The sequence below is a fragment of the Pipistrellus hanaki genome (assembly GCF_964339955.1).
Source record: "Pipistrellus hanaki genome assembly, chromosome: 5".
NCBI lineage: Eukaryota > Metazoa > Chordata > Mammalia > Chiroptera > Vespertilionidae > Pipistrellus > Pipistrellus hanaki.
In genome coordinates, this window is record NC_140507.1 from 85,007,110 (window position 1) to 85,150,438 (window position 143,329).

General features: G+C 47.2%; 3 protein-coding genes and 1 pseudogene across 4 annotated transcripts; 2 read left to right on the forward strand and 2 right to left on the reverse strand.

Moving 5' to 3' along the window:
- Positions 1-46,715: 46,715 nt before the first annotated feature.
- Positions 46,716-64,985, forward strand: RHOBTB2 (Rho related BTB domain containing 2). The gene is made up of 10 exons (XM_084884450.1): positions 46,716-47,287; positions 51,522-51,723; positions 52,345-52,448; positions 53,217-53,402; positions 54,274-55,292; positions 55,534-55,652; positions 57,844-57,994; positions 62,069-62,157; positions 63,010-63,115; positions 63,940-64,985. The coding sequence occupies exons 2-10, from the start codon at positions 51,532-51,534 to the stop codon at positions 64,155-64,157; spliced, it is 2,184 nt and encodes a 727-aa protein (XP_084740576.1). The 5' UTR covers positions 46,716-47,287; positions 51,522-51,531; the 3' UTR covers positions 64,158-64,985.
- Positions 64,986-68,582: 3,597 nt separating this feature from the next.
- LOC311622939 (tumor necrosis factor receptor superfamily member 10A-like) lies at positions 68,583-96,883 on the reverse strand. The gene is made up of 11 exons (XM_084884458.1): positions 96,572-96,883; positions 82,519-82,603; positions 80,757-80,870; positions 79,599-79,710; positions 78,665-78,738; positions 78,482-78,577; positions 77,915-77,946; positions 77,400-77,546; positions 73,272-73,347; positions 69,652-71,594; positions 68,583-69,455 (listed from the first exon to the last, which is right to left on the reverse strand). The coding sequence occupies exons 1-10, from the start codon at positions 96,647-96,649 to the stop codon at positions 71,245-71,247; spliced, it is 1,164 nt and encodes a 387-aa protein (XP_084740584.1). The 5' UTR covers positions 96,650-96,883; the 3' UTR covers positions 68,583-69,455; positions 69,652-71,244.
- Positions 96,884-98,775: 1,892 nt separating this feature from the next.
- Positions 98,776-99,712, forward strand: LOC311622947 (large ribosomal subunit protein eL29-like). The gene has a single exon (XM_084884470.1). It carries the CDS (start codon positions 99,279-99,281, stop codon positions 99,642-99,644), a length of 366 nt encoding a protein of 121 aa, XP_084740596.1. The 5' UTR covers positions 98,776-99,278; the 3' UTR covers positions 99,645-99,712.
- A 98-nt stretch (positions 99,713-99,810) lies between these two features.
- LOC311623393 (RNA transcription, translation and transport factor protein-like) lies at positions 99,811-110,606 on the reverse strand (annotated as a pseudogene). The gene is made up of 2 exons: positions 110,589-110,606; positions 99,811-100,647 (listed from the first exon to the last, which is right to left on the reverse strand). The product of its transcript is annotated as an RNA transcription, translation and transport factor protein-like (transcript).
- Positions 110,607-143,329: the final 32,723 nt, after the last annotated feature.

The following is a 143,329-nucleotide window of genomic DNA, read 5'->3' on the forward strand; positions in this document are numbered from 1 at the left end:
CTAAGGCCACTCAACTGCTTGCTATGACATGCACTGACTACTAGGGGGCAGATGTTCCAACTGGCAAGTTAGCTTGCTTCTGGGGTCCTGCCAATTGGGACTGAGCAAGACAGGCCAGAGACATCCTAGAGCCTTCCTGCAGTCTCTCCCCAGCTGGCCCTGATCATGCACTGGTGGGGTCCTTCAGCCTGGCCTGCACCCTCTCTCAATCCAGGACCCTTCAGGGGATGTTGGAGAGCCAATTTCAGCCCGATCACACAGGCCAGGCTGAGGAACCCCACTGGTGCATGAATTTGTGCACCAGGCCTCTAGTTTAAAGATAACATGTTGTAAAAAGAATATTCTGACCTTTTGTTGTCCTTAATATTTAAAGAATACAGGAAAGAAGCCAACCACAGGCAGCTACCAACTGCATACCACTTTGTAGCTTCTACCAGGTGGCCCTGGGCTGGGTATAGGCAGAAGCTGACCTAGGCCTACAACAGAACCCTTCCAAGAGGCTCCAGAACCAAACTTGCTAACAAACTTCAGATCACATTAGAGAACCTCCCAATTAGTTCCACAAATGACACATTCAAAGAGAGGACCCAACAGACACCAGAGCCCTTCTATAGTGAAGGGAGAAAGGTCTAATGCCATCATGGAGGTGAGAATTGAACTTAGAGCCTACAGAGCTGTGATTTACCCCCTCCTTTCGTGAACAGATCGAATCTCCAGTTCTCCCCACTTATCTAAACATGGCAGGAGACAGGGATTCTCCTTCTCGCGGAAAGGTGAATCAGGACCCCACAAAGGATGGAAACTTCCTCAGCCTGTTAGCGGTAAGGCTGTCTGAACTGAAATCAGCAATGCTGGTCCCGGTCCAGAGCTCTAGCAGCGAGAAACGTGCCACAGTGTCCTTTCTGGGAAACGTACAATAGATGCTCAGAGACAAACTGTAGCCTCAAATCATCAGAGTGAAGAAACCAAAAATATGCCTTAAACCCTAACTCCCCCAAGTTCCCCAGGCCACAGTCCGTCCCTGAGATGTACTCAGTCTCTCGGTCTCTAGGTCTCTCCAGAAGGCCCGGATGGAAAGTCCCTGCCTCCCGCTGATGGGCACTTACCCCAGAGCAGTGTGGGAGCTGCTGCTGGTGACTGCGGGGAGGTCAGAAATCCTGGCAGGTTTCTGGGCTGGAAAAGGTGGGGATCAAAGTTCCCTTGAGGATGCCCACAGCGTGGGCCTTTCAGGCAACCGGGACCTGGCCGTGTTGAGGGGTGAGAGTATTGGGGAGGTTCCTGGAGTGGCAGGAGTGGAGGCTGAAGCAGTTGGTCGTTGGGGAGACAGTTGGAGAAAGTTCTAGGAAGTTCCAGGGAGGAGCTAATACGTAGGGTGGGAGAGAGTAGGAAAAGAAGAATGGGTGGCTTTGGGGCATTCCTCCTTCCACAGAGTCTAAGGAAAAGAGCCAAAGCCACAGAGATGGTTCTCTTACCACCGTTTCTCCCACCTTTCAAGATAGACTGAGACATTGCTGAAGGGGCATGGAGAGGCACACAGAGAACATGCAGAAGGGCAGACAGGGAAGCCACGGAGACCTGAGTCTGGGGAGACGACCAGCATTTAACTGTGTAGAGAAAAAGGAGCCCAGACACCAGCAGGTGAGAGACAAGGCTGGGGCCTGGAGCCTCATAAGATCGAAGAACAACGCTGGTTCAAGCCTAGGGCCTCCAGGCCTGCCGAGGCTCAGCAGGTAACATTCTACCAGAACCGGGCAGTCGATGCTCGTATAACAGGCAACGGAGCCCAGGGCAAGTCCCTGGCATTCAGGACCTGGGTTTCCTGCTCTGTTCTTCATGACCGGTTCTGGGCCCACAACCTTGGTTTCCTTCTGGAGAACTCCTCCGGGGAAATCCAGGGAGTCGGTGGAGATGCATGCACTCCAGATGAATTAAGTCAGCATCTCTGTGGGCCAGGCCTAGACAGCAGTATTTTTTAAATGCTTCCCATGAGATTCTAATGATCAGTCAGGCCTGAGCATCACTGTATTAAACACAGATCGGGGGCAGGCACTTGCCAGATGCCCAGGGAACAAAGATGAACCATCTTCTTGAAGAACTCACAGCTGAGCAAGGAAGGTTAGCATCAGAACAAACAACCACAACAAGATTGCCAACAGTGTGCCGAGTTCAGCCACAGAAGCATCCTTAGGGCAGTGGTCGGCAAACTCATTAGTCCACAGAGTCAAATATCAACAGTACAACGATTGAAATTTCTTTTGAGAGCCGAAAACCAACTTCTGCGGGGTTTCAATTGGGCCACAAAGTTTCAATTGCACTGTACATGCTCGCCCGCACGTGGTATTTTGTGGAAGAGCCACACTCAAGGGGCCAAAGAGCCGCATGTGGCTCGTGAGCTGCAGTTTGCCAACCACTGCCCTAGGGTGAAGAGAATGGTATGTTAATCATGTATTTTATTTTATGCATTTTATCTTGGTCTGATATCATGCTCTTCCGAGGGTTAAGGGATGCCTAGAGATAGTGAACAGGTTGCCTTGGAACACACTTTTCATATAAAAACCAACCAATCTCAGATCTGTACCCTAACCATCACCTTTGTCTAACTCCCACCCATCAGCCAATATCTCCCCACCTTAATCACCCCAGGGCCAGGTACCAGAAAACTAGAGGTCACCCCTATAACCTAGAGCCCGGTGACATTATGCAAAAGACTCCATCCTACGCTTCTTCAGCTGTTTAACCTGCCTTGCCCCTTCCCTACTGTGGAAAACACAGTAACGGCTCTGGGACGCGCATGCTCCTCATTCCTTCTGCCTCCCCGTAGACTCTGGTACTTTCCTGGATGTTGTGGTGTGGTATGTTCCTTTAACTTGGAAACTACACTGAGTGGCCAGATTATTATGACCACCTGACGTTTGTAGGCAAATTAGCCATTCACTGCATCGTATGGGATATGGAAGCCGAAGGCCTGTTCGAACACCTTTGCTGTCCTTAGTTACCAAGATAAAACATCTCCAATTTGCACAGGAACACAAGGATTGGATAGTCAAGCATTGGGAAAGTCATTTGGTCCAATGAATCACGTTTCCAGTTGCATCATGCAGATGTCAGAGTGAGAATTTGGCGGAATCAGCATGAAAGCATGCACCCCACATGTATGAGTACAATCCTTCAAGCTGGTGGGGGCAGTGTTATGGTTTGAAGTATGTTTTCCTGGCATGATTTGGGCCCTTTAATTCATGTAGAACAATGTCTGAATAACACAACATACCTAAGTATCATTGCTGATAAAGTTCATCCTATCATGATGGTGTATCCCAATGGAGATGGCTTCTTCCAACAAGACAATGCGCCATGCCATGGTGCTCATATTGTGCAGGAGTGGTTTCAAGAACATGAGGGAGACTTTACCTTGCTTAGGTGGCCCCCACAATCACCAGATCTCAATCCAATTGAGCATTTGTGAGATGAAGTTTAAAAAGCCATCAGGCAGCTGGTTCCACAACCATCAAATCTCACAGAACTGGACAGTGCTATTCATCAGGCATGGGGTCAGGTTCCTCGCATCACCTATCAACATCTCGTGGGGTCAATGCCAAGAAGAATCGCCACAGTATTGAAGGCAATGAAGTACTGATGGGGTGGTCATAATAATCTGGCCACTCAGTGTATAAGTAATACATTCTTCTCTCAATGGCTTGACCTCTTTGTGTCATCACCTGGCCACCTCTGTATGTTCAAATCGCACTCGTACAATCAAGACAGAGGCTCTGGTTGTCAGGTAGGAGTGACGATCGGCGAAAGCTTTGAGGGAGAACCTGGAGAAGAGTATCTCACGGGCAAAGGCACTGAGATTTAGAAGGGTCCCCAGGGTGCTGGCCCCCTAGAACGGGATGGGATTGCTGGAGCGCTGAGCACAAGTGACCGAGTGGAGTTGGGGTGGGAATAGCATGCGGATCTCATGCCGGATCAGAAAATGTCAGGGACAGCCTCCTTTGGCGTTGTCACGCAGCTTACGGCATCTCTAAGAGCTGGACAGAAGGCAAGAGGATATTCAACAGGGAGGGAACCTGGCTTCGGGGGGAGTTGATCCTGAAATAAAATTTCCTTTAAAAATGAAGAATAAAACTTCCATGTAATCTAGAAACTCCTCTTTTGGTATTATTTACCTGAAAAATATAAAGACACTAATTCATAAAGGTCTATGTACCCCAGTGTCAAGTTTCTTCTCGATGACAGTGACAGCTTCCAGGGACTGAGCATGATGATGTATGTGTCAAGCAGTGTGAGGGCATGTAACAAGCCCTACCTCGTTTAGTTCTCCCTGTGACTCTATACCGTGACCATTATCCTCATTATGCAGCTGAAGCTTGGGGTCACACAGTTAGCCAAACCTCAGATCTCCCAACCAAATCTCCCTGAACCCCAAGCCTGTCTTCTTACTCCCTCACTGGAATGTCCTGGGCCACTACCTTCCCAGCTTCACCCAAAGGCCCGTGGACACAGACATCCCTTTGTTGAACAAGCTCCATCTCTGATTCAGAATTCACCTAAACAGCAATGGCCACAGGACTGTTTGGATCCGCCCTCTTTGACCCTTATGTCCATGCCTCACCCTGGCCCTTGGTTCATTCCATTGACAGACATTCTCTGGGGTCCTCTCCGGCCAGGTGCTGGGTACCTGTGAGGATGCATTGCCCCTTGCCGCTACAGTGTACAATTAGAAAAACAGTAAGTGGTCTACACTGGGTCTGGAGACAACTTTAACTGGTCCCTCTGGGAAAAGTGGCGGGAATAGCTGCCAATTCAATTTAAACATCCACTGGGCCCACCATTTGCAAAGTACCCTAAGCTCTAGGGATTTCCTCCAGGATAAACACAACCCCATGTTTGCCTCCGCAGTTTAATGAGAAAGACGGGTATTTACTTAACCAACAGTGAAATCAGGCAGCCTGTGATGGAACCTATAATAAGAGGGACCTGTGAACAGCAGGGACACTGGAGGGAAATGAGACCAGAAATGAGGAAGGCTTCACTTGGAGGAGGTATTTGCAGTGAGTCTCTGAGGCTGCTTACTCTGAGCTCATCCATTTCCCTTGAGACAGACTAGAACTCATTCGTCAAGTCCTCCAGCCTACCTGAGCCCGAGCTGTGACATCTGGTTGTATCCCTGCAGAGTCTCCTTAGATCAGCGACCCTGCGCACCTCATACCTACCCCTGGCTCATTGCTTCTGGCTGGGCCTACAAAGCACCTCCCCAGCACGTTCTTGCACCAATCAATCCCTCTGAGCAGCGTTTAGTTTGAGGGCTGATTGCTCAGTGCTACCCAGTGGAGGCCTGAAACCACCGACAGACACCAATTGCACAACTAGGAGCTGCCAGACACCTAGCCCCGTGTTTCGGAGCATTTTCAAACATCAGCCAAGGAAGGAAGAGCAGGCCTGGGACAAGGCCAGGTTCTTGCTCTTCACATGAGGTGGCTTTCGAGACCTAAGAGGAAAAATGCGGTTGCCTTCCTGGGCCTCTCACCTTCCTCTTCTTCTGTGCCTTGTCCAGGATGCCTACCTGGGCTGGGGCCTTGTTAGTAAGGAAAGTACCTGCTAAGATCAAGGTGGATCCTCTTGGGAACTCAGACAGACTGTCTTATTCTAGATGCAGGCATATACGGGTGTAATTATTTTTCAAAGCAACCCCAGGTGGATGTGGGTGAAAAGGCTGGTGAGCCTCCACCTCCATGCTTCTAGAGGAGAGATGGATCCAGCGACCAGAGGCAGTTTTCTGCCCAGCATAACGCCAGCTCCCAGGGATGCGATGGCCCATCCCCGCCTGGGCCACCTAGGAAACCACAGAGACCTATCAGTGAATGTTTGCACTCATGGCGCCAGGTTAGGGCGACAGCAGAGGGAATTCCACTCTCGGGTCAAGGGTGGATTTGGAGCAGTGGCTTCCACCTGTATCCTGTGGAGCTAGCTGCTTTAGGGATGATTCTGTTAGTAAATATTTAAACCTCACTGGATCAATCGATGGTAACTTGTTTCTTTTGTCTTTGCCGTCTGCTCTTCTGTGTTCTTTATATGTGCTCTCCCTTTTTATCCTCACAAATACTTCAGGAAGTATAGGAGTTGTGTCCCCATGTTTTAGATGAAGACACTGAGGCACAGAGAGTGTGACAAGCTTACCCAAGGCACACAGCTCGTGAGTGGGGCACTGCACCTGAAGTCAGAGACTCTAGGCCTCTGTTCTTGCCCTTTGTGTGCTCTTGATTCATCTTCCCCAAGTCTAAGTGTAATCGGACAATCAATGGGTCCAGGCTGCCTGTCACTACCTGAGCCGATTAAGCAGAGACAGGGTTGATCATACATGGGCATTTATCCCAGTACTGCCAGCAATATGGGAGAGCAGCAGGTCATCCACAAAAATCTGCTCTGCACCCCACCATCAGCCAGCTGCTTATATTGGATAAAAGGACAAAGATTACATGGGGAAGTAGGCAAAAGGGTATGCCAAATGGGCAATTTACAGTTCATGTGGGCTGGAGATTTGCAAAGGCCTGCGGTTATGCAAAGGCTGGGGTCTTCAAAGGGCTGGCGAATGCAAAGGGCTGGTGGCTCTGGTTTCTGCAACAAGGTTGTTAATCTTTCCATAATAGGCAGCTCCGGGTTGGAGAAGATGGGACTAATTTCCAGGTGAGCTCCCTGTCCCACATGCAACTCCCAGCCAGGTTAGAATGTGCCTTCTTTAATCAGATCAAAACAAGCACAGTTAATAGGGCTTGATGAATATTTCTTACAATTACACCTGGTCCCCAATATTCTATTTCTGCCCCTGTCATAAGGACTGGGACTTGGTTTCTCTGTCTTCATCAGCTGACCCTAGGCAGCGCCTTCCCTTTAACAAACCCTGTGTCCCGCTTTCGGGGTCCCCTCCAGGCCACCAGGGACGTCCCACATTGATCCTGTGGGAGAGGAAAGCAGCTGGTGGGAGGGATGGGCCTTCCTGAAAGGCTGGCCCGGGTCCAGCCCATTGCATGTACAGTCTGGGTATTTCTGATAGGATGTGAGAGGGAGAGGCTTCTGAAATGAGGGGCCATAGGGTGATTTCCTATGCTGGTTGGCCAAGGAAGGACCACTGGTCACATGGGGGTAACTGACTGCCCCATCTCAGGGAGAGTACCACTGTGGGAGCCATCTCCACTCCTAGTCTCACGCTTGAGAATAGCATTTCCCACAATCAGGCACCCTCAGTGCACTGCCTGTGAGCCTTCTGGCATACTCCCCACTCTGTCCCAAGGACTCCCCTCTGCTCTGCCCTGGAATGCCCTCCTGTACCCTGCTTCCAAAGCTGACCTCTCTCCAATGCCCACCACATGCCCATTTCCTTCTTCAAGCTTCCCTTAGTGATCCTCTGAACCTATCTATGATATAACTCATTAGCTGACATGTCATACTTTGACTTCCTACCTTCACAAGTCTTGACTTCTCAAGTAGATGCTTAAATACCTTGAGAGCAGCTACTGTGTTTTTGTAGTGACAGAAAGTCCTTAGGACAGTGGTCGGCAAACTATGGCTTGCGAGCCACATGCAGCTCGAGAGCTGCAATTTGCCGCTCTGTTGACTAATGAGTTTGCCGACCACTGACCTAGACTCTCGATTCCAATAATTACGGGCTGCTGTTGTTCCCTGTGATTAAGCCCCTATCCCAGTGGTTGGCAAACTCATTAGTCAATAGAGCGGCAAACTGTTGCTCACGAGCCACATGGAAAAACATCCTTTAAGGGGCTTGGGTTCCCAGGCCAATGCTACTTGGTAACGAGACTGTCTTCCTTTAGTCATCAAATTGTCTACTAAATTCGTAGATCCCACAGACCTTGAATTATAAATAAGTGACACCATGCTTCCCCCAGGGGCCCCTTGAAGGAGGTTCACCTCTGCAGGACAGCTAGTCACCACACCCCCTGGAGCCCTCACAGACGACCAACTCAAGAGTCTGGGGTGCCCGGGAAGGTGCCAGCCCCTCTCTGCCACACTGACATTCTGCCCCTGCCCGCAGTGGGGAGAACTGGGGCTCTTCACTCTCCTCCAGGCTGGGCTCCTCCCTTGTCCCCACCCTGGCTAAGACTGGAGGCAGCCTTACGACTTGCTTTCTGACCTGTTCATATCTAGCGAGCATATCACATCTCTTACCTTGCCTCATTTCGTTATAGCCTATCCTAGCGCGCCCCTCTGTGCAGGGGCCATGGGGTCAGTTCCCCCTGTGGAAGTAGAACATTAGTTTCAAGTAGACCAAAGACACTCACGTCTTTATTTTCCTGCTGCATGTGAGCATTGAGGGCTGCACTTTGCAGGTAAATACGTGTTGAGGGATGAATGGATGAATGGGAGCTTCTGAAAAGCCCGTGTCTTCTCTGAGTCAGGCGCCTTCCTTCCAGATGCTCAGCGTTGACTACACTCTCATCACAACGTTGGAAAGGTTCCCGATAATACTGATGAAACGCATCAGAATGTGTATTCTGTCTGTTTTCCCCCTGGCCAGCCAAAGTCCTATCATGTGTACGTGTGCTCTGCACTCAGGACTGTGCTCCTAAGAAAAGTCTAAATATTTGTGAATTGGGTCCGATGATGACTGCTCACATGGGAAAAACTCACAGAAGTGAATAATTATCACCTGATAATCATTTCCCTTTAGGTTTGCTTAAAGTTATATGTCCTTGATATGTAGCTATTAAAGCATAATGGTAAATAAGGGTACAATCATCACTTTCATACAGACCTAAAGTGAACACATGTTAAAAAGTCTTATCCAAGTCATTATTAATGAGGGAACCGGTATGCTATTACAACCAAACCAGATCAAAGAGGAACCCAAAGAATGGCCAGGCTGATAGACCAGGGATAGTGAGAGGAACATGCAAATGGCGGCAAAGCTGGTTTCTTCCACAGTGGGAGGGGGAAGCCATTGAACTTCCACCGGCAGAATTTATTCACTTGTCTGCAGACAAGAATGATTCTGCATTGCTTTTAGTTACCTACAAGTACGGAGTTGTATAATACTGAAAGTGAACTGAAGGTGCAGAATCAGAGAACCGGGGAGGGTGCCCTCTATGCAGGTTCCCATTGAGGCCCTCAGAAATCTCATTTGGTTTTTACAAAGTGATGTTTGAGATCAATGGAGAAAGGACAGACTATCTAATCAATAGTGCTGGGGCAACTGAATTAAATTAGATTATGAGACCATACTTTGCATAGAACAAATTTCAAGGGAATTAAAAATAAATAAGTAAAACAGTCCTGGCCGGTGTTGCTCTGTGGTCAGAGCATCAGCCCACACACCGAAGGGTCTCAGGTTTGATTCCTGGTCGAGGACATGTACCTGGGTTGCAGGATCTCTACCCACCATCAGGGTGAGTGTGAGAAGCAACCAATGGATTTGGCTCTCTCTCATAGATCTCTCTCTCTCTCACACACACACAGGCCTCTTTTTCTCTCTCTTTCTCCTTCTCCTCCCTCTCTCTTTATTTCTCCCTCCCTTCCTTCCACTCCCTCTAAAAATCAATGGGGGGGGGGGGAAATAAAATCAATGGGGGAGGGAATTAAAATAGAAATAGAGGAAAATACAGGAAAGTATCTTTTTAACCAAGAACAAGCTAGGGAAGGAAATATGATAGAAAAGACACAAGCTTTATGACAAAAGGTTGAGTTAACTATTTTTAAAAGAAAACAAAATTTTTTTTTTCATCAAGAGACCCCACATATAGATAGTGTATTGCATATAGCCAACAACACCTCCACATACAAAATTCATAAAGAGCTCTTACACATCAGATCAGGAGACTAACAAGACCGCAGAAAGGAAAGGAAAACCACAGGAAAAGGCTAAAGTCCAAGTCTCTCAGGAGTTCACTCCAGATGCCTCTCCAGTGTCTTTTCGATGAGCACCAGCCCCTCAAACCATTCAAAGCAACCCAGAGACATGGTGTAGGTCAGACATTCCCTCACAACCAACTGTGTCCCACTCTGACTCCAGGCCCAGATTCCTCAGGACACCAGACTGACCCATAGATGTGCACAATTCAAGTTTCTTGGAAGAGGGTCTTAGGTAGTTACTTGCAACGGCCACCAAGAACTAGTGGTTCATTGATTATTATGCTAGGTGAAATAAGCCAGTCAGAGAAAAACAAATATCATATGACCTCAATTAAATGTGGAGTCTAATGAACAAAATAAACTGATGAATAAAATAGAAACAGCGGCATGGATACATGGAATAGACTGGCAACTGTCAGAGAGGAAGGGAGAAGGAGGGACAGAATGAAAAAGGGTGAAGGGATTAGCCGAAAGATCATATATGCCTAACCCACAGACACAGACAACAGCGTGGTGATGGCCAAAGGGAAGGAGTGGGTGAGGATTCGGTGGAGGTAGGCAAAGGAGACAGGGGGACATCTGTAATGGTGTCAACCATAAAAGTAAAGTTTAAAAAAACCTTAGTGGCTCATTCCAACTCTGCTTTGACTCGTGGTTACCTTGCACTTGGAGAATGATGTCATGTCCTGGTGCTTGGCCTGTATGTGGTCATGGTCTTTGTTTTTGTTTTTACTCTACCCCGTGGTGTTTTGTGAAACATCATTGAGATGGTTTTTGCAAAGAGCTAAAAGGTGGGATGGGGCGGGGGGCGCGGGGTGAATATGTACCAAGTAAGGAATCCCTAAGTGTCTGCATGTGCCGTGGGAAGCTGTCTTTGACAGTTTCGCCTTATCTGTTTCTTCAGTCTTCCCAACAATTCTGTAAGTTATTTTCCACACTGACATAGTTTCCTTTCTGCTTACCCTAGTTAGAAGGACATTATTTTCTGGAAGTAAACCTTGACAGATGTGGGTCAAAGAGAAAAACGACCAATAATGTAAGGAAAGGGATATCATTGTAGGTAGAAAGGTATTTTTGAAAGTATGAGTACCTTGTATAAGACTATGCTAACCAACTTGAATGTACTGGTAAAATGGATAGCTTTTCAGAATATATAAGGTATTTAAATTTATTTTAAAAATGCAAAGAGATAAATAACAATGAAAAACTTGCAAATGTTATCAAAGAATAATTACCTTCTGGACATGTACTAGACCTAGATGATTTTATGAGAAAATAATTTCTAAAACAGCAGGGTATTTTTATTTAACAATAATTTTTTTGTTTCATTAAAGTAGCTCCTGGGCCCTACCTGGTTTAGCTCAGGCGATAGAGCATTGGCTTGCAGACTTTCAGAGTCCTGGGTTCGATTCTGGTCAAGGGAACATGCCTAGGTTTCGGGTTTGATCCCCAGTGTGGGGTGTGCAGGAGACAGCCAATCAATGATTCTCTCTCATCATTGATGTTTCTAACTCTCTCCCTCACTCTCTCCCTGTCTGAAATCAATATATATATATATTTATATTTATATTTATATTTATATTTATATTTATATTTATATTTATATTTATATTTATATTTATATATATAAAAGTAGCTCCTGGCCCTGGCCTGTTTGGCTCAGTGGATAGAGCATTGGCCTGCAGACTGAAGGGTCCCAGGTTTGATACCAGTCAAGGGCATGTACCTTGGTTGCAGACACATCCCCAGTAGGAGGTGTACAGGAGGCAGCTGATCAATGTTTCTCTCTCATTGATGTTTCTAACTCTCCCTTCCTCTCTGTTAAAAAATCAATTAATATATATATATATATATATATATATATATATATATATATATATATATATTTTTTTTTTTTTTTTTTTTTTTTTTTTTTAAGTAGCTCCTGGTTTCTCCTATTTCACCAGCAGCTCATCACCCATCCTTAACTCAAAGGCGCTCACCACTTTATGACTACAGTAAGGACAGGGGAACAGAAAGTTCTTGCTCAGCTTTGAGTTTCAAAGCACATTTTACCTTATTGAAAAGACAGCGCCTGAATGCCAGAAACACTTGGTCCTTAAGAGCCATATTTTTGAGGGGGGAAATTTTTTTATTTTGTTTTGTATTTAAAAAAACACTTGTCTTTGAAAATCAATGGCCATTAATGAAACAAATGAGAATATAGTTTATGATCACAGAAGGACAGTTTTCTCATCCCAAAATAAATGCGGGTAAGCAGCTGGCAGACAGGAGGTTTGAAGGTGGTATTGGGAGATAGCAAACCAAGAGGCTCTAAGAGAGCTCAGCACCCAGCTCTCTCCTGGTTGAAACCGAGGGCAGAGTGAGAGAAACCCTCGCTAGTGTTAAAGGAGTCCCAGAGCAGCAAGGCCCACGGGCTGGCTTTCCATGAGCCTGCAAGCCTTGGAGGAACTGGGTGGTGAATCAAATGGTTGAGGGGGTTGTCTGGGTGAACAGAAGCCTTACTTGCTCCCTAAATCCTGGGCAGTTGGAAAGCATCCAAGCCATAGGGTAAAGAGAAGTAGTGAGAAGGCAGGTAGACAAACCTGGAATGATGTCATCAGGACAAGGATCCGCAGTGTTCACGGGCACTTTGCCAATCTGACTCTAGAACTGGGCTGGGCACACGGCAACGGCAACAGGACTCAGAGACAGGAGCTGGCACAAACGCCAAACAACTCTCCTCAGGCTAGAAAGACAAGTAAACCTCTGAAATTCAGATCACCATAGGGAAGAGAGAGGAAAGAGGGGCAAATACTGGATTTACTTGTTTATTCTCTGGATTGACATATTTTTGGTACAAAAGTGGCAAGATGTATGTTTTCTTTCATTAGCAGAAATGGGCTGTCCTGAACTAAGGTTCTGTTATCCTATATAATAAAAGGTTAATATGCAAATAGACTGAAGGGCGGAATGACCTGTCATTATGATGTGCACTGATCACCAGGGGCAGATGCTCAATGCAGGAGCTGCCCCCTGGTGGTCAGTGTGCTCCCATGGGGAGTGCCACTCAGCCAGAAGCTGGGCTCATGTCTGGTGAGCACAGTGGTGGTGACAGGAGCCTCTCCAACCTTCATGGCAGTTGGACATCCCCTGAGGGCTCCCAGACTGCGAGAGGGCTCAGGCCAGGCTGAGGACCTCCCCCCACTTCCCCAGCCCAAGTGCATGAATTTTGTGCACCTGGCCTCTAGTGGAGAAATAAAGACAGTTACATATCTGTATCTCTGAACCTGTGTGAAGTTCATACCTGTTATTAAATCATAATGGGTACAAATATTCCCCTTGCCATAAAAAAGATTACCATTAAAAAAATATACAAAAAGTTTCCTAATACATTTTCAAAGCTAGCACAAATGTGATAGCAAAACTTCCCAAAGTAAAAAAGGGAGTAGTTACCAACCTTTTGATGAATAGAAAAGAAAAAAAGAAAAATCCTAAATATCCTAGCAAGTCAAATCCAGCAACATGACAAAAGAATAGTAGGCCATGACCAAGTTGGCTTTATCCAAGGAATATAGGGGTAGTTGAATATTAATATATCTATTAACGTAATAATCCCTTTAAAATGATCTCAATGCCAAAAGGCTGTTTGATAATTTCTAGTATACATTCTTAACATAAAAGCACATTATAATGGAATGGCCTTATTAGATTGGAAGACAATGTCGTTATCCAAAGTAATCTACAGATTCAATCCAATCCCTTTCAAAACTCCAATAATGGTTTTAGAGAAAATAGAAAAATCTATTAAAATTAATATGAAATCTCAAGGGACCCTAAAGAGCTAAAACAATCTTGAAAAAGAAGAACAAAGTTAGAGGAATCACATTCCTTATTTTAAAAGTTATTATAAAGCTGTGGTAATCAGAACAGTGTGGTACTGGTATAAAGACAGACATATAGACCAGAGGAATAGAATAGAGAGCTGAGAAAACAACCTTGCAAATATGATAAAATAATTTTCAACAAGGTGCTAAGACCACTGAATGGAGAAAGAACAGCCTTTTCAACAAATGGTACTGGGAAAACTGGATATTTATACAAATGAACAAAAGAATTATGCTGGACTCTTAGCTAATATCATGAACAAAAATTAACTAAAAATGGATCAAAGATCTTAATGTAAGAGCTAAAATTATAAAATTCTAGAAGAAAATATGGGGCAATTCTTCAGGACATTGGATTTGTTAATGAATTCTTAGATATGACACCAAAGACACAAGCAACTAAAAAAATAGAGAAATTGGACTTCCTGGAAATGAAAAACACTTTTGTGCATTAGGGGACATTTTTATTGTCAACAAAATAAAAAAGAGAACTCACAGAACATGACAAAATATTTATAAATTGCATATATGATAAGGGCTTACTATCTAGAAAATATAAAGAACTACTAAAACTTAACAGCAATAACAACAAAAAATGAAAAACATGATTCAAAAGTGAGCCCAAGACTAGAGTAGACATTTTTTCAAAGAAGATATACATGTGGCCAATAAATACATGAAAAGATGCTCAACATCTTTGGTTCACTAGAGAAATGCAAGTCAAAACTACAATATGATACCACCTCACATCCATTAGGATGGCTACTATCAAACAGAAAATAACAAGTATTGGCAAGGATGTGGAGAAATTGGAACTTCAGTGCAATGGAAATGTCAAATGGTGTGGACCTTATGAAAAACAGTATAGAGATTAAAAATGGTGGCGGAAAACCAATAAAAACATTTTATTTTTTTAAATGTTACCAGGAGTCAGACCACAAAAGGAACAGAAACTGACCTGAAGGCACCTGATCACACACCTGCATTTCGTCCACATTCTAAGCTCACCAGCTCAGCTCCCAGATCCACTGAGGACAAGTTTCTCACCAGTGACTGCCTATAAGGATGAAACTGCAGCTCCTGGAGGCTGCCACCATCAACCCGATGTCCCCTTGACTGGGTGCTGTGCAGCCCTTCCCTTTGGATATCCCATCTCCCATTCCCTTTCCTTAAATACATTCAATTTTCTTTTAAAACAAAACCAAAACAGTATAAAGGTTCCTCAAAAAATTAAAAATGAAATCTGTAATAATAAAAGCATAATTTACTAATTAGACCCGATGCCCTTCGGGACGAAGCCGGGGCTTCGAGGGAAGCCCGGGTCCTGGGTGCCAGAGGGAAGGCAGTGCCAGCAGCTGGGGGAAGGAAGGCATACTCCTGCACGAATTTCGTGCATTGGGCCTCTAGTCATTATATGATCTAACAATTCCACTTCTGTATATATAATAAAAATTATTGTAAGCAAAAACTTGAAGAGACATATCATGAAGTACTTAGACTAAGTAGTCAAATTCACTGAGGATGCTGGTTGCCAGGAGAGGGGAGAATGGGGAGTTATTGGTTAATTGGGAGTTTCAGTTTTGCAAGATGAGAAGTGTTCTGGGGATGGGTGGTGGTGATAGTTGCACAACAATGTGAATGTACTTAATGCTGCTGAATTATACACTTAAAATGGTTTTAAATGATCATTTTTATGGTTCCAGATTTACCATAATCTAAACAAGTAAAATTTTTCAATTAAAAAGACAACATAAAAACACATCTAAGTCAACTTAAAACAGGAAAAACTCTTTCTAAACTAATTAAATGAGAGCTACATTAAATCATAAATATATATGGAAAAAATGATAAAATTTTAATATTAAAGAAGTCTTGATATTTTTTATTTATTTGTTTGTTTTTGTTAATCCTCACCCCAGGATATTTTTCCATTGATTTTTAGGGAGAGTGGAAGAGAGAGGGAAAGACAGAGAGAAACATTGATGTGAGAGAAACACATCGATTGGTTCCTGCATGAGCTCTGACCAGGGCCAGGGCCAGGGAGGAACTTGCAACCAAGGTTCATGCCCTTGACTGGAATTGAACCCGGGACCCTTTGGTCTGCAAGCCAACACTCTATCCACTGGGCCAAACTGGCTAGGGCAGAAGTCTTGATGTTTAAAGAAAAAAAGTTGAATCAATGATCAATGAAGGAGTACCAATATACCTAGTTAAAATAGTCTAATGTAAAAATGTCATTTCTCTTTATCAAGTAATTCCAATAAAAATGTTTGAGTTTTCAGTGAAAGTTTTCAAAATAAGTCTAAACATCATTTGGAAGAATCGTTGTAGCTGAATAGTCCAGACATTTTTTTTTAAAGGAAGTTAATGGGGTGTGAAGGGGAGAAGAGCATGTCCTAATTTTCAAAGCTACAATAATGAAAACATAGTCCTGTCACAAGAATGAACAGCTCAGTGAAACAGAATTGGCAGCCCATCAAACAGAATTGGCAGTCCAGGAACAAATACAATTATGAGTAAATATTTACTCTATGATAAAATTGGGGTTTAAAGGCTAGGACAACTGACTATTCAAAAAAATTCCAACAGCTCAAGTAGTAAAACATAAAATACAAAACTATAAAAAAAAGAGAAGAATAATATAAAATATTTATATGATATTGAGGAGGGAAAGGCCTTGCTAAATTAAAAGCAAAGAAAGAAACCAAAAAGAAAACAATGAATGTTTCTTATCAAATACCAATAAGCAAGAGTCAAGCAACAAACTAGGAAATAATATTCACAACAGATGACAAAAGATTAATATATAGAGATCCATTGCATATTAATATGAAAAATATCATTTTACATGAACAAACAATTCACAAAAGAAGAAATAAAAATATGACTACACCAATATTCCAGCTTACTAGCAATCAAAGAATGCAAATTGAAACTAGGTACATTTTGACACATAATGCATAGCCAAAGCTTTAAAAATGTGTATACAATTTGCCAAAACCAGTTTGGCTCAGTGGATAGAGCATCAGCCTACAGACTGAAGGGTCTCAGGTTCAATTCCGGTCAAGGGCATGTACCGTGGTTGTGGGCACATCCCCAGTAGGGGGTGTGCAGGAGGCAGCTGACTGATGTTTCTCTCTCATCCATGTTTCTAACTCTCTATCTCTCTCCCTTCCTCTCTGTAAAAATCAATAAATATATTTTTTTAAATGTGTATACAATTTAACCCAGAACTTAAGAAAATGCCCACATATTTGTGGTATCTATAATAATAATAGCATACTATGCTAATTAGACCAAACAGTAGAACAACCGTCCAGATGACCTTCCGAACAACCTTCCAGATGAAGCCAGGGCTGTGAGGGCTGAACTTCTTGCATAAATTTCATTCATCAGGCCTCTATGCTATATATATAAAAGCATAACATGCAATTCGACCTGATGGTGGAATGGTCAGTTGGCTATGACGTGCACTGACCACCAGGGGGCAGACACTCAATGCAGGAGCAGCCCTCAGCTTGCAGTCCCTGAACACCTGATGGGAAAAGGAAAACCAGGTGTGGGTGCTGGCAGATGTGGGCAGTGCTAGCGCCCTAATCACCCCACTGGTTGCCTCACACAGAGGGTGACTGGCAGTGGTGGAGGACAGGGCCAGCTGCCAGCAGCCAGGGAAGATCTGCCCTGATCACAGGCCAGGCTTAGGGACCTTACCTGGGTCCGAATTTTGTGTGCCAGGCCTCAAGTAATTTATAATAGTAAACATCAGGAAACCAAATAAGTCTAATGAGAAGAAATAAGACTTTTTAAGCAATAGTATTTTATACAGGAGAAACCACTGCTAAAAATGTAGAAAATGCACCATTAAAAATAATATAAAACCGCCGAAACCAGTTTGGCTCAGTGGATAGAGTGTCAGCCTGCGGACTGAAAGGTCCCAGGTTCGATTCCAGTCAAGGGCATGTACCTTGGTTGCGGGCACATCCCCAGTGGGGGATGTGCAGGAGGCAGCTGATCGATGAATCTCTCTCATCGATGTTTCTAACTCTCTATCCCTCTCCTTTCCTCTCTGTAAAAAATCAATAAAATACTTTTTTAAAAAAAATAATAATAATATAAAACCCAGCCATCATAGCTCAGTATTTGAGCATCAACCTATGAACCAGGAGGTCACAGTTCAACTCCCAGTCAGGACACATGCTCAGGTTGTGGGCTCAGTCCCCAGTGGGGGCCATGCAGGAGGCAACTGATCAATGATTCTCTCTCATCATTGATACTTCTTTCTTTCCCTCTCCCTTCCTCTCTAAAATTAATTTTAAAAATATATTTTAAAAATAATCTATAGCAATAAAAGGTTAATATGTTAATTAGACCAGACATCTTCCAGATGTCATTCCAGACATCTTTCCTGACCAAGCCAGGGCTGGAGGGAAGTCAGCCCAGGTCCCAGGTGCCTGCGGGTGGCCAGAGGAGGGAAGACCTGGTCCCAGGAGCCAGAGGGAAGCTGGTGCCGGCAGCCAGGAGAAGGAAGATCTACTCTTGCACGAATTTTCATGCATTGGGCCTCTAGTAATGAGCCCCCGCTGATTTTGTTCAGTGGTTAGGCCCTAGGACTGAAGGGACGCAGGTTCGATTCCAGTCAAGGGCACGTACCAGGGCTGCAGGTTCAATCCCGGGGCCTGGCTGGGGTGTGTGAAGGAGGGAACCAACTGATGTGTCTCTCTCACATTGATTTTCTCTCTGTCTCTCCCCCTTTCTTCCACTGTCTCTAAAAATTGATGGAAAAAAATATCCTCAGGTGAGGATTAACAAATAATAATACTATAAAAATACTTAATGCTATAGGAAGATACACACAATCCGAGTAGTCAGGGCCCCAAGAGGAACTTCATGGCACACTCAAATGGGAAGAAATCTAGAAGGGATTAATAAAAGGGCTACTTACAAAGCTAAGGGCAGAGTGCAGAGGGAAACATGAGGGACAGCAATAACCTAGTGCTAGTAGCAGCATTATCACAGTCCTCAGAGGTTGCAGGGAGAGGAGGGCAGGGACTAGGGTGAGTGAGGGAGACAGCTGTGATGCAAAATTCCAGGAAGCATTCACCCTCAGGGTTGTGCAAGTGAGAGAGCATGCCCTCTTGCATTTTTGCAGCTCATGTACCTCCCTCAATACATTGCAATCCGAGCCTTGGGGGAGAAAGCTATTAAAAGAAACTGCGGGGAGTGTGTGTGGAGGGGGGATGTTGGGGGTGGAGAGGGGAAGGTTGAAGAAACTGGAAGATAATCCTGCAGAGAAGCCTGCTCAGAGAGGAGCAGGGACCTTTAATAGGGGACCACAGGTAGCCCAAGGTGACCCCACAGGGAGGCTGCCTGAGATAAATACCCTCACCGTCCTCCATCCTCTGATCTCCTGCAGGGTTTCTCCTCACCACACCCATCTATTGTAGAAGCCAGAGGCCAACACTGCTCCACAGACATCCTCCAGGGCAGACAGCAAAGCAGGAAAAGGTAGAGTGGACCCAAGGGGTTCAGAGATGTCCAGTAGAACATCACAGAACGAAACACAAGGAGCAGGTTCCAAACCAGCAGCTACAATCTCTCGACTGCATCCTTTTCTCCTGTGCTTGGTTTACTTTCCGGTTGTTTTGTACAGTCACGCCCTCTACAGGCTTGTAGCTTAGAAGCAACAGGCTTGCAAACAAAAATAGAAACAGCCACTTTATTTTCCTTTTTATTGAATTAATTGGGCTGACACTGATTAACAAAGTTATACAGGTTTTAGGTGCACAACACATCATCTGTGTTGTGTGTTGTGTGTGTTGTGTGTTCACCACCCCAAACCAAGTCTCCTGTCAACACCATTTATGTCCTGTTTGTGCACATCCACCTCCCCCCAGCCCTCCTCCACCCACTGTTGTCCATGTCCATGAGGTTTTTTTCTTTCTTTTTTTTTCCCCCTCTCTCTCTCTCTTCTTATCAGTCCCTCCACTCCCACAACACAGTCCCCCAACCCACCCCCTGACAGCTGCCAGGCTGCTCTCTATCTACGAGTCTGTCTCTATTCTGGTTGTTAGTTCATTTTGTTCTTAAATCCCACATCTGAGTGGAATCCTATGGTATTTGCCTTCCTCTGACTGGTTTAGTTCACTTGGCGTAATGTTCTCCTGGTCCATCCATGCGGTCGATAAAGGTAAGCTTTCCTTTTTTTCTTTCTTTCTTTTTTTTTCTTTTTTACAGCCGAATAGTGCGCCACCGTGTCAATGTACCACAGCTTTCTTATCCACTCACCTACTCACTTGGGCTCTTCCACTGGCTAGTGTACTAGTAAATAAGGCGACAATGGACATAAGGGTGAATATGTTCTTTTGAATCACTGTTTTGGATTTCTTCTGATAAATTCCTAGAGATGGCATCACTGTGTCATAAGGCAGTTCCATTTTTCATTTCTTGAGGTAATGCCATACTGCTTTCCACAGCGGGTGCACCAATCTGCATACCCACCAACAGTGCCCAAGGGTCCCCTTTTCTCCACATCCTCACCAACACTTGTTTGTTGGTTTATTGATGATAGCCATTCTGACAGGTGTGTGATGGTACCTCACTGTGGTTTTAATTTGCCTTTCCCTGGTGATTAGTGATGTTTCCATCTATCTATTGGACATCTTCTAGTATATGTCCTCTTTAAAGAAGTGTCTATTCAGGTCCTTTACCCATTTTTTTTTATTGGATTTTTTTTGGTGTGGAGGTGTATAAGTTCTTTATAAGTTTTGGATGTGAACCCCTTATTAGATGTGTCACTGGTGAATATGTTCTCCCATTCAATGGGTTGTCTTCTCGGTTTGTTGATGCTTTCCTTTGCTGTGCAAAACCTTTTTAGGTTGACTTAGTTCCATTGGTTTATTTTTTGTTTTGTTTCCCTTGTCCAAGGAGATATCTCTGCAAAAATATTGCTATTAGAAATGCCCAAGATTTCACTGCTTATGTTTTCTTCTATGATTTTCATGGTTTTCATTCTTACATTTAAGTCTTCAATCCATTTTGAGTTTATTATTGTGTATGGTGACATAAATTTTGTTTCTTGCAAAATTTTCAACACCATTTATTAAACAGATTTTACTCCATTGTATATTTTTGCCTCCTTTGATACATATTAATGGACTATAAAAGTGTAGGTTTACTTCTGGGCCCTCTATTCTGTTATATTGATCTATATGTCTGTTTTTATGCCAGTGCCATGATGTTTTGATTACTATGGTATTGTAGGATAGTTTGATATCCAATAGAGTGATTCCTCCAACTTTGTTCTTCTTCAAGATTGCTGTGGCTATTTCAGGACTTTTGTGGTTCCATATACATTTTTTGGAATATATTGTTTTAGTTCTGTAAAGTACACCATTCATATCTTAATAGGAATTGAGTTGAATCTATAGATTTCTTTTGTTAATGTGGACATTATAATGACTTTAATTCTTCCTATACATGACCACAGTATATGCTTCCACTTATTTGCATCTTCTTCAGTTCCTTTCTTTAGAGTTTTATGATTTTTCTGAGTATAGGTGTTTTACATCCTTATCTAAAGTTATTCCTAGGTATTTTATTCTTTTTGAAGCAATTGTGAATGTGATTTTTTTTTTAGTTGCCCTTTCTGTTAATTCATTATTAGTGTATAAAAAATGCAATTGATTTCTGGACATTTATTTGTATCCTGCTACTTTACTGAATTCACTTATCAGTTCTAGTAGTTTTTTGGTGGAATCTTTAGGGTTCTCTATGTACAATATCATGACATCTGCAAATAAGGACAGTTTTACTTTTCTAATTTGAATGCTTTTTATTTTTCTTCATATCTGATTGCTGTCACTATGACTTCCAGTACTATTCTATATAATAAAAGCCTAATATGCTAAGTGTCCAGTCATTGGTAGTCTATTCAACCAAAGTTATATGCTAATGATATGCTAAGGCCACTCAAGTGCTCACTATGCCATGCACTGACCACCAGAAGGCAAATGCTCCAACTGGTAAGTTAGCTTGCTGCTGGGATCTGGCCAATTGGGACTGAGCAAGATGGGCCAGACACATCCTGGAGCTCTCCCGAGGTCCCTCCCTGGCTGGCTCACCTCCCACATCCCTCCACAGCCCCAATCATGCATCAGTAGGGCCCCTTGGCCTGGCCTGCACCTTCTCACAATCCCGGCTGAGAGTCTCCCTGCTCCCTACCAGTGCACAAATTTTATGCACTGGGCCTCTACTGTTGAATAAAAATGGTGAAATCAGATATCCCTGTCTTGTTTCCAATCTTAAGAGAAATGATTATAATTTTTGCCCTTTGAGAATGATATTGGCTGTGGGTTTGTCAAATATAGCCTTTATTATTTGAGGTATGTTCACACTATTCCCATTTTGCTGAGAATTTTTATCACAAATGGGTGCTGAATTTTATCAAATGCTTTTCCTGCATCTATTGATATCATCGTGTAGTTTTTATCCTTCATTTTGTTTATGTGATGTATCACACTTATTGATTTGTGGATATTGTATCAACCTTGCATCCCTGGAATAAATCCCACTTGATCATGGTGTATGATCTTTTTAATGATTCAGTTTGTTAATATTCTGTTGAGGATTTTAGCATATATGTTCATCAATGATATTGGCCGATAATTTTCTTTCTTTGTAGTGTCGTCATCTGGCTTTGGAATTAGGATAATATTGGCCTCAGAAAATAAGCTTGGGAGTCTTCCCTTGGAGCATTTATGACATTTACATTTAAAGTGATGATAGATAAATATTTATTGCCATTTTATTATTTTAACTATGTTCCTCTGGGGTTTTTTGTTTTGTTTTTTCCATTCTCTTCTTCCTCCTCCTCCTCCTCTTCTTCCTCCTCCTCCTCTTTAAAGCAGGCCCTTGACATTTCTTGTACTGATTTGGTGATAACAAACTTCTTTAGCTTTTTCTTATCTGAGAAACTCTTTCTTTCTCTTCCAATTTCAAAAAATATATTTTATTGAATTTTTACAGAGAGAAAGGGAGAGAGATAGAGAGCTAGAAACGTCGATGAGGGAGAAACATTGACCAGCTGCCTCTTGCACACCCCCCACCGGGGATGTGCCCGCAACCAATGTACATGCCCTTGACCGGAATCGAACCTGGGACCTTTCAGTCCTCAGACCGACGCTCTACCACTGAGCCAAACTGGTTTCAGCTCTTTCTCTTCCAATTTTAAATGATAGCCTTGCTGGCTAAAGTAATCTTGGTTGTAGGTCTTTGCTTTTCTTTACTTTGTATATTTTATGCCAATCTTTTCTGTCATGAAATATTTCTCTTGAGAAATCAGTTGACAGTCTTATGGGAGCTTGCTTGTCAGTAACTAACAGGCTTTCTCTTGCTGCTTTTAAGATTCTCTCTTTATAGTTAACATTTGCCATTTTAACTATGATGTGTCTTTGTGTGGCCTCTTGTTTGGGACTCTGCATTTCCTGGACTTTTATGTCTTTTTCTTTCACCAGGTTAGGAAAGTTTTCAGTCATTATTTTTTCAAACAAGTTCTCAATATCTTTCTCTCTCTCTTCTCTTCCTGGTACCCCTATAATGCAAATGCTGTTATACTTCATGTTGTTCCAAAGATCCCTTAAAAGGTCCTAATTTTTTTAAAAAAAATGTTTTGCTGCTCTTATTGAGTGCTTTTTTTCTATTTTATCTTCCAGATTGCTGATTCAATCCTCTACTTCGGTGTTTCCCAAAGTGTGGTATGCGTACCCCAAGGGGAACTGGAAGAGTTTGGTGGGGGTATGCACTGCACTGTGCTTAGCTGTGCCTAATTCTACATTCTCATGAGTACGAGGGGTACTCAGTGTTATGAAAATTATAGAAGTGGTACACATATGTCAAAAGTTTGGGAAACACTGCTCTACTTCATCCAACCTACTGTTTATTCCTTCCAGTGTATTCTTCATTTCAGATATTTCATTATTCATTTGTGACCTTTTATGGTTTCTATGTCTCTTTTAATGTTATTGAGCATCCTTATAACTATTACTTTGGACTCTGTATCTGATAAATTGCTTGCCTCTATTTCATATAGCTCTTTTTCTGGAGATTTCTCCTGTTCTCTTACTTAGGGCTTTTTTTTTTTTTTTTTTTTTTTTTTTTGTCTCCACAGTTTAGCTGACTCTTTGTGTTTGTTTCTATGTATCAGATAGATCTGCTATGACTCCAAGTCTTTATAGGGTGGCCTTATATAGTCAGTGTTCTGTGGGATCCAGTGGTGAAATCTCCTTAAACACCTGATCTGGGCATTCCAGTACTGTTCCTTGCGTGGATTATATGGGCCCTTGTGTTGTAATTGAATCTTGATTACTATTGGCCCATTCATTCATGAAATCAATACTGAGGCTGGCTGACTGTGAAGCTCAACCATGACCACAGCATGTGAACTATTGTGCTGGTGCTGACCACATGAAATGGAATTCACCTCAACAGGGTTTGGTACCTGCCAAGATCTCCCTTTGGTATGCCACTTGTACCCGCTTTGCTATTGTCTGAAGCTGGCCACTGTGTGTTGGTTCTGGTCCTCTTGGGAGTAATTCTGAAGCCAGCCAATGTAAGATGTTGCTTGTGATTGGCCCTTGCCACCCTGTTCAGAGCAGTCTCAATGTAAATATTTGGTTAAAAGACTTGTCTTCAGCTAGTGTTCAGTTGGTTGTTCAGGTTGATTAGTCTACTATTTAGTTCTAATTCCAGTTTGGCTCTGGGAGGAGATGAATGTAGCTTCTACCTGCTCTGACACCATCTTGGATCTCCCTAAATAGAGCTACTTAAATTAATTAACTAATTTATTAATTTATTCACTTTTATCTTCACCCAAGGATATTCTCCCATTGATTTTAGAGAGATGAAGAAGAGGGAAAGACAGAGAGAAATATCAATGTGAGAGTAACACATCTTTTGGTTGTCTCCTGCATGCACCCTGGCCAGGGTCCAGGGAGGAGCCTGCAACTGAGGTATGTGCCCCTGACCAGAATCAAACTCGGGACCCTTTGGTCCACAGGTCAACGCTCTATCCACTGAGCCAAACTGGCTAGGGCAATAGAGCTACTTTTAAATGGAGCCAGAGCTGCCATGCCAGAGGGACTGCCCTGCGTGTCTTGTACCTCAAACCTTGGAATGTAGAAAAAAGGCAAAATAACCTTTGAATAGGCCCAAGGCAGCCTTGTTTCCCCCAAAAAATATTTGCAAAGATAACAAGAAATTAGATAGTATGACTCCTAGGTCACATAGCCTAGGTGGGCCATGGGCTATACCATCTAGGTTTGGGCAAGTGCACTCTGTGATGTTTGCACAATGATGAAATCACCTAAGGACAAATCTTTCAGAATGTATCCCTGTTGTTAAGCAACACACAACTATACTTCAGTCCTCTCTCTCAGCCCATCAGTTGCTTCTATCCTTTCCCATGTCCTTAATCTCTCCCTTCCAACTTTCTACCAGCACTTAAGTATGGTTAAGTCTCTTCCACCTTAACATCCCTCTGTAGTGGATGCTGCGATTCATAACCCCAGACCCCTTCTGGACTGAGGCATTCATTCTCCAAGCTGCTAGGAATGTCAGCTGCCCACAGCTCTCAGCTCAGTCCCGCTCTGGAATTGCCCATGAGAGCTGCCTTGCTCAAGGTGACACCCTTTGTAAGGGTGCTCAAGATTTGTTTTAAATGGGTATAGTAAGACATGCAGACCTGGAGATGACTGTCATGAAGGAAGAAGTTTATACTCACAGATCCCTAGAAACAGAATGCACAGCACATCACGCAGGGCCACACAGGGAAGCACCTGATTTGGTCACAGGCAGAGGGAATGAGGGGGAAATGTGGACAGGAACTTCTATTATGGTTTCCAAGGGGAAAGCAAGGCAAGGCAGAGTAAGCAGGTTAGTGTAAGCTAGTCTGGTGCCTGACCCTGGGGTGATTGGAACAGGTGGACAGTGGCTCCTGAGTGTGAGGGGTGTGGACTCTGGACTGATGGATTTGTAAATAAAAGTTCTGCTCACAGGAGAGTTCCTTTCTATATCTTGGAAACTGCTAGGCCTGGGAGGGGCAGTCTCTCTAGGATCAGCAAGGCCCGGAGATCAAAACATCAGGCAATAAAATGGTATGATTAATACATGTTGTAAAGGCCCAGCCCCCTTTGCCTGGATTCTGGGGTAACTCTGAAGAGCCATCATCTCTCCCAGAGCATTGCTGAGGCCTGTGTATCCCTGTGTCACAGTCCAACTTCTTTCTCCACTCTGGCATGCTGCCCAGACTCTTGGCAGCATCCCCCAACACTTCCTGCCTGCAGACCTCCACCTGGCATCTGTTTCCTAGGGAACTGACTTAATGTCTTAGTCTGTTACCGCCATGCCTCACTGACCATCACCAACCTCTCCCCTTCACAGCTAAACTCCTTAGAAGTTCAACCTCTACTCACAGTCTCACTTCTACTATTGACGCCACTCTTTGCTCAGCTGTTCTCAAGCTTGAGCACGGACAGGAAGCATGTGGAGGGTGCTTGTGAAAATACAGGCTGCAGGACTCACCTCCGAGTCTCTGGTTCAGCACATGCAAAGTGAGGCCCAGCGATCTGCTGTTCCAGCGTGCTCCTACGTTTGAGAAGCCCCTGCGTTATCAGCCCCCCGGTTCCATCAGGATGAGGTCCACACTTCCTCCCCCACGAGGCCCTTACCCACGTGGCTTCATTTCCCCCTCCCCCCGCCCCCCGCCTGCCTCATCTCTCTCTGCCTGTCTGTCAGCAGTCCCTCTGCAGTGGCTGTAGCTTCTCATGGCGGTGAGCTCTCCCTGTCGCCTCTGGGCCTTTGTGCATATGTTGTGCGCTCTGCCTGGGCTTCCTCTGTCTGTATTTCTTCCCCCTGCCTAGCTAGCCCCTTTCAACTTCCTGCTCCTTCTCAAGTCCCTTCTCCAGGGAAATCGTGATCCTCTACCTGCCTCCCTTCTCCGGCAGGCCTTACTATATTGTCACAGAGTGAGTGTAAAAATAAATACTGGGGGAAGCAGCTCTCTTTGGTTATAGAAATCCCCCTCCTCCTAGCTGAGGCGAAAAATGGAAAAAAGAAGAAGAAGCCACTATGGGGAGTGCTGGGCCCACTGCTGGCTCCTGTGAGGACAGTGGGGAAGAGGCTGCAGGAAGAGGGGCCCGTGGCAGGTTTACCCTGCTCCCTTCGGTGTCATTATCCCCCTCAGTCACAAAGCCACCACTTCTCTCCACCCCTCCCACCCACCACCACTGCGGTCAGATGAAACCCACCCCGTGCACCAGGCCTCCCAGGGGAGCCACCTCATGACTGGCAGTTCCAGCCAGCTCTGGGGGGAGTCATGTGATCACTCCCGTGTACCACGAGCTCCCCGGAGTGATGCTTTGAGGGGTGACCTTGCTGCTCAGGGCAGAACCGACTCTTTGTGGGTTTGTGATGTGCGTGGTTGGGGCAGCTTCCCGGGCCAGGGGTGCAGATGGGAGGCAGGGGCAGGGGGGGCTCACGTTCTCTCTGCAGATATTTGGCCCGAGTTCTCCAGCCCAGGTTATGTAACACCTGAGGAGAACTCCACTCCGTCACCCACACCTCTTCCCTTTCTGCGGAGTGGCTCACAAGCCAGCTGCTTCTCAGAGAACGTCTATTTTGGGAGCTGTTTTCATTTGACCTATATTAAGCACAGTCACAAGGCAGAGGCAAGTTGCAGGGTGCCGAGTGGCCTGCTCGCTCTTGGTGCTTTTTCAGTGTCACGGGTGAGAAAACCAGACAAGCAGGTGCTCAGAGCTCGGGAGCTGAGGCTCAAGTAGCCCAGGGGCCTCACCAGGGCATCAAGTGACAGAAAACAAGAGGCTTGGACAGTCTACCTGGAACTAGCCCAGGACCAGGCCCCTTCCTGTTCCACAATTCTGATTTTTGCCTCCCCCAGGGGTCTCTGCAGCACTGGTCTGCGAGAAATGTAGGTTCCCTGTAGGCCTAGAATCCACCAGGACAGGTCAGGAAGAGTCCGGGCCTGTGAAATGTTAGCAGAGTTTTAATCCCCCTCCATCCGGAATGCTCTTTCCTGAGTTAATAATTAAATCATATGACCAGCAGGGGGAGAGAAAGGGCTGCTGGGAGCCATCTGTGCACAAACAGGTACTACTCCTCCAGAGTTCCCACCACTTTGAGGGCCGTGGATAAAAGGACAACAGAAATTACCCACTAAGCACCCCACTCGTCCCTCGTCAATGGGGATGTCTCCTGGAGCACAGCTTTCTCTCCTGAGCCTCTTCTAATCATCTCCCAGGAAACAGAGGTCTGATTTCAGAGTCTAAACCTTTGCGCAGTGCTGCTGACCCCAAAACCTACATCTCTGATGCCTCCTCTCTCCTGAGAGTCCAAGTCCCTGTCTCCAAACAGCTGTCCCAGTGAGACGGCACTTTCAAACATTTCAGAGCAGATCGGCACACCTGCCCCACACCCAAACCAGCCTCTCCCGTGGATGCAGCTGCTGGCCTGGCACGTCCACAAGCCCCACGCTATTGGTACCTTAAGGTACAACGGACCACGGTGGAGACTCCTCCAGCCAGCTGGGAAAATGCTGACGTTGCATCTCCTTAGCACTGCTGGAAAGGAGTCATGGCCTGGTGCTGTGCCACAGACAGCCGGGTTCCTGCTGCCAAAACCCTTGTCATCAAGTTGGTGGAGGACCCCCCTCAAGATGCGGAGCCTCCCCTGCACACGGAAGCCATCACGTGACTCCCGCCAGAGCTGGCTGGGAGCACCTGAAGAAGCAGGGAGGGGATGCCCAGGGAGAGCTGGTGGCTGGTGTTGGTAGCTGTCATTGGTGAGGAGGGAGAGGGACAGAGAGCCGAGGGCTACGGAGGCTGAGGAGAGCCGGACAAGGGGGTGTGAGCCAAGCGAGAGGAAATTTAAAAACTTGAGATTGGCTTTGAGGGCTGGCAAAATGAGGATGGAGGAAAGAATGGCTAGCACATTCCAGGCAGGGACACAGCTCTGAGGAGGAGGAGCGCACGTGGTAAGGCACAGGGTGTGTGGGGTGATCTGGGGATACAGCAAAGGGTGGTTTAGGACAAGAAGGTGAAACAGCATGATGAGGCTTGAATTCCAACGTGTCATTCCAGCTGGGTGAGCCTTTCCTTCCTCTTGTCTCTTGTTTCTTCCCATTCTCTGTGGCATGCCAAATCTTGGATGTCCCATCTCCCCCAGTAGAAGTTGTAAAACTCCATGGACTAAAACTGAGACTGCCACAGACAGAGGGCTGTCAATACCCAGCTCGGCTCCCAGTCTTCGAGCACACTGTCTTCCAGGACACCCCAGAAAATACTTGAGTAGAGCCTCCTCTCTCCAGGGGCAGGAATGCCCAGAAGTAAAGAAGCCAGCACCAAAGGACCAAAGAAAAGGACCATGGAAGCGAAGTCAAACAGAGGCAATTGAAGGATTTGGGAGGAAAAATCCATTTTGCTTCATCAAGGAATAAAGAAAATGCAATATAATTTTCTACCCAACAAGATGCCAAAAAGAAAAATAATGGAGCCCAGTTGGTGCGGCTCAATGATTGAACATTGACCTTTGAACCAGGAGGTCAAGGTTTAATTCCTGGTCAGGGCACATGCCTGGGTTGCAGGCTCGATCCTGTGTGGTATACAGGAGGCAGCCAATCAATGATTCTCTCTCATCACTGATGTTTCTATCTCTCTCCCTTCCTCTGTCTGAAATCAATAAAACCATATATATTAAATAAACAAACAAATAAATAAATAAATAGAATGGGAAAAAATCTCAATAAAAGAGATATTGTCATAGGAAAATGACTTTCACCCCATAATCTCAGTACTCAGCACTAGTAGGTGCTCAATAAACACTAGTTGAAAGAACAAATTTGCAAAGAAAGAAGCAAATTGCAGGTTGGTGCTAGGAGAATTGGTTAATTCCATGAAATATTCCGTTAGTAATGTAAGACAATTGTTAAGCAATTATGAATAAGCAAATAGCTATAAAAGATATATGGGGACAACTCAGGAAATATGAAAAACAACTGGGTAGTAAATGACATTAGGGAATTTTTGTTAATTTACTTAAGTGTGATAATGTTTTTGTGGTATGTAGAAAAATGTCTTTTTTTTTTTTTTTTTAGGAAATGCATATTAAAGCATCTAGTTGTAAAGTGTCAGGATATCTACAAGTTATTTTGAAAAGTTCTGGTCTTAAAAAACATATACTATTAAGAAAAATGCTAACAATTGTTAATTGAGGTAATGGGAATGTGAGTATTTATTGAAGTTTTTTGTTCAATTTTTTGGTATGTTTGCAAATATTTACAATAAAAAGATTAAACTTATATATATATCATACACCATGAAGCTAAAAGAAACAAAATATGTCTTTTAATATCTGTATATATAAGCCTAAGCGACCATTATGACTGGTTGACCAAACGACCAGTTGACTTGTCCCTATGACATGCACTGGTCACCAGGGGGCAGACACTTCATGCAGGAGCTTCCCCCAGGTGGTCAGTGCGCTCCCACAGCCAACCTCCCGCAGCCACCCAACTTCTCGAGGTCCCTCCCTCGGCTAGCCAGCCCCAATCAGCCCCGATTGCCAGCCAAGGCAAGGGACCCCACCAGTGCACAAATTCATGCGGTGGGCCTCTAGTTGATAAATAAATAAATAAAAAATTAAATGTATTAAAAGCATATAACATGGAAACAGAAGAACTGAAAATAATTGCCACATCAACAACGCAAAAGACAACCTACCAGCTGAGACCGGTTTGGCTCAATGGATAGAGCGTCGGCTTGGGGACTGAGAGGTCCCGGGTTCAATTCCGGTCAAGGGCATGTACCTTGGTTGCGGGCATATCCCCGGTGGGGGGTGTGCAGGAGGCAGCTGATCGATGACTCTCTCTCATCGATGTTTCTAGCTCTCTATCTCTCTCCCTTCCTCTCTATACAAAATCAATAAAAATATATTTAAAAAAAAAAAAAAAGACAACCTACCAAATGGGAGATGTTCACCAGTGACACAGCCAATAAGGGGGTAATAGCCAAAATATATAAAAAACTCATACCACAACATAAAAAAAAAAAAAAATTCAATTAAAAAATGGGCAGAAGACCTGAATAAACATTTTTCCAAAGAAGACATAAGATGGCCAACAGACATGAAAAAATGCTCAACATCGCTAATCGTCAAGGAAATCAATACAAGTTAAAACCACAATCAGATATCACCTAACACCTGATATAATGGCTGACATCAATCTATAATAAAAGGGTAATATGCTAATTAGACTGGACAACTTCTGGATGTCATTCCAGACGTCCTTCCTGACAAAGCCGAGGTCGGAGGGAAGCCATCCAAGTCCCAGGTGCCTGCGGGCAGCCCCTGGGAAGCCGGCCGGTGGCCAGAGGAGGAAACCCTGGTCCCAGGGGCCGGAGGGAAGCCAGTGCCTGCAGCTGGGGGAAGGGAGGCCTACTCTTGCACGAATTTTCATGTAACAGGCCTCTGGTATATCAATAAACAACAAGTGTTGGCAACAATGTAGAGAAAAGGGAACCCTCGTACACTGTTGGTGGGATTGTAAATTTCTGCAGCCACTATGGAAAACAGTGTGGATTTTCCTCAAAAAGTTAAAAATAGAACAAAAGCAATTCCACTCTGGGGGTTTATTTGAAGAAATCTAAAACATGAATACAAAAAGTGAATTGTATGTGCCCCTCTGTTCATTGCAGCATTATTTGCACTAGCCAAGATAGTACATCAATAGATGTATATCAATAGATGACTGGATAAAGAAGATGTGGTACATATATACAATGGAATATTACTCAGGCATTTAAAAAAGTGAAATATTGTAATTTGTGACATCAGGATGGACCTAGAGCATAGTATGCTAAGTGAAATAAGTCAGACAGGGAAATATATGTGAAAGTTTAAAAAATAAACAAATACACAGAAACAAATCATGAACAAAGGGAACAAATTAATGGTCACCAGATGGGCGGGGAGTTGAAAGAATGGGTGAAAACATAAAAAGGATTAAGAAGTACAAATAGTCAGTTATGAAAACAATGTAGGGGATATAAAGTACAGAATCAGAAATATAGTCAATAATATTGTAATAACTATATATGTGGTATCAGATGGGTACTAGATTTATTGGGGTGAACACCTAGTAAGGTATATAAATGTCTAATTGCTATATTGTACACCTGAAACTAATATAATATTGTATGTCAACTGTAATTGCAAAAGAAATTTTAAAATGTTTGCTTCCATATTTATTTTGTTTTCTAAAGTAAATATTTGCATGTTCTTTGCCTATTTTTATTTGCTTAAAAAAATTACTTGTAAATTAAAGTCCTCCAGATTTTAAATACTCAATTGTTACATTAGAATATTTTTTAGGACAGTGAAAAATTGTGTATCTTACCAGTGAGAAGATAAATAAGAACTCATTTGATCAGGACAATTTTGATTGTTATCCTATCTATCTTCAAAGTAAAAGTTGGAACTAATGTCCAACACCAAGTTTTCTTAAAAAACAAACTCTGTGGATATTGAAAATTGGACCTCTAAATTCCAAGGAATCTAATCTTCTGACACGTTTGTGTGAAGTCTCAAACTGTAGAAATGCCAAATTACAGCTTTGTAATTCAACTTAATTACATTGAGTGCATCTCACTCCATAGCTATGACCCCAAAACAACATTTTAAAAAATTGTTCAGATCTCCTATATTTAACCTTCTCCTTTCACCAGAGCCAATAGAAGGAAACCACTCAATGGCTTTAAGCTTCTCCTTCTTTCAAGGGGGACACATCATCCGTTTGTAGAGATTAAAGCAAAGGAAGTTATTCACCACTTTTCCGATTTTAAACGACTTACCGATTTATAAGCATTTTCCTGAATTCTACTGCAGGATATATACAAGATCTGCTTGTCAGAATCTATTTTTTTTCCTTACAATCTCACTTCCTATGGTAAAATAAACAGTGCAGGCTGTAACTAGTTCCATGAGTGTCTGTTGACTGGAGTTGCTGCACCTGCTGGTATAAGTGAAATGTCTCTAATTCTGGTTTTGTGACCGTTGTTTTTCAACCTGTGCTGCTGTTTATGGATGAGATAACTGAAGCAGAGCCTGGGGCAAGTCTGGAAGAGCTACCCTGAGCTCAGGAGCCTCTAAGACTGCAGTGACCTCCAAAGAGGACGTAAAATGGCCAATAGACATCCATTCTCTACCCCCCTCTTCTCACTCTTCTTCAGTTAGATGGAGCCCTGAGATGCTCTCCTCCCTAGGACAGACCCCTGGAGATGGGTTCTAGTAGGCTGGTGCTGAGAGCTGAGTCTTCCCCTAACCCACATGTGTCAAACACAAGGCCCGCGGGCCAAATCCAGCCCGCCAGGCCTTGCAATGTGGCCCGCACCGCGCTGTCATCACTGCACTCCGCTGTCAGTTTATGACATTGTCAGTTTATGACTGTTCAGTAAACCATTCGGCCCGCGATTTAGGCTGGATTTTAGATTTTGGCCCCTTCTCTGATTGAGTTCGACACCCCTACCCTAACCAGATTCATTTGAATCAGTCACCACTGCAGCCTCTGCCAGGAATTCACAGCTGAGGCTGACGCAGGCTCCTCCTTCCAGGATTTGGGTTGGGGAGGGGAGGGAGGGTAAAAGGCATAAGAGACAGCAGGTACGTCCCATCCACAGCTCCTGCCTCCTCCTACCTGCCCCTCAAGCAACTCCATCTGCTTTACAGAGGCTGCAGAATGAGCAGTGCCCGCCCCGGCTGGGCTGGCACACCCTCACAGGAAAGTGCCAGTTTTTCCAGAGGAGGCCAGGCCTAAGCTTGGCCCTGGGCCCAGTCAGCTGAGCTCCAGCCGCAGCGGCACCAAGCTGCTCAGCCCAGGCGGCCATAACCCCACCGTTTCCACTCAGGTGCATGGCGCCTCCTGTGACCCAGGCCTCCCCACTGGCTCTCAAAGGCCCTGGCTCAGTGGATAGAGCGTCAGCCTGCAGACTGAAGAGTCCCAGGTTCGATTCCGGTCAAGGGCACGTACCTTGGTTGGGGGCACATCCCCAGTAGGGAAGTGTGCAAGAGGCAGCTGATTGATGATTCTCTATCATCGATGTTTCTAACTCTCTGTCCCTCTCTCTTCCATTGATGTTTCTAACTCTCTGTCCTTCTCTCTTCCTCTCTGTAAAAAATCAATAAAATATATTCTTTTTAAAAAAGGTCCTGGCCTATAAATGGGGGTGTCTGTCCCTGGAGAGGCTAAGTGCTGGGGCCTGGCCAGGCTGGAGGAGAGAAGCCTCCTCGTGCTCCTGTGACCTCGGGTCCTGTCCTCTCACCATCCCACCTACACAGGTGCAGGAAGTGCAAAGGCCACCGGCTTGGCCATCACCGCTGTGCCAGCATGCAGGCCAAGGAAGGCTTGGCCAAGATGGCAATGTCTGTTTTAGAATTTCTCCCCCAGCTGGCACAGCCCTCCCTGTCACTCCCTGATTCCCAAGTCCTTCTTTTTTAAAAATATATTTTATTTATTTTTTACAGAGAGGAAGGGAGAGGGATAGAGAATTAGAAACATCAATCATCTGCCTACTGCACCCTCACCACAGGGGATGTGCCCGCAACCAAGGTACATGCCCTTGACCAGAATCGAACCTGGGACCTTTCAGTCCGCAGGCTGATGCGCTATCCACTGAGCCAAACCAGTTAGGGCCCCCAAGTCCTTCTTATATTCCAGGTGAAATTACCTAACAAACTAGACTTTCTCCACAGCCTCGCCTGGGGCCAGCCCTCGCTAATATTCAAAGCGGGGACATAACAGGGCTCAGGCTGATAGGAGTGATACAGAAACTTCATCAACCCAGTGCTGAGGCTGCCATTCTTAACATTCAAAATCAGGGGCCCGCCAGCCTTTAAAACTCACAAAAGGGTACACTGAAGTCCAGAGATCCGTCCTAAAAGCACAAGAGCCTGTCTTGGATTTGAACTCGGCTGCTCAGTGGTCATGGTTCTCCTGCAAGCCGCGGCTTTCCCACCCTCCGTTTGCTGCCTGCTGCCGTGAGCAGACGCAGGAAGAGCGCCGCCTGTCCCGCAGCTGCCCCCGCACACCAGCCTTGTGGGCTCAGCCTGCTTCCCCTCTCCACACTCTAGGGAGCCCTAGCCCAGGGGCCAGCCCTAGTCACCGTGGGCTGGAAGCAACGGCGCTGTTCCCTGGCTCCAGGCCAGGCTTTCAAGATGTGCATCAGAAGAGCCCTGCTTGAAATTCCAAAGCTGTGTGTGAGTCGCCAGGGCCGGAGAGGCCAGGGCAGAAGTCAGATAGAGAGCCTGATGCCAGACCCAAGTGTGTAGGGGTGAGGGGGCGGGCGGGGAGAATAAGTGGTGGGGCCATTCCAAGAATGAGCACCTGTCCAAAGATGATAATATGGCCTCCAGGTGGCTGTGCACAGCCTTGGATGGAGAGGGAACTGACCAGGAGGCCAGCCTGTGGGTCCCACTCCTGGGTACAGTAACCATGCCCCCACCTGGCCCCCCATAGGCTGGCTTTGGATCCCAGCCCCTAAAATCCGCGTATTGTTTCCTCAGGCATTCACTCCCTCGGACCCGGCCCAGGACACTGTTTCTGGACGGGGGGTCATGACAGGCCAGCTGGTCCCAAAGGAGAGGTAGCAAAGGTGAAGGACTAGACCTGAGATCACCCCCAGCCTTTTCTCTGTGCTGGGTCAAGAGACGGTTCTCTGAGCCCCCTCAGCTGCCCCAGCTGCCCGGCCTGGTCACCCCCAGCACTCAGTAAGTACAGTGGGCAATTGCCAGAATGCAAGCTCCTAGGAAGGAGGGAGATGTGAAGGCAAAACAAGGGGTGACTAGGTTAGGGGAGGAGCAGCAGCCCCAAGACTGCGGCCCGTCCCAGGACAGGAAGAGGGGACTCCACCTGACGTGGGAGAATGCGGGGGAGGGGGTGTCTACAGGTGCCCTGCACCAGCAGCAGTCCTGGTTTCTATTTTCCTTCGGAATCTGGCCAGAAGAGAGGGGCAAGCAGTGGGAGGAAGCACCCCAAGCACCCCATTCCTCAACCCATTTCATCCTTTCAATCCCCGTGGCCACTGGCCAGGGTGGAGGGCCATAATAGCCTGTAATTCTGGCCACCTTGGCCCTCATGCCCACTCTGTCTTCAGCCCCTCCCCAACCTGAAGGGCAGCTGCCAATACCAGGGACCTCCACTCTCCTGTTATCCTCATCTGGCCTTTGCTTCCCTTAATAGCTCCTCTCTACTCTGGAGCGCCCCTATCCTTCAGGCAGTGGGATCCATTTCTCCAAAAAGAAACTGAGCCCTGATACGTGCCCTCTCTTGCCCCAGCCCATCCAGTTTGTCCCTCTTTCTAGTCACACCTGACAGTCACACCTGTCAGGCTTGGTCTGTGCCGCAGAGATCCCCGGCCAGCCTGCTGTCACTCCTTGCAAAGGAGTAGGTAAGTGAGGAAGCTCCCTTTGTTTTAGGAAGGGACCAGGCTGAGACCAAGGCTTACTGGGCCCTGAGGGTGTCTCTGCTAGGCTGGGGTAAGTCAGACCAGAGGCTGAGGCTGAGAGGTGGGCAGCCTGGGCCTTGGCAAAGGGATAGAAGGGTGTAGCTCTCCCAGAAGTGTCAGCCTGGCTGAAAGGGACTGTGTGAGGTGGCCATTTGAGGATTCAGTTGACTACATTTACAGTTAACCTTTGCCTGGACTCTAAGTTCCAGTAATTTTATGTCTTCTCCCTGTGCCCCTGCCTCTAAGGCATATGTTCTCATCTCCATCTTTAAGACCTGTCAGTTAGGGATAGATAGATAGATAGATAGATAGATAGATAGATAGATAGATAGATATTCATATTATATATAACATGTACATGTGTACATATTTTACTAGTATATGTACTAGAGGCCCAGTGCACAAAATTCATGCAAGAGTAGGCCTTCCTTCCCCTGCTGACGGCACCAGCTTCCCTCTGAAACCTGGGACCCAGGCTTCCCTCACAGCCCCAGCTTTGTCCAGAAGGTTGTCCCGAAGGTTGTCCCGAAGGATGTCCGGTCTACTTAGCACATTACACTTTTATTATTATAGATTAGATATTCTATCAGCTGAGTTAGAAGCCCATGCCTTGAGGCACGAAAACATTTCCACATTCTGATTCCCTATCGGGCAAGGATTGTGGTGGGTGCGGGCTGGGACAGGGCTTTGAGACAAGTCTGCTGGTCCATTCCTGTTTCTCTGCTCTCTGTGTCCATGCAGCCATGAGTCTCCTGTTGACTCTCCCTGAAGGCAGACCGTGACATCAGACAACAGCATCACACAGTTGGAATTTCAAAACTGGGGGGGGGGGGGGGGGGGGGGTGTGTTGTCCCACAGAACCCGCTAGTTTCATGCATGAGAAAACTGAAACCCAGAGAGAAAGTCTGGCACGGGGGCCTAGGCAGCGGGCCTGACGGAGCCCACACTTCCTGTGTGGCTTTGCCTGGCTGTTTTCTGCTCTGGGCCTCAGGTTTCTCATCTGTAAGGAAGGAGGGCTGTTTTTCTATGAATTATGAACAACACATTAATGCTTCAAAATCAGGCGCATCAGTTTCCTCTGAGCGGCTCTGAGCCAGCTGCCAGATTAGAATCTGGCTCTGTGGCTGCCCACTTTGCAAACCTGGTGACTCACATCGCTTCTTGAAGCTTCAATGTCCTCATCCACCAAGTGGGGATCGCACCTCGGCATAGGATTGTCAGGAAGTTTAAATGCAGTGGTTCGAATCGTCCAACACTGGGCATCCAACACTCTCCATAAATAATAATGATTATTCTAATAATCATCATCATTATCATTATTATTCAACTTAAGCTCCTTGATGACCGGTCTCTAGCACAGTATCTGGCATGAGGTGGAACTTAACACACTGCGGACCAGTAGTTTTATTGCTAGCTCTACCCAGTGGCCAAATAAGTTTCTATTGAACGAGTACAAAAAACATTTTACCTGAATGTTAAAGGCATGCTTTAAAATTAAATACCCATTGCATTTTGAAGTTATTTTATTACAATAGAGGCCCAGTGCACAAATTCGTGCACCTTGAAAGAAACTGTGGGCCACGAGGGTTTTGTGGGCACAGGGATGGATCTCGGCCTATCCTCCATACCCCTGCCTGGTCCCTCCTGCCACAGCCTCTGGTCTCCTGTCTGCCAGCAGCCCTGCTCCTGCCTCCACTGCTCCCATGTGCTGATGGCACAGACGGGGACCCATTGGGCCAGCACCAGCAGCAGGTGTGAGCGGGGTCGGTGCTGGCAACAGGTGCAAGCACCATGTGGGACTACGGCATGTGGGAGCAAAGAATTTTCAGTAACCACCAGAGGCAAGCCCCAATGACAGCGACTGGCACCCTGCCTTGGCCTGGCGCCCCCACTCACCTGCTCCACCATCCTACCACCGAGGACAATGCCCACCATATTCCATGCTCTGCGGCCTGCTGCCAGAGCTCACCACATTCCGAGTGCGCCCCTGGTGGTCAGCGCACGTCATAGCTACTGGTTGTTTGGTCTTTTTGCATATTAGGGTTTTATATACATATAGATAGATGTTCTTATAAGCTAATATCTTTTTAAAGTATGATACTTTGTAAAACAGTGTAATATGAACCGAGAATTCTTGTGATCTGTCTGCATTATGTTAACAGGCATGTGATAAAGGGAAGAAAAGAAAAATGAATGAATGAGCAAACGAGTCCATTTTTTCCCCGAGGCACTAACGGCAGGCCCAGGAGCAGAGTACGGCCAGGACTGACTAGGTCAGGAACAAAACTGGACTGAAACCTCCACGTACCTTGGCCCAGGTCCTTGGCGATGCACGTGTGAATGGCAGCTGGAGCCCTGTAAGCTCAGGGGCGTGGAGCCACTCGGCCACCCCATGGCTTCCCCGTGGCGCGTGGAGCTGGCAGCACAAGAGTCTCCTCGTGGGGCCTCTGCAGCCCTGGCCTCCACCCACAGCTCAGGCTCCCAGGGCGCTCTCGGGCGCCCCCTAGGAGGAAGGAAAGGGCAGGTAGGGAGAAAGGCAGGAGACCAGGAACTTTCAGAGCCCCTTAGCCCAGACTCCCAGACTAAGTGGAGGCCTTGGTGGAAACCTGGACCGCGTTTGCAAGAAGCTGGGTAGCAGCAACCCGCCACCCCTGCCTCTCCGCCCAGGGACCTGCGCCCCGGGTGGTGGAAGGGGCTGACCTGTTCCTCGGAAGCTTCCACCTCTGCGCACCGGCTCCCTGGCCCTCCGTGTCCCCGTGGCGGCTCCCTGGGGTCTGGTCTGCCTGGCTTCTCCCCAGCTCGCTTTATGCCATGCCCCAGGGCCCGGGAAACTGCGGATGGCCAGGCCCCGCAGAGCGAGCTTCAGCTGGGACCAGGGACATGGGCCCCTCTGCACAGCCCTTCCCTCCTCTCAGCCATGTTTTCCAAGGGGCTGCCGTTTTCCAAGGGGTCGCCTGCTGGAGCCTGAGAGAGCTTTCAGTCAGAGAAGCCAGAGACAATGCAGTGGCCCTATAGGCCCCTCTCCTCTGCCACCACCTCAGGAAATGTCTGATCAGCATTCTCCTCCCGCCTGCCCATCTAGGGTTGCCTGATGCGCATCAGCGCCCCCAGCGTTCTGGCTGTCTGCCTGCTTGCCACCCTCCTCTCTATGACCAGAGCCACATGCGTGTGCTTTTACAGAAATCTCTGCCCAGGAGGGAAGGGAAGGAGAGGAGAGACTTGGAGAGACAAAGAAGGGAGAAGGAGAGGTGAGGAGGAGAGGAGACAAGAAAGGGGGCCTATAAAGGCAGGTGGAGTGGGTCCCTGACGGATCCCAGACTTTGTGGGGAGCACAGTGTGGGGAGCTGGGGGGCATTCCTCTCCTCTGGTTATAAAAGTCAGGGCTAGAGGCTGGAGGCTCCCCAGATAACCTCCTGACTGTCCTCAGGACCCCGAGGGGCCAGGAACCCAGTTCCAGACTCCACTCCAGCATCTTTTACATTCTCTTCCTTGTGATGTTGGGGTCCCAGTTCCAGGAAGGCTCCGGGCCTGGGGCCGAGGGTACAGGAATGCGTCTGGCCTGGAGCCCCGCAAGGGGAAGTCAGGGTGCAGGTGAGGACCAGGTCCCTCCCTGGAATCACCCACAAAAGCCTTTCATCTGGATCAAAAGCAGCTGCAACCCCCCCAACTCAGCTCTGGTTACTGACGCACAGCAATGCCCAGGGGGAGGCTCAAGTTCAGGGTAAGCTGACCTTGGCCAGAGCACTGCGCCCTCTAAGTATTTACTAAACAAGCCGTGTCCACGCAGTGGGGCGGCCTTATTTAAAGCGGCCTCATTGCCACCAGGCGTGTTTTTAAGACGGCCCCTCCTGTGCCACGCATTCCTCATCCTGGAGCAGTAAACAGCAATCCACACGCAGCCAGCCACCTCTGAGGGGCAACATAGACCTTCCCACTCTTAACATTGGTCGTTAGCCCTGGGAGCTGCAGGGGGACCAGCTTCCGAGGGGCAGGATGGGTTAGAAGAGAGGAGACTGGCAACTCCTGGACACACACCTCCTCTGCCCCCTCCCCCACCCTCCTCTCAGCCCCCTCTAGAGCACCACGGCCACGTGGAAACTCACGGGGAACAGTTGGGGCTTTTTATAATCTTTATTTGTTGACGGTTCGGGCTATTTTTTTTCCATGCCGCAAGATGCCAATGCCTCATGAAAAAGTTGTGAAAAAAAACCAAGTCTATTTTGGGGTGATCAGCCTCCTCGGAGCTCCTCCTCCCCGCTCTGTAAGGCTCGGCCTGCCCGCTCGGTCTGCAGCTTGCATAAAGTGAAGGTTTAGTCCTGGACACACTGTGGCTGGGGGTGCATTTTTGCCCCTCCCTCGTGTGACTTTTCTGCTTATAAAAGAAGGCAGAAGCAGGAACACCATCTGGCTTCTTTCTGCTGAAGGCCTACCTGGTGGTGATTTCCAGTGTCCAGTCCTAAGAAAGCCACATCCCAAGAGACTCGGTGGGCCACGTGTTCCCCCAGGGCATTCGTGATGGTGGCATTTCAGCTCTTTAAAGACATAAACCAAGCGCTCACGTTTTCCTGCTTCAAAGGAGCAGTCTATGGAGTATGCGGAGGCCTCAGCCAGCGGTGGCTCCCGGGAGCCAAGGCCAGGGTAGAGGATTGTGGGTGAGTGGGCAGAGGGGCCCTATGTCTACCAGTGGAGGCTCCGGCCAGACCAGATGGGAAGTGGGTTCTTTACTTCCTGGCTGGAGCAGCCTTGCCGGCCCACAGTGGCCCCAGGTCTGCAAGGGGCCAGCTGGGCTTTGAGGATCCCAAGCAGGAGTCTCACTGTGTTCCTTTTACTGCCTCACCCTGTTTGTTTACTTCCCAGGAGATCTCCTGGGCTCCAGCACCAGCGTCGGCATAGATTTTCCAACCCCGCTCAGTTCGACACTCAGAAATTCCCACCCCAGTTTTGCCCGTGTCTTCTGTGCCATCTGCTCCCCATAGGCAGCCCAGGTGGCACAGACACAAATAGGGTTGGGGCCCGCTTTACACAGGGGTGCTAAGCATGGGTCTGTGCGGGGAGAAGCAGGCAGGAGTGAAAGGGGAGTTAGAAGGATCACGCTCTGATCTCAGCTCTGGAAGGTGCCGCGAGAAGGCCATTTAGCCACCCCTTAGCGTTGGACAAGTCACATTGTTATCCCCAATGGAAGATCAGAGAGGCAAGGTCATTGCCCAACACGGCACAGCCAGTTCCTTATGGCATAGAGACTAGCAGGGCTGCTATTGCCACATTTCTGCCCACATTTGGGGGGTCTTTGTTCCCTCGGCTTTCTTCTGGCTTGTCACCATCCTGCCCCTTTGGGGGTTGTGACAGAGACGCCCTTCCATCACCCTCTACCAACCCAGTGCCAACTGCCCCAGAGGAGTCAGGCTAGCCTCTCCACGCCTATCCTTGATCATTCCCCATCTCTCCTGAAATTCTAGAATTTCCTTTGGCTTGCACTAGTCCCCATATTGTGAGTGGCCATTTAAGGAAACTGAAAGTAGGGATGGTTGCAGAATCAGGTTCTCTTTCAGCCCATCCCTTCTCCCCCCAATACGCCCTTCTTCCGTTCTCAGCCTCGGTAGCCATCAGCTGATATTTTGCTGAGTCCCGATTTGGGTCAGGAGCTGCCCTAATGAAAAGGATGGCTGATAAAATACAGGGCCCCCATGCTAGGAAGCTATTTTGGGTGTCGGTGCTGGAATGAATCTTGGAGGTCACCTGTTCTTGTACAAGAGGAAGGTGAGGCCCAGAGAGGAGAGGGAATTGTCTGACATCACAAAGCTGCCTGAGGACAGAATCCAGGCCTCCTGTGGGCATTGGACCACTCTTTCCAAATTACCAAGCCACTTCAGGATATGTAAATGCCCCACAGCATGGCACGGACCATGACCCCAGTTCTTGTCCCTGGAGTAGCCCTTGACCCCCGGGGTGACCTTTGTCTTGGCCCCAGGTGAGTGTCTCAGCCCACTGGGCCCGGCTAGCAGGAGCCATGCTCTTGCTCTGAGGAAGACCCTCCATTTGGGCTGACCAACCTGGTTGTGCCTCGTTGGGTAACTCACAGGGAGCTCATTCCTCCTCCACTGTCCTCCCCTGCCCGGTCCCATCCCCTTCAGCCCAGCCCAATCAGGAGCCTGGAGGAAGCACAGATCAATGACAACCCAAAAACAAGATCAGTATAGTCCGTGAAAGACCTCTCTGGACAACATGTGAATAGCCATTGGGTGGTGCGAATTCCCCCACCCCACCCCCCCTACCCCCCCACCCCCCCACCCCCCGCCATCAAGTTTTCCCACCTCATTCATTCAGCCATCAGGCGTTTACTGAGCACCTACTGAGTGCTTGCTGCCAGATCAGCCTGAAGGATACGCTTTTGAATAAGCATAGTCCCTTCCTAAAGAGTTCTCAGTACTGAGGGGGAGGGGAAGACCCTAGAGGAGGGTGATAGGGTAGTGAGATTGGTATTAGTAGGGGAGCACAGGGAAAGAGCAGAGAACCCAGAATTTATAGGGGGTATTCAGAGAAGGCTTTCTAGAGGAAGTGACATCTCGGCTGAGATGTGAAGGATGACTAAGCATTATCCAGGCCCAGGAGGTGGGAAGCAGAAGAGTGTTCAGGCAGAGGGAACTGTTGGAGCAAAGGCCCAGGAGGGTCCCATCCCCTTGGGGAGACCTGGCCGTGCCCCTGAGCCCTGGGCATGGGGGCTGAGAGACTCGCAGCTTTTGGTTTGATGCCTTCCTCCTGCTGGGCCTCAGCATGCTGAGATGCCTCTGCTTTGCTCTCAGCTGGTTCTGAACTTTGCCCCAAGCACAGGGCGGCAATGCCACATGCCCCAGACTCTGCACACTGGGGGAGGGGATAGAGCTCACATCACAAAGCCTGTGGGGTAGGCTTCGTCCTGGAGAGGAGCAGAGAGAAAAGAGGTTAGGAGCCTGCAAATAGGTGAAGGGCTGGAGCTGCCTGTGAAGCAAATGGGACAGGCAGACTGGAGGGGGGCACAGGGAGCTTGGCTCTGGGGAAGGATCTGCAGTGACACGGGGACAGGAGGGCCTGGTGCTGAGAGCCTGCTGTGTGGGCGCCTTTCTGAGAACCAGGGTGGAGAGTTCTTTCCCCAGACTGGGCCTCCAGCTTCAGGAAAATGGCAGCCATGAGATGTCCTAAGGAGGGTGGTTCTAGGGATAGAGATAGGTGGTGACCTAGCTATATGGCATTGGAGGGCTGGACAAAGATGCAACAAATGTGGGGACAGGTTCACGAGAAGGAGGCATCACAAGAGGGCTTTGGTGATTGAAGAGATGGAAGGGAGGTGGGAAACTAGACTCCTGCTTCTAGCCTGCAATAGCCCCTACCCCCCCAGGCTGTAGCCACACTTTGCCCACCCCCCACCCCTGTGCCCACCCTGGAGTGAGTAAGCCAGGCCATGGCAGAGCACTGCCCAGGCCCACCAGTGGAAGGACAGCTAGCTAGTGGGAGAATCAACAGCTGATTCTGCAGCGCTCTAAGGAAATGGGCGAGGAGGCTGGTGTGTGGGGGTGTGCGTGCATGAATAACAGAAGATGAGAGGAGGCAGAGAAAGAGGCCAGGAGACTGAAGAAGCCTCCCACCGGGCCTGACTTGAGAAGTAGCCTGAAGCAAGGAAAATGGACTCTGCAGCTGAGGTGGGAAGGGGGGCGGGTGGCGGGGGGGTTGAGCTACCTGCGCCATGACCCACTGCTGAAGGCTGGAAACTGGGGACTGGGACAGGGCTCTGATAGCTCCTTGGTTGCTGGTGAGGGATCCGGCCTCAGGGAATGTCCTTGTTTTCCAGGAGTCTGCCATTGGATGGCTGGACAAAGATGGAGCAAATGTGGCAGGCAGATCCTTGGCCCGGAAGCCAAGGTTCCGAGTCTGTCATAAATCGGTAGGAGGGGTGAGTTAGTTGAAGGCCAGGCCTGAGTTAGGAGACCTGACATCAGCCACAAATGAAGCAGGGGCTGAGGGCTGGAGCTAGCTGGTGATCTGCCCCTCGCATCCAGAATCTTCCATCGCCCTGGGGTGAGGAAAATGCTGGGAGCTGGTGCCTGGAGTGAGAAACGCCAGGCAGGGTCTTCGTAGACTGGCCCGAGGGAGGTGTGCAGAGGCCCCCAGACAGACCAGGGTGGGCCATGGATGTGATGGTTCAACAGTGAGAAAGACTGGAGGGCCAGGGGTGGAGGGAGAGAACTGGTTTTTGAGGAGGAGCGGACTTGGGCGGGACTGTGACGCTGGGAGAGGGCCAAGGGGGGCTGTGACTGGGAATGCCTGAGAGGTGATGTAGGCCGGAAGGACTTTGTTTTGAAGAAAAACTGAAAGGGGATTGTGGGCAGAAAGCAGGGCTGGGAATGAAGGTGACACTTCCCTACCCGCCCCACCCCCCACCCCCCATCTTCCCAGCAGAGCACCTGGCTCTTCCCAAGACAGTTTACAGAGTGTGGGCAGGGGGTGCAATTTCACTCGGCCACACTTATCCCTCTGAACCCCCACAGTCCAGCCTGGTTGAGCACTGTGGCATTTTCTACAAGGAAAAAGCCAGAGGGTCCTGGCTCCATGGTTGCAGGCCCAGTAGCCCCGTGGCTTTGGGTAGAGGGCGTCTGTTTTCCTGGTCTGCGCTGTCCGGGGCTGTGCCTGCTGCCTGACCTGTGAAAGGTGAAGGCAATAGGCTGGCACTCGAGCTGGTGAGGGGAACAGGGTGTTGGTGGAAGGCGCTCCGCCAACCTCCTACCACCCTCTACCCCCTTGCCCCCCTCCCCCCCACACACACACTCACATGTGGTACCACCAAGAAGAGACTTCCAGCAGCCAGAGATGATGGGTTGAGGCTCTTCAACCTCAAACAAGTATGTGGTTGTTTCTCTCCTAAGCATGTATTCAAGACACTGTTTTCTGTTTTATGGAAAGTGAGTCCACGCTGGAAAGAAGTGTGAAGTAGCTCGTCCTCACTCATCCTCCACCTCTTCTTCAGCTCCGGGTAGGTTCCAAAGGAGGCATGTTTACCATGAATACCTTGAGGGGCAACTTCCAATTATACCCATTGGGGAACATGCTTCAGACGGTGCAAAATTCATTTTTAAATTTGGCTTTTTTTGAAGGGGGGGGGGGGGCAATAGCAATGGATTTTCTTCCTAATCATATTTTGCATAAAGTAGTATTGGAGTGGATTTGCATTTTTTTGGAGCATGCGTTGGAGGTGTGATGGAGGGGGCTAAGTGAAAGGCATGCCACTCTGGGCTTTGAAAAGTGTCCAGAGGTAAACCGGCAAGACCGAGAACACCGGACTGAGCTAACTTCTGTAATGACTAGCAGTCAACATCATGATAGGCAAACTAGCCTCGAACATGGAAACTTCCTCTGAGGACCCCTCATTTTACAGACGTTATCTCCGTTTTACAGAGTACTTTGATACAGAGAGCCCAGGGGTGTCTTAGGTACCATCTCCAGGACTAGTGTCTTCGTGGTATTTTTCTCAGAGGTCAAAGATACTGGCGAACTCCTGGCAGCAATAGTATGGGGGTAGGATGGAAGTAGAAATTGCAGGAGGACAGAGAGGGGGAGACGGCTTAGGGGGGAAACAGGTGCAGGGGGCACTGGGACCCACCCAGCCCCAGGTCCAGGCTGCCACTGCCGGGTGGTGATGGAGAAAAGACACTCGGTGCCAGGAAAATGCCTACATCGGCAGAAATGGCAGAAACGCTGTCTCCGTCGCTTCGTGGGCAAGCAGTGGAGGGCTGGGTTAAAGGACAGGGAAAAGGTGAAACCGGTTTGGCTCAGTGGATAGAGCATCGGTCTGCGGACTGAAGGGTCCCAGGTTCGATTCCAGTCAAGGGCATGTACCTTGGTTGCGGGCCCATCCCCAGAAGGGGGTGTACAGGGGGCAGCTGGTCGATGTTTCTCTCTCATAGATGTTTCTAGCTCTCTCTGTAAAAAAATCAATAAAATATATATATTTTTAAAAATAAAATAAAGGACAAGGAAAAAATGTCGAGTTCCCCTCCTCCAATTCGCATCTCTTCCAGGACGGACTCACTAGGATGACTCCTGGAATTCTTTCTCAGCTTCCCGGAGGGAAAGGGGCCAATCCCTTGGGAGACCAGAGCGGTTTTTAGCCTCACCAGGTAGAGGAACGCAACCTGGCACTTGGAGCAAGCCTAGACTACCTGCGCCCTGCCACTTCCAGAGGAGAGGTACAGGGAGGGAGGAGGGCAGGAAGGGAGGGAGGGAGGAGGACAGGGAGGGAGGGAGGGAGTGCGCTGTGGGCGGGGCCGCCGGGGCTCCCAATCCCCTTCTTTCCCCGCCCCCCAAACTCCTTTCCACCAACCGCGCGCTGTGGTGGGCGGAGTCTGTCACCCAGCCTTCTTGTGCAATTCATCACTCCCCTCCCCGTTGGTTTTTTTTTTTCCTCCGGAGTCTCTCTCTCTTTTTCCCCTTTCCTTTTTTTTGTGAATGAAAGAAGGAGGTCGCCAGCGGTCCCGGGCACCTTCGGAGCGGGCGGGGCGGAGCGGAGCAGCGGCGGCCTCGCCCCATCGCCGCTCCAGCCTGCGCGGCCCCAGGACCCGCGGCGGCGGCGCGGCCCGGCCCGGCCGCCCGAGGTGGGAGCGGCCGCGCGCAGCCCGGCTCCGGCGCCTCCTCCATGACATTGGGCGCCCGGGGCGCGGGGCTATGCTGATCCGGAAGGGGCGAGGGCTGCAGTGGCGAGCGCGGCCGCTCCCGGGCCGCCGTCCGGCCCCGCTGCTCGGGCGGAGTTTCTGATCTGACGCGCCAGGGCTCGGGCCTGTAGCAGCGGCGGCAGCCCCGGCAGCAGCCCCGGCAGCAGCCCCAGCAGCAGCCCCAGCAGCAGCTCGGCGGCGCCGGCATCGCCCTAACTTGCACGCGCGGAGTGACCCCAGACATTTCACTAAGATGAGCGTGCTTAGCAGGAAGCGATGTGTTCCTTACACTAGAAATCACCCCGTCACATGTAGTGGTGTAAGTAAATGATTAATTCCTGTTATGGCCGGGTTGCAAACAGCTTCTGGGAACGAGCCGCTGCGCCCTCCGGGCCGGGTCTGCGCCCCTCCTGGCTCCCCTTCGGCGGCTCCCTCTCTCCCCGGGGCTATCGTGGCAGCTGCTGGGGTCTCAGGCGGCAAGGGACTGATCTTTTCCGGTTTTTGTTTTTGTTTTTGTTTTTTTTTCTGGGGAAAGGAAGAGAGCTTGATTGCCTTGGTGTGTCCCCTGCCCGCTTTATATTTATTATTTTTATTTTTATTCTGTATGTGTGTGCGTTGTGTCAGGGAAAAAGGTCCAGAGTGGTGGACATGTTTCCGTTAAAAACCAATGGAATCTGGGTGCTTTGCTTTTCGTTCCAGATATGTATGTATTTTTTCAACCCGACACATTGCGGTCTGTGCATCTGAGTTCTGGCAAACTCCTGGGAGAAATCTCCAGCACTGGTCGTTGGTGTCTGAGAAGGATTGGTCTGTGTTAGGCTTTGCGTTTCTGTTAAGATGGTCATTCAAGATCCCTTTGGGCCTTGCTGACCACTGGATCTTCCAGGGACTCATCTCTCTGTTATCCCTCATATTACAGTGTCAGAGGCTCTGGTCGCAGCCTCCTTTCATTTGAAGGCCCCCCTCTCTGCTCATCTCTCCCCAATGCACCCCTCCCATCCCTCCTCTTTTATCTTTACCTTCATTTTTAGGATATTCCTGCCTTACCCATTTGGTAAGATGCGAGGTGTGGGATATTGGTTGCTAGGAGACCAGCCAGGCTCCCAGGGAGATTCTGTAGTTTCCTTGACAACCAGACTAGGGCAGCCGCAGATGAACAAGCCTCCCGTCAGCTGTGGACGGGAAAGGGGGGCTTCTCCGGGCTCTGCAGAGTGTGTTTGTAGGGGTGTGAGGGTGGGATTGGGGTCCAGGGAGGAGGGTTGTAGATCATCTGAGCGCACCCTGTCTTTCGGTCTGCCCTGAGTACCAAGAGCTGGGAGCGCAGTGGGCAGGAGGCTGTTTCTGGAAAGGGAGCGGGGATCATGGGACCGGGTGCGGAGGGAGCACCTGGGTGACTCTGGGACCACCGGGAGAGGAAGGAATTGCGTGTTGTGATGCCAGGCCAGGGTGGCATGGGAGCTGTCGTTCACGGAGGTTATTCAGGATTCTCGGAAGGCGTGGGGATGAGGCAATTGTGTAGAAAAGTCAAGAGTCATTGAAGGAGAGAGTGCCAGAAGGGAATGGGAAGTTGAGAAGCTCATTGAGTGGGCTATAGCGTCACCCATCATCAGTGACACAGTAAAAGTAGCAATATTTTAGAGGGAAAGTTGCATTGTGGCTGGTGGCGGGCCGGCTGGAGTGCAGCAGGATCTCTGTTTCAGGCAGGCCCGGTGAAACTAAGCGGTCTGCTGGCTCCATTGGGCCAGGCTATATCTTAAAGCGCGATATATAATTACACATATAGATATGTAATCTAGCCTTATATAATCCCACGTTACATAAGAAGGCAAGGGCCTTCTTTCGGCCCAGCCTCTACTGGCACAAATTCACCAAGCCTCGGGAGACTTGCGCCCAGAGCCCTCACACCCATTTTCCAGCAGGGCAGACTGACACACCCGGAGAAGTGAAGTGGTTTGCCCTTTCCTAGACAGGACAAAGGAGTTTGCCAGGCGGGCAGCGGGGACAGGGGCGGAGGGGGTGGGAAGGATGGAAATAGGGAGGACACGAAGGAGGAGCAGGGGGAGGAAGGGCGGAGAGGGGCCGTCCAGTCTGAGCAGCAGCCAGCGGGGTCTGGTGTCCGAACCCACAGCCCATCGCCCGGCGCTCTCCTACTGGGGCGGCTGTCCCTACGTGACCCCGCAGGCGCAAGGCGATTGGGACGAAAGTGTTTCTGACTCGCAGCTCCATTTCTGTAAAGAGCACACTCCTTTCCCATCGCAGACGGTGAGGCTCTTCATGGTCAGGATGGTCTGAAAAGGGAAACCGGGGCTCGAGGGGACGGATATAACCTTGGGACAAAGAGCAGGACGATGGCCTGTGGGGATGCGAGCTGGAGGCCGCAGCATCAGCACCACCTCCTTCGGAAGCCATGCCGCCTTGCTGACGGATGCGCCTGTGCCTGAGTGCTTTAGGATGCGCCTGTGCCTGAGTGTTTTATCGTAAACTTGCCGATCTTGGACCGGCACCGCTCTGCTGTACCGGCATCCTCCCTGCCATCAGGATGCTCCTGGACTTAAGAACTGACCCTCCTTCTCCGTGCCTCCTCACACTGCCCCACTCCCTCCCCACCCCCGCCCGCGCTAGCATCTCCTGGCTAGAATGTTTTCCTTTCTCTCCTACAGCTGTGTCTATGTTTGTATTTGGGGTTCTGTCTGTTTTGTTCTTCAATTGAAACAGAAACCACAACCCAGATGATCCCTCCTGGCGCCAGCACAGCCTCCCAGCTGCCTGCCTGAGTCCAGGAGCGGTCAAAGCAGGGCTCCTGGTCCTCAGGGGCTGGGAGGGAGGGAGAGCAGGGAGGAGGCGGCCTGGTGGTTACAGTAAAGGTTGCCCCCTGGGGAAGGTGAGGGTGGGATGGAGGAGGGAGAGGAAGATGGACACTGAGGAAGGGCCTGCATGGAGACCCTGCTGTCCCGGGTCCAGATCCTGTAAAATTCCCAGGAGGAGGCACGTGTCTCATTGAGAAGTCCTTGGTGCACTTTTTGCTTAGGTCGCCGAGATGCATCCACTTGCGCACACCCCAGTTGCCATCGTTACTTGGATATTTTGACTCCGCATTCCTGCAGGCTGGCATCCAGTTACAGCGCGGCAGGAATGGCGCTCCTGGGCCGGCCGCTGGTGGCCTGGCGCTCGGACTGGGTGGCTCAGCAGTGAGGGCACCTGGACGGCCTCCAGACTCCTCTGAGCTCGGAAGGTTCTCTCCACGTTGCTCCAGCCCCTAGCGGGTTTCGTTCACACAGGCCGTGTGAGCAGGGCCAGACCAACGACGCTGTCCAAACCAAGGCCTGGTGGTCACGCCTCCGAATGATGCCTGCTTTGCCCCAGCTTCTGAGAGGGTGGTGCCGGCCGATAGGCTGCCGGCAACAGCCCCCTCCCGCCGAGGGCCCCTCCTGGCGACAGCTTTTTAAACCCTGACATGACATGTGCATTGTAGGGGTCCTTCTGTTTGTTCATTTGAGCCATCCCCTTCTGAGGGTGGACACACCCAGCCCTCTCCGCCCAACACAGGAGGAAACGGAAGCAAGCATTCACCCAGAAACCCAGGCCATTTCTGACCCTGTGCGCCCTCTCCCCAGCAGCCCCATAGCCGTCAGAGCCAAGTTAGGGAGTCTCCTAGGAGAGTCAGGTGTCTGTTGGCGGGGGGAAGAGTGGGGGACGAAGGGACAGGGACTCCTAGCCTGAGAACCCCTCTCCCTAGGAATGGGAGGTATAAGAGGGGGTGTAGCTCATTCTTTCGGAGGCTGGCTGGAGGACGTGTGCAGGGCAGGCCTGGGTAGGGGATGGCAAGGCCCACTGGCCATGGAGAGTATCGTCCTTGGCCCCTGGCTACCCATTACCTCCATCTCCAAACTGGGCCTGCCGCTGAGTGGGCCAGCCACGCAGGCCACGTGACAGACCCACAGGGGGACGGGAGGCCCGTGGGCTGCGCAGGTGCGTCCAGAAGCCTCCCACCCGGCCAGTTGGGAGGGAAGCTCCGGCGCCGCCCTAGAGGGAGCTGGGGGCTTGGAAATCCATCAGGAAATCCATCACCGGAGATGGAGAGAGGAGGAGGTGGAGGCCAGGGGCGCGGCCTCCCGCCCTGACAAGTCCATTAAACTTTAAAGCGGCCCTGCCCTGGGGCGTGCTGGGAAGGGGTGGGCCCTGGCCCTGACTCCGCTTCCCTCTGCTGTTTGGTGCTGTGCTGGCCGGAGCGTGGACCTCCCCGGTGGGCTCTCCTCCCTCTGCGGGAGCCGGGACTGCTCCGCCCCGGTTCTCTCCCAGGCCGCCTCCATCCAGAAGCACACGGGGAGGATGGCGGCCACCAGAGGGAGACACGTGGCTCCTCCCCTGGAAAGGCTCCTCTCAGCCTGAGTGGGCTCTGCTGCCCAGAGAGCTGCCCACTCCTTTCTCCTCTCGGCTCAGCGGCTGGCACAGGGGCGCCCCGGCCGAGGAGAGCTGCCCGCCCCGGCCCCGGCCCCGGCCCCGTGGGACCTGGTGTGCGAAGCCACCTCGACCCCTTCTCTCCTCTCCCTCAGATCCCAATTAATGGCTTCTGACATGGATTATGAAAGGCCAAACGTAGAGACCATCAAGTGCGTTGTGGTGGGGGACAACGCCGTGGGCAAGACCAGGCTCATCTGCGCCCGGGCCTGCAATGCCACCCTCACCCAGTACCAGCTGCTCGCCACCCATGTGCCCACGGTGTGGGCCATCGACCAGTATCGGGTATGCCAGGAGGTAAGGCTGCAAGGCCGCTGGGCAGGGGTCCACACCAGGCCCCCGGGCTTCTTCCCAAACCATTGCTTGGCGTCTCCAGGCCTGGCCTGTGCTGAGCTCACGGAAGCCCCGTGGGGGAGGGTGGGGCAGCTGAAGAGGAAGGAGCCCTGGACGGAGGGCTGAGGGGAGCCTACGCCAGTGTGGGTGCCTCCACCATTAGTGTTTAACATGGCTGAGCTGGGCACAGCGTCTGGTGCAATTCCAGCCCCGGGAAGGGGGAGCCCTAGGAGGTGGGGTGGGGCGGGGTCTGCAGGGGTGAGAGCTGAGAGAAGAAAAGTGCTGGCTGATACCAAAAGGTCAGAGGCTGGCAGACAGGTGATCTGCAGGTGGTGCTGGGAACCCCCATGCCCGCTTAGCCTCTCTTTCCCCCTGGGCGGCATGGAGGTGCCCTTGTTACTGAGTCTGTAGAGAAGGCACCTGAATAGAAAGGTTGTGTGGGGCACATGGGGTGTGCTCACTCTGCCCTTCACCCCCTCCATGCTGCCCGGGACCCTCCGGGGTGAGCTGGCACCACCCTGAGCTGACACGCGGGCCCCAAGGACTCCTGCTTTTGACGCCCATCGCACTCTCCCTCCCGCACAGGTTCTGGAACGCTCCCGAGATGTGGTAGACGACGTCAGCGTCTCCCTGCGCCTCTGGGACACCTTCGGAGACCACCACAAAGACCGCCGCTTCGCCTATGGGAGGTAGGAGGCCGCTGCTGCCGGAGGGAGCCCGGGGCGGGCTTCCCCCGCTTCCTCCAATGCTGAGCAGCTCTGATGTACACTGAGTGGCCAGATGATGATGATCTCTGAACACGTAATAATCTGGCCACTCAGTGTACATCCTATATAATAAAAAGCTAACATACAAATTGTCCCCTTGACCAGGAGTTCGACCAGCAGGCAGGCCAGCCAACCGCCCAGGTCCCCTCCCCCTGGCCAGGCTGGCCGGACCCCACCCATGCACAAATTCATGCGCCGGGCCTCTAATATATACTGAGTGGCCAGATCATTATGCGTTCAGAGATCATCATAATCTGGCCACTCAGTGTAGTCAAACTGGGAAGAAGGAGTAGTGCAGACAGGCCTGGTGGGCCCTCACGGGGAGCAGCCGGGAGGTGCGAGGAGTGGGTTTGGGGGCAGGAGGCCTGGTTTCAGTACCGGCCCCTCTGCCGACGAGCTCTGCGACTTGGGGCAATCAGAGGAGATGTTCAGAGATGGTTTTTCTCAGCCTCTAGGTACCAAAGACAAGGGAGCCAGTAGGTCAAAACGAAAGCTCTAAAACACTTAATTAGAGCTACATAAATTAGAGGAACTATTATTATACATTTTGGGTAAGATCGTGTGCACAGGTCACATGACAGATGGGGGACTGCCGTGCAGGGCCGGGGAGGGTGTGCCTGTTCTCCCTGGTTCCAGGGGCAGGGACTCTGCCAGCTTTCTCTGCCCCAGACCTCCCTCTCCCACCCCCAGGTCCGACGTGGTGGTTCTGTGCTTCTCCATCGCCAACCCTAATTCCCTTCACCATGTCAAGACCATGTGGTACCCAGAGATCAAGCACTTCTGCCCCCGGGCACCTGTCATCTTGGTGGGCTGCCAGCTGGACCTGCGCTACGCCGACCTGGAGGCTGTCAACAGGGCCAGGCGGCCCTTGGCTAGGTAGGGAGGCTGGTGCCAGGAGGGGGCAATGAGGGAGACAGCGGGAAGTGGTGTCTCCATGGCTGCCTGCCGAGCGCTGAGGGAATCCACTTAGCTTTACATCTCTCCCTTCATTTGAAGCAAGTCCGCGTAGGGAGGCAAGAGTGCTGTCTTTCATTCACTCGTCTATCCGTCCATCTCTTACACACTGTGTTTGCTCTACTGAGCAGCATGAGGAGAGAAGGAGAGAAGTAGTTTTTTCGTGGAAGGAACTTATCTTGCTGGGAGATGGACTTAACACATTGCGGACGGATCACGAGAATTCTCGAGTTTTCTGTTCTAAGGCTTGTGGCCAATCACGCGAGACTCCTTTAAAAAGATATCAGCTTGTAAGAATAGGTAATAAATAACTTCAGAACGAAGTGGGCATTTCATTTTAAAGTGTGCCTTTAGCATTTATGTGAAACGTCCTTTGTACTCATTCAGTAGGCACGTACCTGGCCACTAGGTAAAGCTAGCAGTAGAACGGCTGGTCCGCAATGTGTCAATATGAGAACACGTTAAAAGCCAGTGTGGAAGGTTGCATGCTGATGGCCAGATGGAGAGGTAGTGCTAACACTGCTCTGAGCGGGAAATCGCGGGGCCTGACAGGTGCTGGAAAAGAGGGACCTGGAGGCAGGCCTTGAGGACCGGCAGGATTTGGTCAGACAAAGGAGAAAGGGCAGAGATTCATTAGGACTGAGCTGGGCAGGGGTGAGGCCAGAGAGAGGCTCTCCCTCCCCTCCGCACCCCCCACCAAGCCTGATGAAGAACAGACAGGCCCTAGGGACCTGCCTTTCCCCGTCCGCCATCCTCCCCAACATGGCTTTGCTTTACCCTCTTGAACATCCAGGCCCATCAAGCCCAATGAGATTCTCCCCCCCGAGAAGGGGAGGGAGGTGGCCAAGGAGCTGGGCATCCCCTACTACGAGACCAGCGTGGTGGCCCAGTTCGGCATCAAGGACGTCTTCGACAACGCCATCCGCGCGGCCCTCATCTCCCGCCGCCACCTGCAGTTCTGGAAGTCCCACCTCCGCAACGTGCAGCGGCCCCTGCTGCAGGCGCCCTTCCTGCCCCCCAAGCCGCCGCCCCCCATCATCGTGGTGCCCGACCCCCCCTCCAGCAGCGAGGAGTGCCCCGCCCACCTCCTGGAGGACCCGCTGTGCGCGGACGTCATCCTGGTGCTGCAGGAGCGGGTGCGCATCTTCGCCCACAAGATCTACCTCTCCACGTCCTCCTCCAAGTTCTACGACCTGTTCCTCATGGACCTGAGCGACGGGGAGCTGGGGGGCCCCTCGGGGCCGGGGGGCCCCCGCCCAGAGGACCCCCGGGCTCACCCCGATCCACACCACCACCATCACCACCACCACCACGGCCGGGACTTCCTGCTGCGGGCCGCCAGCTTCGACGTGTGCGAGAGCGTGGAGGACGGGGCGGGCTCGGGCCCCGCCGGGCTCCGGGCCTCCACCAGCGACGGCATCTTACGGGGCAACGGGACAGGCTACCTGCCCGGGAGAGGCCGCGTGCTGTCCTCCTGGAGCCGGGCTTTCCTGAGCATCCAGGAGGAGATGGCGGAAGACCCGCTGACCTACAAATCCAGACTGATGGTGGTGGTCAAAATGGACAGCTCCATCCAGCCGGGGCCTTTCCGGGCCGTTCTCAAGTACCTGTACACGGGGGAGCTGGACGAGAAGGAGCGGGACCTCATGCACATCGCCCACATTGCCGAGCTGCTGGAGGTCTTCGACCTGCGCATGATGGTGGCCAACATCCTCAACAACGAGGCCTTCATGAACCAGGAGATCACCAAGGCCTTCCACGTCCGCCGCACCAACCGGGTGAAGGAGTGCTTGGCCAAGGGCACCTTCTCAGGTAGGGGATGCGCCGAGGAACTCGTGGCCAGAAGGCAGAGGGGTGCCCTCCCAGTAGCCTTTCGAGGAGCCGGGGCCCCGGTGAACACTCAGCTGCTGATGCCCTGCATGGCCACATGGTGTGTCCCAGCAGTGGCTTCAGAAGGAGGCGTGTTGCCTGGGGGCAGGGTTGGCCCTCGGGGTGGGCTGCCCCACATGCTTTCACTGCATCCTCACGTGATGCTTTGTCTCTTCCTGGGCAGACGTGACCTTCATCCTGGACGACGGCACCATCAGCGCCCACAAGCCCCTGTTGATTTCCAGCTGCGACTGGATGGCTGCCATGTTCGGGGGGCCGTTTGTGGAGAGTTCCACCAGGGAGGTAAGGCTGCTTCGCACCCAAGATGAGCCATGTCATGGTGCTTTCCTCCGCACCCGCAGTGTGATGGGCCTGGGGGGGGGAGGGACGTTTATGAGGTGGTGCCCATTGCCAAGGACTTACAATAGGTCAGGATGGAAGAATCGTAGGAACATCTTGACTTTGTAGTTTAGAAAGCAATCTCAGATCGCCTCACCCGTGCCTCTTGTACGTGGCTCAGCATTCCTGCTTTATGCAGAAGGAGGGCCCCAGAAGTTAATGACTCATGCAAAGTTGTCTACGCAGAAAGGAGAGGCTAGAACTTGAATGTAGAACCTCTGACTCCTCAGTGTACCTTTCTCTCTGACGCATAAGAAGCAACTGGAAAAAAAAAGGTCAGTGTGTCCCCGGCTGACCTCATCGCTGTTTTCAAATGTAAGTTTTATTCATTGAGGCATGGCGAACGTAACAGATCAGGACAAGACAGCCATTGAGAAGATACATTTTTACACGCACAGATCTAATTAGAGAACGCACGCACATGCGGGGTGTGGGGTGGAGCGCATGTGGAGGCACCATGGTTGGTCAGGAGACGGAGAGCAAGGGGAGCTGTGGGCAGTGGCCTTTATTGTGGTTTTCTGGGAAGGAGGGAGAGGAGAGGCAGGGTAAGCTCTCTGATCGGCTAGCTCGGTTAATGTAGCAGGCTCTGGGGCATGGGGGCTGTCCTAGGCTTCTGGTGCCTGGCTCTGGTGATTAGGGCAGGTGCAGGTGGACAGTGGCTAGGAGTGTGAGCTGATCAAGGAGGTGGGGTGGTGGGAGTGGGAAGGAGGGGGGGGGGCGTTAGGGATTTTGGATTGGTTGGTTTGCATACAAAAGGGATTCCCTTGCTGTCTGTAGGAGCTGGCTAGCCCTGGGCGGGATAGGCCCTCCGGCTCAGCAAGGGTGCAGGAGACACAGCATCAAAATACAGGACATAAAAAAGGCTTCACCTCGGCCCCTTTCCCTTTGATCGCGGCCACTCCGGCTCACCTTAGGACAGAGAGTCAGCAGAGTTGGGAGGGGCCATCCGTGTGTCCTTAGAGACACTTTCTCAGGTCTGTTCTTTGGTTTCTCCCGGCTCAGCAGAGTAGCCTGGGCCGTGGCCTCGGCGTTCTCCATCTTCCCCGAACTTCTCTACATTAATTATTCATTAACGCAGCCTTGCAGTTAACAAAGTGCTCCTCTGTGCAGCTGCGAAAAGTGCTGAGTGTGCACACGCGGCTTCCCAACTGGCCTGGGAGGGCTTGAGTGCAGGGACTGGGGCTCTGCTTCGGCCAGGCGCCCCCTCAGCCAAGTGCCTGAGGGAAAACTGGACTGACAGCAATGCAGCACGGCCCCTGCCACACGGAATAGCAGTTTCCTAGGATTTCCGGGAAGGAAGTCCTTTCGGAAGAGAAGCTCAGCCGAGGCTGAGATTTGAGTGGGTCTCTTTGATCCTTGAAGCGGGCGTGGGGTTGGGATCTGCTAAGTGAGGGACTAGGGACTCGGAAGCCCCAGGGCCAGCCAGTCCCGAGCACTTCTCAGTTACCATAGGAGCAGCTGCAAAGCTCTAGGTCTAGCCAGTCCCCAGTGCAGCCTAAGACTCCGTCTCAAGAGAAAGCAGTTGTTGAAGCAGCGCTGCTCGGAGCAGATCCCGGAGGCCCAAAGTAGCACCTTCGAGAAGGCAGCTGAGGTTGGCTTGCTTGTCCACACCCCACTTGCTCTGCTGCCGGCAGGGCTGGGAGGAGTCAGGCTGTGGGTATAGGTGACCTGAGGACTGCCTCCAGCATCCTCTAAGCCAGGATGCTTTTGGGAGGGTGCCAGGGAGAAACAGCGCCCCCCCCCCCTTTTTAATATATTTTATTGATTTTTTACAGAAAGGAAGGGGGAGGGATAGGGAGTTAGAAACATCGATGAGAGAAAATCATCAATCAGCTGTCTCTTGCAGAGAACCAGGCCCTTTTAAAAGCTGTTAGAGCCCTGCTACCTGGTGCGGCCAGCCGATGGCCTTAGCACAGGCTGTCTCTCTGGGAGACAGGCCTTTGGGGGCTCCTTGGCAGGTACAGGGGCTGCACAGGGGTGGATCCCTGTGTGGGGGAGACTGGCCGTGTGGGGCGGGGCCTTCTGCATTTCTCAGAACTGAGGGACTCTTCCTGACGCCGACCTCACCTCACTGCGGCGGCTTCCTCCTGCCCAGGTCGTGTTCCCGCACACGAGCAGGAGCTGCATGCGGGCGGTGCTGGAGTACCTGTACACCGGCATGTTCACCTCCAGCCCCGACCTGGACGACATGAAGCTCATCATCCTGGCCAACCGCCTCTGCCTGCCGCACCTGGTGGCCCTCACAGGTGACTGACGAGTGGGCAGACCTCCGGGGGGGGGGGGGGGGGGGGGAGGTGGGGCACCCGCCAGCAGTGCTGGCCTCTCTCGCCTGTGTCCTCCTCGGGGTTACACTGATTGCCTAGCACCAAGGGACCCGCTTACCTAAAGGAAGCATGCTGACATGTATGGAGGTTGGGCGAGGACACAGATGTGAAGAAGTGTGTGTGGGAAAGATGCTCGATGGAGTCACGGGTAGGTCGTATCCAAAGGCGATTCCCGCCCAACAAAACCAGTGCCTGAAGCTCCGCTCAGTGTGGCTCCCTCAGGAGAGCCTGAGGGTCAGAGAGAATAGGATTCCACGTTTCCACCCTTTGCTCCTCCTCCCTCTCCTTTGTTTCATTTGGTCATATAAATCTGCTTGGTTTATTCTGTATCCTTTCCTTTCTCTTCTTCTCCCTTTTCTCTTCCACCTTTATTTTCTCTTTCTTCTTCCAAAAACAGACAATGAGCATTGACCTGGCACTCCTAATTCACTGAAAAGGTTGTGAGAACTGGAGCTCAGCTTTTATTTTATTTGTTTTTTTGTTTATTTATTGTTATTATTTAATCCTCACCCAAGATTTTTTTTTTTTTTTTTACTGATTTAAAGAGAGAGAGAAATGTCAATCGGTGGCTTTCCATATTCTCCCTATCTGTGGATCAAACCCACACCCCAGGTATGTGCCTTGACCAGGAATCAAACTTGCAACCTTTTGGTGTATGGAAAGACACTCCCACCAACTGAGCCACCTGGCCAGGACTGGAGCTTAGCTTTTGGAAGGCACCAGCCTTAGAGGGCCCTCGGGGAACAGGGACTGAGGCGAGAGGGAAGCCAAGTGGCAGACCATGAGAGTCGGGGCCAGCAATGCAGGCAGACAGACAGCTCCTGGTGATGTTGGAATTGGGATCTCTGTGGTATTGGTGTTGGCATTGGTACCTAGACTGGTGTTGATATCGGGGTTTTATTCTTGGCTGGTCAGCAGGTGGGCAGAGAGCAGGCCTCTGACATTGGGTCAAGGTTCAGGGAAGGCCCCAATGCCAGCTGCTGGGGCCCTGGGCAGATGATCAAATCTGGGACTCAGTTATGAGGGAAGCATCAATCTTATGATGAGCAATGGCTGTAAGTTAGGGCTTGGTCATAGAAAGACAGCAGAAATCATTGATCAGACCGGAATGGTAAGGGCTGAGCCTGCAGAGGGCGTCCAGGGGCCCCAGCAGGGGACACAGAGGGCGTAAGGACAGGGAGCAGAGGGAGGCTTCTGAAGATCATTGCTATAGCAGCATGGCGTCCGCGCTGCCCACGAAAAGTGGTGCGGTCTCCCCAGAGCACATAGGCTGTCCACATCCTTGGGCCAAGTAATTCAACTTTTATTTTATTTTATTTTATTTTATTTTATTTTATTTTATTTTATTTCATTTTATTTTATTTTATTTTTTTATTGATTCAGAGAGGAAGGGAGAGGGAGATAGAAACATCAATGAGAAAGAATGATTGACCGGCTGCCTCCTACACACCCCCTCCTGGGGACTGAGCCTGCAACCCAGGCGTGTACCCTGACCATGAATAGACCCATGACCTCCTGGTTCATAGGTCAACGCTCAACCACCGAGCCACACCAGCTGGGCAAGTAATTCAACTTTAGAAAGACTCTCTCCAAAGAAATGACTCAAAGGAAAAACGTATATAAAGATGCTTCTGTAAGTTTGTTTCATCATGGCGGGCAATCAGAGACAAGTCAAATAGGCACTACTGGTTAAGCACACATGGGTAATTTTCACCAGGGAGCCATTAAAAATGTTAAATGGCAGTGATGCACAAAAAGGCTCATAGAAAATAATCTTGAGTTACTTTTCCCATGAAATAAATGGTCTATGCATGCTAGAAATCATGTACAAAAATGTATTGTGTATACCTTGTCAAGGATCAGTAGAAAATGCCAGGTATGGTATAGCTGGTGATGCTTTATGTTTTGTGAGATATGCTTCCTCTGAAGTTATAAATTCAAACTTAAACCATTTTTATTAAATACTAGAGGCCCGATGCATGAAAATTCGTGTAAGAGTAGGCCTTCCTTTTCCCAGCTGCTGGTACCAGCTTCCCTTTGACCCAGGCTGGCTTCCCTCCAGCCCCGGCTTCATCAGGAAGGATGTCTGGAATGATGTCCGGAAGACCCTTTTATCATTATAGATAACACAAATACACATGTTCAGCTTAATGAATTATTATAAAGCAAAATGACCCATATCAGAGCTAGAAGCTTCCAGCCACACCAGAAGTCTTCCAGCCGTCCCGCCCAATCACAGTCCTTCCCTCCTCCCCAGGAGTTACCTCTTTGCCCATTACTCTTTTGGGAGGTGCTTTTTATGGCCTCACTTCCTTGATCTTCTTCATAGTTTTAGCATCCAAGTGTACATCCTTAATCACTATAGCATGGTTTTTCATCTATAGGTACCTTGTTAATAAAAAATATATTCCCTCCTTGGCCAATGTGCTCGGTTGATTGGAGCATCATCCCGTGCCACAGGTTCAATTTCCAGTGAGAGCACGTACTCAGGTTGCAGGTTCCTTCCCCGGTCAGGGTGCATATGAGAGGCAACCTATTGCTGTTTTTCTTTTTCTCCCTCTCCCTTCCTTTCTCTCTGAAATCAACAAAAATATATCCTCAGGTGAGGATAAAAAAAGAGAAAGAGAAACATTTCCCCTTGCAATTATTTGTTGGAAAACACCCAGTGATCTAGAAAACGTAGATTTTTAGCTGATTGTATTTCTATGTAGCACCCTTCTTCCCACAGACTGGTTATTAGACACAGAGGCCAGATCACATTCACAATCAGTTTTCTTTGGCTAAGACACCTTCATAGGTTGTTTCTGTGCTTTTCTCTCTTTCCGTGATGTTACCAGCCATTGAGTATCATTGCCTGGACCCGTTCGTTTATTAGATGTGAAATGGTGGTGCTCCAATTCAATCATTCCTCCTTTGTTTATCTGGTGGAATATTTCTAAAAAGAGAAAAACTCCTCACCTACTGGTTAGTTAACCAGTGGTGTAATTCACATAGGAGAGGAGGTGACTGCTTGATTCTTTCCTTTTATCCAGATTTCAAGATAAATTTGTTTCCTATCTTTTCATCCTTTGAGGGTGACCAATTAGGTGTTTGTTTTTTAAGTATTATTATGAACCCTTAGATTGAACATACTTGATTGATTTAAAATGTTTGCATTTATCCTTTTTGAATCTCAAACACTGTACTGAACCTTTAACCAGTACAAGTCTCTTCAGGTTGTCTCCAGAGTGGCTGTGCTTCTGGTTCTATGCAGTGAGGTGTTCCAGGATCCGTGTGTTCGTTTCTTGCCCCGGACCCCGAATTAGCCCTTTCTCTATGAGATCCTGGTTCCTGAGAGCCGGAAATGGCATTCGGGGCTGCAGCCTGGGCACCAGGAGTGCTCCTTGCTGCTGCGAGGGCTGTTGCCGCTAGGTCGTTGCCATTTTGCTAGGACTGAGCTGGGAAATATATTTTTAAAGATAAAATACCTCAGGAGTTTATACTGATACTGTTAAAATTCAGTATAATCTAAAAGTGTTTACTTCTTCAATATAAACACTAGCTTAAAATGCAACATTAGTACACGATTTGTTCTAAAGTTTAAGTTACTACCAGCAGCTAGGTTTAATCTGGAGTTCTAACTCATAATTCTCAGCAAGCCTGACTTCATACCTTCCCCTGGCAGTGGCAATGGCTGATTCCATCAGGGGCTTTCCTCCTACATGTATCAGACTATTTGAAGCAGCGTATGTAGCTTGAAAAAAATCCTCTTAGACAATACTAACATTCTCCTTCCGTTCCCACCCCACTCTGCTGGGCTAGTCTTGCTCTAATTCCGGTTACCTCCCCGGTGGCAGCCGATGACTCTAATCACCTGCAGCCTTTCTTGGGCCTGCTGGGACTTGCCCTTGGCCTTGTTCTCTCTCTGCCCGGCAGTAGGCCCCTGCTGGGGGGTATAAGTGAGCACATGGCCACTCATGTGCTTCCCCGGCTGATCCCCGGCTGTGTGTGTCACAGAGCAGTACACCGTGACCGGGCTGATGGAAGCCACGCAGATGATGGTGGACATCGATGGGGACGTCCTTGTGTTCCTGGAACTGGCTCAGGTAGGATGGCCAGGGAAGGGGTCTCTCCAACAGGCTCAACCCTGGGCCCTGTCTGCCCATTGGCCGTGCAAGGGGAGGGGCTAAGGGGTGGCAGGTAGGAGGGGAACTCATTGTCAGACTCAGTTCCCTGAGTGCGCGGGTCCCTCTCCGCCTCCTGGCCAAAGGATGCACCCTGACCTGCCAGAAGGAGAGCTGGCATGGGAGCATGGGAACAAGGGGCTGAGACTTCAGGCAGCCATCGGGTAGGGGAGCGAACCCCAGCCTCCTGGGTAGACATGGCTGCTGCCTGCCTGAGGTCAATTAAGGGACACGCGGGACTCCCTTCTAAAATTAACTGCCCACCTCCTTATTCCCGTACAAACTAGCAGCAGCCCCCACGCCGGCCCTTCTAGCACTAACGATCAGTTCTGGAGTTGGAGCAGATTCGTGGCTTGCAGACACACCTGGAGAGTGATCTCTAAGCCTAGTCATCAGCACCTTAGTGTAGACTGCTTTGGCCCTGGCCGGGGAAGAGAGAACAGCGCCAGGAGTGAGATCTGAGGAGGTGGACACAGTAGGAAGCCACAATGTAGGGTCAGGGATTTTCATGGATGCTGGCAAGGACAGAGGCGAGGTGGTAGAGGTGGTGATGGTGGTGAAGGTGGTGGTGATGATGGTGATGGTGATGGTGGTGGTGGTGGTGGTGATCATGCTGGTGCCAAGAGCGTGTGTGGTGTGCCTCCCCAGGTGGGCTTTCCCACTCACTGCAGGACCTTTGCCACCTGCACTGACGGTCTTGCTCTGACAGCAACTGAGCTGCCCGTGCTGACTCCGCCCTGGGTCCCAGCACGATGCTCTTCTGTGTTTCCCCAGTTCCACTGCGCGTACCAGTTGGCGGACTGGTGTCTCCACCACATCTGCACCAACTACAACAACGTGTGCCGCAAGTTCCCGCGAGACATGAAGGCCATGTCCCCAGGTGAGCTTCCCCGGCAGGGCCTGCTGACCCCTCGCTTATTGTTTGTAATTCTGCTCATGATGCTGCACTGGTTTCAGAAGGTAGGAATGGCTCGGAAGCACAGATCCGGATGCCCTCTGAGGCCCTGGGACTCAGCCTCTGCGTCGTGTATGTGTCAGGTCCTGGGGCCCAACAGGAACTGCACCAGCACCTGGGAGAGGTGTCCCTGGCCTCCCCGAGTTCCTACCACTCAGTGACCTTGAGGTCTGCACTGGGCAACCTCCACTCTGCTGGGCCCCCTCCCTGCTCCCAGGTTGTCTCTGCGCCCGTCTCTCACCCCTGCTCGCCCTTTCCCCCTTGGAGCGTTTTCTTTCTAAAGCGCAGCCCCAATCACATCACTCCCCTGATTCCATCCTTCCCCTGTCCCTAGCCTTTCAGAATCAGTCCTTACCTCTCAGCCTCGCCTTCTCGGGCTGACCCTCCTGTGGCTCATGGCCCCTTCAGCTCAGAGCCTCAGCCCCACCAGATGCTGCTGCCTCAGCCCCGCCGTGCCGCACCTGCTCCCTGTCTCGTTCTTCGTCCCAGCCTGTTCTATCCCCAAGGCACAGGAAGCAGCCGTTGAGTCCTTCCCCTGGGGCTCCTTTAGGGAGCTCTGCAGCTGGGCGGGGGCTCTGTGAAGGCAGGGGCTTCCCCTCGTGGCCCAGCCCTGGGGTGTGCTCCTGGCTGACAGGTCCCTGAGGCATCAGAGTCGGGGGTGCAGGTCCCTGGACACCCGTCACACCCCAGGATTTCCTCTCCCCCTTTCTGCCTTCCCTCTAACCAAACCCTCCTGCGTTCTGCTCCAGAAAACCAGGAGTATTTTGAGAAGCACCGCTGGCCGCCCGTGTGGTACCTGAAGGAGGAAGACCACTACCAGCGGGCCCGGAAGGAGCGTGAGAAGGAGGACTATCTCCACCTGAAGCGGCAGCCCAAGCGGCGGTGGCTGTTCTGGAACAGCCCCTCCTCCCCGTCCTCCCCTGCGGCCTCCTCGGCGTCCCCCTCTTCCTCCTCCGCCGTGGTCTGAGATGCTGCCGCCCTCTTCCGACTCTGCTGCTCTTGTGCCCACCTGCCCTTGCCCCTCCGCTCTCTGCATCGCCCCCTCCACCTCCCAGGGACCGGGGGACCCACCTAACCAGGACCCTAAGGGCGGGGCTGTTCTCCCCAGCCAACAGCTCAGCCAGAGAGGAGCCGGGCCTCGTGGGTCAGAACAGGGGCCCCCTTTGGAGGTCCCCAGTTGTGAATCGGGACAGGGGACAGCTCCTGGGAGGTGGGAGCTGGGGGCAGCTCCTGAGAGTGCTGGCATCGTGTCTCTGGGTTGGACAACCCTAGAGTCCAGCCATGAGAGTTGTGGTCTGTGGAGGCAGCCCCCTCCCGGTGAGCGCGGTGCCCAGGGAGGTCCTGCCTCTACTCGCCATATTATTCCACCAGTGGACTTGGGGGTTGCAGATGTTTTGTGGGCATTTCCACACGGAGCCAACTCAGACCCTCACTGGGGAAGTCAGGGTAGACAAGCCTTCAGGGCCCCGCTCAAGGCTTCCACTTCCTGGGTGCAGCTGCCGGAGGCCACCCCTCCCGGGGTGCCGGCCTGCCTCCCAGCCGCCAGCATCCGGCCTGGGAAAGGGGTGTGGAGTTGTTCAGAGCTCCGGGCCTGGAAGCAGGGTCTCCCGGTGCAACGAGAAACGTCTCCCTCCACTCTCCTTCACACTCCGAGATGGGCTCCAAAGCAAACAGCTAGAACGGGGAAAGAAGGAAGGGGGTGAGGGGGTCTGGACGCGGCGATCCTGGGCTCCTCTAGTTAGCATGGCTTCTTGCGGGGTGGGACAAAAATTAGCAAAAAAAGAAAAAGCAACAAACAATCACCACCAACAGAAACACTCTAGCCTCTGTCCCCTCCAAGAAAGGACAGAAAAAGACCCTGTAGGGCTTACATTTTATAAAACCAAACAGGCCCCCTCATTGACGAGGCAAAGGCTTCCAGGGGTCTTCAAACTACGGCCCGCGGGCCACATGCGGCCCGCCAGGTTTTTTGGGCAGTGAGCGCAGCCGAGGTGTTACAGTAGGAATTAGTAGTTCATATAGTCCGGCCCTCCAGCTCTCTGAGGGACCGTGATCTGGCCCCCACTTTAAAAAGTTTGAGGACCCCTGGCTATAGAAAGTGTTTCCAGTCCTATGAGGAAAGGGCTTTTGCCGGCCTGCTGAGTCTCTGGGGCAGCACCAATCCCAGGCCTCCAGCGGTAGGCATTGGGGACCCGTGGTTGGGGGGAGGGAGGGCAGGGGAGGGAAGGGTGGCCTCGGGGTTTGACCATGGCCTTGGATGGTTACTGTTGCCCATCACGAGCGGCAGGTTATCCTCCTCACCTTCAGAGGTGACCCCGCAGAATGTGTTTTGGAAATAGGGTTGGGATAGGGGTCAAGGGCCAGGAAAAAGGTCACTGACTTGGGAACAGGAATCTCGGTGATGAAGGGTCCTAGGACAGGACCTTCCTCAGTGCTGGTTTGGGATAAAGGGAAAGAGGAAGGGAGGATGGAGCAGGAGCAGCTCCAAAGTCGGTCCAGAGAAGAGGCGGGATGAGACGGGGATGAGGACAGCTCTTGCAGCCCCTCCGGGGAGAAGCTGGGCCGCAAGGGTCCTATTTCACTCGCACATCCTTTCTAGACAGACCTCAGGGTCCTTCTGATGAGGGTGGAGCCTGGCCTGAGGAGGGACTGGCTTTAGGGCCAGGCTCTGGAGTGGGTCCCACCACCAAGTCAGGCTTCAGGTCTGGGAGAGAACAAACTTGACACAAAGGAAGCATTTGTAACTACTTAGTGGTGCCAAGACCTAAAGATTTCAGGTTAAGTCTGTCCGAAGAAGAAGCAGGAGGTGGCTAGAGCGGCGTGACCCATGCTGTCTGAGCCCCAGACTTCTCCAAGGCCTGGCTGCCTCCTCTCCAGGGTGGCTGCTGGGTATGCCGGTCGCGTGCTGCCCTCTGCTGGCCAGTCTGTGGTCTCGGGGGAGGCTGGGGAGCAATGGGAGGGGCAGGGCAGGTTAGTGTCCGGTGGGAAGAGCTCTGGGGAAGGAAATAGGAGGAGCCACAGGGTGTCCCAGGAACTGCAGGTGAGAATGAGAGCCAAGGCCTAAAGTCTTTTAGGGGAAATGGGAGCCCATGAGCCTACAGGACAGAGCCCTGGCCAGTGGGGGAGCAAGGGAAGGTGGCCCAGGAGGTGCAGGAAGCTCACAGGAGAGGTACCACGGACTCATCACAGCAACCAGGACCAGCTGACCCCTCAGGGACTCGCCACCCCTTCCCAACTGCTCTGTCAGAGCTGGTCTGCACCAGGCGGGAACCCAGGAGGCCCAGGTGTAAGCCAGAGACACCACCTGAGGAGGCTGGAGGTTGGGGGGCCGGGCCAGGCCTGGTGCTCCCCTCTCCTGGGGGTAAGGGCATAAAGAAGGGGCTACAATTCCAGTCCCCGTGGCCCTGACACTTGAAAATTCAGAGTCAGAGCAGGAACCCGGCCATGTGGGGCCAGTGAAAGCATCCGGGGGAAGGAAGGAGCGAGTCCCACAGCAAGAATGGACAGGACAGCCCAGGACTCCTCACGTCACTCAGCTGTTCCAGAGAATGGGAGGACGGACGCGGAGGAAACAACAAACCCACACTCTTTTTATATAAGGTTTCATATTTAATTTGGTCATGGATTCATAAATACATGAATATTTTGTACTTCATAGTTTCCCTTGCATTATTATTGCTATTCCCAACAAACTTCAAAGGGGGCACTTTTCACTGGAGAGAAGCATGAAAAACTACCCAACCACTAATTAACACTGTCTAGGAAGTGCAAGGTGCTATTTGGACTGGACATAAAAAAAAGACAACGTCAAGCTCTCATTCATGCTGACCTTTTAAATAAACAAACAGGACAATCATACAACTAAGGAGGACACATCCACACTGGAACCTGATTGAAACTAAGTTATTCACATCATCTGATGATACCCGGGCAGAGCATCCTGCACAGGACAGCAGAGGCAGGAGGTACCTGGCCTGCCGCATAGCACCACGGGCGAAATGATGGGTGCAGTTCACGTTTACAGACTAATAAAGGCTTCAATAAATAACCAAAAAGGGGGGAGGAGGGAGAGAGCCTCGTTAATACTAAGTTATCAAATATTAGCACCATCTACTCTCCGAGACCAGGGCAGACAGCGTGAGCCTGTCCCCTCACGGTCAAGTGAGCACGCTAGGGCTGAACGTCCCCAATATGATGGGAAATGGCACATGACGTAGAAGGTACCGGGCACATCTCCCACCCTCCTCACCCACATCCGAAGATGAGGGAAGGGATGCCCAGTTCAGGAACAGCCCGCGCAGCGCCTGTCTATCTATAAATATTATATCTATAAATCTATCTATAAATCTATCTATAAATATTCAAACAGCTATCACATGGAAAAGAGTGGTCCCTAGAGCAAGGGTGGGGAACGTGTTTTGTTTTGTTTTTTCTGCCAAGGGCCACGTGGATATTTAGAACATCATTCTCGAGCCGTACAAAATTATCAACTTAAAAATTAGCCTGCTACCCTTGGTCATTTAACGAAGCCCCCTAACGTGATGGCTAGCTCTGCTTCTCTTGGGCGAGGTATGCAATGCATTGGGCGAGGTGTGTCGCTGGTCTTGATGTTGCTCCTCGCAACTGCTTTTTCACATTTCCATCCTGTTCGTCTGGCGTGACGTCAGCTCTGGGCGATGGTAAGTTTTAAAAAGAACTGTTCCAGGGTTCCAGGGCAGAGGAACCGGGAAACTGAGACAGGAAAGTTAAAACAAGGCCTACAGTGTGGGCAATCGGCAGCTTGTAACTAATAAGAAATTTCTTCCCCAGCCAAGGACAGCAGAGCAAATGGTTTAAAAAAAAAATGAATTCTGGGCAGGTCACAGCAAAGGAAAAAGGGCCTCGGGAATGAATCCATACCAAAACAATCCGCAAAGGAGTTCTGAGACCTATAGGCAGGAGGCTGTATATATAGCGCCTCGGACCCCCACCCAACCGGCTCTTCAGATTGGCTCTTCTTAAGCCAGATGCATAGGTTTGCTTGCTTTGCTTCTTTAAGAAAGGCACATGGTTTCATCGCTTTAATACATTGGCTTTTCACAGCACAGTGAAGGTCTCTCGAATAAATTCATATATATGAGAAGACAAGGACCGAGGTTGGGAACAGAACTGCCTGACTTCCCTCATGGGACTCAGCCGCCACACTTCACAGTGATAAACAAGGTCACCGTACTCAGAGTCAAGGTCATTTAGTAACTCCTTAAACTGGCAGCTGTTTAACCCTCTGCTATTTATTTATTATTATTATTATTTTTTGCTTTGCTTTTTAAAATCCTCACCCATGAAGATATAGATATAGATATAGATATATATATATATATATATATATATATATATATATATATATATGTATATGTATCTTCATATGTGTGTGTGTGTGTGTGTGTATGTACATGTATATATATTTTTTTAATTGATTTTTTTTTTTGAGTGGAAATGAGGGGTGAGGGAGGAGAGACATACAACTATTGGTTACCTCTCTCTCACACCCTGACTGGGACAAGGAATTGAAACTGCAACTAAGGGCCTTAGCCTGTTTTGCTCAGTGGGTAGAATGATGGCCTGTGGACCAAAGGGTCCTGGGTTTGATTCCGGTCAAGGGCACATACCTAATTGCAGGCTCCTCCCTGGTCTGGGCCTGGTTTGGGCACATGCAGGAGGAAAGCAATCAATGTGTTTCTCTCACATCGATATTTTTCTCTTGTCTCTCCCTCTCTTTCCCACTTTCCCTAAAAATCAATGGAAAACTATCCTCAGGTGAGGATTAAAGAAAAAAGAAAGAAACTGCAATTGAGATACATGCTCTTGACTGGGAATCGAAACCTTGACCGTTCCCTCAGCGGGCCGATGCGCTAATCGCTGAGGAAACTGGCCAGGGCTAAACCCTCTGCTTTTGACAACACGTATGCATGACATTGCAGTTGACATATCGTTGTTGAGCCGCACCCACTGTGCAGAGACTCTTGGTGTCGGATGCAGTCAGTGGCTTATAATTAAGTCACTTGGATCAAGACTGAGACAGTTCAGTTCTTTCTTGACAGATGCCAATTCTCCCTTTTTGGGAGCCAGCCATGGCTGTAGCTCCTACATCGATAGGGAGGCCACTTAACTTTTCAAATGTCAGCTTAAAACTTTTCATTGCTAAAACAGTCTCTCGCACAAGTCCTCCCCTCGTGTAGCGCCCTACATGGCTTCCACTGACAGCAGTTCCTCTGGCGCAGGGGTCCTCAAACTTTTTAAAGTGGGGGCCAGATCACGGTCCCTCAGAGAGCTGGAGGGCTGGACTATATGAACTACTAATTCCTACTGTAACACCTCGGCTGCGCTCACTGCCCAAAAAACCTGGCGGGCCGGATCAGACTCCTCTGCGGGCCGCATGTGGCCCGCGGGCCGTAGTTTGAAGACCCCTGCGCGGGTCCAACGCTGCAGTTATCCCACCAGCGAAAACGGCCCGCTGGACAGCACCTCTTATGTCCGCTGTCGTAACACTCTGCATTAACATTTGTTTTCTTCGTAGTCGCCATTTGTAGGACGTCACGCCCTTAAGTTTTAATAACTACCCAGTGGGTGTGTCGTCAGCAACGCAATGATTTTGTTTTGATCGCTGTTCTAACCTTGCATCTTGGATTTGAAACATATCCAGCATTTGTATCATCGGCTCTACAGGTCTTTTCTTTGTACAGTAATGTCCTTAATCTTCCCCCGAGATTCAGTTTTGGTTTTTTTTTTTGAGAATTGTTGATGGCAGACGTTGGACAAAGGTTGGAGTGGAGATGTCATCTGTGTCGGCAAGGAAGCCGACAACATGGTTGCCAATTATCCGAGGCAAGGTCACCCACGTCGCGAGGAATCGTCTCATCGCACCCCGCCTCATCATCCCTGATCGCAGAAGTTTAACCACAGTGTGTTAACGCTTTCACAGCCGCACTCCCAGGCTGCCTGCGCTGCCTGTCCTCGGAGTCCCCGCCATACTGGCAGACGGGCCAGGGGCAGCTGACGGGAAGCATACATATCTATCCCGTCATGTACTAGATACTGTCCTGGACAAAATTTCCAGTTCTTGAGTTCTATCATCCAAATGCCTACAGCACTTAAGATGTTCTAGAACCTTGGCAGTGCACTTAAAGTATATTTTATGAACGTCCCATAATGGACATTCTTGCTTGTCCCTAAAAATTTACATTATTATTATGATCCACTAAATATAAATGTATATTGCTATGAAAAAACTAGATTTCTTAAATTTCAAGTTCTACTTGTGGTTGCCGTTGGCAGGGCCAGACCAAATGGTTTTGCCGGCCTTACAGGGCCCGAGGGCCGGACGTTCCCCATCCTGCTGCAGAAAATGGCCGGTCACCTAATGCTGGACAAGCTCAAAGTGCACCTGAGGGAGCAGGGAGCCAGGAGCACCATCCCCAGACGTGCGGTGATTCCTGTGCACTTTTGTTCCCTTCTCCCATTTAGGTTAATGCATGGGATCAATTGAGTAAACGTATAAATATATACAGGATAGGGCAAAAATAAGTTTACAAAAAATAATACAATAATAATAGAAAAACATATTTTCAAAAATAAAATAGAGCCCTATCACAGTTAGGCAAAACTTGGACATATAACAACACAAATGTTTTGTGAATTATACAAAACATTAAGTAACAAGTGGGAAAAAAAAAAGTGCAAGTCTATTAGAATGAAAAAATGCCAGGCCCTGCTGGTGTGGCTCAGAGGTTGAGCATTGGCCTATGAACCAATTTGAAGAGAAATTTCTCCAAGCTTATTGATTTCAGAGAGGAAGGAAGAGGGGTAGAGATAGAAATCTCAATGGTAAGAGAAAATCATGGAGCAGCTGCCTCCCACACAGCCCCCGCAGGGGATCCAGCCTGTAATCCGGGCATGTGCCCTGCCAGGGAATGGAACCGCAACCTTCTGATTCATACGTGGATGCTCAACCACTGAGCCACACTGGCCAGGCATGTAGTGTCCAGTCTTATTTCCCTTTCAGGAGAAAAAGTAAACTAGGAAACCTCTGGTCTCCAAAGGTCATCCTTTTCACTGGAAACAGCAGAACCTGCTTCACCTCCTTCATAGACATACTTTCCGGACCTCAGCAGGCGCTCCTCAATCGTCTCCTTCACAAGCTTTTCATTCATTTTTTCCAAGGCCTCCAGTAGGATGCTGACGGAGGCAGCCTTCCCCCTGATCTTGAGCCAGATGTTCAGCATTTCATACAAGGCATCCCGGGGGTTCGACGTTTGGTTTTGGGCGATGTAGATATCATTTTCTGTGAGGCCCACCAACCGCATGAATTGCTTCTGGCGATCCAAGGGCACGAACTCTGAGAAGACCAAGAAGCTCTCCCTCAGGGCTAAATGGGGAAAAGCCACAGAGACAGTCAGGTGAGGCAGAGGAAAACCAGCAAAAAGGGCAGATATAGACCTAGCTGGTGGTTAGAGTGTCAGCCCACAAAGGGAAGGGTCTTGGGTGCGATTACAGTCAAGGACATGTATTTTTTTAAAAAAATATATTTTATTGATTTTTTTACAGAGAGAAAGAGAGAGGGATAGAGAGTTAGAAACATCGATGAGAGAGAACCATCGATCAGCTGCCTCTTGCACACCCCCCACCGGGGATGTGCCCGCAACCAAGGTACATGCCCTTGACCGGAATCGAACCCGGAACCTTTCAGTCCGCAGGCTGACGCTCTATCCACTGAGCCAAACCGGTTTCGGCAAGGACATGTATTTTTGTTGTGGGCTCAATCCCAGGCTCTGGTCAGGACGCATGTAGGAGGCAGCCAATTGATAGTCTCTCTCACATCAATGTTTCTCTCTCTCTGTCTCCTCTTCCTTCCATCTAAATTTTAGAGTCTAAAATCAATGGGAAAAATATCCTCCTGTCAGGATTAACAACAAAAAGGGGAACTGTATACTGGAGCGCCTCCTGGTGGTTACCTGTTGCTCTTCATCCCTTACCTGCTCCCCATCAGTAAACAGTACTAGAATCAGGCCAGTCTGGGCCTCATTTGTGGCCATGGCACTTCGGAGTCAAGATCGACAGAGAATTCTGCTTTAAGGGAAGGCTGATAGCCACCTGGGAGGGGAGATGGACATCATGGATAGAGGGAAAGAGGAGTATGTGGTAGGAGACAGAGAGTGGGACAGACTGTAGTGCAGCAGGCCCTCAGAGGAGGGAGCCTGCACTTCTGAGCGTAAGGTCCGGGGCTGCCCCATCTGCGCCTGTGCATAGCCCGGGGGGGCCTGGAGGGGGACGACCGCTGGCTCCACACCCAGCTCGCCTCACCCACCTAAATGGCAGAGTAAGACGGGGACAAGCAGACTCTAAGCAAGAATCTAACCCGGAAGCAGAGCAAACTCCACCCGTTTCATGGGCCTGTGCTGAGGGTGCAATGAGACGTGCATGGAACGCACTGCACACCACGGACCCACGGAAATATGAGGCGAGCCAGGACCACTTATTTATGTTTTTCTAATAGCTAGATTGGAGAAGATAAAAAGGAACAGGCAATATTAATTTTAATACTATCTGGTAAAAATTCAATACTTACAAAATATTATCTTTACAGGCAACCTATAACCAAAAAAAAAAAAAATTACCAGGGAATATTTTATATCCCCTTTTTTGTTCTAGTATGGAAAGCCTGACCTGTGGTTTATAATTACAGCTCTTTAAATCTGGCCTTGCCAGAGGTCAGCTGCTCGGTAGCCCCCTGGGCCTGCTGGACAGTGCCAGCCCCTTAGGTGCCCTCAGCGCGGTGAGCCTGGCCCTGAGCAGCCAGGGAAGGGGGAAGGTGGTGGAGAGAAGGACAGGGCTGTAAGGAACATGGCTGTGACGAGATGGGAAGGGGTGCAGTGGGAGGAAGGGTGTGGAGGGAGAGAGGAGGGGAGGGGATTTATTGTCCTAATGGCCCAGTGACAATCAGCATAGGCCCCCGGTTTCCGGCGTCCCTGGCTCTGTACTGCCGTGACAGTTACAGGGACAGCAGTTAGGACACTGTTCCTCTGTTGGGGAACAAATCACTCACTTTCTATGGGGTTCTCGTTGTTCGCTGGAACCAGCTGCTTCCTTCTCATCGGAGACCCATCTGGGCCTGCCCGACCCTGTAAAATAGAGTGGAAAACCCCCTGGGTTCAAGTCAGGAGTCCTGGATTCCAGGAGTGAGACTGACCATCAGCCAGCTGTGTGAGCTGGGGCAGCCACCTCCCTCCCGGTCTCTGTAGAGACAAAGAGGAACCTCCCTGCTGTGCCTCTCAGACTGAGTCCTTGTGTGCTCCCTGCAGGCCCCGTCCCCTGGGGTAGCGCTCACCCCTTAAGTGTCAGTTCCAGCTCTGACAACTGTACACACCTGAGCAACCATCACCCACTCAAGACATGGAAATTCCCAGCGCCCTGCACAGCTGCCTCCTGCCTTTTCTAGTCCATTCCCACCCACCCCATCAGGAGACAATCACTCCCTCCCAGGCATGCATGTGACTGAAATGAAGAATATAGCCCTAGCCAGTTTTGCTCAGTGGATAGAGCATCGGCCTGCGAACTGAGAGGGTTTGATTCTGGTTCAAGGGCACATGACCAGGTTGTGGGCTTGATCCCCAGTAGGGGGCGTGCAGGAGGCAGCCTATCAATGATTCTCATCATTGATGTTTCTCTCTCCTCCATTCTTCTCTGAAATAAATGAAAAAAAAAAATATTTTTTTAAAAAGTATATGAGAACACTTTGCAAAATCTATGTAAGACTTCTTCCACAAAGCTGGAGGTGCTTTGATCACTAATTCTGTACCATACTGATAATCTAAATAAGAAAATGAAACTAATAGATTGTCTCCATGGAGACTGAAAAGGCATTTTGTAAAATTAAACATGAATTTTTATTTTTAAAAACATCTCAAAAATAGGGGGCTGGGCCGAAACCGGTTTGGCTCAGTGGACAGAGCGTCAGCCTGCGGACTGAAGGGTCCTGGGTTCGATTCCTGTCAGGGGCACGTACCTTGGTTGCTGGCACATCCCCAGTGGAGGGTGTGCAGGAGGCAGCTGATCGATGATTCTCTCTCATCGATGTTTCTAACTCTCTATCCCTCTCTCTTCCTCTCTGTTAAAAAATCAATAAAATATATATTTTTTAAAATAGGGGGCTGCATCCATAATAAGATTTTCTATATGAAAACAAGAGTCAACATCATTCCTTGAGGTGAAGTATTGAAGGCCTTCCCAGAGAAATCCAGTCAGGATCGAACACGAGCCTTCTCTAAGCACCTGTGAACATTGTCAGTTCTGGAAACAAAGGAGGCAGGACTTGTGGAAGGCGCAGAAACACTCATAATTGTAGACATGATTATAAATTTTTAAAACCCTAAGGTATAAGCTACAATACTGAAAAGATAAATGTGTGCCCTGCTGGCGTGGCTTAGTGGTTGAGCATCTACCTATGAACCAGGAAGTCACAGTTCGATGCTCAGTCAGGGCACATGCCTGGATTTCGGGCTCGGTCCCCAGTGGGGGGCCATGCAGGAGGCAGCAGATCAATGATTCTCTCTCATCATTGATATTTCTCTCTCCCTCTCCCTTCCTCTCTGAAATAAAAATAAATAAATAAATAAATGCATATCTTGGTGAATGTTAATAAACATACTAGAAACAATAAATTAGAAAACAGAATTGCAACGGGATCCAACCAGTAAGGGTCGAAAAACACATAAGATACAAAGAAACAGCTTTTAGTAGAAACAGGAATGAATCAGAAGAAAAACGTAAATCTTAACTGAGTCATAATAAAGCCCCTGATCTGAAATGCTATCTTCCTTGATAAAAAAAATATTGAATGTTGAAAGATCTCAATTTTTCCTGAATCAATGTAAGGTAATATGTTTTTTAAAAGTTCCAATGACTTCTATGGAGATGGGGTGGAGAAAATCTTATAAAATAATTCGAAATTTTATATGCGTAAAATAACATATTTCAGCAAGGTAAGGAATAGGTATGAGCACTCTCAGATATTAAAAAGTTTCATTTGGTAGAATATTGTATATAGATAGCATATGCATAAAGATTTCAGCAAAGAATTTTCTCGCCAGTCGGAAAAAGATAAATATCATTCATTTGTGGAATATAATGAACATAAGCTGATGAACAAAAATAGATCCAGAGACATAGAAGTTTGAACAGACCATCTAACCTCAGAGGGAAGGCGGGGGGAGGGGGTGTGGTGAGGAGGGGTAGGAGATCAACCAAAGGACTGTATGCCTTCATATAAGCATAACCCATGGACACAGTAGGGAGAGGGGTGTTAGGGCACGAGTGGGGGGTGGGAATGGCCAGGGAGAGATCAATGCGGGGAAAGGAGACATATGCAATACTTTAAACAATAAAAATGTTTAATTAAAAAAATAATAAAAATTTCAAAATAAAATCATTGGGAGGAAAAATTGTCTCTCATGATTATCGGAAATAAAACAGTAGGGGGGCGGAAGGAAGACTGCAGGAGGTTTCTCCCTGAGAACCTTTTTGTATGATTTACTTTTTCTCACAGTGGATAAGCACTACTTTAAAAAATGTGAAAAGTGATTAATCAGGATCGAGGGGTTGTTGGCCTTTTTGGTTTGTTTGTTTCCTTTTATACTTTATTTTAAAAGAGCACACTGTGCCCTGGCCGGTTTGGCTCAGTGGATAGAGCATCGACTTGTGGACTGAAAGGTCCCAGGTTCGATTCCGGTCAAGGACACATGCTGGGTTGTGAGCTTGACCCCCAGTGGGGGACGTGCAGGAGGCAGGCAATCAATGAATCTCTCATCATTGATGTTTCTATCTCTCTTTCCCTCTCTTTTCTTCTCAATAAAAATGAAATCAATAAAAATGTATTTAAATATATACATACATATACATATATATATATATATATATATATATATATATATATATATATATATTTTTTTTTTTTTTTTTAAAGCATACTGTTGCCAGGCTGGTGTGGCTCAGTGGTTGAGTGTTGATCCATGAACAAGAGATCTTATGATGTAAAATTCACATGTCCGGGGTTGTGAACTTGATCCCAAGAGGCAACCTATCAATGTTTCTCTCATCATTGATGTTTCTATCTCTATATCCCTCTCCCTTCCTCTCTCTAAAATCAATTTTTAAAAAAATGTTAAAAAGAGCATACTGTAATTGGAGGAAAGAAACAAAGGAAACAGGAAAGTCTTTGTAAACATTTCACATCTGATAAAGGAGGAACCAAAAGCCGAGGGAAATGAGAGAATCTGCTGCAATGGGATTGGAGGAAAGAGACAATGACTCAGAACAATTCACACTCTGCCTGTCACAGCAGGTCACAAGACCAATTCCATTTAGATAACAATGCTATATGCTAAAAATGATCATAAATTTTAAAACTCTAAAAAATTAGTGACTTTCATCTTATGTTAAGGGGAATGACTCACTAAGCTTCTGAGGAATAAAAATTAATTATTTCTACAGGTTTACCACTCAATGTCATATTAAAACTCATGAACTGATTTGAACCCAAACTGTATGCACGTGTGTGGGCCCAGAAATTCTACTTCTAAATGCCACCATACAAATAGGATTAGATATCTAGACTAAGATTTATTATCATACTAGAGGCCCAGTGCATGGATTCGTGCACCGGTGGGGTCCCTTGGCCTGGCCTGCACCCTCTCAAAATCCATGACCCCTCGGGGGATGTCAGAGAGCCGTTTTCAGCCCCATCCAGACATGAGGGAGCCTTTCCTGTGCATTGAGTGTCTGCCTCCTGGTGGTCAGGGCACATCATAGCGACTGGTCGCTTAGGCTTTTATATATAGAGATGGGTTCAATGTAATAAAAATTTTGTAATAAGTCTAATATTCCTATTGTTACGAGGAAAAGCTTACTAAGTTATTTTACAACTACACAGAGGACTATCTGCAGCCCTCATTCAGTCAGTCATCCTGTGCCTGCCTGTTCCGGACTCTGGGATATTGTGACATCTGGACAGATAAGAAGACCCAGCCATTCCACAGAGCTAACAGCTCCCTGCAGTGCAGTCCTGAACCATCCTTCCCCAGGACAGCAGTCCTGACCAGCACTGGCCTTTCCCTGTTTCTAACACAGTCCTGGGCCAGCACAAAGGCCAGGGCCTGGAATAGCTGCCCCCACTCACCAGTAGATGCTGTGCTTCTTCTGTGGGCTGTACCGGCTCTTCCTGTTCCTGCTCAGAGGACAGCGAGTCTCTGTTGTTTATGGCCTGGTTGTGGGCATTGTCCAGAGCCTCAGTATCTCCTGTGGGTTGTGAGCGCCAAAGCCAGCCCTTGGGAAGGAAAAGAGTTGACTCAGGAGTCCGCCCCCAGGCTCCCTGAAGGGTCTCAGGGGACACGTAGCTTCTGCTGCCCGTCCCCTCCTACGTTCCCCTCCCCTCAGGTTGGCAGAGGCTCAGCACCTCCAGGACTTTGCTGTTAGCACCAGGACCCTGGTGCTGTGCTAAGGGGGTTCAGCACACCTGCCTGACACCCCCACAGCCCAGAGTGCAGGGCTGTGGGTCTGGGTGTCACGAGCAGCGGGAAGGACAGGGTCGCTTTAGAGAGCGGGGATAGCAGCACGGGACAAACTGGGCCACGCCCACCCAGGCCCTATTCTGGGCAGGAAGCAGTTCCTCGGGGCCTGGAGAAACCCACTCACTCTGCTCTTGATCTTGGTGGCCACTCCGAAACCTAGAAGAGAAGGGTATCTGTCTTAGCGTGGGCAGACCTTCTCTGCAGGGTCTTCCTGCTGGGAAGGGCATGGGCTGGGGCTGACACTGACAAGGTGCCTTGGGCCTGGTGACAGGGAAGGGCAATCCAACTCTGGGACACCCTCAGGAAGGGGAAGAAACGAGGGAAAGAAGTAAAAGTAAGCACATATCAAACCTCTGTTGGGTTCTCTCTGACCAAAGCTGTACCACAGCCCACCCCTGACCTTCTCCTCCTGACTCTTGTCACCCAGTGGAGGCTCTGACCACCCCTCTGCCTCGGCTGGGGGCCCTGTGGACGTGAAGACCTGGCCTGCCCTCCCAGACTTGGTAGGGAGAGGGGGACTGATATGATCTCGGCCCTCCAGAGGTGCAGTGAGGTGGGAGGTAGAGAGGTGATCCCTGCGAACAAGATCACAGCCAGGCCAGAAAGACCCAGAGGTTTGGGAAGTGGAGGGGCAGGAAGTGAGGGAACAGCAGGGAGTGCCAGCACCGCCAATCGCTCCCACCAGCCTCACCTAGAAGGTTATATCTCTTGCAACAATATAGTCCAATCAGCGCCAGGGCTATAAGCACCGCGATGCAGATAAGAAAGATTATCCACCATGGTATGCCTGAGGAGAGAGAGGGAGCAGTGGGTGCCTCCAGGCTGCTGGTCACTGGCTCTCCAGGAACTGGGGCCTCCCCATAGGCCTGGGTACCTGATTGTTGGTCCACACACTCAAGGTCGTTCTGGGGGCCACAGGCCTTGGCCTTGACCTTGCCATCAGGGCACCTGGGTTCAAACACAAGGAGGATATGAAGGGGTTCTGCGCGGTAAGAGGAAGAGAAAGAAGGAGCAACCCCGCACCCAGTGTCCCCTGACGGGAGAGAGAGTGGAAAAAGAACAGCCTTCTCCTGTCTGCCTGACGGGCCCTCTCACCCCTTTGCCGGGTTCAGGAAGGACCTGATGCCACCTTCTGCCCTCAAGGGCTCCAGTTAAGTGTTCAGAGCTGAGCCCACAGGAGCTGGACCTTCTCTACAAGGCCTGCACTGAGCTCCCCTGACCTGCAGGGGGAGCACGAGTGAGGCAGCAGCTCACTCCAGCCAAAAGCTGAGCCTCATTCTCTAGTCAACCCTCAATACAAGGACCCTCTTGTCCTCCACCTGTTGACTGTCCCCACCAAGCACAGCCACACTGTAAAAGAGCATGTTACTATTGGCCCCTAAATCCCAATAACAGGGAAAACAGGGCCCTGGGAGAAGGTGGTGGAGCTGGCACCCATGAAGGAGCTACAGGCTCGGTTCATTATGACTTGGCTGTGGACACGTATGTGTTCATGGGCTCATGCCGGCACCAAAAAACAAACAAAAAAATTTTTTTTAAAAACCAAAACCTTTTTGTGATTGAATTTCTATAAAGATGATGGCAAGTATGTCTGCAGGGTACACAATTCCTTCCTTCTGGGAGTATGAAAACCTATAGCTTTGCATGGGCCACTGACAGGCTCATAGGCCTGATTAGCGGCCTCCTGTGCCCAGTGGAAAGGCCAGCCTGGGCAAAGGGAAACCGAGCTGAGGAGGGGTGGGAAGAGGGGGTGGGAGGGGAGGGGTGTGAAGCCACGCAGATGGCCAAGGCAAGCCCCCATGTCTTACCGATGGCTGCAGGGTTGGCAGAACTCAGGAGAATCCTTATCCTGGTAAGTGCCGTTCTTGCACTGACACTGGGTGTCCTTGGTCCTGGTGCACGGAGCTGTTTCTACTTTATCTGAAATAAAGGGTAAGATCTGGAGGATATGTTCCCGTCACGTGTCCTCAAACTGTTTTTCACCCCCCAACCCCCCAACACACACACACACACACACACACACACACACACACACTCGGCTTCACTCAGTGGGCCATAGATTTGAGGGTTAGTTTTTCTGCAGCAATATCTGTGAGATGCAAAAAGGACTGGTCACCTGCCCGCCACAGCCGCGTGCATAAAATGATGATGACCATGATGATCACGATGACCATGACGACCATGATTCTTTACTTACTACATCAGGATTGGGAGAAAATATCTATTGGCTCACAGGGTGATTAAGAAGAGTCGGGTGGCCGAAACCGGTTTGGCTCAGTGGATAGAGCGTAGGCTTGCGGACTGAAAGGTCCTGGGTTCGATTTCGGTCAAGGGCATGTACCTCGGTTGTGGGCACGTCCCCAGTGGAGGGTGTGCAGGAGGCAGCTGATTGATGATTCTCTCTCATCGATGTTTCTAACTCTCTATCCCTCTCTTCCTCTCTGTAAAAAAATCAATAAAATATATATTTTTTTAAAAAGGGTTGGGTGTAACCTGAGACCCTGGGTACCGAGGAACCCTGGGTGCGGAGGAACCCTTGGGTGACTTCCACAGACTTAACCCTGCAGAGGGGCCTTAGGCCGCGGTGGCTGAGGAAGACGGAGTGCCTGCCAGGGCGCACAGGGCGCAGAGGGGTCTGGCCAGGACAAGTCCCTTATCCCGGCTCCAAACCGGCGCTTTTCCACTCGGCCACCCCTTCCAGGATGTGGCCACAGAGTCCTCCCTTCGAGTAGCAGGTTATTTTCCCACCACTTTCATCTGATGGTTTAAAAGATGTCCCTCCTGGATGGCATGCATTATAAAAATAATTTGTCTTCATTTTATTTTATTGGCCTAAGTCATATCATGAAACGGGATATGATGAAGGTCACGCTGGGCTGGCAATTAGGTTTATGATCCCCTGTTCCATACAATTATCATCTCTTTGCCCGGCGCGCTAACGGTAGGCATGAGGTCCACATCTCTACCTGGAGGGCATGGAGAGCAGGGTCGGCAAGAGTAGAAGCTGTTGGGATAACTGGTGAAATCCTCTCCTTCAGTGCATTCTATACAAGCTCCAGTATATTCAGAGAGATAGAATCCTGGGAACAGAGAGAGAATCTGGTGAGTTAATGACCACAGGGCTCCTGGGGGCTGGCAGTGTTGGCTAAGGGATGCCTCTTTCCGCCATCAGTGGAATCCAAACAGGAAAATCCACTCACATCTTAGACCAGCACTGCTAACAGGAATGTATCACAAGCCCCAGATGAAATTCAAATTCATGGTTGCCATGTTAAAAGAGTAAAAAGAGCCCGGTAGACATGGCTCAGTGTTTGAGCATTGAGCTATGAACCAGGAGGTCACGGTTCCATTCCTTGTGAAGGTACATGCCTCACTAGACTCGATTCCTAGTATGGATATTTTAGGTTAAAAATATATACATTGAGTGGCATTATGATCTCTGAATGCAAAATAATCTGGCCACTCAGTGTATATCCTATATAATAAAAGGCTAATATGCAAACTGTCCCCTCACCTAGGAGTTTGACCAGCAGGCAGGCCAGCCAACCGCCCAAGTTCCCTCCCCCTGGCCAGGCTCGCTGGACCCCACCCATGCATGAATTCATGCACACGGCCTCTAATACACACACACACACACACACACACACACACACACACACACGAGACCCAGTGCACAAAATTTATGCACAAAGGGGGTGTTCTTCAGCCCAGCCTGCATTCTCTCCAATCTGGCACCTCTTGGGGGATGTCCAACTGCCCGTTTAGGCCCGATCCTACTGAGATTGGGCCTAAATGGACAGTGGGACATCCCTCTCACAATCCAGGACTCCTAGTCAGTCAGAAAAAGCTAAAAACCATATGATTTCACTCATACGTAAAATATAAAATCGAAAGACGTGAACACAAACAGCAGTGTGGTAGTTTCCAGAGGGGAAGGGGGGTGGGGATAAAAGGGGTCCTGATATATGGTGAAGGGAGAAGATTTGACTTTGGGTGGCGGGCACATAGTGCAATATACGGATCTTGTAACATAGAAACTCACACCTGAAACCTGTATGATCATATTAACCAATGTCACCTCGATAAATTTAATTAAAAAAGGGGGGGGGGGAAGGGGTCCAATTCATTTTAATTATGCATTTTTTTAACCTAACATTCAACATAGTATCAATTCAACATTTAATCAATACAAAATATTGAGATACTTTATTTTCTTGGATACTTCACTCAAAAAGTGAAACATGCTCTCTCCAGAGTGTTCAGTAGTGTCCAGTGTCTGCTCTCATCTGCCCTTGTGACCTCTTTACCCCAAACTCACCCCACACTCACCCAGGCTGCCCCCCAGCTTTGCTCAAACAAACTCTCCCCCTGCTCCTGGGACCATAGCTGCTGGGGTGCCCTCTCAGGACCACTGTGCGTGGCTCTCTGGGTCAAGGTCACATCCTCAGACGCCTCACCAACCCAGTCTCTGTCCCACTCATCACTCAATTATCCTCACGGTTCCTATCTGTCTCTCTGTCACCTTCAATTGTCTGTCTGATACCATCTCAGAAGAACAGCACCAGAGGGCATGGGCCTCCTGCCCTCCAGCAGTACAGAGCCAGGCACACAGGAACCATCTAATAAATAAATACCCGTAGATAAGGAACCAGGAACTTCGGAAATCAGAGGGCTGGGCACACCTGGAGACAAGTCGGGTAAGGGCTGGAGTTCAGTGTTAGAATGTACCTGGCAGACACTTCTCTGTGAGGCTGGCAGCTGGTTGCTGGTGAACTCTGTCCAGCTTTGTTAGTATGGGTGAGGCAACTGGAACCTGTTGGGGACAAAGCAGGGATAGGCATCAGTGGCTTCCTGACTCTCCTCCCGCCCAGGACCCCTCTCACATTCTTGTCACCCCAACTACCTAAGGCAAAAAGAACTGGGCCTTTCTTCCAGCTCTCCCATGGTACACTCCTTCTTCTGTGTCATGTTTGTCCCTTAGCCCTTGGGACTAGCAAGTAACTCATTCCTGAAGAAGTTTCCAGTATTGTTTTATCTTATACTAAAACAAAATATATTTATTCCACATGTGCAAACAACATTAATCATAAGTGGTAAGCACCATGGCAACCACACCAGTAAATCCTCAAAACACTTCAATTCAATGATAGAAATGGTTCAAATGGATGAAGAACAAGACCCAATTGCATACTGTCTATTAGAGATGCCATTTAATAAAGCAAGACACAGCTGAAACTGGTTTGGCTCAGTGGTAGAGCGTCAGTCTGCGGACTGAAAGGTCCCGGGCTCGATTCCAGTCAAGGGCATGTACATTGGCTGTGGGCCCGGGGATGTGCAGGAGGCGGCTGGTCGATGTTTCTCTCTCATCAATGTTTCTGGCTCTCTATCTCTCTCCCTTCCTCTCTGTAAAAAATCAATAAAAAATATATTAAAAAAAAGAAAGAAAGAAAGAAAGACACAGATATACTGAACGCAAAGGGATGGAAAAAGGATATATATCATACAAATAGTAAGCCTAAGAAAACTGCTATGCTATTTTAATGCCACATGAAGTTGGTTTAAGAAGGATCTTTTTCTGTGTGAAAGGTTTAATGCATCAGAGAATCATAATAATTATAAATGTATAGGTGCCCACAAAAAAGCTTCAAAACACATGAAGCAAAAATGGAGTTAAAATGAATGTATAACACCCTTTTTTCAACAATCAATGGAACGACCTGATAAAAATAGTAAAGTCCTAAGAGATTTGAACACTGTCAGTCACCTTGTCTGGACTGACATTCACATAACAGATGTGCAACGTCTACAGAAGACACATCCGTTTCTGGTGAACGTGGTACTTTTTGAGTCCAAATAAACGTAAAGGAGTTAAAGTATATCATGTATATTCTCTGATCTCAGTGGTAATGCATTGGAAATCAATAACAAGATCTACAAAGACCTCCAATGTAATTAAAACCACAGTAAGATACCACCTCACACTTATTAGGGTGCCAACTATTAAAAAAGAAAAGAAAAGGCAAGAAACTAAGAGTTGGCAAGGAGAAACTAGAAGACCTGTGCACTCTTGATGGAAATGTAAAAGGATGAAACTCCTATGGAAAACAGCAGGGTGGTTTCTGAAAAAATTAAAAATAAGATTACCATATGACTCAGCAATTCCATTTCAGGGTATATAAACACAAAAGAATGGTGGTTGCCAGAGGCTGGGTTGAGAGGAGGGAATTGGAAGTTGTTTAATGGAGTTTCAGTTTTGCAAAATGGAAGTATTATAGTTCTCGAGATTGGTTTCACAGCAATGTTAACACTACTTAACTATGTGATAAAAATAATTAAAATGGTACATTTTATGTGTTATGTTATTTTACTACAATTGAAAAAAAAATGGGCCTTACAAACTGTCCTTAAAGGAACCAGTCAGAGTCCCATTAAGTACCAAAGTCTTAGAAAAGTGACAATGTAGTGAGTTGCATCACAATTTGAGCTATAAATGACACAAGAATTGAAGGGATTTGAATGGAATTTGCAAATGAGCAGTAAATTATTGGTGTTAATGTTCTGATATGAGGATTGTGTTTATGGGGGAGCGTGTTCTTGTTTGTAGAGAGCATACAGTTAGCAACTGGTTTTCAGATGGTTCAGGGAGATTTTTGTATAGTTTTTGCAACTTTTCCGTAATTTTGAGAGTCTTTTAGAATATAAAGTTAGGAAAAGAAAGTCAGAATAAAAACTATTGTTGACTGTATCTAAACAAGATAAAACGCAGCCTTCTTCGCAGAAAAGTCGGTCTCGTGTTGTGTTTTTTTTTTTTTGTTTGTTTGTGTTTTTTTTTGTGTGTGTGTGTGTGTGTGTGTGTGTGTTTAATATATTTTATTGATTTTTTTTACAGAGAGGAAGGGAGAGGGATAGAGAGCTAGAAACATCGATGAGAGAGAAACATCGACCAGCTGTCTCCTGCACACCCCCCACCGGGGGATGTGCCCGCAACCAATGTACATGCCCTTGACCAGAATCGAACCTGGGACCCCTCAGTCTGCAGTCCGTCCGACGCTCTGTCCACTGAGCCAAACTGGTTTCGGCTGGTCTCATGTTTGATGACAGGTAAGCTCACCTGCGTCCCTCAGCCCTTCTTTTCCCAGGCCCCGCCTTCCCTGGTGCGGGCTCCTTTCTCTGCTCTCAGTGGTATGTCTTCCTGTTTTTACTGGCTCTGTTCTCATCAATTCTTCCCCTCATCATTTTATTAGAAAATGTTTACACACTCAGTAAAATTTACAGACATGTACAATGAACACCCACAATGAAATGCGTATTTCTTAAGTGTATAATTCAATGAATTTATTAATTAATGTAACCCAAATCCTCTGTCTAGATCAGTGGTTCTCAACCTTCCTAATGCCACGACCCTTTAATACAGTTCCTCATCTTGTGGTGACCCCCAACCATAAAATTATTTTCGTTGCTACTTCGTAACTGTAATTTTGCTACTGTTAATGAATCATAATATAAATACCTGTTTACAGATGGTCTTAGGCGACCCCTGTGAAAGGGTCATTGGACTCCCAAAGGGGTCGAGACCCACAGGTCTCCAAGAACCGCTGGTCTAGGTCATAGATCACAGCAGGCCCACAGAACATCCCCTCGGGCCTTTTCCTAGGCAATCCTAATCTGCCACACCATCCCAAGAGGTGATCATCATTTTTCCAATATGGACTGAGCTTCAGTAGATGTTGAGCCTTCTCTATGAATGACAATTAAATCAAAGTGGTTGATAGTGTTCAGGTTATACCTCAACTGAGTTGCTGTATTCATCTAAACATTTTTATTAACTACCGAGGAAGGTTTGTTATAATTTCCATTAAATCCTGTAGATATTTGCTTCATGTATTTTGAAGTTCTATTATTAGGTATATACACGTTGATAATTATTCTGACTTCTTAATAAATGAATCCTTTAACACTACAAAAAGTCTCTATATCTGGCAATATTCTTTGTCCTGTTAAGATAGCTGGAGAAGCCGAAACTGGTTTGGCTCAATGGATAGAGCGTTGGCCTACAGACTGAAAGGTCCCAGGTTCGATTCCCGTCAAGGGCATGTACCTTGGTTGCGGGCACATCCCCAGTAGGGGATGTGCCAGAGGCAGCTGATTGATGTTTCTCTCACATTGATGTTTCTAGCTCTCTATCCCCCTCCCTTCCTCTCTGTAAAAAAACAATAAAATATATATATTTTTTAAAAAGATAGCTGGAGAAGCGTGTTTTTCTTTGTTGATTTCAAAGAAGAAGGGAGAGGGAGAGAGAGAGAGAGAAACATCAGTAATGAGAGAATCACATACAAGAGAAACATACAAAAATCAACCAATGAATACATGAATGGTTGAGGCAACAAATCTCTCTCTCTCTCTCTCTCTCTCTCTCTCTCAAATCAATTAAAAAGAAAAATAATTATTTTTAAATAATGTTTAAGCCCTAGCTGGTGTGGCTCATTTGGTTGGGCATCAATCAGGCTGGCAGGGGAGTGGTTAGGGGATGATTAGGCTGGCAGGCAGAAGCGGTTAGGGACAATCAGGAAGACAGGCAGGTGAGCAGTTGGGAGCTAGCAGTTGGACATCCCTCAAGGGGTCCCAAATTGAAGAGGGTGCAGGCTGGGCTGAGGGACAACACCTGCCCCCCTGCACGAATTTCATGCACCGGGCCTCTAGTAGTTTATAAACCTCCCAAATGATGTATAATTTTTGATAGTGTACAATTTAACAAAATTAAGGGGAAATAACAATCCTTTACATTAGCCACATCTTTTTTATATTTCCAATGATATTTCTTTTTTCTTAAGATCCATGCTTCTATGGTCTTCATTTTGAAATCTTTATTTAGCATTTTGTATAGTCTAGGTCTACTTGTTCCTGGAAAGGGATCAGGCAGGGACCACACATCTTGGAATGTGTGGGTTCTTGACTTTGTGCAAGAAAGAATTCAAGACATGAATTGGGGTGATTTTGAGAGTATGTTTATTAAAGCTTGGGACAGTAAGACAAAAGAAGTGTTTAGGATACAAGAAGCAAAATCACAGGAATAGGATTGAGCCTCGGTGGAGCTGCTTTGTCTCTTTAGAAACGTGAGACAAGAGGAGGGCCCTCAGAGCTTATGAGAAAGTAAAAGTAGGTTATCAAGGAAAGGGAGGGTGCTCAGGGGAGAGCGCACACTGGGGCCTCTGTCCTAAGGGTTTTTATTTGTTTTCTAAAGGTGGAAATTGTGGGTCTCAATCAGAATATTCATTAGCTTTTCAGGTATATCTTTCAATTTTATATAATAAAAGCTTAAAATGCTAAATGTCCAGTCACCCATTCAACCAATCAAGGCATAATATGCTAATGATATGCTAAGGTTATTCAATTGCTTGCTATGACATGCACTGACCACCAGGGGGCAGACAGTCTCCCAGTTGACCAGTTGCTATGACGTGCATTGACCACCAGGGGGCAGATGCTCTGACCAGTAGGTTAGCTTGCTGCCGGGGTATGGCAGATCCGGACTAACCAAGAAGGGCTGGACATGCCCTGGAGCCCTCCCATGGTCCCTCCCTGGCTCCAATCACACACCAGTAGGGTCCCATGGCCTGGCCTGCACCCTCTCACAATCTGGGACTGCTCAGGCGATGTCAGAGAACTGGTTTCAGACCGATCCCCGAAGGCCAGGCCAAGGGACCCCACTGGTGCATCAATTCATGCACCAGTCCTCTAGTATGTTGATAAATCAAAATGAGTTTATAGTGGGGCTTGGGATCATTTTTTGGTCAGTTTCACTTCTACCTTGGATTTTTCTGGCTCTAATTGTTTTTCCTGACTGTCCATTCTTTTTTTTTTTTTTTTGGTAGGTGAATATTTAATTGGTCATTGTGTTCCTAAGATGACATCATAAACATTTTCCTAAATTGTTAAAAAACAAAAACAAAAAAACTTTATAAACACCATTTTAAATAGAAACATAGTACTTTGTCATATAGCTCATAATTTTTACAACCATTTCCCAGTTATTTCATTTCCAGATTATCTAGTTTTTTACTCTTATAACAATATGATGAACAGGTAGTTTTGTTAAACTTTGCCTATATATATATTTTAAAAAATATATATTTTATTGATTTTGTACAGAGAAGAAGGGAGATAGATAGCTAGAAACATCGATGAGAGAAAGTCATCAATCAGCTGCCTCTTGCACATCCCCTACTGGGGATATGCCCACAACCAAGGTACATGCCCTTGACCAGAATTGAACCCGGGTCCCTTCAGTCCCCAAGCCGATGCTCTATCCATTGAGCCAAACCAGTTTCGGCTATTTTTTTTTTTTTTAATTATTATCTGTGTACATATTTTAACATTGCCCCCCCCCTTTTTTTTTAAATGTATTTTATTAATTCCAGAGAGAAAGGGAGAAGAAGAGAGAGAGACAGAAACATCAATGATGACAGAGAATCATCAATTGGCTGCCTCTTGCACGCCCCCTACTAGGGATTAAGCCTACAACCTGGCCATGTACCTTGGACTGGAATTGAACTCAGGACTCTTCAGTCTCCAAGCCAACACTCTATCCATTGAGCCAAACCAGCTAGGGCGACTTTGTCCGTTCTTGGGTTTGCCTGGCACTAATAGCACCAAATTGGGTCTCTGTTATCTAACTCCCCGACCAAGGTAATTTAAGCTACTGGCTCTGTTTGTTGAGGACAGATGTAAACTGTCTGCTTTTAAGTGCCTTTGGTTAGGGAGGATGGAGTCTTATTTATTTCCTCTCCGCATTTCCTCTTTGATTTTGTTTAATGATGCTACCAACTCTCAGTCAGGAAAACTAGACTTCGCGTGCTTCCTCTTACCACCACACCCATCTAATCATCTGCCAGTGCTATTGTGACCGGCAGAGCCACAGTTTTCTCTTTCAGGATGATGCAACCTAATGCAATCCACACTTTCCTTTTTTGATGCTGAGAGGGCAGGGCGGGGCAGGGCTAACTCCTGACTCCATTTTGTGCTGTGGGGCAGGGCGGAGCTATCCTCCATTTTGTGTAACTGGATTCTAGCCCTCACCCAACTAATCAGGGTCAGCCAAAGCAGTGACATCACTACCCCTATAAAACCCCTTGGCCTTTGGAAGCTTGTCCTCTCTTCCGCCACACTGTCGGGGTGAGTGGGACAGAGTCCATGCTAGCATGGAATTCAGGCTTTCTGCAATTGCATTGAACTCGGCACCCTGGTGGTCTGTGGGGATCACAAAATCTGGGCGTAACAATGCAACCTAATCACACATGCTCAATGCTGCTCAGGCCATGTCTGTCCGGGCTCACATATTTAATCAACATTCCCTTGGGAAAACAATTATCTTTAAAAGTGTTGGTTTGCCCTGGCCAGTTTACTAAGTGGTTATAGCATCGGCTCAGGGACTGAAGCATCATGGGTTTAATTCTTTTTTTTTTTTTTTTAATAATTTTATTGATTTTTTTACAGAGAGGAAGGGAGAGGGATAGAAAGCCAGAAACATCGATGAGAGAGAAACATAGACCAGCTGCCTCCTGCACACCCCCTACAGGGGATGTGCCCGCAACCAATGTACATGTCCTTGACCAGAATCGAACCTGGGACTTTTCAGTCCACAGGCCGACGCTCTATCCACTGAGCAAAGCTGGTTTCGGCATGGGTTCAATTCTTGGTCAAGGGCACACACCTCAGTTGCAGGCTTAATCTCATGCCCTGGTCAGAATGCATGCAGAAGGCAACCAGTCGATGTCTGTGTCTCTCTCTCAAATCGATGTTTCTCTCCCCACTCCCCCTGCTCTCTCCTCCTCTTCTTCCTTTTGACTCATCCAGCATCCTAAATCACCTGCTTCCTTCTCCCTTGCATGTCTACTCCCTAAATCATTAAGTTCTCAGGACAATGAAGTTTTGATCAACATGAAATAATCTTAGGAACAAAGCCTTGGGTCTGTGCACCCCAGAGACAAAGTATCCTTCAAACTAGAGATAACATCTAGGCCTCAGTTGTGTTTCATCTCAACTGGGCCTCGCTGTGTTTCACAAAACCAGAAGCAGCAGCAAAACCGGAAGAAGCAACGTCATGCTGACATCAGCACCAGATGCACTGATCAACAACCGCCTCCCCTGCACCAACCAAGTAGTAGACACCATGACCCCAACTCCCTTGGTCACATGATTGATGATTTCCTACTATACAACCCATCCCCTGGAAGCCATTGGAGAGCCAGGTCTTTGAACATTAGCTCATGTGTCTCCAGGTGAGGGCCACGTCTTGAAAATAAATCTTTGCTTTCTTTGCTGTAAACCAGTGGTTCCCAACCATTTTTTTTTTTTTTTTTTGTCCATGCCCCACCTAAGCATCTCTAAAATCCTGATGCCCCCCTGTGACATATAATACTCATTATTCAAAAGTAAACTCCTATTCACATGGAGGAAGCCTAGAAGGCCATTAACTTGGTCTAAACAAGCTTCCAAAGGACATGGCATCCATGAAAGAGAAAAATAAAAGGATGAAAGGACAGTTGAAGTACTGAGAAAGAAACCACTAAGAAACTGTTTTAAAATGATAATAATATGAAGGGATATGAAAAAATAGCAAAGAAAGTTTCAAAACATATATAATAGGGAACTGAAATGCCTAAATGTCACTATACTATATATTTACATACTGTATATGAGGCCCCTAGAACCACAAGAAATGTAAAAAAAAATAATAAATCAGTTATTAACTCATTCCTGTATTGCCTCCCTTAAAAAATCAGATTGCCCCCTGGGGGGCATGTGCCCCACGTTGGTAACCACTCGTTTGCGTCTTATTGGGCTTTGATGCATGCAGGCAAATAGACCCCTTTAATGCGGTAACACAGCCAGCCAGCCTTTTCCTGATTCTGCCACTGATGGCGCTCTGAGGTATGACAGGGACTTTCCCAATCCTTCCTCCTCATCAGCTTGGAGAAATTTCTCTTCAAATTGGCATCGGTGCTGCACTTGTCGCTCAACCCACTGTCATAAAACAGGCCTGCCTTGAAGTAATAAAACAGTTCAAACAGTGGAGATTTCAAATAAACTCAACAGGCTCATATCTCCGAACATATTCCTTTTTGTTTAGGTCTCTTAAGTGGCTCCCGTTGTTGATCCTTTTGTAGTTGATAAGCGTGATGATTGGGTGTTCACGCTCTGGTGAGGGGTGCGCCTCCCACAAACCTGTGACAACTTACAGTAAGCCCCACACTGACTCACGCAGTCACTGTATCTTTTATTTCCTGGCGAGCATTGGCAGGAAGTCATGACACATTTACTTTCTGGCAGCCTAGTGGGTCTTGCCCTTGGGCATCCTAACTATCAGATTCCCTTTTTCATTTTTTTAAGTCCTCATCCAAGAATATATTTTTATTAATTTTTAGGGAGGGAAGGAGAAAGGAAGGGAGGAAGGGAGGGAGGGAGGGAGGGAGGAAGGGAGGGAGGGAGGGAGAGAGAGAGAGAGAGAGAGAGAGAGAGAGAGAGAGAGAGAGAGAGGGGCATCCATGAGAGAGGAAAACATCTATCAGTTGCCTCCTGTATGTGCACTAATTGGGGATCGAACCTACAACCCAGGTATGTGCCCAAACCAGGAATCAAACCCATAACTTTTTTTTAGTGCGTGGGATGATGCTCCAACTAACTAAGGTACTCTGCCAGGGCCCCCTTTCAGTTTTGTGCATGAGAAGGATGGGGATGCCCTTGGGTTACTCACTCAAAAACATGGGGGTCACCATAGACCCCTAAGATGCTATATAGTTAGCAGTGACTGTAGTATGGCCCCAGTGGCTCAGGGAAACCATGTTATTAAGATTCTACGGCATTCTAAACTTGATGTTGGGGAAGCTAAAGCTAAACGAAACCACCTTGCTGACATTTCTGCTAAGAATGCTGCCCTTAAAGGTGTCAGCAGCAGTCAAACCTCAGAGATGTTTCCCCAGTTGAAAACTTAGAAAAACTGGCCAGAGAATCCCAACAATTGGCTTCAAAAAAAGGTAAAACAGCCAAAACCAGTTTGGCTCAGTGGATAGAGCAACGGCGGCCTGTGGCCTGAAGGGTCCCAGGTTCAATTCCGGTCAAGGGCATGTATCTTGATTGCAGGCACGTCCCCAGGGAGGTTGTGCAAGAGGCAGCTGATCGATGATTCTAACTCTCTATCCCTCTCTCTTCCTCTCTGTAAAAAATCAATAAAATATATTAAAAAAAAAAAAAAAAAAGGTAAAACAAGATTTCCAATCCAACAATTGCTGGTGTAGTAAGAGAGCTCTGGTTCGCACTAAATAACAACCCAGTCCTACCAGGAACTCTAAAATGTCTGCTCCTGACTATTCTACACACATTCAACCATGGGTCCATGACAAAATGATAGCATTCGTGAACAAATATTGGTGGGGAAATATTAATAAGGTGGCAAAAAGTGCCTTCACCTTCAGGGTCAAAGCACAGCCCAGGGAAGGCTATTAAGATGGCCGTATGGACCTTTTGAGGTTTGGCAAATAGATTTCATACAGCTTCCCCATCTCATGGGTTTTAGTGATGATATGTATGTTTTCTCACCGGACTGAAGCTTGCCCTGGCAGACAAGCAAATGCCTTTGCCGTGGCTAAAGTCCTGTTAGAGAAGAGTATTCCTACTTGGGGGACTCTTCTTGAACTTCAGGGATCCAAGAACCCATTTTATTGGTCAAGTGCTACAACAAGTCTGTGCTCTTCAGCTGGTTCCACAGCATTTTCACTGGGCTTCCCATCCTCAATTCTCAGGGTTAGTCAAACGCACTAACGGCATGATTAAGATCCAACTGGTAGCCCTGAAGGTGTGGCTCAGTTGGTTGAGTGTCGTCCCATACACTGAGAGATCATGGGTTCAATTTGAGATCCGGCACATGCCCAGATTGTAGGCTCCATCCCCATTAAAAAAAAAAAAAAAAAAAAAAAAAAAATTCATTTGGCAGAACTTGTAGAAACTCTTCAAATACCTTAGCCAAAAGCATTGCCACTAGTCATTTTAAATCTCGGGTCTACCCCTTTTGGGACACAGAATCTTTGGCTCTTGCTTCTTTGAGCCACAGTTGGTAAAGGAAATATATCAATATAAAGGAAACATATTTTAATACAAAGGAAATATATTCCAATGTAGTAAAGGCTTAATTGCTTCTGTTGAAAATAATCATTTCCTTGGAGGGCAATCTTTTCACGGTACCCTCCAAGGAAATGAAAAACTCAAAAATCCACACTCAACGACCTGGAGTTTGGTTTTCACTGAAAGAAACACCTCAAAATAGATTCCCTCCAGCCTTGTTGAAAGGGCCCTTGCGAAGTACTGCTGACTAAGCTGAGTGCTGCTAAACTCCGGGAGGTAGGCTGGGTATGAGTCAGTCCTAAAAAAGGCACCCTTGTTTACATTTCCTAAGCTATTGTGGAAAGGGGGGGAGGGGGAATTTTTTTTAAGAATTGGTTCATAGCTCAGTGGTTGAGCGTTGACCTATGAACCAGAGGTCAAGGCACATGCCTGGGTTGTGGGCTTGATCCCCAATCCCTGGTGTGGAGGGTGCAGGAGGCAGTGTCCTTTATACCAAAAGCTGGTGGGTTTGATCCCCAGTTGGACGTGAATGGGAGGCAAGGAATCAGTGTTTTTCTTCCAGATCGATGTTTCTCTCTTGCTCTCTTCCTTTCTAAAAATCAATTAAAAAAAAAAACAAAAAAAAACTTTGATCAATCCAAGATAATAATGGTCTTTGTTTCATTTACCTACAGGTTTGAGCTCCTAGTTTAAGTTCATATAGACTCGGTTGTTATGTTGTCCTAATGCTATTTTTAATTCTTATTACATTCTGCACCTGTAGCTTGTTCTCCTGGACCGAACCCACGCACTTCCTCTCCGGCGGAAGAGGCAACACCCAGGAGAGAGGCAAAGAAGACGCTGAGGTTGGAAGACCTGACTGCTGATCAGCTTTCAAAGAATGTTCTGGATCAACACGGGTGAGCTGATAAAATCTGACTGGAACCTTAAAAAAACATAATCAGTCCTAAAGAAGGTACCTAGCTCCTTCCTGGATCTAAAGATAGATCCAGGGAGGAGCTGGAGGAGCTAGGGCTTCCGAAAGTTCTCGCACTCTTCAGTGATCGCGAGAGGAAGCGAGAGGAAGCGAGAGGAGGCGGGATCGCTACCGGAAAAACTCTATGGTTAGTAAGAGCGCTCTCTAGGGTTAGTCACAGAGCTCTCTATGGTTCTCACTTTCGTTTCCCTTAACTTCCTTGTCCCGTCTGGGCACAGGCCAGTGTGCGTGCACGTGGCCAGCAGCCATTTTGTTTTTTCCAGAACAGGCCTAGTCTAAAGTAGTTAATGAAATGAGCTCTCAAATAAGGCAAATGTAGCCCAGGCATAAAATGTAAAAGCAAAATATCGGCAGATCCTATGACTAAGCAGTTTCTTAACTGTGACCAGAACACAACAAAAGCAGATATTCCCCCCAAAAAGTAAAGGTCCAAGGTGACTGCTTTTATAAAGGAAATCAGGCCACAAAGAATAATAAAAATGTTTCCTTCAGACTCATTTTCTTCCTGTGTTCACCAGGGAAAAACGTCCCTGTCTCCCAGGCTGTTAGAAAAATTACAGGGAATCGTGGGAGCACAGCTGAGTGCAGGACCCAGGCTTGCCCAAAGCTGCTCAGTGCCTTTTCCTGCCGCCCGCCCCCACCCCCACCCTTACCTGGAAGGTGTTGCCAGGCTTCTCTTCCCGCCCTGGCAAAGGGAATGTGGGCCAAGACAGGGACCGAGGCCTTGGTGTCCCCCCCAGAACAGTGTTTCCCAAAGTGTGGTACGCGTCCCCCCAGGGGTACGGGAAGTTTGGTGGGGATATGCACTGCACCCGAGTTTGGTGGGGATATGCACTGCACCGTGCTTAGCTGCGCCTAATTCTACGTTCTCATGAGTACGAGGGGTACTCAGCGTGACAAAAATTATAGAAGGGGTACACATATGTCAAAAGTTTGGGAAACACTGCCCCAGAGGGACGGCTGAAAGCATTTGGACGCGCCAGGCTTGTGCCGCTGCGGGGCCACCACTACATCACAACTACATGCCGTTGCATTTGTGGACGTATGCTAAGAACTGTGTAGGAATTGAAATGTCTGTGTACTCATCCTAAAACAAACATCTCAATTATGAAAGAAAAACAAAACAACACACACACAACACTATGGTAGTCCGTTTTTTACAAAGAATTGAAATTCAGTGTAGCAAGGCAAACAGAAAAACTGTGGACTCTTGGTTTGAGGGGGAAAATCTATCAACTCTTCTGGAGAACAATTTGTCATTACCTAAACAAAAGTATAAAATGAAGCCCCCAACAAAGCAAGTTCACTTCTAAGGATTTATGCCATACAACAGTGGTTCCCTACCTTCCCAATGCCGTGATCCTTTAATACAGTTCCTCATGTTGTGGTGACCCCCAACCATCACATTATTTTCGTTGCGAAGTCATAGCCGTAATTTCGCTACTGTTAATGAATCGTGATGTAAATATCTGTGTTTTCCGATGGTCTCAGCTGACCCTGCTAGAACCGCTGCTGTAAAGCCTGAGACCATCGGAAAACACAAATATTTACATTACGATTCATAAACAATAGCGAAATTACAGTTATGAAGTCACAACGAAAGTAATGTTATGGTTGGGGGTCACCACAACATGAGGAACTATCTTATAGGGGCGGGACATTAGGAAGGTTGAGAACCACTGCCATACGAGGTGCCCGGGGGCATGCGGGCCAGACAACAGACCACCACACTGTTGGGATTGGCAAAATCATAAACAGATTTTGAGAGATATTCGTTAAGAGTCCACAGCCAAGTGCACTGGTGCACTCACGTCTGCTTTACCCACAATCAAACAGGATGCTGGTGTGAGAAGGCGAAGAGAAGACTACGTGCACTCGTCCTCCTGAGCAAATCGCCAACACTCCAGACGGGAGCGGAAAAGGAGGTGGGGATGCCAGAGGCCGAGGTCTCCCATTCCCCAAGCCTGCACGTTCAGAAGGTTTGTGGTGTTTTGTGTGTTTTTTTTTTTTCGGTTTTTTTTTTTTACTTGGTCTAACACAGGTGAAGCCCCACCATTTCCAGGAAACGAAAATGACGTTGTGACCATAGATCTCGCTTCTCTGGATTTTGGATTACTTTTTTAAAATAAAAGCCAAACTTTCCTGTGATATCTGTAATCAGTGGTTTGGTGTTTGTGCCTTTTTTTTTTTTTTTTTTTTTTTTTAACCGAAGAAATTTTGGACTTGGCCCCGGGGTGGCGTTTTTCCGGCCGCTGCCTGGCGCGGCGCCGATGCGGGGGAGGAGGAGAGCAAACTCGGTCGGTTCGGAAGAAACCGATCGGCCACAGCTAAGTCTTACAAGGTGAACATAAAAAAAAAATGAATAAATAAAAAATAAAAATAAATAAATAAAACGAAGAAGAAGAAGAAGAAGAAGAAGGAAAAAGAAAGAAAGGAAAGAAAACTCCGGGAGTTTCCAACTTTGGAGAACTTTTGAATTTCCCCCTGAAATCACATCCTTCCGGGAGACCCGGAGCAGCGCCGGTTCTCCCTCTCCGCTCGGCCGCCCCCACCCACACCCCCTTCTCCAGACTCTGCCCGGGGTGGTCGGCCTGGGCAAGCCCGGGCATGCCCCCCAAGGGCCAAGGACCCCGTTTTGCCTCCTTGGCCCCCGCCCCCCACCCGCCAGGAGAGGGTGAGGGCACTCACCGGCCGCAGGAGACACAGCAGGGCCAGCGCAAGGATCCGGGCGCGGGGCGCCCAGGGCCCGGGCCGGCGCGGGGACATCGCGGCGGCGGTGGTGGTGGCGGCGGTGGTGGCGGCGGGCGGCGGGCGGCGGCGGTGGCGGCGGTCTGGCCACGTGCGGTCGGCCGGCGCCCCGGTCCCCGCCGCCCAGCGATCGCGGGTCTTCTGATCGCGGGTCTTCTGCGTGTTTCAGGGGAGAGGGCGAAGGTATAGCGGGGCGCTGTATCTGATCTCCGACTTAAGCTAACGCTGGATATAAAATGAAGCAACAGGAGCTGACTGACTCATTTCCTTGGGGGTGGGGTTAATTGAAGGTGGGGTGAGAAAAGGGGTACCAATCCTGATGTGCCCTGGGCTGTGACCAGGATATTATTGCCTTTTAAGGAGCACCTGGGACCTGTGGTGACCCGCCCCCTGCCCAGGGCTAATGCCCTCCACCTTCCTGGCAGTGGCCTCCTGCCCACTCTCAGCTTCCACTCCCGCCTCCCTCCCACCCCCGGGCCCGCCCCCATCTCCCGCTCAGGCACCGGTACTCGGGCGTCCCGCACCCAGAGTCACTTTGCAGCTCAGTCCAGCAGGAGGAGGTTTCTGGGCCACGGGCTCGATCTTAGCACCTCAGAGCAAAACCCCAGTGACCAAGAGTGGACAGAACGCAGGACACAGAGGTCACGTGACGGCCAGGACACCTGCATTCAGGTCGCCAGGAGGCTTCCAAATCTCCTCCATCACAACCTCACCTGCCCTGGTCCATCCTGCGGCTTGTGGTCTCAGGTGCTCATGCTCTCTCATCTCTACCCTACTGTTCCCTCCACTGCAGCCTCTCTTCTGAATTTTCTTTTCCTGTTAGATTCTTTTTTTTTTTTAATCTCTATTGTTGAAAGTATTTCATATGCCCCCCCCATTGACTCCTTCTAGCAGCCCCCCCCCCCCAAGACCTTCACCACCCTATTGTCTGTGTCTTTTTTTTTTTTTTTAAATATATTTTATTGACTTTTTTACCGAGAGGAAGGGAGATAGAGAGCTAGAAACATTGATGAGAGAGAAACATCGACCAGCTGCCTCCTGCACACCCCCTACTGGGGATGTGCCCAACCAAGGTACATGCCCTTGACTGAATCGAACCCGGGACCTTTCAGTCCGCAGGCCAATGCTCTATCCACTGAGCCAAACCGGTATCGACGTGTCTGTGTCTTTTGTTGATCCCTTCCCTTTTTCTTCTGCAGTCTGTTCTAAGCTTCCATGTCTCTCGATCTATTTTGTCCATCAGTTATTTTGTTCATTAGATTCCACATATGACTTAGATTGTGTGATACTTGTCTTTCTCTGACCAACTGGCTTATTTCAATTAGCATAATGTTCTCCAGGTCTCTACCAGGCTGGCTCAAAGGGTTAAGAGATCCTTCTTTTTTTTTTTTTTAATGCTGCATAGCATTCCATGGTGTAAATGTACCACCGCTTTTTTATCCACTCATCTGCAGATGGGCACTTGGGCTGTTACCAGAGTTTAGCTATTGTAAATTTTACTGCTATGAACATAGGGGTGCAAACACTTTTTTCTGATTGGTGTTTAGTGTTTCTTAGGATATATTCCTAGAAGCGGGATCACTGGGTCAAATAGCAGTTCCATATTTCATTTCTTGAGAAAACTCCATACTGTTTTCCATAATGGCTATACCAGTCTGCATTCCCACCAGCAGTGTACTAGAGTTCCCTTTTCTCCACATCCTCACCAGCACTTGTCATTTGTTGATTTGTGGATGGTAGCTATTCTGATAGGTGTGAGGTGGCTTATTGCAGGTGTACTGGCTTATTAAAGGTCCATCAAGACATTAACCACACAGATCCAAATCCCTGTTGGTATGAAGGATGGCATCTGAGACATCTTGTCAACTGTCTGCGTGATAAGGTGACTGTACCCTCGCCCTCCCTTTCTTCCTATCTTTCTTTTATGTTGTAAATTTTTTCAGGCGTACCAACAGCTGTAGAAAATAATAGAGTAGACTTTAATGTCTTAATAATTTTGCCTAAAACATAAAATAATTACAGTCTGCAAAGGAAAAAAAAGAAAAAGAAAATAGAAAGCCATAAATGTTTGTGTCAAGTGACTAGTATATTTCCAAGGAAGGACAAAACTTAGGGGATGAGATGGAATAAAGGAAAAACTCTAATGTAATTGCAATAAGGATGGCAGAGAAGAAAAAAGAGGACATTCCCTTCAAGGTGAGGCCTGGACACAAGGAATGAGCCCAAAATAGCAGCCACTGGCTGGATTGGAGGTCAGGGAGAGGAAGAGTCTTCATATAAAAAAAAAAAAAAGGAGAGAAAAAGCTAAGGATGGAGAGGCTGGTAGAGGTGAGGTTACAGGAGGCAAAGACCAGCAAGTGAAGGCTTTCCTCTGTTGTAATATAAACAAGAACGTGTTAGAAAGATGTAATGTACTTCTCAGTTTTAAACTCTCTTTCCATATGTTGCTACATTTGGGCAAGAAACCATTTCTGTGTGTCTCCTCAAACTAGAGATGCAACCATTAGAAAAGAATTTGCTACAGGGAGGAAAAAGTGGTTGATCAAAATTTGGGGGGCCCTTGACCAGTCCCGGAAATGGCATCAAGAATCCCCAGTCACAAAGATACGAATCTCTTAAGAGGGTAGATCCCAAGTTCCTAAGGAACATGCGCTTTGCCAAGAAGCACAACAAGAAGGGCCTGAAGAAGATGCAGGCGAACAATGCCAAGGCCATGAGCGCCCGTGCTGAGGCCATCAAGGCCCTGGTCAAGCCCAAGGAGCCCAGGCCCAATATTCCAAAGGGCTGCAGCCGCAAACTCAGTCGACTTGCCTACATCGCTCACCCCAAGCTTGGGAAGCGCGCTCGTGCCCGCATTGCCAAGGGGCTTAGGATCTGCTCGCCAAAGGTCAAAGCCAAGGCCAAGGCCGAAACCAAGCCCCAGGCTGCAGGTGCAGCTGCAGCTCAGGCTCCCAAAGGTGCCCAGGCCCCCGCTCCCAAAGCGGCTCAGGCCCCCACGAAGGCTCCAGAGTAGGACGGAAGGACTGGTGGGGCCCCGGGGCTGCTGTCCGCGTGGCGCTGGTGCCGTCCTGTGCTGTTTGTACAAATAAACCTGCTGCAGGATCTGTAAAAAAAAAGAAAAAAAAGAAGGAAAAAAAAGAAAGAAAAAAGAACTGCATCTTGCTGAAACCAGTTTGCCTCAGTGGATAGAGCATCAGCCTGCGGACTGAAAGGTCCCAGGTTCGATTCCGGTCAAGGGCATGTACCTTGGTTGCAGGGACATCCCCAATGTGGTTTGTGCAGGAAGCAGCTAATCAATGCTTCTCTCTCATCGATGTTTCTAACTCTCTATCTCTCCTTTCCTCTCTGTAAAAAATCAATAAAATATATATATTTAAAAAGAAAAAAAAGAACTGCATCTCCTGTGTCAAAACCAAGAATATGCTTGTCTAAAGCAACAGGCAACCCCTCTTTTGCTTGATTTGCTTTAGCAACTGCATCCTGTGTCAGGTGTTCCTGGACAAAAATGCGAATTGCCTTAAGCATTACCAGATAATCATCATGACGTTGAATCTGAAGAAGGTTAGCCAAAGCTATTACACCAGCCTTAAAATCAGGATTATTAACATCCAAATTGATCAATGGCTCTGCATTTTTAGCTGCATTGTCAGCATTTTTTGTATTATCAAATACTGAGTCCTTATAGTTTTCAGCGTTATCTCCATATTCAAGTCTAACGGCTAAACCAAGAAGCCAGTCAATTGCTTCTTGTCGATCTTGAATCCTGAAAAGACAGCTAACATCTGTGAGATACTTTTCAAAGAACTTGAGCCAGTCATTGCTGTGGATGTTTCTTAAATTACCTCTGTCTTCAATCTTGTAGTGTCTGATTTTCTGGTTTCAAGCCAAACAATAAAGTTTCTAAATTCTGTTTCATCTTTGCAGTTGATGCCGGCAGGGTTGTGGTAATCGAGGGCTGTCAACCTGCTGCGGAACAGGGTCCTGGCTTCCCCTCTCTGCCTCCCCAGGCTGCAGCCCTGAGAGGAGGAGAGAGGAGGGAGAGTAGAAGAGCAGATGGCTGTGAAGCTCCGGGCGACGCAGCGAGCCCAATGTATTTTTTCTTCACTGGGTCCATTTAGGCTTCCCAAGTGCTGTTATTTCTAATCATGAAGGCCCTCGGTGAAGGTGGCCAGAGTTGGCGGCTGTAAATGGGAGGCAAGGGCTAGGCAAGATTGTCACCTTCCTACTTGTGCCTTACTCTGTGCTGATTCCTGCTTTAGGCCATTTGTATTTAGATATTTGCCATGAAAAAAAGTGAGACATTTGACATTACTTATATCTGAAGTTCCCCCAACTTTTCGCATCCTGTCCAAGGGAAGTCTTTGGTCGTTGAACGGCTAATTCTGAGCTCTCGCTTTCCTGGGAACCTGGCTGCGAAAGGAGGGTTAAAGAGGGCTGCCCGGAGCCTTTCCCTCTTGGCCACACCGGACTTGTACCAGCTAGAAATCCTTTTCACTACAACAGACAGGAATTGAAGGATTTGGGAAAACCTGTGTGCATGTTTCCTAGGCATGTTCAAAATACCCTTGACTAATGGTATGATGACGGCAAACAGCACTCGCCATAGATGATTTTTTACAGAGTGGAAGAGAGAGGAATAGAGAGTTAGAAACATCCATGAGAGAGAATCATTGATCAGCTTCCTCTTGCACACCCCCCACTGGGGATGTGCCCGCAACCAATATACATGCCCTTGACTGGAATTGAACCTGGGACCTTTCAGTCCGCAGACCGACGCTCTATCCACTGAGCCAAACCGGTTTCGACTGGACACCTAATATTTACCTGGCACTGATGTAGAGGCGTTACATCAGTGTCTTATTGGGTTCCTGTATCAGCTCAGTGAGGAGGCATTAGCAGCCCATTATTGCAGATGCAGGAAGCTTAGGCCCTGAAAGACAATGACACTTGCTCAGGTGAGGTTCCTACTTTCAATCATCGAACTCCAGTGTAAACCTCTTCTTATCCCAAATTCTGTTTTCTCTCTCCATGGTGGTAAGTCACTGAAAAGTTCACCCAGACAATGGGGCCCAGGCTGCACCCTTCTGCATAGAACACTGTCCCCCCTGTGTGGGAGGGGTCCCATGTGGTTTCATTTTCTTATTCAGGGTTCCAAGGATGGAACCTTGCCCAGCGCCTGACAACCCATGTACGTGGTAAACATTGCCTGTTGAACTGAATGAATGAAAGAAGGATCACATTAGTTCTGTCGCTCAGAACATGCACACGGTGCCAGGGAGGGTCCTGGATGCTACCCACGGTCATTGGGAACATGGAGAGCTCCCTTTGCCTGTGGGGACAGAGCTGTCCTGCTCCATCCAGATGCCCCGACAAGCAGGCTCTCCATATAAGGTAGCTAGCTGGTCAAGGAGGTGGCAATAAAAAAGCCATCTTTGGATTTTCCAAATCTCTCGGTGCCTGTCTGTTGCAGCACCATTGAACAAGATAGAGTGAAAAAAGATTTCTATCTGGTACAAGTCAGGTGTGGCCGAGCGGGGAAGTTCATCCCTTTTGTCCATTCTCCACACTTCCTGGACTTTCCTCTAAGAATCCCTCTGCCACCATGCTTCTCTCTGCTATTGTTCAAGGACAATCTTAAATTTAGATTATCGAGAGCAGAGGCCTTTGCACAATAGTACCAATGAGGAGCAGTTTCATTGCTGTCAGAGAGGAAGAATTGAGAGGTTTCTTTTCAATATTTTTCTTATCAAAGAAGATATCCATCCAAGCATTTTATTACAATTCAATTAAAATGTGTGATTTTCTTCACATAAGTTATTTGTATTTCTTATCAAGGTGAATTCTTTGTACTATTCTGTAACCCTGATGAATTAGATCTTCTAGTAAATGCATTTTTAACTGGCTGTTTCTGCTAAGGGTTTCAAACATTATCCAGACATAAATTTATTTTATTTATTGTAGTTTAAACCTTGGGATTTTTAAACTATGCAATCATATATGAGGGGGAAATTATGATTATTTTACTTTCTCCCTTCCAAGAGTCTTGCCTTTTATTTTATTTTTCAAAATTTTTATTTTGGAATAATTTAAAATTTAATTTCAAACAGTTTAAAAGACAGTACCGAGGATTCTCCTATACTCTTCACCCAGCTTTCTCTAATATAAACATCTTACATAATAACCATGGAACATCGCCAAAACTAAGATATTAACATTTATATAATTAGTTTTCCTTTGTTGTTGTTGTTGTTGTTAATGCTATTAACTGAACCACAGACTCTACTAGGATTCCACCAGTTTTTCCTCTAATTTTTTTCTGTTTTAGAGGCCACATTGCAGTTAGTCTGGGATCCTTGCCTGTTCTGATCGGGTGTGTTTTGCTTCCTTATCTTCCAAACTTCTGACTTGATCCTTGGCTCCATCTACTCCACTGATGATTCCCTATGAATTACTAGAGCCCAGATGCACGAAATTCGTGCAGGGGGCTCCGAGGGCTGAGGCAGCAGCCCCGGCTGCCACTCCAGTGCTCACAACAGCAGCCCCGGAAGAACGTCCAGGAGGACGTCTGGTCTGATTAGCATAACACACTTTTATTATTATTATTATTATTATTAATATATTTTATTGATTTTTTTACAGAGAGGAAGGGAGAGAAATAGAGAGTTAGAAACATCGATGAGAGAGAACCATCGACCAGCTGCCTCCTGCACACCACCTACTGGGGATGTGCCCGCAACCAATGTACATGCCCTTGACCGGAATCGAACCTGGGACCTTTCAGTCCGCAGATCGACGCTCTATCCACTGAGCCAAACCGGTTTCGGCCAACACACTTTTATTATTATAGATTCTCCATTTCAGTTAGTGTGGCCTTCGTTTCTGACTGGTTCTCTTTTATGTTTTCTACCTCTGTTTTCCTGTTTCCTGTCTCTTTGTTGAAGTTCTAAGTTCCCCTACTCTTCACCTAAGTTAATTGTGCATCCTTACATGTGCAGTTTTTTGAACTTTACATTTGGTGGATTGCTTGTCTCCATTTTGTTTAGTTCTTTTTCTGGAGCTTTGTTCTGTTCTTTCATTTGGAACATGTTTCTCTCTTCATTTTGGCAGCCTTCCTGTGCTTGTTTCTACGTATTAGGTAGAGCCAGCTTTGGTTGAGTGGCCTAATGCAGTAAGTGTTCTGTAGGTCCAGTGGCACAGCCTTCCCCGATCACACAAGCTGGGCACTTGAGGTGCACCACCTGTGTGAGCTCTGTACACCCGCTTCTTGTAATTGAGTCTTGATTGCTGTTGGTATGTCAATGAGAGTGATTTACCCCCAAGCCAATTGACTGCAAAGATTGGGATGATGGACCACTGATCTCCAACTACTTTGGAGAATCAACTGTGCAGGACTCACCCCACAGAGCAGGACTTACATCAGTGGGGCTCTGGTGCCCACTGAGTCTGCCCCTTGAGTGTGTTGCTTGTGGAGGTGGTTAGGTAGTGGTGCTTTAAAATGGTCTGAAGCTGTCCACTCCATATGCTGGCTCTGAGGCCTCCTGGGAGGTGCAGACCAAGGTCAACTGCCACTTATGTTCTGCCCACAGCCACCCAGCAAGAGCTACAAAGTGGTCTGCAGATGGTTGCTACTTGTGCTGGGTTTGGAGGTGCCCAGGCAAGGCCAACCTGTGAACCATAGTGGGCTGCCACTATGTGTACCAGATGTGGGGTCACTTTAGCAAGAAGTGCAGGGCTTACTGAGGCCCGATGCTGCTTACTTAGGAGATTTTAGGAAAAATCTGAAGCCATTCATATGGAAAAGCCACTGGAAAGAGCTTGGGTGGACTTAAAAGTTGGGTGGAGTGGAACCTCAGGGAATCACCAAGGCAGAGCAAACAGTGTGAACCAGGTTGATGGATACTCAGAGAGAACCTCAGCAGCTGATAAATCCCTCCCAATTTTTATCCTTCACACTTGGGTGTGGGACCAGCTTGTCTAGCATTTGCACTTCTTCTACCAGTCTTGAGGTGGTTTCTTTAATGTCCTAGTTGTATAACTTTTTTATTCAGCCAGATTTCAGGTGGTTCTGAATGATGGTGGTTCTGTAGTTTAGTTGTAGTTTTGATGTGGATATGGGAGGATTCGAGTACCACATTTATCTACTCTGCCATCTTGACTGGAAGGATATTGCCTTTTATTTTTGTTTCATGTCTTATTGCATATGCTAGAACTTTTAGTACAATGTTCAATGATGGTTTGAGAAGGTAGGCATTTTGGTTTGGATTTGGTTTCATTGAAAGGCCTTTCACCATTACTAATGACTCTGGCTCTTGTTTTTCAACAGAAAATTTTATCATGATGTATGCATCCCCCTATTCTGATCTGTTTTAAGAATAAGTGCTGCCAACTCTTTCTTCTGCCATTCCTGGTGCTGCTTCTGTGCTTGATTGGTGTGAATCTGGTACCTTTTTTTTGTGAAGTGACAGTTAATGAGACTCCAGCACTTTCCATGGCCAATAAAAGTCCAAGAAAGGAGTCAAAACTGAGAACAACTCTCATATTAATTTGAAAGTGGCAGAATAGGATGGTTCTGTGGTACCATGCAAGACACCACTTAGTAAACTAATGAAAGCCCGTTGTGAATGTCAGGGTTTGCAAATGAGGCAGGTCAGATTCCAATTTGACAGGTAACCACTCAGTGGAACACACACATCTGCACCATTGGAAATGGATGAAGATAGAATTGGTAATGTTCCAGTAGCGGACAGGAGGTGTCCAGTAAAAAGGGAGCTCCGACTTTACTCCAGAACTCTGTTCCTTCAGACCAAGACATTCTTTGGTCTGAAGATGTTTGCCTCATTTGCAAACCCTGCCATTCACAACAGGCTTTCATTAGTTTACTAAGTGGTGTCTTGCTTGGCACCAATGCCCATTCAACATTTATTTTTATATTCCAGCAAGTTATATTTTTTCATTTATCATTGTAAACTAGGGACAACTTTTTTGTATGTAGCTTATATGTAGGATAATCTCTCCTTTAATAGGAATAAATTACTCTAAAAGAAATAAAACCTCAATAGTCCTCCTTTCAAATCAAGCATCTTGTTATTTAAATAAACTTCTTGTTTAAAAATGAGGGTGGGAGGGGAGAGGATGAGAATAGGTATTTAATTTTGCTAAGTGCCTTTTCAGTTTCATTGGGACTAGATGATGTTTTACTTAGACTGCTAATATGGCACATTATTGTTAGTCATAACACCTTCACATTCTGGGATAAGCCTTTAATTTAGATTTTCCAAGGTGCCCTCATATATATTCCTCTGTTGAGTTTTACTAAAAGCCTGTGAGGAAGTGACTGTCTCTTATAGGGATGAATGGGAATTGACTAGAAGGGGCAAAGGGGATTTTCTGGGGTGGTGGAAACTTTCTGTCCTGATAGGGTGATGATTATATATGAGTACACAGTTGTCAGAGCTGAAGTGAAATCCTCAAGTGAGCCGTTTACTGCATATATGAGTAAACGCTGGCACAGATGTTGAGTTATGCAGTGTGAGAGATTCTGTCCTTTACCATAGAGATCCAAGAGGGGAGGCGGCAGCCGCAGTTCACGCAGCTGGGTGATGTTTAATCATATTAGAATCCAGGACTCCTAGTTTACATTCAAGATTACAGGATCTGGCAAAAGCTGAATGGTCTCAGATGAGAAGACTGAATAAGTTAAAGTTGATGCCCTGGCCAGGTAGCTCAGTCGGTTGGAACATGGTCCCAATGTGCCAAGGTTGCAGGTTCCATTCCCTCATGGGGGTACATGTAAAAGCAGCCAATGATTGTATAAATAAGTGGAACAACAAATCTATCTCAATAAAAAATGTTTTAAATTGTCACTGATCTCCTATGACTTTTTAAAAATATATAACCTCGGAGGCGCTTCCCACATTGTAACCCAACCTAGTCACTGCCTCATCGCTCCTTCAGCAAGTCCAGCGGGCCAATGGTTCTGAAGAAGGCCTAAGATGCCCTAGAGAGGGTATGTGCAGACTTCAGAGCACCAGAGGCTGTGTTTGTGGCCTGTGGGTGCCTGGCAGGTGGGTGGCGGGCTGGGGGGTCTGGCTGTCTGGCTCTCGCGCCTGGCCACCGCCTACTCCTATGTGGTCTTCTGCAAAGGGCTGACCTGCACACTGCTCATCTTCTATTGGTTAAAATAGTGAGATTAATGTCCACTACCTTTATGTATTGCGTCTTCCATGATGCTCAACATCCACCCCAAAAGTTGCTGAGGTTCCTGACCTGCCAGCAAATGACCTGCCTGACCACCTAGGGTTGGGATCTTGTATGCCAGGTTCCCTCCAGGCTGGCTTTCCTGGGAGGGCTTTGTAAATACTGGATCCATAAGTAAAGTCGCCCTCGATCCCTTATGAGTGGCTTGTCACCACTGAGTCATTCTCAAATAGGTTCATATGGAGATCAACTGAAGACCTTCCACGGACTGAGACAGGCATGTCCTCGGGCTCCCTGCATCAGAGAACCCAGCGTGGGGCGGAAGAGAGACTCTGGGCACCTGCCTCACAAAAGTTCAGGGAGAGGACTTGGACACGGTACTGTGTAGCCTTTGAACACAAGAGAGCCCTCGCCTACCGGATGCACTTTCCCGGGTAAATAAACCTGTGGTTGATGTACATGTAAATTCACAAATGAGACCTTATCATTGGAAATGAAAATTGGTCGGAGTGAGGCCAACCTCATGCTTCACAATAGCACCAAGGTACTTGCCTATTTGAAAAAATCAGTAAAGAAGAAAGTCTGCTTCCACAGTGGCTCAGGGCAAGACTATGTATCTGTTCTTTGCTCCTACAGAAAAGCATTTTGCTGGGGTGTCCTGTGGTGTTGTTATGCCCAGACTTCGTGATCCCCCAAGGACCACCAGGGAGCCAAGTCCGATGCAATAAACAAAAGAGCCTTCACCATGCTAGCATGTGCTCCTCCCACCCACGCCGGCAGCATGGCGGAAGAGAGCGAATTTCTCCCAGTCCAGGGGTTTTGAGGGCTAGGGATAACTCCGCCCTGCGGGGTGGAGTTGGGAGCTCATCCTTGCCCCGCCCTGCCCTCTCATTCCCCCCTTGTCTAATGTGCCTAGTCAAATCATTGACTCAGCCTACTTCCTTTCAGCATAAACAACAAATACAGTTATCAAGACCCTTAGTACCACAGTTCCCATCAGTATTGTCCTCACTGAAGTCCAGTTCCCCTCCTGCAGGCACCAGTTCTCCTCCTGGCCTGTAGTTGCCAGGATCCAGGCCATGCAGCTGGGAGTCATGTAGTCAGGTCTGGGTGCCATCTACTTCAACAGCAGTGGGCGTGCTCAGGATAACAGTGCAGCATCCCTTTGAGTCCTTGGGCAGTGAATTTCTTTACCCACATTGTGTTCCAGGGCTACAGGGTCTGCGGTGGGCACTGGCAGTGCATCTGGAACAAGCAAACTGCAGAGCCTGTAAGAACTTGAGCAAGAAAATGGTTACCATACATGATCCCCTCCCAAAAAGGGGAAACTTGTCCCAGTAAGGGGTACACCTGGCCCTCAAGAGGGCAAAGGACAGGGGGTTGGTCCAATTTTCACCGATTCTAAGACACATTTAGTTAAACCCCCTTCCTCCCGAGTCGCACCTACCTGTCCTAAGGCTAGAGCCATTCTCTGAGATACCTTAGCTACCAAGGTGGGGCTGTTATCTGACAGTGGTGTATACCTCAACCTAATCTGAAGTGTCTATAAAAACTAGACCTTAATGCTGGTGGTTTAATCTCTGAAATCCACCTACCAATGCTCTCCTGGGGAGGTTCCCTGGGACCTGAATTCCCAGGGGGGATCCCCTTACCTTGCTTAGCATTTACCTGTGCACAGACAGTACTTCTAGCAACTCTGCCTCACAGAAGTTCAGAAGTTGGTGACACTTAACCTGGTGTCACCGGGCAACTCTGACCTAGAGCCTCTGGGACCAACAGTCTTGTCATCTGGAGGGTCCATCAACCATCTGGTCCTTCAGTGGCTTGCTTCTGTTCAGCCAATTCCTTCTGGCTGCAGTTGGTAACCCTCTTTCCTCTGTGGATGGCACAGTGTCTCCATCAAAGGGCCTGGATTAAGGCCAAAAGTTCTGGAACTGTGCCCAAATGGTGTGGTCCAAGGTGACTACCACTGCCCCTGCATATCAGGTCCCATCCTGAACGTAACTGCTCAAATCCGTGAACAGTACCTTGTCATCTGTTACCTCTGTGCAGTCATGAATGGGTTCCCTCATCATCATCTGGAAGCAGGCCGGCAGGGTTGATGGTCAGAGTCTTATGAATCCAGACATAGGGCTGGTCCAGGAGAAAAGCCTGACCCATCTAGGTTAGCTCCTGGTCCAGAGTCCACTTATCTGCCTCCTTCCTTCACCAGCAATGCTGTGGTGGCCACTGCCTGGGAGCATGCTGGCCACCCTGCTGCCACAGGGTCCAATCTCTTAGACAGATAGGCAACAGGTCTCTTCCAGGGACCTAGAGTCTGAATGAGAACCCCTTTGGCAATGCCTCTTACCTCACTCACGTAGAGGTGGAAGGGCTCCGCGTCGTCCAGCAAGGCTAGGGTAGCTGCTGAGATGAGAGCCTTCTGTAGCTCCTCAAAGACCCGTTGTTCCACTTTGGACCAGTTCAACAGCTGCATTCCCCCAGTATGTGTTCCTTCCGAGGACCACAGTCCTTCTTGATGTCCAAGGAAAACAGGCAATTTGTCCGGTGGCTTCCTGGGCTGATGTACAGGTCCTATTGGCTCTCTCAAGACTAAATAGGGTGCCCCAATGCCCATCAGGAAACTAACAGGCTTGCCTCGCCTAGCTAACCTGCCAGGACATAATCTTTATAATTTTTATAAAAATCTTATCTTCCAAAAATACATAACCATGCCTCAAATTTTAAAGAAAAGGCAAGGGAGGAGGGAGCAGGTCCAGTACCTGTTCCCAGGCCTCTAACAGCTTGAATTTTAAAATGTCACATTTTTCCTACAGATACAGATCTATCTGCATTTCTAAGCCCCCTCTACTCCCCCCCGCAGAACATCGGTGAAAATTGTCCAAGCAGTCTTGGGAGGTTAAATCATACAAATAATTGTTTTCACATTGTTTTAACACAATTCTAAATAAATTATAAACCTTTGTGATGAAGTCTACTCAAACCTATAAAGTAGATACACATGATTGAAATTAAAAACGATTCCCAAAGTTTAAACAAAATACAAGATGCAGGTACAAGCCCAAATTCAACAGCAATGGCATATGAGAAAAGCAAAACAAAACAAATCAAATATAAAAGTTTCATGTTACATTAAACATTACTTCAGAAAAACTGACTTAAAATAATTTTTTAAGTGTAAGCATTACATACTTTTTCATCTGACAAATGAGAATAAATCAACCCTTGAGATTTTTGATCATTACTGCTTATTCTTAACACATATAATACAGTTTAGTCTGCCATATTCTAGGCATCTAGTTACTGCAATTAACTTTTCCTAATTCAATTTATACTTTGAGCTTTTAAAGCTGGCAAGTCAAATATATTTGGCAGTTTTTTTAGATTAATAACATTACATTTCTAATACATCCTGCTTATTTAGGGTAAAGTTTCAGCAACAGATCTAATCATACAGTTTTTTCAGATCTCAAAAATTTTTTTTCTGAAGTTCAAACAAAGCACTGAATAATCTCTTTGTAGGAGAGCTAATAGTCTTGCGCTCTCCGGCCTCCCCTAGACCTCTCCACACCAGAGGCAGTTTACTAGGATTTAAGACAATGTCAGGAAATCATAGGTCAATCACAATTCATACTTAAGTAGCTATTTGACTCTGCTTAGTTGATACCAATGACAAGGAAGAGGAACCATTGTGGGCTACTTCACCACCAATCACCTGCTGCTGGAGCAGCATTCAAATGCAAATGAACACATTCTTTACCTGAAGACTCTCAGCCATTACTACCTATAATAGTTTCTGCCTCAAGGCTGGGAATTTCAAAAGCTGCTTACAATGACTTGGGAAACTAGTTTTAATTTATCTCCCGGTTATCTTCACCATTTTTAAACCTCATTCTGGCTCATTCTGTACACAGAAAAGTTTTAAGCACAGCCCAAAACTATGCGCACTCGTTTTGAACTGGCCTTTCACTTTACTGAGCACAGAGATTCGCCCTTGAGCTCTTCTCCAGTACCCGATGTCGCCAGGGACCAGATGCCTCCATGCCGGCCCAGGCCACCAGAGCCCAGGCTCCCGGAGCGAGGCTGCTGCCACTGCAGCCCCAGCCACGCTACTCAGGCGGCCCCCAGAGAGAAAGCGCGGGTCGCCCCAGCGGCTTCCCGGCTCCACTTCCCCTTCTCCGGGCAGCCAGCAGATTAACCCAGGTGCCTGCTCCCCGAGCCAGGCCACCACTGCCCAGCCGCGCTCCACAGCGCAGACTGAGCCCCGCGGGAGCACCCCCTCCGACCCAACGCCGCCAGGGGGCCCCGCACCGCCACGCCGGCCACACTTCACCGGCTCCATCCTGGGGCGCCATGTCGCCCGCAGATACCAAACTCAGACCTGGGAAAGGCTCACTTTCCACAGGTGAGGCAACGGCTCACGCCGCTCACCTCGTCCTGGAGAGGATTCATTCCTCTCCCCATGAGGGTCCCTCTAGGGCCCTCCAGGGAGGTCAGAACGTCTTCTGATCCTCCTGCCCGTGGCCTTCATGGTGCGTCCACCAGGCGTCTTCGGGCACCAATTCCATGAGGGGTTTTACGTCCCTCCAGAGCGCTCACACACCTACCGCGGCCAGTCAGACTCTCCGGATTGGGGTCCCTCATGGTCCTGGGTGGGGATCCCGGACGAGCCCCCATATGTTATGCCCAGACTTCGTGATCCCCCAAGGACCACCAGGGAGCCAAGTCCGATGCAATAAACAAAAGAGCCTTCACCATGCTAGCATGTGCTCCTCCCACCCACGCCGGCAGCATGGCGGAAGAGAGCGAATTTCTCCCAGTCCAGGGGTTTTGAGGGCTAGGGATAACTCCGCCCTGCGGGGTGGAGTTGGGAGCTCATCCTTGCCCCGCCCTGCCCTCTCAGTGTCAAGGTGGCCTGGGCAAGGGGCTGGCTGGGAGGTGGGCCCTGAGATCCATAGGACCATAGAGGAGAGCCTTGGGGATCAGGACTGCCATGCTGTCAGAGGCGGTGAGCAATGTGAATTTCTGAGGACGGACCAAGTGCTTTTGTTGAGGAGTGAGGCTCTGAGCTGGAAACATCTCTCCTGCATTCAAGTCTGTCTGCAGCACTGAAGTATTCCCAAATGATGAGACACACTGTGTTTCCCCCGTTCTTTCAGAGCTATACTTTCAGAGCAGGCGACAGCCCCTGCCTTGACTTTGCCAAACAAGTCCGAGCCCCCAGGTGTTTTGCTGGAATCTCTATGCTTAGTCTTTTCAACCTGACTTTGTAGAAGCATGTGCTTTCTCAAGGATGCTTAGCCTGCTTATAGTATCTAGAGGTTAATTTGAGTCCAAGTTATTGCTACAATAAAAGCCTAAGGAGGCAGGTGAACGGGGCTGTTTTGGTGCCTCCTGCCAACCAGCCCCTTAGGCTCTCTTTCACAGAAATGTGTGTCAGAGTAATCTATTCATTTGTTTCTCAAGGTCTGCTGGCCAGTCCTGGCACAAGTTTTCTTAAAATGGCTTCTTTCCATTTAATCTGGTGCAGCTATGAAATTCCTGCTCTGGTTTCTGTGTCCAGAGGTAGCTATACTAATACCATACAAAATAGACTTTAACTAAAAAACTGTTACAAGAGGTAAAGTAGGACTTTATGTACTGATAAAGGGTCAATTTACCGTGAATATATAACAATTATCAACATATATGCACTCAACATCAGAGTTCCTAAATATATAAAGCAAACATTCACAGAATTGAAGAAGGAGATCTTCAGTACCGCCAGGAGACTTCAATATCCCACTGTCAATAATGGATGGAACAACCAGACCAGAGATCAATAAGGAAATATAGGACTTGAACAAAAATATAAGCCAATTAAACATAGACATATACAGTCAACCTTAGCATACAATAGCAGAATATTCATTTTTCTAAAGTGTACATGGAATAGTCTCCAAAATAGACCATATATTAGGTCACAAAATAAGTCTTAATAAGTTTAAAAGATTGGAATTATACAAATTACTAGAGGCCTGGTGCATGAAATCTGTGCACTGGGTGGGGAGGGGTCCCCTCAGCCAGCCTGCACCCTCTCCAATCCAGTACATCCCTCTCATAATCTGGGACCGGCCACTGGCTTTTAACTGCTCACTTGCCTGCCTGCCTGATTGCTCCTAATTGCCCTGCACACTGGCCTGGTTGCCCCTAACTGCCACCCCTGCAGGCCTGGTAACCCCCACTGCTCCCCCTCCCCCACCGGCCTGGTCACCCCCAATTACGCCCTGCGGGTCCAGTCACCCCACGCAGCCTGCTGCTCAGTCGTTTGGTCGCCCTTCACTAATTCCTTGCCGGCCTGGTCACCCCAAGCAGCTTGTTTGGTCATCCCTTCATTTGCAATGGTCACTCAGGCTTTTATTATTATCACAATAAAATGCAATTAGAATTCAGTAGCTGAAGAAAAACTGAAAAAAAATCTACAAATGGTGGCTAGAAAGCAACTCTTAAACAATAGCTCAAAGAAGAAACTACATGGGAAATAAGAAAATATCGAGTCAGTGAAAATTAAAAAACATAACATATCAATACTTATGGAATGCAATGAAGACAGTGCCAGAGGGGAAATTTATAGCTTGAAATGCTTACTTTTAAACAGAAAAGATCTCAAATCAACAAGGTAATTTTACATCTAAAGAAATTATAAAAAGAACAAACTAAACCCAAATCTAGCAAAAGAAAGGAAATACTAGAGGTAATAGTAGAGATGAACAAACAAGGGAATTGAAAAATAATAGAAAAGAATCAAGGAAACTAAGAATTCATTCCTCAAAAAGATCAAACAGAATTGGCAAATCTCCAAGATGAAAATTTAAAACTAAAGAAGACTCAAATAACTAACATCAGAAATGAAAGAGGGCACGTTATAAACAATCTTACAGAAATTAAAGATTATAAGGAAGTACAAATAAAAAAAAATATACCAACAAATTGGATAACCTCCACAAAAGGGGAAAAGTCCTGGGAAGGGTAAGAGTCTGGAAGCCACTCATGCTGTCCCTGCTTTGTAACACAGGTCCTGGCTGCCTCAGCCATGACCACAGGGCAGGACGGAGTTCACCAGCCACTAGCTGCCCAATAAGAATGGAAGGGCAGCTTCTCGGGCAAGTGCTGTCCACCAGGTATATTCTAAGACTGGTCTCCAACTCTTGTCTCTTGGTCCTTTTGGCCCTCTGATTCCTGCAGCTCCTGGTTCTATATCCATAGGTATTTATTAGATGTATTCTTTGTGCCATACAACTGCTAGTGGAGGGCATAAGGTGAGATAGGAACCATGAGGATAACTGAGTGATGGGTGGGAGAGAGGCCCTGTTAGTGAGGTGACCTTCATGCAGAGAGCCACTGTCCTTGGTGCAGAGAGCCCGGTAGAGGAGTCCTCAGAGAGCACCACAGGAACTATGGCCTCAGGGGGTAGGAGCTGGGCTTGTTTGAGCAAAGCTACGGGTCACCTGGTGTGAATGAGGTGTGAAGAGGTCACAAGGGCAGGTGGGAGAAGATCACACAGGATACTGTAGGGAGCATGGGTTTCATGTTGTGAGTGAGAGACATCTCCAAAAAGCTTTAGGCAGAGAACTGATAGGATCAGATGTGTATTTTCTGTGCACATTCTTGGATTAAAGGTGTGTGTAAAGGCGGGGAGGGCAGCAAGACTGAAAGTACCTGGTGGGTCCTCCAGGGCATGTTTATAAGGAGCAGCCCTTGGTGTTCTACCTGGAGGGGTGTCTGTGTTCCCTGTGGTTCTCTGCACAGGAAAGGCACCAGAACCATGCCTGGTAGGAGGTTAACTGGGGGATGTGCCTTACACGTTTCCTTCTTTCCCCTAACTTGGATGAGTTAGGAATTGATCTTCTCCTGAACAGGGCATCCAGAGGGGTCAAGAGTAGTACCCAAGGTTACTTAAACTCCTTTTAAGAATATCCATTTCTGCCCTAGCTGGTTTGGCTCAATGGATAGAGCGTCGGCCTGCGGACTGAAGGGTCCCAGGTTCAATTCTGGCCAAGGGCGCATGCCTGGGTTGTGGGGGCGTGCAGGAGGCAGCCAATCAATGATTCTCTCTCATCATTGATGTTTCTATCTTTCCCTCCCTCTCTAAAATCAATAAAATATATTTTTTAAAACAAAGAATATCCATTTCCTTTTGTTACTGGGTGCATCATAGGAGTGACTTTCGTACCCTTCATTAGGGCAAGTCCACACTGTACATGTGGGCTTGTCCAGGTGTCAGGACATGGAGAGAGAAGGACCACGTCCCAACAGGCACACAGAACGACTGCACATGCAGGAGAACTTCAGGCGCCTTTGGTGTGGTCTGGGAGCGAGATGGGTAGGCTTGAACAGGATGGTGAGCAGAGCTAGAGTAGATTAGGAAGGTTTTGGGCCACAGTCAGGGTGAGTGGTTAGTACTTGCTGACGGATAACACAGGGTAGGGCCAAAGTAGGTTTACAGTTGCTTATATGGACAATTATACAATTAGTAATCTTACCTAATGATACACAAACATGTAAATTGACCGTACCTTGACTACGCCCACAGCCAATCGGAGTGAGTATGCAAATTAGAAAGCCAAAGATGGTGGCCACCCAGCTGTTCCAGGCATCGAGTGGCCAGGCAGGGCAGGATGTCTGCTATGAGAGAGAGGGTGGGCAGGGTACAGGGTAGGGGGAAAGGATCTACAGCACATGTGTCAAACACAAGGCCCACGGGCCAAATCCAGCCTGCCAGGCCTTGCAATGTGGCCCGCACCGCGCTGTCATCACTGCACTCCGCTGTCAGTTTATGACTGTTCAGTAAACCATTCGGCCCGTGATTTAGGCTGGATTTTAGATTTTGGCCCCTTCTCTGATTGAGTTCGACACCCCTAATCTACAGGAATTGAGTGCCGCAGGGAAGATAAGACTGCAGCGAAGATGGCAGGCTCTGGCCCGAGCGAAGGCCTGGGTCCCGGGTGCCGGAGGAAAACCAGTGCCAGAAGCCAAGAGAAGGAAGGCCTATTGCACGAATCTCTTCATGCAATGGGCCTCTAGTAAATAATATAAGAATAACATCTGTGTTTCGCGTACTCACAACTATAAACCTACTTCTGCCCAAGCCTGTGTGTGGGGAGTGAGGCATCAAACTGAAATGCTCAGGTGAATTGAGCCTTGGAGGGTGTGGTGTCTATAGGGCTAGTGGTCCACATCCTGGGACATCAGCACTTCTGAGGTACTTGACTCTGAGCGCTGAGGGGTCCTCTAGGAGGAGACAGTGGAAACTGAAGACAGAGGACACAACGGAGTCCAGAGGACTGGGACATGCAGATGTCTGTCCAGGGAGATGGATCAGCAAAAGGACTAAGAAAGAATGATATAGCATTACCATTTTGTAATTGTTTTCTATTTGTAGTTCTTTTGTTCCTTTCTTTCTCTCATGCTGTCTTCCTTTGTGATGTCATGGAGTTTTTGGAGTGATAGACTTGAATTGTTTTCTTTTTGTCCTAACTGGACCCTAGCCCTCACCCAAATTTTAAGTTTCTATAAAAATTTGATCCTTCCACCCTAGCTAGTTTGGCTCAGTGAATAGAGCATTGGCCTACACACTGCAGGGTCCCAGGTTCGATTCTGGTCAAAGTTTTGATTCCCAGTTGGGGGCGTGCAGGAGGCAGCCAATCAATGATTCTCTGTCATCATTGATGTTTCTCTGTTTGTGTCTGCTACAGGTTTTTTCTTTGTCTGTACCATTGAGAGAGCAGGGCAGGGTGAGGCGAACTCCTGACTAGAACCCTGACTCCACTGTGGGGCAAGGCGGAGTTATCCTCCATTTTGTGTAACTGGACCCTAGCCCTCACCCAACCAATCAGGGTCAGCCATAGCAGTGACATCACCACTGGTGTAAAACCCTGGGGCTTGACGAAATTCTCGCTCTCTTCTGCCATGCTTTTGGCATGTGTGGGACAGAGCCCATGTTAACATGGAAGAGGCTCTATTGTTGATTTATATATATATATATATATATATATATATATATATATATATATATATATATATATATATATAATTGATTTTCTTACAGAGAGGAAGGGAGAGAGATAGATTGCTAGAAACATCGATGAGAGAGAAACATTGACCAGCTGCCTCTTGCACACCCCCTACCGGGGATGTGCCCGCAACCAATGTACATGCCGTTGGCCGGAATCGAACCTGGGACCTTTCAGTCTGCAGACCTATGCTCTACCGCTGAGCCAAACCGGTTTTGGCTCTCTTGTTGATTGCATCGAACTTGGCTCCCTGCTAGTCTTTGGGGATCATGGAATCTCACGGAATCTCGGTACAACACCATAAGGCTTTCCATCAGTATTAGTGGAGGAGACTGTTATGATTTCCTTCTGCACTGATATATTATTATAATCTTAGTGAGACTGGAGACTAAAATTTGGGTAAGGAATTAGACAGCATGCAGATGTCTGGGTATTTCCAAAGCACATCTGAGGGAAGAAAACGTTCAGTCTGTTTTTAATTAGACACTTTCATTTTTCAGCCTCATATTGCTGTTTTTGTGGGGCCCTGAGTCACATTACTTCTCTCTAACTTCGTTAAGGGATTTTTTGTATCCTTTTAAGTTTCTATAAAAATTTGATCCTTCCACCCTAGCTAGTTTGGCTCAGTGAATAGAGCATTGGCCTACACACTGCAGGGTCCCAGGTTCGATTCTGGTCAAAGTTTTGATTCCCAGTTGGGGGCGTGCAGGAGGCAGCCAATCAATGATTCTCTGTCATCATTGATGTTTCTCTCTCTCTCCCTCTCCCTTCCTCTCTGAAATCAATAAAAATACCTCTAAAAAAATTTTTTTTTTATCCTTCCAAAACTACCAATAGGACATTGGGTTAGAATAAGGACTCTCTAGAAATGCCCTTAAATATTAAAGTTTTTCAAAGTCAAAGAATCCATTCTGTGATCATTGATGATTAAGGTTTACATAGGTATACACATTTTAACATGATTCAAAACAACAAACCTTTTTAAAACTTTGTTACTGGAGGTAGGCAAATATTAACAGGAGGAGAGCAAGGTGCGGTCAGCTGAGAACCTTGAGCTTCTTTGCTTATCAGTAAGCTACAGTTTCACAGCCCCAGGAATCACACCATTGTCCTTCCAAGGAAATTAACACCCCTCCCTTTCCCATTCCAGTACAAGATCAAGGGTGCAGGTGGTTGGGGGTGGGGAAGGGCAGGCATAGGAAATGGTAAGGAATGCACATTAGAATTCAAACTATGCAGGAGGACCGAAACCGGTTTGGCTCAATGGATAGAGCGTGGGCTTGGGGACTGAAAGGTCCCGGGTTCGATTCCGGTCAAGGGCATGTACCTTGGTTGCGGGCATATCCCCAGTAGGGGGTGTGCAAGAGGCAGCTGATCGATGACTCTCTCATCGATGTTTCTAACTCTCTATCTCTCTCCCTTCCTCACTGTACAATCAATAAAGTATATTAAAAAAAAAAAAAGAAAGAAAGAAAGAAAGAAACTATGCAGGAGGGAGTCGAAAGAAATCACTGGCTAGTGGGGGTGGACCTACCAGAAGCCCACAAAATCTTGGGAAGCTGGTGGGTTATTTGAAAAAGCTCCTGGCTGTAATCCCAGGAAACAAAGAGTTCTCTGGGCTCAGTCGGCCATTCAGTTGTGTTCTCTCCCATCGGGGAACATGCCACCCACTTGATCCCTTTCACAGGTTAGACAGGGGTTACTGTGAAGGACCTTTCCTTTCTCCGTGCTGCCTCCCCTGTGCTCAAGCATAAGCTTAATAAAATCTGTCCAGAAATGTCTCTGGTGGGTCCTCTTAATTTCTATTTTGGGGAAACCAAGGGCCCAAGCACCAATAACAATTATAGCCAAATATTTAAGAAAACTAGAAAAATTCAGGATCCAGTCCAGTTTACACAGGTAAACAATAACTTTCGTCACAATTAACTAGAATCTAATATCCAAAACTGTGTATTATAATTTCTATTGAAATTTGGTTTCTCTCCCTAAACATCACCATCATTTTTACCAAAGATTGCATATGTCTAATTTCAATGAATTTGGCCTGATTGATTTGTGTAAATACAACAAGAATAGCAACTGATTGCCGAAACCGGTTTGGCTCAGTGGATAGAGCGTCAGCCTACAGACTGAAAGGCCCCGGGTTCAATTCCGGTCAAAGGCATGTACATTGGTTGAGGGCACATCCTCAGTAGGGTGTGCAAGAGGCAGCTGATCGATGATTCTCTCTCATCGATGTTTCTAACTCTCTATCCCTCTATCTTTGTCTCTGTAAAAAAAATCAATGAAATATTAAAAAAAAAAAAAAACTATAACTATATATATAAAAAAAAAAAAGAATAGCAACTGATCATATAGGCTCTCTTAAATCTGTTTTGATGGAATTTCATAAGGATTCTCCAGATTGAACTTTAATTGGCCTTTTGAGGCTAAGAAGCTAAGCCACATAGTTGCCATCAATACCCATAGATTTGAGTAATTTTCTCAAGTTTTGGGGATTCCCAAAATTGCCTTGAAGTAGTTCCTTTGCCATCTCCCAGAAAAGCAACCTCATTCTTTACCTGAAAAGACTTCTATGAATTACGTAAGCAAGATACCAAGCTGTTTTTTCCCCATGCTTTTCAAACTATGTCTTAATTTTTATTTTATTTTATATTATTTTATTTTATTTCATTTTTAGCAAATTATTGTTTATTGACCAGTTCATACATTAATACAAACTGACATGTTAAAAACAGCCCCTGCCCTGTGAGACCTGGGGATGAGGAAAGCGCCAGGGTCTGGACAAAGTATAAAAAATTATAAATACGGGGCTCTTAAATCTGGTCAGGAACGGCAACTGCCGGTGGCCTCAGACATGCAGAAGGGGTTGGGCGCAAGCCCGGCCACAGGATTACCCACCCTCCCGCCCGCCATAAAGCTGGGCTAGGAGTAGGACAGGGCAGCCGTCTTCCCACAAACATTAGCTGGAGTATTGCCTCCTCCCTGTGAGGGACAGGCGGGTTAAAGATTACAAAGAACACAGCCAGCCAAGAGGGCCCAGCCTGAGCCCTATTGGGGATGGCTATGGCAGTATGCCAGTTGGGGCTGCTGGGGGCACAGGTGGAAGTGTGTTTCCAACCCTGACTAGCATAGCTCAGCCTGCCAGGGGGCCCACCGTCAGCTGTGAGAGTTCTCGCGCGCAGGATTTCTCTGTAGATCCGCCACAGAGGTGGTGGTAGTAGAGAACAGGGCTGAAATAGGCCTCATCTGTTCAGGTGCACACAGGCTGCTCTGTCTGAATTCTTTAGAGCTTTCTGGTGACATCTAAGCCTTTGCATATGTCGCTCCAACATGACATTCCTGTCAAAGACGTAGTTAATAAAACCAGTTTCCGATTGTGTCGTTATGAAAAGAACAGATTCTGATTGAATTTATGCAAACAAACATAATTGTCGTGTAAAAAAATGATACTCACTCATTAAGAGTTTCTAAATTCTGGAGGTATTGGCTATGGAGAAAATCATAAATGTTTCAGTACTAATTACAAAGGTATAATTTATCAAATTGCCCTAATAAAAATAAGTTTCCTTATATCTGAAAAACAAAAAACTTTTAAAATCAGTAATATTGCAAACAAAAATTATAGTCCCCTCAGTTCATTCAGTCCCATATAATCAATTCTTGCTTATCTCTTTTTTTGTTTGTTTTTGTTTTTAAATATATTTTTATTTATTTCAGAGAGGAAGGGAGAGGAGAGAGAGAAACATCAATGATGAGAGAGAATCATTGATTGGCTGCCTTCTGCCACTCCACACTGAGGAATGAGCCCACAACCCAGGCATGTGCCCTGACCAGGAGTCAAACCATGACCTCCGGTTCATAGGTCAACGCTCAACCACTGACCCACACCAGCCAGGCAATTCTTATTTATCTCAATCATTTGCCAGCACTTTTATGAATCCTGTTATTTTTTTAAAGTTCTGCAAATCCTCATCCAGTTTAAAGGTATGGTTTGAACACTTATTTTAGGATAAGTTCATTTTCTCCATGGATCTTTCTGAAGACAAAAACATTTGTAAAAGCATCAGAGTCAAACAATGACTATAAGTGTCAAAGCTTAAAAAGACACAGATCTGATTATCATGAAATTGACAAGAAAATTTGCCTTTTTCTGTAACAACATTTTAAGTTAACAATTAGAACTACAAATAAACATGTATCAGAACTTTGTAGATTCTTGGAGTTTTTATATAATCTCTAGAACATTCTCCTTAGTAATAATATATGTATACAAGTACAACATAATTATTATTTCTTAAATTGATAAAGCTTCCCATGCAATGTAAGCATATCAAATAGGCCCAATTAGTTTAAAATTGCTCTTCTATAAAGAGAGTACAAGTCTTTAAGGGACTTCAGGGGCCCATTTTCAGCCTAAGAAAAATTATCATTTTAAAGTTTGAACCCTTGGAAAATTGTCAAACATACTTGACCAAAAAAGTCATGTATCATCATAAAACAATATGAAATTATTTATACCCTAAGTGACAATAAAACGTATCAAACATAAATACAGGTTAGCAAAACTTTAGTTCTTAAGATTGAGAAAAGTGTTTTCTTAAGTAATTAAGGACGTGATTAAATAGAATCCCTGCTTTCTTGGAAGAACACCTTTCATAATGTTTTATCTGGAGGAAAACAAACATAGTAAAAACTTTCTCCTTTTAACAAAGTGAAAAAGAACTGAACTCTGGTTTTGCACCAGCATACTTTTTTTTTTTTCCCCCCAGTAGGAATAAGTCTTTATTCATTCATTTTATTTTCTCAGGGAAAAGAGGGGAAGGGGAAAAGTCAGCATGTGTTTTACAAAATGATAGCAAGCAGAAGTACCCGGCACAGCAAAATCAACCATCAAATAAACAGTCCCCAGTGATGGAGGTCACCAAAGCCCAAGGGCGCTCAGTCACCAGCAGTTTAGAAACGAGGAGAAGGAATCAGGGAAAGAACAGACAGGTACGTGCTTTCCTACACTCCCTCCCTCCCTCCCACTCCATAAATTCAAAATTTCACACAAAGCTTTGGTTTCTAGCTGTAAACATGGAGTTACTTCCATCCGTACGTCTCCTTTTACACAATCTTGTGGCTACTTTGACATAGTTTTTGCACCTGCATAAAAGTCCCTGAGTAACTTGGATATACATTCATCTCTCCTTTTTTTGGTTTCCCAACCCCTTTCAAAATGAAAGGCCCCCTCACTGCTGCTCTCTACCCTAGGATTAGAGGTTAAAACGTAGCAATCTGAGTGGCTGACATGAACCACATATCAAGGATATTGGGAAGAAGGGATGGAGTATTCTTAGCTTCTTCAGGATTTTTGCACAAATCATCTAAGAGATGGCGTGACACCCCACACATTAAATGTGTATGCATTTAGGTATATGGGCTTTTTGGGGTGCAGATAGAAGAGGGTAGGAGTCAAGTTTTAAGGACAGAAGATCTGGTCCAAAATAGGAAATAAGGGAAGAGAACACAAAAGAGAGGGTGGTTCAAGACCCCTACTTCAAGAAGAGGTTTTCCCAAGCGTATGTTTCAGATCCTTTTTGCCTGGTGCAGAACCTTTTGTCAAAGATGCTTCGGCTATTTTTCTCAATACAAAAATAAATAAGTAAGTAAAATTAAAAGTTTGTAAACAATAAAACCCCAAACGAACATGGAGAAAGACCAACACATTTACACAAAGTAAGCCACCTAGCAATCACCAAATCAGCTACTGTGAAGTCATAGAAAGCCCAGAGAAATACAACAATGGGTGCTGTATTTCATCAAATGCCTTCTCTGCATCTGTAATTTTTATCCTTCATTTTGATAATGTGATATAACACAATTATTGATTTGCTAGCATTGCACCAGCCTTGCATCCCTGGGGTATATCCTACTTGGTCATGGTGTGTGATCTTTTAATGTATTATTGGATCAGATTTGCTAATATTTTGTTGAGAATTTTAGCATCTACGTTCATCAGGGATATTGGCCTGTAATTTTCTTTCTTGGCAGTGTCTTTATCTGGTTGTGGAATTGGGATAATGCTGGCCTCTTAACAAGAGCTTGGAAGCCTTTCCTCTTGAATTGTTTGGAATAGTTTGAGGAGGATAAGTATTAGTTCTTTGAATGTTTGCTAAAACTCCCCTGTGAAGCCAACCAGTCCAGGACTTTTGTTTGCTGGGAGTGTGTGTGTGTGTGTGTGTGTGTGTGTTTTAAATATATTTTATTGATTTTTTTTTTTTTTTTTTTACAGAGAGGAAGGGAGGATAGAGAGTTAAAAACATTGGATGAGAGAGAAACATCGACCAGCTGCATCCTGTATACCCCCTACTGGGCTTGTGCCCCCAACTAAGGTAATACCCTTGACTGGAATCAAACCTGGGACCCTGCAGTCCACAGGCCAACACTTTATTCACTGAGCCAAACCTGTTAGAACTGTGTGTGTTTTAAAATATATTTTAATTGATTTCAGAGAGGAAGGGGGAGGGAAAGAGAGATAGAAATGCCGATGATGAGAAAGAATCATTGATTGGTTGCTTCCTGCACTCCCTCTACTGGGGATGAAGCCCACAACTCAGGCAAGTGCCCTGATCAGGAATCTAACTGTGACCTCCTGCTTCATAGGTCAATGTTCCAATTCCACCCTCTGCCCTTTTCCCATCATCCATTGTCCTTATCCATAGGTGCACAGTTTATGTTCAGTCTCTTCCCACACCCCCAACTTCCCCTTTTCCCTGAGAATCTTCAGTCCACTCCCCTTCCATACTCCTGATTCTATTATATTCACCAGTTAATATTGTTCATCATGTTTTTTATTTCCCTTGGTTTTTATATTCACTTGTTGATAGTTACTTATTTGTTGTTCATAATTTTTATCTTTATTTTCTTCCTCTTCCTAAAGAACCCCCTTCAGCAATTCATATACGTATTTTCCGGCGTATAAGACGACTTTTGGAAACGAAAAAAAGTCAACCAAAAATCAGGGGCAAAAGACCAAAATTGCACAAAAATTACCTACAGATCTTGATGGCAAAGTAAGTCTTTTCTTTGAAGTGGAGGATAGTCTTATACAGCGAATATAGGCCTAAACCTATGTTTTAACTGTAAAATTAGGGGGTTGTCTTATATGCCGGAAAATAAGATAATTCTGGTTTGGCGGTGATGAATTCCTTTAGCTTTATTTTATTTTATTTGTGAAGCTCTTTATCTGGCCTTCAATTCTGAGTGATAGCTTTTCTGGGTAGAGTATTTTTGGCTGTAGGTTCTTATTATTCATCACCTTGAATATTTCTTGCCATTCCCATCTGGCCTGCATGGTTTCTGTTGAGAAATCAGCTGTCAATCGTATGGGTGCTCCTTTATAGGTAACTACCTGCTTTTCTCTTGCTGCTTTTAATATTCTCTCTTTGGCCAAAACCGGTTTGGCTCAGTGGTAGAGTGTTGGTCTGCGGACTGAAAGGTCCCAGGTTCGATTCCGGTCAAGGGCATGTACCTTGGTTGCGGGCACATCCCTGGTAGGGGGTGTGCAAGAGGCAGCTGGTCGATGTTTCTCTCTCATCAATGTTTCTAGCTCTCTATCTCTCTTCCCTTCCTCTCTGTAAAAAATCAATAAAATATATTTTTTAAAAAAATATTCTCTCTTTGTCTTTTGCTCTTAGAATTTTAATTATGATGTGTCTTGGTGTGGTCCTCTTTGGATTCCTTTTGTTTGGGGTTCTGTGTGCTTCCTGGACATGTAAGTCTATTTCTTTCACCAGGTGGGGGAAGTTTTCTGTCACTATTTCTTTCAATATGTTTTCGGTGTCTTGCTCTCTGTCATCTTCTGGGACCACCATAATTCTGACGTTGGTTCACTTGAAGTTGTCCCAGAGGTTTCTTACACTATCTTCAACTTTCTAGATTCTCTTGTCTTCTTGCTTTTGTGGAGGAGTGTCCTCTGCCTCTTTGTGTTCCACATCTTTGACTTGATTCTTGCGATCCTTCATTCTGTTTTTAGGACTCTGTATAATATTTTTTATTTCAGAGAATGTATTCTTTATTTCTAGTTGATCCTTTATTTCTAGTTGATCTTCATAGGTCTTGTTTATTTTATTGGCCTTTTCTAGGAGAGTCTTGAAAAATCTTATAAGCGTGGTTTTGAACTCTATATACAGTTGCTTTTTGTCCTCCATTTCTTTCGTTTGTGATCTGTTTCCTTGTCATTTTTGCTGCTTCTCTGAGTTGGTAGTGTGGGAGGATCAGCTGTATCAATGCCAGGAGACAGCCTTATTCGACTAGACTTGGAAAACTGCAAGAGCCTCTGTGCTCAGCTTGGATGGGGCGGAGTTTCGGGGTGGAGCCTACAGCCTTGGGTTCTGGTTAGCACCGCCCTATGAGGCTCCTTAGTCTCAGTGTTCCTCAGTGTCCTTTGGTACTTGCTGCAAGCACCTCTGAGAGAAAGGTGCCCTAGGGTTTTGCCCACTACCAGGCAGTCTAGTCTCACCCGCAACTGGGGTTCAGTGCAGTTGGAAGTGGGGTTAAGAGCAGTCCAGAGCTTATGTCTCCTTTCTGCTAGGACAATCTAGCAGCTCAGTGAACAGTCTGTCCTCTGAGTGCAATGTGCGCGACTCCGGGGTTCTGCCTTTCGTTGCTCCCCTGAGCTTCTGCCTTACAGCCAAGATTCCCTCTACATGAACCTGGGACCCCAGAGTCTCGCCCAGAATTGGGGTTCAGTGCAGTCGGAATTGGGGTTCAGCACAGTCTGGAGCTTTTATCTCCTTCCCACTAGGGAACGCCAGCCAGGCACTCAGCCGTCCCCCCTTTCCGGCTCCTTCCTCTCCCCACGCACGCACCATGTCTCCGTACCTTAGGCTTTTACAGCTCCTCTGATTTTCCTTCTGGTTTTCTCTTTCTTTCTAGTTGTAGAATTTCCAATCAGTCAACTTTCCTGTAGTTCTGGATAATGTCCACTTTATATTTTAGTTGTATTTTTTGAAATTGTTGTATGAGGCTGCAGTTAGGCGTTTACCTATGCCGCCATCTTGGTTTCTCCTGGCTCGAGACCATAGTATTTTCTTATAATTCTTTGTATTTCTGTGATGTCAGTTGTCACTTCACCTCCTTCATTTCTGACATTATTTATTTGGGTCCTCTCTCTCTGTTTCTTGGTGAGTCTGGCTAAAGGTTCATCAATCTTGTTTATCTTTTTATTTATTTATTTTTTAATTTTTTTAAATAAGTTTTTATTGTTCATATTATTACAAATGTTCCTTTCCCCACCACCACCATTGCTCTCCTCCACCAGGTTCCCCCCCCCCCACCCTCTGCCCTTTCCCCACTCCCCATTGTCCTCATCCATAGGTGCACAGTTTATGTTCAGTCTCTTCCCACATGCCCCTCTCCCCTTTTCCCCAAGAATCATCAATTCACTTCTCTTCCATACCTCTGATTCTATTATATTCAACAGTTAATATTGTTCATCAGATTTTTTTAATTTCCTTGGTTTTTAGATTCACTTGTTGATACTTACGTATTTGTTGTTCATAATTTTTATCTTTATTTACTTTCTCTTCTGAAAGAACCCCCTTCAGCAATTCATATAATTCTGGTTTGGTGTTGATGAACTCCTTTAGCTTTTTTTTTATTAGTGAAGCTCTTTATCTGACCTTCGATTCTGAGTGATAGCTTTGCTGGGTAGAGTATTTTTGGCTGTAGGTTCTTGCTATTCATCACCTTGAATATTTCTTGCCATTCCCATCTGGCCTGCATGGTTTCTGTTGAGAAGTCAGCTGACAATCGTATAGGTGCTCCTTTATAGGTAACTACCTTCTTTGCTCTTGCTGCTTTTAATATCCTCTCTTTGTCTTTTGCTCTTGGAATTTTAATTATGATGTATCTTGCTGTGGTCCTCTTTGGATTCCTTTTGTTTGGAGTTCAGTGCGCTTCCTGGACTTGTAAGTCTAATTCTTTCACCAGGTGGGGGAAGTTTTCTGTCACTATTTCTTTCAGTATGTTTTCGATATCTTGCTCTCTCTCATCTTCTGGGACCCCCATAATTCTGATGTTGGTTCGCTTGAAGTTGTCCCAGAGGTTTCTTTCATTATCTTCAATTTTCTGGATTCCCTTGCCTTCTAGCTTCTGTGGAGGAGTGTCTTCTGGTTCTTTATGTTCCAAATCTTCGACTTGATTCTTATGATCTTCCATTCTGTTTTTAGGACTCAGTATAATATTTTTTATTTCAGACAATGTATTCTTTATTTCTTGTTGATCCCTTATCATTTCTTGTTGATCCCTTATCATTTCTTGTTGACTCCTTATTAATTCTAGTTGATCTCTTTTCATATCCTCATAGGTCTTATCCATCTTTTCTAGGAAATTCTTGAAAAACCTTTTAAGCGTAGATTTGAACTCTATATCCAGACGCTTTTTGTCCTCCATTTCTTTCGTTTGTGATCTATTTCGTTGTCGCATTTCACAGTTACAGATGGGACGGGATTTCAGGGTGGAGCCTACAGCCTTGGCTTCCATCAGCCCCGCCCTATGCGGCTCCTGCTTCTCAGGATCCTTCAGTACTCGCTGCAAAGCACCTCTGAGAGATAGATGCCCTCGATTTTCGCCTGCTGCCAGTCTATGCTCTCCCCCAATGAGCCCTGTATTGGGGTTCAGTTCAGTTGGAAGTGGAGTTGGAGGTGGCGTTCAGAGCAGACTGGAGCCCCTGTCTCCTTCCGGCCAGGGCAATCCCGCGGCACAGCTGACTGTCCCTTCTCTGCGCACAATGTGCGTGCCGCCGGGACCTCCTTTCGCCGCTTCCCCGGGGTTCCGCCTTATAGTCCATCTCCCTATGGATGAGCCTGGGTCCCCGGAGTCTGGCCTAGAACTGGGGTTCAGAGTAGTCAGAACTGGGGCCCAACACAGTCGGAGTTTTATCTCCTTCCCGCTAGGGAACGCCAGCCAGGCACTCGGCCTCCCTCCTCTCCGGCTCCGTCCTCTCCGCGCGCCACGTGTCTCTGTACCTTGGGCTTTTACAGTTCCTCCGTGCTTCCTTCTGGTTTTCTCCTTGCTTCTCGTTGTAGAATTTCCAGTCAGTCAACTTTCCTGTAGTTCTGGGTAATGTCCATTTTATATTTTAGTTGTATTTTATTGAAATTGTTGTGTGCAGCTGCGGCTAGGTGTTTACCTGGGCGCAGCCATCTTGGATCCCCTGTTCTTGTTTATCCTTTTAAAGAACCAGCTGATTTCACTTATCTTTTGTATTATTTTTTAGTCTCTGTGTCATTTATTTCTGTTATGCTCTTTATTATTTCCTTCCTTATCCTGGTCTTTTCTTGTCATTCTCTTTCTAATTCTTTTAATTGTAGGGTTAGATAGTTTATTAGAGATTTTTCTGGTTTCTTGAGGTAGCCCTGGATCCTCTTGTTCTGTGCCCCATAGATTTTGGGATTTTGTGTGTTCGTTTTTGTTTGTTTCCAGGAAGTTTTTTTATTTCTTTCTTCATTTCATTGTAACTCATTCATTGTTTAATAACATGCTATTTAACCTCCATGTATTTGAATATTTTTGAGTGTTTTTATTATAGTTGATTTCTAGTTTACACTACTGCGATCATGAAGATGCTTTATGTGATTTCAATCTTCTTAAACTTGTTGAAACTTGTTTTGTGTCCCAACTTGTGGTCTATCTTTGAGAATGCCCAATGTGCACTTAAGAGGAATGTATATTCTGCAGCTTTGGGGTGAAATGTTCTATAAAATGTCAATTAAATATATATGATCTTGCATGTCATTTAATGTTAGTGTTTCCTTGTTGAGTTTTTTTTCTCCCCTAAAAGATCTATCCACTGATGTCAGTGAGGTGTTAAAGTCTCCTAGTGAGACTATATTACTGTCAATCTCTTCCTAAGTCCTCCAAGAGCATTGTTATATATTTAGGTGCTCCTATATTGGGTGCATATATGTTTATCAGGGTTATATCCTCTTGTTGGATTGATCCCTTTAGTAATATGTACTAGTCTTCTTTGTATCTTTATAACCTTTGCTTGGAAATCTGTTTTGTCAAATGTAAGTATTTGCATGGAAAAATTTTTTCCTTTCCTGTTCTTTCATCTTGTTTGACTCTTTAGTTCTGAGTGGGGTCTCATGTAGGCAGCTTATATTTGGGTCATGTTTTCTTTATTTTCTTTTATTTATTTTCTTTTATTTTATTTCTTTGAGAGAGTGGAAGGGAGGAGGAAAACAGAGAAAGAGAAACATCCACATTGATTGGTTGCCTCCCACACATGCCCTGGCCAAAGGTAGGGGTTGAGCCTACACCAAGGTATGTACTCTTGCCCAGAATCAAACCAAGGACCCTTCAGTCCAAGGGCCAATGCTCTATCCACTCAGCCAAAACAGCTAGGGAAAGGTCCTGTTTTCTTATCCCTTTGTGCTTCCACTTGCTATTTATGGATATTGAGTTTTTGCAATGTAATAAAGGAATTTTCTGAGATTTCCTCGAGAGCATGAGTCATCCTTATTTTCAAGGAATTAAATCCCTAGGTGCCCAATATCACATTTCCTTGATGTCACACCATGGGGAAAAAAAGTCTTCTATTGTCTTCCCCAGGGTAAGAATCAAGGCCACTGCCTAGAATTTCCACTCCATATTAACGTCAGGTCCTGTCTAGCATCCTGTATATGGAGTCTGCGGGCCAAGTGACTGCTTTAGGCCACATGGCTGTGATGAGAGGATGGGTAAGTACAGGTCATGAGGCTGGAGTGAAGGAAGAGAGAAAACTCTTTGGGGATTATAACCTTCCAAGATCTCTGGTGTTTGCAGTGCTCCACCCTTCTGACCAAAGATCTTTTCCCTGGGTTAGCACCTTCCCTACGTCAGTCCGGCTTCACTGCATGTGTGCCTTTCTCCCGCTTTGTTCAATCCCAGCCCCCAGGGGTCTGCAGGGAATGGACCCGTGGTTCTCTGGGGAGTGTGAAGTTGTAACTTCCTGATGAAGCTGCCCAGATGCCCGTTCTTATCATGCCTGGCCTCCCCTCTGCTTTCTTCCTATTATTAATATTAATAAGTAGCTAATTATGATAACAGAAGTATTAAGGGTACTGATGTCTGTAACTTTAGTTCAGTGTTTTTCAACCTTTTTTGGGCAAAGGCACACTTGTTTCATGAAAAAAATCACGAGGCACACCACCATTAGAAAATGTTAAAAAATTTAACTCTGTGCCTACATTGACTATATATAAAGTAATTCTCTTGAATAGGAATCAAATAAACACAAAGAAAGTATTTTATAATTACTTTATTATGAAATATTAAGTAAACAAAATAGTGAAAAATTATAAAATTCTTGTCTTGTCTGCACCTACGGCACACCAGGCAACATCTCGCGGCACACTAGTGTGCCGCGGAACAGCGGTTGAAAAACACTGCTTTAGTTGATTATAAAAAATAAGATAAATAGATGAATGGATAAAGGGATGGATAGAGAAACATGCAATAAAGCAAATGTAGCAAAATTCAAAATTTATCAATGATAGAATCAAGAGGCATGTATATGGTGTTGATCATATAATCTTTATGCGGTACAAGGGAAACTGTGAGAGGAGAAACAAGGGAGACAGGAGGAATTAGGATTGTGAGAGCAGAGAAAACAAACCTGACATTGTGTGAACTCTGAGGGGCCCAGCATGGAAAAGAGAGGATTGAGGGATGCATAGAAGCTGCCTCCAAATGCTTGATGGGTTTTTATCTGGGAGAGGGCTGTATTTTATCTTGTTTTGATCAAGGCAGTTTATGGGCTCAACATAAACTGTTTTTAATTTCTATTTCTTAAAATTTAAGTTTCTATTTTAAAATACTCCAAGTTAAAAAACAGTTACAAAAACTAAAAAATAAATAAATTTAAAAAATTAAATTTAAAAATGACCAAAAAATTGGCCTATAGCAATTTTTTTTTTTTTTTTAAGGTCAGTATCTCCCCTGGTCCTTTCACTGGATAAATTAGAAATGAAATAACAGCCTACAGCTGCTTGAGACTAGGGAAACTGAAGGAATAAAATTGGAAATGGGGCACTTTTTATATTTAATTTTTATTTGTATTTGATTTCAGAGAGGAAGGAAGAGGGAGAGAGAGCTAGAAACATCAATGGTGAAAGAGAAGCATTGGTGAAACCCAGACATGTGCCCTGACTGGGAATCAAACCATGACCTCCTGGTTCATAGGTCGACATTCAACCACTGAGCCACACTGGCTGGAGAGAAAATGGGCAGTTTTAAAAGCAGGAGTGGCTAAACTCTCCCATGTCCTACCTCTGTTCCCAACCTCCTTAGAAATGTCAAGGGCAAATTTTAAAAAATCTCATGACTGCCGAAACCGGTTTGGCTCAGTGGCTAGAGCATCGATCTGTGTACTGAAAGGTCCTAGTTTCTATTCCAGTCAAAGGCATGTACATTGGTTGTGGGCACATCCCGGGTAGGGGGTGTGCAGGAAGCGGCTGGTCAATGTTTCTCTCTCATCAATGTTTCTGGCTCTCTATCCATCTCCCTTCCACTCTGTAAAAAAGTTAATAAAATATATTAAAAAATAAATAAATAAAAATCGCATGACTTACCTATATTTATTAGTAATTCTGTTGATTTTTCTATCTTTGTTGTTGATATCTGCATGTTTTATGTATGGTGTGATGTTTTCCACATCTGGGTGGTTTGGGGATTTGTAACAGCATAGAAAAACATTACCCTTTCTGCTTTCTGCCCAGCCATTCCTTCCTTAGTTATTTAAACCCTTAGGGTAGCAGATTCTGGCCAGCATCAAATTGTTTCAGGTTTGTTGACCACAGAAACAGAGTTTCTGTCAAGTTAAAGATAGTATCTTGACTCAGGTGTTTTAGCCTTAGGCCCATGAAAGGGACAACACCCTCATGAAACCAGAAAGAAAAATTCCATGGCTGTGATACAATGATCAAACTACTCCCTACTCAAGTCTCCAGCTTCTTTAGCCACCATCCTATATAATAAAAGTATAATATGCAAATCAACCCAACTGTGGAATGACTGGTGGGGGGGTTAGCATGTGGCTCCAGGCCAGTTAAGGGGTGTGCCAGTGGGCAAAGGGAGGGTACGACAATGGGGGGGGGGGTGTTTGGTGGCGACCAGTGACAGCAGAGGGGCGATGAGGGGGGGAGGCAGTCACTCACCAGCCATTGCCATCCCCTGATTGCCCACCTGGTCTCCTCCACAGAGGGAGGCCAAACTGCAACTTACGCCTGCTCCCCACAGGGCTCCCAGACTGCAAGAGGGCGCAGGTCAGGCTGAAGGACAACCCCCCAACCCGGTGCATGAATTTTCATGCACCAGGCCTCTAGTTATCAATTGTATAGAGGTTTTCCCCCTATATAACCCATTTCCTGAAAACCATTGGGAGCACTGGCTTACCTGGGACACCAGGCTTGGTGCCATTTCTTCAACTAATAAAGCCTTACTTTCTTGGCTGCAAACTCCTGTTCTCATTTTATTGGGCTTTGATGCATGCAGGGAAAAGAACCCCTTCCAGTCCAATAAAAGATTAACACTGATTGGCCAGATTATTATGATCTCTTAATGAGTAATAATCTGGCCACTTAGTGTGTGTGTATCCTGTCTAATAAAAAGAGTAATATGCAAATTGACTGAACCTCTGCTACACACACAAGTCATACCTACCAGCCAATCAGGAGCAAGTATGCAAATTAACCCAACCAAGATGGCTGCAGCCACAGAGCAAGCAGGAGGCTTGGGTTTCCCTGGTAATGGAGTAAGCCAAGCTTTCCACACCCTGGCAGGCCTAGTCCTCCACTCAAGGCTATAAAGTTTCAATTATAGAAGATGAATAAATCCCAATAAAAATGGCTATGGCCATGAAGCGAGCAGGCTAAAAAGTTTCCATTATAGAAGATAAAAAAGTCCCTGATACCAGGGCCTCCACTTGGGTCACTGGGGGTGTGGCCAGACTGCAAACCACCACAGGCCCCTCGCCCAGGCTGCCCCATGCCACAAGGGAACTCTCACCCTGATCTGGGACACCCTTCAGGGCAAACCAGCTGGCCCCACCAGTGTACCAGGCCTCTATCCTATCTAATAAAAGAGTAATATGCAAATTGACCATCACTCCAACACACAATATTGCTGCCCCCATAGGTCAAAGATGGCTACACCTATGTGGACACAAGGTGGCCAGCAGGTAAAGGCAGTTGGGAGGGATCAGGTCTGCAAGGGAGGGCAGTTGGGGGCAATCAAGCCTGCAGGGGAGGCAGTTAGGGGTGACCAGGCCGGCAGAGAAAGAAATTGGGGGCGACCAAGCCTGCAAGGGAAGGCAGTTGGGGGGGACCCAGGCCTGAAAGGGAGGACAGTTAGGGGTGACCAAGCCTTCAGGGAGGACAGTTAGGGGCAAACAGACTGGCAGGGGAGCAGTTAGGCATCAATCAGGCTGGCAGGGGAGTGGTTAGGGGGTGATCAGGCTGGCAAGCAGAAGTGGTTAGGGGCAATTAGGAAGGCAGGCAGGTGAGCAGTTGGGAGCCAGCAGTCCTGGATTGTGAGAGGGATATCCGACTGTCCGTTTATGCCCGATCCTGGTAGGACATCCCTCGAGGGGTCCCAGATTAGAGAGGGTGCAGGCTGGGCTGAGGGACACATACCCCCTTTTATGAATTTTGTGCACTGAAAACCATTGGGAGAACATTAATTCATATATATATATATATATATATATATATATATATATATATATATATTAGAGTGCTCCACTTCCATTTACTAAATATATTATATATATATTAGAGGCCCGGTACATGAATTCGTGCATGGGTGGGGTCCGGCCAGCCTGACCAGGGGGATGGGACATGGGCGGTTGGCCGGCCTGCCTGCTGGTCAAACTCCTGATTGATGGGACAATTTGCATATTAGCTTTTTATTATATAGGATATACACTGAGTGACCAGATTATTATTCGTTCAGAGATCATAATAATCTGGCCACTCAGTGTATAATGAGTCAGTCACTCTAAGATAGGGGTGTCGAACTCAATCAGAGAAGGGGCCAAAATCTAAAATCCAGCCTAAATCGCGGGCCGAATGGTTTACTGAACAGTCATAAACTGACAATGTCATAAACTGACAGCGGAGTGCAGTGATGACAGCGCGGTGCGGGCCACATTGCAAGGCCTGGCGGGCTGGATTTGGCCCGCGGGCCTTGTGTTTGACACATGTGCTCTAATATATGCCTCAGTATATTCAGATTACTTTGAGTTAACGGCTCATGAGAAAATTCTGCCCTCCCCTTAACTACCTAAAATAACTTGAATCAGGGGCCTTGCCCATAATAAAAGATTATCAGTGATAGCTTGTTTGACCTATCTATAGGGCAGCTTCTATTTACTAATGGAGAAAAACTTCCATTTACTAAACATTGTTATCATCCTTCAAGGACCCTTTGCTCAAGGTGTACTACTTCACTGGAGCTCAGAATGTCTTATATACCTCTGTCCCCCTTTCTATCTCTGAACCTCTCCTGCACGTGGAGTCTCTGACTCTCTCATATACACAGAGTTCCCATACATATGTATGTATTAAATTTGGTTATTTTCTTTTGCTAATTTGTCTTGTGTCTATATGATTATTAGAACAGCCAGAAGAAACGTGGGGATAGAGGAAAGCTTATTCTTTCCCCAAAATGGTACTACTAGTTTGCAATGGCTTATAGAAATTAGGTATTTCTATATATTAAGAAACAGAAACTAACCCAAATGCTTTTCAAGATCATAAGCTCTTGGAAAATATTTGATATCAAATCTGATGTAAGTTTGATTTTTTTTGAGTTATTAACATTGATTATGGCATTTTAATTTTACCTAGGTTTACAGAAATGGGTTCATGTTATCTCTGTTACAGAATTTATCAGGAAAAAAAAAACCCTTGGGAAAATTGACTTTAACAATCCACAGAACTAATGAATTAAATATATGTAAATAAAATGAAAGTTTTTTAGGCAAAACTTGTTAGCAATAATTATATTGTATACACATTTTAGAAATGATTTTCCAGGTACTTTTGTTAATTTTAGAGTTTTTCTTTTATAGATTTGGCAACATAATCATTGAATGTTTAGATTATTTCTAGATGAAATAAAATAATAAAACATTAATTACTAAATAAGTCTTAGGTTTACTGGCTTTTGATTTATTAGGGAGAAACTAGAAGATAAATGTGGGTCTTGTACTTTATTAAAATATGTTTCTAGCCGAAACCGGTTTGGCTCAATGGATAGAGCGTCGGCTTGGGGACTGAAGGGTCCCGGGTTCGATTCCGGTCAAGGGCATGTACCTTGGTTGCGGGCACATCTCCAGTAGGGGGTGTGCAAGAGGCAGCTGATCGATGACTCTCTCTCGTCGATGTTTCTAACTCACTATCTCTCCCCCTTCCTCTCTGTACAAAATCAATAAAATATATTTTTTTAAAAATATATGTTTCTAAAAAATTGTAAATAGTTGCTAACAAGAACCTATGTTCCCAGAGGTTAAAAAATGTATGCTACCTAGAGGAAGAGTTCCTTTTCCCCACCTGTTGTTAGTGGAAGTGGAATTCTTGTGATATCCTAAGAAAATGAATTTTCTGAGACTCTCACAGGAAAACAAGTGATTTTATTCCTGTAGAATCACATCTCAGAGTTTCCCTGTGGCCCAACAAGGAAGAAGTGTAACTGGGCTTCAGTAGAGAATAAAATCAAAGCCAGTGTCTAGAGTTTCCATTCCATATTGGAGCAGTGTCCAATCCAGCATCAGGCTAGCTTCACCTCTGTTCCCTGCTGCAGTCCATCATCATTCCATTGCATGTGGGGCCTGCAGGGCCACGTGGCTATGAAGGAAACACAGGCAAATAGAAGGAAGTGGGGATGAGAGAGCCCCAGGAGCCAAGAGCTAAGAGCAAGGAGAGAATTCTTTTCTTTAGGGGAATATGTATTCCCAAATTTCTGTGGGCTTGCAGTGGCCCCATTAATTCTGGCCAATCTATGGTTCCCCAGGTGAGGTTAACAGGTGTGGATCTACCCGATGTCACTCCACCTTCACTGGGCATGCACAGATCTCCCCATTGTTGGACCCCTTCCCAGTGATCTACAGGAAATGGGCTGGAGGTTACCTGGGGAGTGTGAAATTGCAGCTTCCTAGTGAAGCTGCCCAAATGACATGCCTATAATGTCTGGCCTTCCCTTTGCTCCTTTTCTATTATCAATAACTAGCTAATTACAACAGTATCATATTCATAAATTTGCCAATCTAAAAATGCTGATTGGCTCATTTTTTAGTTGACACTATTAGTTGATATTTCTAAGGGCTAAGAATTCTAATTAAAATGGAAATCAAATGTATGTTTTGGGGAATAGACGGTATAAAGTATAAAGATACATTTTTGAGAATATTAAAACGGTCCTAAAGTTGGTTATTTCTGAATGAGTATTGTAATCTAACATACATACATATATATGTATATAGCCTTGCAAGTTGACTTAGCATAGACTGTTTTTTGTTTAATCCTCACCCAAGGATATTTTTTCCATTGATTTTTAGAGAGTGGAAAGAAGGGAGGAGAAAGACACACACACATATATTGATTGATTGTCTCCTGCACACAGCCCCAGTTGGGGCCCAGGGAATGGAACCTGCAACCGAGGTACATGCCCTTGACTGGGAATCTAACCCACGATCTTCCAGTGTGCAAGCCAATGGTCTAACCACCAAACCAAACCAGCCAGGGCCTAACTTTTATATAGGATCCATAACTTTGATTAGATTAACCTGTAAACCCACTTAGATTACCCTATATTATATAAGACTTGTGTAACAATATCCTGTATTTTGCTAAGAGTTTAACAGAATGGCTGACTTACTTAGTGAAATGTCCTTCCATACCTATGCCAGAACTGTTTTATAGGGATAAGCCAGAATGACGTGCAGAACCAGGGGGCTGATTCGGCTCAAACCACCAGAGGCTGGCTGAAGTGACCTGGAGGATGTTATAGTGACATCACATAATCTATTCTCATTGTACCCTCATTAAAATACTAGAATCTCCTCCAGGGTGGGAATTCTCCACCATTTTTAAACATGTGATGTATGTATTGGCATATTTTCTAACTATACATGTGCAGGAATGTCCCCACCAATAAAAGTGATGACAAAGCTCACCTTGATGTTTGTGTATGATTTTCTTGAATAAAGATGAACCTGATCCTCTCTTTAGAGACACATAACGTTGGAAAATGACACTCAACCCCCACCTCATGTCCCTGTTTGCCAGCTCACAATAAACTACGTGCCTTCTCAAAAAATCATCTTGGAGTTGTCTTTTTTTCTGGAAACTGCTAAGTAATTGGACCTGTTTTGGCCTGATAAAAATTCTTAGAGGAAAACTAAAAGGGATGAGAAAACTTGTAGAATGTTCATAAAGGGAAATCTTGAGCAAGAAAACTTTATATATGTCTAGAGGCCCGGTGCATGAAATTCATGAGCAGATACTGTCCCTAGGCCTGGCCTGTGATCAGGTTCCCCAGCTGCCAGCAGCTGGCCCCACCCCCCATCGCCATTCACCCCTGGCTCCCCATTCGCCATTGAACAATCAGAGCCTGACGGCCAGGGGAAGGGACTGAGAGGTTGGCCATTTCCACCTGCTTGCCGCCCCATCCCCCTGTGGGTTGCCCTCTGTGTGTGGGGTGACTGGTTGGACAGAGTCCTTGGCCTGGTGCCACTCCTGTACCCCACCACCCACTCCCAGTTCCCTGTTCACCATCGGTGATTAGAGCCTGCAGGCCAGGGAAAGGGACCGAGATGGTCAGTGTGCCTCATAGTGACTGATCAAGCAGTCATTCTGGTCATTCTATTGTTAGGGTCAATTTGCATATTACCCTTTTATTATATATGATAGAGGCCCAGTGCATAGGTGGGGGCCAACCAGCCTGCCCTGATGGGGGACCTGGATTGGGGTGGGGGTCCCCACTAGGAGATAGGGCTGGCCAGGGTAAGGGGCTGTAAGCAGTTAGCAGACTGGCCACGCCCAGATTGGAGTGGGGACCCCCATGTGGGGTGGGGCTGGCCGGGGCAGGGGACTGAGGTCATTCTGGTCTTTGGTTGTTCTGCTGTTTTGGTCGCTCGGCTTTTATTATGTAGAACTAAGCTGAACAAGATTAGAATAAATTTAATTAAGTAGATGAATTTAAATATCAAAAGTAAACTGAATCAAAATTATTTTTGTTCTTTTCTCACCTATAAAAAGTTTTTTGTATTCTACTCCAGATATTGTAAGTTTTTCCTAGAAACAAAGATTCAATGTTTTACAATATTAAAGTAATTTTATGTTTTATATTGTCTTAATAAGGTTCTTGATTACTAAAAAAACAATATCAATCCTAAAGAAAATTTTGCTAACAATAATGTTAAATCTGATCAAATCATTAAATTGATACCCTCTCCCCAGGGAACTGACCTTTAGGCCACTTCTCAGAGACCATTCCATTTGCTTAGACCACATTCCACTTGCTAAGACCATTATCTCTCCCCTCTGGACTTTCCCAGAATCCGACTTTCACAGAGTTCCCTGCTCAGAACAAGCCCACCTGGAGTCCTTTAAAAACCTCTGACTCCCAGTCTTTGGGGGTTAGTGCCATTTTAAGGATACCCAGATGACCTAATAATTTCATAATCTTTTACCCCTTTCGGCCTCATGCATTCCTCCTTTGGCGACCCTGACAAACAGCTAACCAGAGTTTATGTTTGATATCTTTTATTGTCACTTTGGGTAAATAGATAATTTAACATTGTTTCATAATGATATATGATCTTTTTAGACAAATATATTTGACAAACTTCCTAGGGTTCAAAATTTTAAAAGAAACTTTTAATTTGGAAATGGCTTTGGGTTGTTCCAATGGGTCCCTGGAATGCCTCAAAGATTTGCTTTAGAAAAATGGCAGTGAAATAGACGGATGTGTCCTGAGCCTTGTCCTGGAGCAGATAGAATAAGCAGCTGAAACGAATAACATCCATGTCAAACTGGAGAAGGAGACTCAGCTAGTGAGACACTTTGTGAGAGGGCAGGGCGGGGTGAGAGGGCAGGGCGGGGCGGGGCCAGCTCCTGGTAACTGGACCTTAGCCCTAACGCAACCAATCAGGTCAGCCAAGGTAGTGGCACCACCCCCCCTATAAAACCCATTGATATGTTAAATTCTTTCTCTCTGCCCTCACCGGTGTAAGTGGGAGGAGCTTGGACTAGTCCCAAATAAATACAGGCTTTCTGCAATTGCATTGTATTTGGCTCCCTGGTAGTCTTTGGGGCTTATGACACTTGGGCATTACATTTGCAGTTGGGAAGGGCAGAGTTCACCTGGAGAAAGATAAAATCAAGGATCTGTGCTGGAGAGAACTGCCAGGTCTGAGCCCAGAGGGTCAGAGGGAAACCGCATGGCACTGAGCCATGTCCCTTGGGACAGACACAACATCTGACTGTGGAAAGGAGGTCCCCAGGACTGCTGGTGGCAGGGGATTCTAGATCTGGGTCCACAGTCACGAGAGACTGCACATTGCTGACAGGAGAGGTGCTCGCACAGCTCTTTCCGCTCTCTGTGGCCTTTGTTTTCCTTCAGTGAACCTAGTTCATAGGACCTTACGGATACAGACACTCACCCCTGGCTGAGGTACAAGAGAAGGTGCGGACTAGTGGAGTCTGGGGAGAGGAGAGAGTCCAGGATAAATGGCAGAGAGTCCGGCGCTGAGTCATACCTGACGCCCGGGACCTGGGCAGCCATTTTCTCCTGAAGAGATAGGCCCTCCCTCCAGTCTCCAGGTAACCAATACAGCCACACCCAGAATATATCCTCATAGTACAAAGGATTAAAAAATCTGAATAGCCCCTGAGAGTCCACAGGGACTGGCCTAAAGAGAGGCCTTCAGTCCCAGCAACAGGAAACTGAGAAACCCAGACAGTACAGAAGACTGGGATCTGAAGCCAGCCAAACAACACTTCACTTTCTCATTTTTTTATTTTTATTTTGTTATCCCTTTTTTCTTCTCCTTGCTTTATTTTCCGTGTGTGTGTGTGTGTGTGTGTGTGTGTGTGTGTGTGTGTTTCTTTATTTTTTTATTTTTTATTTTATTTTTTTTTTAATATATTTTATTGATTTTTCACAGAGAGAAAGAGAGAGGGATAGAAAGTTAGAAACATTGATGAGAGAATCATCAACCAGCTGCCTCTTGCTCACCCCCCACTGGGGATGTGCCCACAACCAAGGTACATGCCCTTGACCGGAATTGAACCCGGGACCTTTCAGTCCGCTATTTTTCTATTTCTTTTTGGATTGTTTTTCCATCATTCTAATTTATTTTATTTTGTTATTTGTTATTTTTATACCATTTTAAAAATCTTTTTTGGTAAATTTATTATTATTTTCTTCTTGTTCTCTTCTTATTCACTCATCCCCTTTCTACTTCCTCTATACTGAACTAAGGTCTTCCCCATATTAATCCAATTCTTTTTTTTAATTTTTTTTATTTTATTGATTTTTTACAGAGAGAAGTAGAAAGGGATAGAGAGCTAGAAACGTCGATGAGAGAGAAACATCGACCAGCTGCCTCTTGCACACCCCCCACCGGGGATGTGCCCGCAACCAATGTACATGCCCTTGACTGGAATTGAACCCGGGACCCCTCAGTCCGCAGACCAACGCTCTACCACTGAGCCAAACCGGTTTCGGCTTAATCCAATTCTTAACCTTATTTTTTGTATATAAATTCTGCCCCACCCTTTTTATTGGGTATTTGGTTTTTGTTTTTTGTTTTGGTCTACCTGTTTTGGTTTACCTCTTTGTTCTTTGGTGTTTTCTTCCTTTTTCTTCCTTTGCTTATCTCTCATACCATTTTTTTCTCTCTTCGATACCATTTGTGCTCTCTTCTTTTCCCCTAATTCTCTTTTCTCTGGTGACCACTTATATTGGGGTTATCGGTGTCATGAATACATTCATATTTTGTTCCCTTTGTGTCATGTCTTATCGAGGTGAATTTTATCCTGTCCAGCCAATGTACTAGAGAGTGAGCCACATAACCAGACACCTGGAGAGGAGACTCCATCCATGAAGGTTTCAGTAACACCTCAGACCCAACTACAGAGGCAGGAAGAACGTGGCAGTGAGGGACAGATTGTGAGTGAGGGAGGGAGCAAAGGGGGAGTATATGGTCACGTGGTGTGTGTGTATGTGTGTCTGTGTGTGGCACAGTTAGATTCCACAGGACCTTTAAGGGCAGGCAAACTGGGATCACCTAACTAGTCAGTCTCTACTACCATTGCAAACAGTCCCAGGAGGCCAGCTCTTCCTCAGAGGCCTCACCTTTTTGAAGGGTAGAGCTGCTGTAACTGGGAGGCCAGCCTCACCTCCACCCAGGGTGTCCTCAGATAACACCTGGGACTCTACAACCACCCCTGCCAGGGACCTGCTACCTTGGCTATGGTCCCAGGGTCACTGAGATTCCAGCCACCCCAGGTGCAGGCTCCTGTGAGTTCCAAAGCATTCTCCCCTCTGACTGGCCGAAAGCTTTAGCCCAGGACACTGCGACCCTGTGAGCAGTAGATACGGGAGCAGCCCACTCCTGCTCGAGGAGCAACAGCCCTGTGAGCAGCCTGCTCCAGGTTGAAGAGCGGCAGCCTCATGTGGCCTGCCCCTGTCCAAAGAGCAGTAAGCTGTGTGATTGGCTCACCCCCCATCCAAAGAGCAGCAACCACACGAGCAGCCACACCCATACCAGGAGCAACAGCCACACAAGCAGCCCACCCATGACTGAGGAGTGGCAGCCCCATGCAGCCCGCCCCCATCCAAGGAACAGCAGCTCCATTGCAGCGTGCACCAGCATTCATCTGAGGAGCAGCTCTCCCCATCCAAGGAGCAGTAGCTATGCAAGAAGCCTGTCCCCATTTGAGGAACAGCACCTGTGTGAGCATTCTGCTGCCATCCAAGGAACAGCAACTCTGCGAGAAGCCCATCCCCATTTTAGGAGCAGCAGCCACCAGAGTAGACCGCCCACGTCTGAGGAGCGGCAGCCCTGCACAGCCTTCCCCAGGCCAAGGAGCAGCAACCACACACAGTCTGCACCCGTCCAACGACAACAGTCATGTGAGCAGCCCACCCCCATCTGAGGAGCAGCAGCCACGCATGCAGCTCACTCACATCCGAGGAGCAGCAGCTGCATGAGCAGCCCGTCCCCCATCCAAGAAGCAGCAGCCGTGTGAGCAGGCCATCCACCTCTGAGGAAAGCAGCTGCATGAGCAGCCTGCCCCAGAACAAGGAGCAGCAGCCCTGCAACCTATCTGCCCCTGTCCAGGGAGCAGCAGCCACACACAGCCAGCTCCCATCCAAGGAGCAACATCCATGTGAGCAGTCCACCCTTTTCCGAGGAGCAGCAGCTGCACAAATCCCACCTCCATCTGAGGAGCATCAGTATCATGAGCAGCCCACCCCTATCTGAAGAGTAGCAGCTGTGTGAGCAGGCTCCTCTCACCAGCAGAGGAGCCACAACTGCTGTGAACAGCACCCACGAAAGGAGCTGCTGCCAACTGAGGAGCAGCCGTAGCCATGACTGCTCAAGGAGCAACCACAGCTGGAGGAGGCACTGCCACCCAAGGAGCAACCCCTGCATGACTCGACATCTAGATTCATTGGTGAGAACAAAAACAGGTAAACAAAGAAATCCCCAAAGGCAGTGGTTGGTAAACTGCAGCTCGTGAGCCACAGGCAACTCGCACGCAAGCTGTGGTTTCCTGCTCTGTTGATTATGTTGACTAATGAGTTTGCCCATCACTGCTGTAAGGCATTACCCTTACCCAGAAGTTTTGACTTCGGGTTAAAGACAGTACATTATTAAAATATTTTTTAAGTGTTTTTCTCTAAGACAGTGGTCAGCAAACTCATTAATCAACAGAGCTGCAGTTTGCCAACCACTGCCCAAAGGAAAAAAAAGGAGGAATTGCCAGAAGAGCATCTAAGTGAAATGGAGGTACGCAATATGTCAGAAAAAGAATTCAGACTAAGGGTCATATAGTTCATAAAACGGATGGATGAAAAAATTCAACAACTTATGAAAGAATCAAAAAGAAAAGAAGAATGATATAGCTGCAATAAAAAACACCATGGAAAGTTTCAACAATAGACTAGGAGAAGCAGAGAACCAAATTAGCGAATTAGAAGACAGGGAAGCAAAACATACTCAAACTAAACTGCAATTGGAGAAAAAAATTAAAAAACAGGAGAAGAGCCTAAGGGAGCTATGGGACAACATGAAACGAAGCAACATATAAATAATAGGGGTGACAGAACAACAGGAAGAGGAACAAGGGTTAGAAAATCTATTTGGAGAAATAATGCCAGAAAACTTCCCTGATGTGAGGGGGGA

Bases quoted from the DNA above. Each gene is read 5' to 3' on its own strand.
- RHOBTB2 (XM_084884450.1), top strand. From the start codon at position 51,532: ATGGCTTCTGACATGGATTATGAAAGGCCAAACGTAGAGACCATCAAG. The intron at 55,653-57,843 runs GTAAGGCTGCTT...CCTCCTGCCCAG, and splicing joins TGGAGAGTTCCACCAGGGAG to GTCGTGTTCCCGCACACGAG. The intron at 57,995-62,068 runs GTGACTGACGAG...TGTGTGTCACAG, and splicing joins GCACCTGGTGGCCCTCACAG to AGCAGTACACCGTGACCGGG.
- LOC311622939 (XM_084884458.1), bottom strand. From the start codon at position 96,649: ATGTCCCCGCGCCGGCCCGGGCCCTGGGCGCCCCGCGCCCGGATCCTT. The intron at 78,739-79,598 runs GTAAGACATGGG...GTTTGAACCCAG, and splicing joins TGCCAACCCTGCAGCCATCG to GTGCCCTGATGGCAAGGTCA. The intron at 78,578-78,664 runs GTACCCAGGCCT...CTCTCTCCTCAG, and splicing joins GTGTGTGGACCAACAATCAG to GCATACCATGGTGGATAATC.
- LOC311622947 (XM_084884470.1), top strand. From the start codon at position 99,279: ATGCGCTTTGCCAAGAAGCACAACAAGAAGGGCCTGAAGAAGATGCAG.